The sequence below is a fragment of the Mustela nivalis genome (assembly GCF_964662115.1).
Source record: "Mustela nivalis genome assembly, chromosome: 8".
NCBI lineage: Eukaryota > Metazoa > Chordata > Mammalia > Carnivora > Mustelidae > Mustela > Mustela nivalis.
Genome location: NC_139027.1, coordinates 33,908,207 through 34,017,713, shown reverse-complemented (window position 1 = coordinate 34,017,713; position 109,507 = coordinate 33,908,207). Strand labels below are relative to the sequence as shown.

The 109,507-nt window shown below is 43.0% G+C and overlaps 1 protein-coding gene across 6 annotated transcripts; it reads left to right on the top strand.

Annotated features, from left to right (window-relative positions):
• The first annotated feature begins 26,655 nt into the window (after window positions 1-26,655).
• Window positions 26,656-97,022, top strand: KCNG3 (potassium voltage-gated channel modifier subfamily G member 3). Of its 6 annotated transcripts, none has more exons than XM_082743304.1 (4): window positions 26,656-27,384; window positions 69,852-70,280; window positions 91,840-91,977; window positions 96,813-97,022. In XM_082743304.1, the coding sequence occupies exons 1-4, from the start codon at window positions 26,720-26,722 to the stop codon at window positions 96,835-96,837; spliced, it is 1,257 nt and encodes a 418-aa protein (XP_082599430.1). In that variant the 5' UTR covers window positions 26,656-26,719; the 3' UTR covers window positions 96,838-97,022. The 6 variants fall into 6 exon arrangements, with proteins under 6 accessions (XP_082599430.1, XP_082599431.1, XP_082599428.1 ...); XM_082743305.1 differs by having other exon boundaries at window positions 96,809-96,870; XM_082743302.1 differs by lacking the exon at window positions 96,813-97,022 and having other exon boundaries at window positions 26,656-27,351; window positions 91,840-92,332.
• Window positions 97,023-109,507: the final 12,485 nt, after the last annotated feature.

The following is a 109,507-nucleotide window of genomic DNA, read 5'->3' as shown; positions in this document are numbered from 1 at the left end:
CTTCTCACATTTGAGGATCTGTAACGGGAAGTTCTCAAGAAAATTCTAACAACATAAGCCCATGACCTACATTTTCTGATAATTCACTCACACTCCCATCCCCCACAGAGGAAGCTGGGACAAGGGCCCCGTTTGTCATTGGGGAAGAGAAACACCCCCGACTCAATTATTCAACAAGGTGAAGTATGACAGGGACCTGGGAGTCTGTGTAGTTGATCTAGGAGCACACACATGTTTTGGAATTTTGGCGGGGGGGGGGGGTCAGCTATTTTCTTCTATGAGGACAGAGGTAGCTCATCTGCAGAGAAAGCAGAATAAGGCAGGGAATATCAGTGTAGTCTCAAAGAGAGAGAAAGGCAGAGACAGAGAAAACACATCCAAAAAAATGGAGAAAATGGCTGCCTTGGCTCCTTACCACCCTCTGTTTCCAGATTTCCCTCCCAAGGTCTGTTTTTTGGATCTATGGCTTCTGTCTTCCTTTTGGCCCAAGCTGATCTGAGCGGACTGCTGTTATTTACAGCCACAGAGGGATCTACAGCAGCCATCCGGTCGAGGGCCTGGACGGGAGAAGTGGTTAGAATAGGTATTACCGAGAAGACTTGGGGAATGCCTAAATCCTATCAAGAGGCTGAAGTAAATCCTGAGGGCTGAAATGGATTTAGTGAACGCTATAAACTCATCAACGGTTCCAATGACCAAAGAAAGGCTACTGAAGGGTACAGGAGTTCAGTACAAAATGGGTGCTTTGCAGCGTTTATTGAATGGCTAAAACGAAAAGGCCCACATCAAGCTGGGCGGGGGAGATTTCACAATAAAGGGAAAATACTTGTTCTGCTTACATCCTTTTCACTTCTCATTTTGGCAAAGGTTTCTAGAAAGGTAATGCCCACTCTTGGCGGTAATGGGCATTATGTTTCTTAAAAAGGTTTTATTGGGGTGCCTGGGTGGCCCAGATGGTTAAGTCTCTGCCTTCAGCTTGGGTCATGGATGGTCTCTGGGTCCTGGGATGGAGCCCTGCGTCGGGCTCTCTGCTAGGCAGGGGGAGCCTGCTTCCCCCTCTCTCTCGGCCTGCCTCTCTGCCTGCTTGTGATCTCTCTATCTATGTCAAATAAATTTAAAAAAACATTTTTAAAAAAGGTTTTATTTATTTATTTGACACAGAGAGAGAGTGAGAGAAAGAGCACAAGCAGGGGGAGAGGCAGGCCGAGGGAGAGGGAGAAGCAAGCTCGCTGTTGAGCAAGGAGCCTGATGCAGGGCTCGATCCAAGGAGACTGGGATCATGACCTGAGCTGAAGGCAGACTGCTTATCCCACTGAGCCACCCAGGCACCCCTGTAAAGGGCATTAGTTTGTCCATCCCCAGTTGAACCCTTTCTCCTCCTTCATCCCAGTTGACCCCTGTGAGGGACTGGACAGGATGTTCCATGCACGCTGGACCATCCCGAGTCCTTCTCTGGCATTTTAAAATTTGCCAGCCAGAGAGAGGAGGGATGTCACAGCTCCTTTCTCGTGGTAGATGGATGCTCTGAGGCTGATTTGGTTGACAAATCCCCAGCTGGGCAGCACCCTCGGGTCAGCAGCAGGAAGGAAAAACGCAGATGGATGCAGAGGGTGGGATTTGAGCATCTGACTCCAGCCCTCCCTGAGCGAGGCCCACAGCCCCTGCCTTTCCCGCAGTTTGGTTGCATGAGCCAATAAAGCCACTGACTGGGATCCCTGTGCTGTGCTCAAAAGTGAGGCATGAGGGACCACTCCACGAATCACCTGATTGCCCGTGAGGCAGGATTGCCGGAGAGATGGATGGTCTTCGGCCCGTCTCTGTGCATAGACTTGATTTGCTGTATGCCCTCTCCATTTGGGGGAAGCCAAGGGAGAGATCTTTGGAGGGTTGAGGCCCTGTGGCCTTTTATCTACACGCCCATGCTGGAAGCTGCATGACCATTCCATGAGTCCCTTCAGGATGACACAGTTCATCAACACTTATCCCCTCAGGGGACTGATGTGTTGCTTGCTCCAGTATTCATTTTCCTCTTCTTAGTGACAGAACCTTGACTTTATTGAAGGTAGCGAGTCATCTTTCTCAAAGGCATTTCCCATTCTCTCTCTCTCTTTCTTTTTTAAGTAGGCTCCACATGGTGCCTGGAGCAGGGCAAACCCACGACCCCGAGATCAAGACCTGAGCTAAGGGGCGCCTGGGTGGCTCAGTGGTTTGGGCTGCTGCCTTCGGCTCGGGTCATGATCTCAGGGTCCTGGGATCGAGCCCCGCATCGGGCTCCCTGCCCCGCAGGAAGCCTGCTTCCCCCTCTCTCTCTCTCTGCCTGCCTCTCTGCCTACTTGTGATCTCTGTCTGTCAAATAAAAAAAAAAAAAAGACCTGAGCTAAGATCAAGAGTCAGATGCTTGGGGCACCTGGGTGGCTCAGTGGGTTAAAGCCTCTGCGTTTGGCTCAGGTCATGATCCCAGGGCCCTGGGAGCAAGCCCCACATCAGGCTCTCTGCTCAGCGGCAAGCCTGCTTCCCTCCCCTCTCTCTGCCTGCCTCCCTGCCTACTTGTGATCTCTCTCTCTCTCTCAAATAAATAAATAAAATCTTTAAAAAAAGAGTCAGATGCTTAACCTACTGAGGCTACCCAGGCATCCCTCCCACTCTCTTTTGACATTGGTACATCATGTGACAGTCTGACTAATGAAATGCAGGTAGAAGTATTTTGTGGTACTTTTGAGGAACCTCTCTAGTAAGAAAGAAAAGATCTTATTCCCTCCCCTTTTCACCTTTCTTCTGTCTAAAACTTGGAATTCTAATAGCCTTCTTGAACCCTGTGACAATAAACCAGTGATAACTCCGTTGTCGTTCAGGATCTGGGTTCCATCTATCTTTCTGCTCTATCTTCATTAGCTCATTGCTTGTGGTCCGGGACAGCTGTTACAAATCCGTTCAGCACTTCTTATTAGGTTCACTTACCTATAACAGACTAAGTCCCCCCAAAAGTAGCACAACAAGGCAGAAGTTCATGTCTCTCAAAATTTTTTTTTTCTGCAGTGGCTGGCTGGCTCAGTCAGAAGAACATGAAACTCTTGATCTCAGGGTCGTGAGTTCAATCAGTTCAATCCCCAGGTTGGGTGTAGAGATTACTTAAATAAATAAACTTAAGAATTTTTTTTTCCTTAAAAAAGGAAGTTCTGTCTTATTCATACTACTGTTAATTGGGTTCTTTGTCTTACATGCAACTAAACCTAATCATCCATCAAGTAATACTGGTGTATATTGGAGGAGTCAATGATGGAGCCAGTTCCAGTCCACTGTGAGTTAAGGGTACTTCCTCAAGGGAATCTGCTCCCAACCTTTGGAATCTTCCCAAACTAGTTAGGGCCTTCACCAAGCAAATGAGGTAGAGTGAATCCACCTGAGCTACTTCTGCAAGGAGGGATGCTGAGAGGGTGTTACTCTTAACTGCTGCCTCTTTACTGAGGACAAGACTTCAGGTTCCATATGGAAAGTTCCCTGCTTCTTTGTCTCCTCACCTGAGGAGGTCTCTCTAGGGCCTAGAGTCCTGGACCACCAGGATCCAATAATGTGAGCCATATATGCAATGTAAAATTTTCTAATAGCCACATTAAAAAAAGTAAAAAGAGACTGGTAAAGTTAATTTTAATAATAGAGTTTACTTAACCCAAAATATACAAAATATACAAAACTTTCAACATAGTGTAACCAATATAAACAGAATCATTATAAATTGTATTGGATCAAACATAATTAATATAAAAAGTATTAATAAAATACTCTGCACCTGGGGCTTCTGGCTGGCTTAGTCATTAAAGCATGTGATTTTGCTCTTGGGCATATGAGTTTGAGCCCCACATTGGGCAAAGAGTTTACTTAAAGAAAAAAAAAAGAGGGCACCTGGGTGGCTCAGTGGATTAAAGGCTCTGCCTTCGGCTCAGGTCATGATCCCAGGGTCCTGGGATGGAGCCCCACATCGGGCTCTCTGCTCAGCAGGGAGTCTGCTTCCCCCTCTCTCTCTGCCTGCCTCTCTGCCTACTTGTGATCTCTCTGTCAAATAAATAAATAAAATCTTTAAAAAAAAAAGATATTTTACAGTCTTTATTTGTTCCAAGTTTTTGAAATCCAGTGTATATTTTATACCTACAGTGCATCTCAGTTTGGGCTGGCTACATTTAAGTGTTCCATATGGCTAGTGGCTACCATATTGGATGGAGCAATTGGATAGGAATTGCTGGCTGTAATCTGCCTCTGGTTGTAATCTCATCTTGAAGTTTTTGCTTCTCTGCCTGACTCTTTGTATTGATGTTTTTGTTTTGGTTTTTTTTTTTTTTTTTTTGGAGTGCTCTTGGATCTTTTTGATTTTCTTTACCTCGTGGTCCATATAGTCATGGTCCAGCCCCATCTCTCTTCTGTGCCTAACCTTGACAACCCCAGATGTCTGAAAGGGAAGTTCAGATGTGCGAAGTTCGTCTAGTGCTCCTCAGATACATGGCTGATCCTTCACACTGGCAGTCTCACTCCAAATGCCAAGAGTTAAGATCTTGCAAAGGAAACAGAAAGCGTGGGAGGCAGAATCGCCTGATGAGTGAGGTTACTCTTGATGTTAATCACTTGGGAAACTGGCAAGTTCTCAGATTGGAAATAAAAACTGGAGCACAGGGTAAGATCAGGTGCAGAAAAGCTTTCTCCCTTGGCTCTCAGTTGCCCAAAGGGTATTTGAGGTCATTGTATGGCTCTTGGCATCCAAGAACAGGCAAGGACCTGGAACAGGAGGGTTTGAGGCCCAGGGCTGGTACATTTGTACTAATTCCCGTGGATAGAGCTCTGATTTTCAGACAGCACTCTCTGAAGCTCCTAGTTTATGGAGATCATCTGGGGGCTGCCTGGACTAGAATATAAGGGGAGTAGAGAGGATGCCTAGTGGATAGAACTCCCTAGAGGATAGAACTCCCCAAACTCCCCTCAACCTGAACAGAGCCTCTTTTACTTATTCATATATTAAGGTTTTGCCTAATAATTAATTTTTAGATGGTGCCACTACTTAAAAACAACAACAACAACAACAACAACACCTAAAACCTGAAAATGACTGAGATGATTTAAAAAAAACTGATGCTCAGAGAGGATAGGTGATTTTCCTAAGATCACACAGCTAGTCAGTGATAAAGCTAGGATTCAAATGACCAGGTCTATCTCATAAAACTTAGCTCCTTTTATAAGAGAAGTAGGTAACTTCCTTGGCTTACTTCAAAGATATGTGCTGCCTGGAAAGTCATGAGGCCAAGAAGAGATCTCATGGAAGAATGAATCTTTATTTATTTATTTTGAAAGATTTTATTTATTTGACAGAGAGAGATATCACAAGTAGGCAGAGAGGCAAGGGCGGGGGGAAGCAGGCTCCCTGCTGTGGGGCTCGATCCCAGAACCCTGAGATCATGACTTGAGCCAAAGGCAGAGGATTAACCCACTGAGCCACCCAGGCACCCCAAGAATGAATCTTTAGCATGTAGTGATGGGATCTGGGCATAATGAACTCTGGCTGAGAATGTGCCCTAACAAACAAAGAAGTCCTGGGACTCTACGAAGAATTCTGACATTTTTAATTTATTTATTTAATTTATTTATTAAGAAACTGTGTGTGTGTGTGTGTGTGTGTGTGTGTGTGTGTGTGTGTTTGTGTGTGTATGTGTGTGTGTAGGTTTGTTTTTTGTTTTTGAAAAAGAAAACTGAGGGCTGGAGTGGCTGGCTGGCCCTGTCGGTTAAGCATCTGACTCTTTTGACTTTAGTTCAGGTTATGATCTCAGGGTTGTGAGATTAAACCCTGCATCGGACTCTGTGCTGGGTGTGGAGCCTGCTTAAGATTTTCTTTCTTCCTCTCCCTTGCTCCTCCCCATCATCTCCCTGATCTCTCTCAAAAAAAAAAAAAAAAAAAAAAAAAAAAAAGAAGGAAAGAAAGAAAGAAAGAGAAAAATGGTTTGAAATATTTAAGAATGCTGAAACCTGAGTCAACATGGCTTCCCTGGGCTCTTCAAGCCTATATTATCTTTGTCTATTTGTAACACCACAGAGGTCAAGAGGACTTGTGCCTTAAGGGGCTCATAGCTGCATACAAACATATTATCAGGATCACATCCAGTTGTTCTCCTTCTAAACTAAACATTCAACATAATTTTTTAGTAAAAAAAGAGAAGGAAGGAAGAAAGGGAAGAAAAGAGAGAAGAAGGAAGGAAAGGGAATGACTAACAGGAGACAAAGCCAGGCAGGCCTCCTCATTATTCCTCCAACACACTTAGCATGTTGCTGCCTCAGGGCCTTTGCACTCCTCTTTCCCTCTTCAAAATCCTCACACCTAACCCCTTTCCTTCACTAAGGTCTCTGCTGAATAGAAAGCGCTCCAACCCTTCCTTTTCTTCATAGCATTTTTCACCCAACATATTATTATACCTACTTAAAAAAATTTTTTTTTAATTTATCTATTTTTTTTTGTCAGAGAGAGAGAGAGAGAGCAAACAAGCACACAGGCAGTGGGAGCAGCAAGCAGAGGGAGAAGCAGGACTCTCACCAAACAAGGAGCCCGATGTGAGACTTGATCCTAGGACCCTGGCATCATAACCCAAGCAGAAGGCAAGTGCCCAAATGACTGAGTCACCCTTGTGCCCCACTTTTAACTTTTTAAAAAGTTTATTTATTTATTTATTTTGGGGGGGGGAGAGCACGGATGGGGGGAAGGGGCAGAGGGAAAGGGAGAAACCCACTCCCTGATGGACCCTGGGATCATGACCTGAGCAGAAGGCAGATGCTTAATTGACTGAGCCACCCCGGTGCCCCTATTATATACCCACTTTATTTATTTATTTATTAAGATTTTAGTTATTTATTTTACAGAGAGAGAGACACAGGGAGAGAGGGAACACAAACAGGGAGATTGGGAGAGGGAGGTGCAGGCTTGTTGCTGAGCAGGGAGTCTGGTGCGGGACTCAATCCCAGGACGCTGGGATCATGACCTGAGCCGAAGGTTACTGATGCTTCACTGACTGAGCCATTCATGTGGCCCTATATACCTTCTTTAAAAAATATATCATGAAACTTTATTTCACAGTTTTGAGGAGTACTGGTCAGGTATAGAATGTTTGTATTTACTTTTTTTTTTTTTTTAAAGTAGGCTCCATGCCCAGTGTGGGGCTTGAACTCACAATCCTGAGATCAAGAGTCACTTGCTCTACTGACTGAGCCAGTTAGTGGCCCCTGGATTTACTTCTTATGGATCATTTCCATTTCTCCATTAGAACATAAGCTCCTAAACCATAGAGACTTCATTTTGTTCGCTGCTGTACTCTCAGATAATAGAACAATGCCTATTGCACAGGAATTTCTCAATAAATGTTGAATGGAAGAATAACAAAATAAATCGTGGTCCAGACATAGGGGGAGTTCGGAAACAGCGGCCATCTTCCAAGGGGCCCAGAGATGAGGGTGATTGCAGCTGCCCTCAGGGTGACTGTCATTTGTCTGGGTTCGAATGGCAGAGCGCAGTGAATTTGGCAGGGCCAAGAGAAGTCCCCAAGAAGGCATTAATCACCTTGGCAGCACCCTGAAGGCCTAGGGAAGTGAGAGGCACAGGCAGAGCCATGAATTGCGACCTCACCCAAGATTTTTTTTAAGTAAGGTCTATGCTCAATGTGGGGCTTGCACTCTCGACCCAGAGATCAAGTCACATGCTCTACAAACTGAGCCAGCCAAGAGCTGTTTTTTTAAACAGCCACCTGCAATCATTTACTTAATCAATGCAGTTTTAACGAGGCCCCACAATGAGCATAACCAGGTGCCTGTTGGTTCACCTTCAACAAGAATTGTGTCTTAGGGAGTATTTGAAAAATACAAGGAGAGGGCAAACAACCAGCTTCAGAGGCAGGCAGCCACTGAAAGCCAGACCCTTTCCCTGGGCCTGTGTCTGGGTGACAACGCTCCTGGATAGCTGATTGGTGTTCGTGTTGGTTCTGGACAATGATTTCTAGGTCTAGATGGGGTTATCTGGCTACGGACTTTGGGTGGCATTGGAGTCCCTGAGTACTCTGTCTCCCTGGGAGAGCTGTGACATCCAGTTCTTTCTCTGTGGCAAAAGAGAGGTTGGAATTGAAGTGCATTAGTAATAGGACTAGATGGGGCACCTGGGTGGCTCTGTCGTTAACCACCTGCCTTCAGCTCAGGTCATGATCTCAGGGTCCTGGGATCGAGTTCCATGTCAGGCTCCCTGCTTAGCAGGGAATCTGCTTCTCCTCCTACCCCTCCTCCTGTCCATTCTCTCTCTTTCTCTCTCAGATAAACAAATAAAACCTTAAAAATAAAAAAAAAGTAATAGGACTAGATGAAGCCATGATGCTTCACCTTCAAGAGACCCACAGGTTCTTCAGGCTTTGGTAACTCAGAATGATGTCATATACCCATGCCCAAACACAAGTTGTGTGTGTGGTTTTTTTTTTTTAAGATTTTATTTATTTATTTATTTGAGAGAAAGAGAGAGAGGGAGCAGAAGAGAAGGGAGGGAGAAGCAGACTCTGCGCTTAACGTGGAACCTGACACAGGGCTTGATTTCATAACCCCAAGATCATGAGCTGAACTGAAATCAAGAGCCAGAGGCTTCACCAATGGAGCCACCCAGGTGCCCCCAAAGTACAAGTGTTTAGGGCCTAGTGCTTCTGGATACTGAGACAAGACAGCACCACCCAAAGACTGGAGACATCTACCTCTAGCATAAATCTAGATCGGGGTATGTGAAGAGAGACATAGGGATGAAGAGGGTCATAAACTTTCCAAGACAAGGGCTGCAACCATTTCAGGTGAATACAGATTTTTTTTCAGGAGGCCAAGCAAAGGGGATTTGTAAGGAAAGCGGAATCAGACTAGAGGAATGACCCGCAACCCCCAGGAACTGTTTTGAGTGTTAGATGGCTTGAAGAGCTTCAAGCCTAGGACCGTGGTCACCTTTGCTCGAGTCAGCACGCCCTGGTTGAAGAGATACTCTGGGATGGCCATCTCAGGCCATAACACAGTGCCTCTGTTTCTAGAGAGTTGATTGTTTTCCTTGTGGGGAGAAGAGGTTTCTAAGTTACTCTTCTGAAGAGAATCCCCAAATTCAATGACTTAAAGAACAAAGAAGCTGGTTTCTCTTTTGAATAATGTCTGAGAGGAGTATCTAGGTCAATACTAACTTTGTTTCTTGAGGTTATTAATGGGCTACGTTTCTTCTTGTGGCTCCTCCATCTCCTACAGTCTTATTTCCCTGGCTGAAGCTGGGCCATCATCACCTTGTCCAGATTCTAGCAGTGGGAAGGTAGGAAGAGACCCTGTGTCAGCCCACTTTAGAAACTTGAGGCCAAGTTCAAGGAATAGAAATTGAACTATGAATCCTTTGAGCATAAAGACCTATTAAAAATTAATCTTTGTGGGGCATCTGGCTGGCTCAGTTGGTACAGCATGCAACTCTTAATCTTGGGGTTGTGAGTTTGAGGACCATGTTGGGTGTAGGGATTACATAAAAATAAAATCTTAAAAAAATTCACTTTGCATTTTATATCCCCAGAACCTAGCACAGTACCTACACATAAATGTTGCCAATAAATACATGTGGAAGTTTGTGTTTGTCAAGTTTCTTTTAGTTATAAGAAAATATTATTGAGAGCTTAGTGGGAAGCTTCTCTGCGTGACTCCCTAGAATTTACAGAAAAAAGTTAAGCACGAAGTCTCAGGAAGAACAGGAACTAGCACAGCTACAGGGAACTCAGCAGCTGGTTCATGGACATTTTCTGTAGGGCAATACTCTGGATTCAGCTCCCCAAACCCTCGGACTTGGTTGTTATTGATTCATTGAACACTCCAGATCGACAGGCAACAGAATGTGGCTGTCCCAGGCTGGCCCAGCTGTCATCTCCTATCAGTCAGCCCCAGCCAGGAACGGGGAGGAAAAACACAGACAAGACCCCTGGGTGCCAGCCCAGGGTTTTGGACATTTCCAGAAAAGGGAAAATTGTCCCATGAATTATCATTCAAATGCCTGACCATATCCCCTTTTAGGAAGTCTTAGAAGCTTCTGTTTGTTAGGTGCTGGAGCCTGGCTGAGCCGGTGTAGCCGCTAAGCAATAGGGTGGGCTCTTCAAAGTCACTGAGCCTTGGAGGTGGTTTCAAAAATGCATATAGCTTGGAACACACACTAGGCAGTGGTAATCTTGGCAGGGTCCCAACTTGTTATTTTCATGCTTTACAAATTTCCCAGGAGGGTCTGGCAAGTACCTTGAGGGTCTGATGAACCCCCACCATAAGTGTGGGTCTATGTGCTTCTGGAGAATCCGGATCTTCTGCCTTGCCCTGCCTGTGGTTGGACCCGAAGGATGAGCAGAAGTTCAGTCCAATCTCCATTCCACCACTAAGACCACACCTTGGCTTCTTGCCCTTCCCTGAGCCAGAAGCATGGGGCCTCCAGTATTGCTAAGTAGTTTGCCTAGATGTCCTATTCCAAGAGGCTTCTCTTGAAAGTGGGTGGAGTGGGGTGCCTGAGTGGCTCATTTGGTTGGATGACTGCCTTCGGCTCCAGTCATAATCCTGGAGTCCCGGGATTAAGTCCTGCATCTGACTCCCTGCTCGGCGGGGAGTCTGCTTCCCCCTCTGGCCTTCCCCCTCTCATTCTCTCTCTCTCTCTCTCTTTCTCTCATTCTCTCTCTCTCAAGTAAATAAATAAAATTAAAAAAAGAAAGAAAGAAAGAAAGAAAGAAAGAAAGAAAGAAAGAAAGAAAGAAAGAAAGAAAGAAAGAAAATGGGTGGAAAAAATATTACTCCAGAGCCACAACTTATCTGTCCTAACCTTCCTGGAGATGCCACTGTGCTCTGACACAAACAGGAGACACAGATATTTTATATTCTCCAGTGAGTAACCCTTCATGATCTTGCTTGTCGAAGTGAAGAAGGGAGGCTGGCTGTTAACTGTCTCTCTGTCTCCCCAGTAGGGTTTAAAATTAGGAAGACTGCTCAGTCAGCCTTTGTCACACAGCTGGAAAGATTAGGAAATTAGCTATTTGTGTGAGAACTTGGACAGCTTGACTCAGCTGTTTTAGAAGGCATCAGATACAATTATCTGGCAACTAGCCAGCCTAGATTAGCCAATCGGACAAAGGGACTCCCAAACTGGCTTGAATTAATGAGAAGGAGAAGGTTCTACCTACTCTAGAGCGCCATTCATTCCTTTTGAACTCTCATTCATGGCCCTGTGTGATGATACCTGGTTTCCAAGTGGGATATTGGGCTCACCCAGCTTGAGTTACCAAGGGTTCAGGAGGTTTATTGGTTATTAACTGCTGTGTAACAAATTACCCGAAATCTCAGCAAGATAAAACAGCATTAGCTCCGTTTCTGTTGTTAGGAATCTGGGCACAGCTTCACTGGGTAGCTCTGGTTCAGGATCTCTTACATGGCTGCCGTCAGTTTGCCGGCTGGGGCTGCAGTCACCCCAAGGCTCAGGGATAGGATCTGCCTCTGAGTTCACTCACATGGCTGTGGGCAGGCCTTGGGTCCTCTCTGACTATTTGTTGACCAGAGACATCTTCTCCTTGCCATATGGGCCTCTCTGTAGAGCAGCTCATGACATGGTAGCTGGCTTCTCTCAGAGTGAGCAAACGAGAGAGAAGAGACAATGTCCAAGATGGAAGCTGTAGTCTTTTTTGGAACCTAATCTTGAAAATGGCATTGTTTCACCTTGACTGTGTTTTATTTGTTAGAAGTGGCTCACTAGGTCCAGTCAAAAGTCAAAGGGAGGTGATTCCCTGAGATACCACTGGGGGTCATCTTATGGGCTGCTTACCAGAAGAACTCTCAGAGATACGATGCCACTAAGGGGTTTGTCAGTTCCAGGAGATGCCAGGACAGAGGAGTGGTGTTTATCAAAAACATGGACTCGAGGCCAGAGCTAGGAAGCTGGGACGTTGGAGTAGAAAGGCCAGGCAGAAGAAGAGCCAGGTTGGGGAAGATGTGGGGGAAAAGACCAGAGAGGTAAAGTACCATTCTCATCACCTCATATCAAAAGGTACTTGCTATTAACATGGTATCATTGGTGAGGTTCACCATTTTGTTCAAATTCTTCCAGTGTTCACCACTGGAAACCCTTTTAGTTGACTTTTCTGTAGATTTGACACACTGCCCTCATGGCAGTGGTTTCGTTTTGTTAGCACTTCCTAACTTGCTGATGCTATAAGATACTCTAGGTTCATTGTGTATATTTCTTGCCTGGTCCTAGACTCAGCCATTCCTCCAAGGAGCCTTGGTTCCTTTTACTGGAGAATGGTATTAGAAACCAAGATCTGGGTGGCGCCTGGGTGGCTCAGTGGGTTAAGTCGCTGCCTTCGGTTCAGGTCATGATCTCAGAGTCCTGGGACCGAGCCCTGCATCGGGCTCTCTGCTCAGCAGGGAGCCTGCTTCCTCCTCTCTCTCTGCCTGCCTCTCTGCCTGCTTGTGATCTCTGTCAAATAAATAAATAAAATCTTAAAAAAAACAAACAAAAAAACCAAGATCTGGGTGCTGGGTGTGCTCAACTCAACTGTATTTTCAACTTTTATAAATAGTGTGCTGTACTTTTGCAAAGGCCTACTTTGGTTTCCATTAAGGCTTTCTAGTTTCTTTGTATACTTTGATATTAATTCTCTCTTCTGCTTTCTCTCTACATTTAAAGGTGCTTCCATGGTCTTTGTTTGGACTGATGTCCATGGGTTGCCATCACTAGATTCTTCAGTCACATTTACTGTTTCAACTCCAGACTTAAGCTCCTGTAGCCATTTCCTTCCTAATGTAAGGGTATTGATTGCCATTTTGCAAAGTAAAACTATAATATTTGCCTTGAGTTTGTAAGCCTGTAAAAATTAGAATTCTGTAAAACCACTGTTGGGGAAGGAGAGAGGTAGCTTGGTTGAGTTGGGACCCTAAGCCAGAAAAGGCTTGAGTTTCATGAACACATGTCCATTTTTTGAGCTTCATAAAAACCCTGGATCATGGGGCGCCTGAGTGGCTCAATGGGTTAAATCCTCTGTCTTCGGCTCAGGTCATGATCCCAGAGTCCTGCGATCGAGCCCCACATTGAGCTCTCTGCTCAGCAGGGAGCCTGATTCCCTTCCTCTCTCTCTGTCTGCCTCTGCCTACTTGTGATCTGTCTGTCAAATAAATAAATAAAAATATTTTAAAATTTAAAAATTTTTAAAATAGGGCGCCTGGGTGGCTCAGTGGGTTAAGCTGCTGCCTTGGCTCAGGTCATGATCTCAGGGTCCTGGGATCGAGTCCCGCATCGGGCTCTCTGCTCAGCAGGAAGCCTGCTTCCTCCTCTCTCTCTGCCTGCCTCTCTGCCTACTTGTAATCTCTCTGTCAAATAAATAAATAAAATCTTTAAAAAAAAAATTTTAAAATAAAAATATAGGGACGCCTGGGTGGCTCAGTGGGTTAAGCCGCTGCCTTTGGCTCAGGTCATGATCCCAGGGTCCTGGGATCGAGTCCCGCATGGGCTCCTTGATTGGCAGGGAGCCTGCTTCTCTTTCTGCCTCTGCCTGCTTGTATGCGTGCTCTCTCTCTCTCTCTCTTTCCTTCTGCCTGACAAATAAATAAATGAAATATTTAAAATAAAATAAAATAAAATAAAAATATTAAAAAAACTGGATCAAAGACAGACAGAGCAATATTTATGGTGTTTTTGTTTTTGTTTTTAATAATTTGTCTCTGTGGCTACTACCCTGAAACTCAAATATGGCCCCAAATCCCTTTCCCTTCAGTTTAACAAACACAAACCAAGCTTCTTCAGAAAGAGCTTTCAAAATAAACACACATACGCATGTATAAATGAAAATGTGAAAGCACTGATTTTTTACCAACAGCACAAAAAATGGTGAGCTAACAGCACAATTTTCTTGTCCTGAGATAACCACGATTTGTCCAACTTTCTTTATTGTAGACCTGGGCTTCTTCAAACCCTCACTGCTATCAGTCAGCCTGAGGTGAAGGAGGGAGGCCAGATGGAAGTCTAAGGTCTTTCCTTGGCCTTCCTGGAAATGAGCTCCCAATTGCCACTCAGACCAGCCTGGGAAGCCTGGTTGTCTTGGCACTTCTCTGGCCCTCTCAGATTCTCCCCAATTCCCAGCCTACTGATTCCAGTGCTCATGGTCTGGGCTTCAAATCAGGTAGGCCTAACTTTCCAAGTGTCCCTTCCTGTGTCCTGCTTTCTCTTCTTTTCCTTCTTCTATGGGGTGGGGGGCGTAGGGTGGGTGGTCTCTCTTTATTTGCCCTGGAAGTTCTACTCTTTTTTTTTTTTTTTAAAGATTTTATTTGTTTATTTGACAGACAGAGATCACAAGTAGACAGAGAGGCAGGCAGAGAGAGAGAGAGAGGGAAGCAGGCTCCCTACTGAGCAGAGAGCCCGATGCGGGACTCGATCCCAGGACCCTGAGATCATGACCTGAGCGGAAGGCAGCGGCTTAACCCACTGAGCAATCCAGGCGCCCGAAGTTCTACTCCTTTCTCTGTCTAATAAAGCTATCCAAAGAATATTCCTGATGGTCCTTACAAGTCTGGTTATACTCTTTCATGGAATTGAATTCCTTGATAGCTTTAGGTGTAGTGTTACCTTTGCCTAGGTGGTATCTGGAAGGTACTGCCTCCTTAACTTAGAACCCATCCCTTTTCCAGTGTGAGGTCACTGCTTTCTCTTCTTGGCCTCCTAGTGGCCCTCAGAAAGGTTCTTTTCTTAGCCTTGGAAATGTTCAGTTCTTATTTTGTTTTTTGTTTTTTTTAAAGATTTTATTTATTAATTTGAGAGAGAGAGAGAGAGAGAGCAAGCCCAAGCAGGGGGAGTAGCAGGCTCCCCACTGAGCAGAAAGCCTGATGTGGGGCTTGATCCCAGGACCCTGGAATCATCACCCAAGCGCAAGGCAGATGCTTAACTGGCTGAGTCAGCCAGGCGCCCCTGAAATGTTCAGTTCTAAGGATGTCTATTAAACCAAGAAGATTGACCTACTGAAGCTCAATGACTACAAAATCCTTTCTCAGTCAAATTCTGTACAGGGACCTGTATTCCAAGTAGTTCTCATTTTGTCCTTAAAATCCCTCTGACCTAAATTGGTTTTTGCCATATACATCACTACAGTTTAATATCTAGAAACACCTTAAGGGGCGCCAGGGTGTCTCAGTGGGTTAAGTCTCTGCCTTCGGCTCAGATCATGATCCCAGGGTCCCGGGATTGAGCCCCACATTGGGCTTTCTGCTCAGCAGGGAGCCTGCTTCCCCCTCTCTCTCTGCCTACTTGTGATCTCTCTCTGTGTCAGATAAATAAATAAAATCTTTAAAAAAATAAATAAAAATTTTAAAACAAAAACACTTAAGCATCTAACATGGTATTGTTAAGGCTGAGATAAAATGGGCTGCCTGCCCGCTGAGGGGGTAACAGGAGACACCAGCCTTTCCTATTTGCCTAGTTGATTATTTAGCCAGTTAGAAGTCAGGGCAGAGTGAACATTCCTCTAGAGGATCCCATAGTGACTGAATCAAATGAAGTGGCAATGTTACTCATATACCTTGCATTTTCACAGTTTGGGAGAATCAACTGAGTGGCACCGTTCAGACTGGTTTCCTTGAGGGTCCTAGAAGCTAGGTGATATCTCAGCAATATTTAATCTATATAGTATATAAATATCACTCTCGACTTCGTTACTAGGGAGAAATCACAGTGAACTCTAAATTGAAAGCCCCGAGGAATGCTGATTCAGTGGAAGTTATATTCGCATTTTCTCCTTTCTGTAAGAATCTGTCACTGTTGAGATAGACCACTGGGATAGTCATTGAGCGTTTGCTCATAATCCCTTGACACTAAGTTAAATACGCACTACATCTAGAGAAGATAATGCCTTGGCATTGTCCAATGAAACTTGGTAAGCCTATTTTTTTCTTTCTTTGGAGATTTACACTGACATTTACTCTAATTGTTCCTGCAGTTTCATCCATCACAATAGAAGCTAGTGGAAGGGTATAAAAAGCTTCTCAGTGTTCCTTTGCTCCGAAGATTTTTATTTGTGATTACTTTCCTCTGGAAAGAAAAAATCATCCTTGGAAGACTAGTACTAGCAAATGTTAAGCAGAGGGCAAGGTCCCTTGCAGGCATAGGAAGAGCCTATCTGAAGATAGGATCTGATGTCACTTGGCCACGTGGCGTTACAGCCGGCAATACATTTTAGCATTTTTTGCTGAGCCATAGCCTCTGTTCTCTGACCCAGGCCTTGGACAGGCTTATAGCAACCTAATTGCATCTGCTCTAAACCTCCTTTAAAAACTGTAAATCTTCCAGATTGCTGTATTTCCCAGCTTTCCACTAAAAGCATCCTTTTTGCTAACCTGGGAAAACGTGTCTTAGGGAAAACCAAGGCTGGGGTTTTGCCATAGAAGAGTACAGGATCACACAAACCAGAACTGGATGATTTCTATCTCCAGGTAAGAACTGGAGAAAAAATAGCCCCTATTTTAAATCCTGTACCTTAGAGAAAAATGCAATTGCCGTTGAAGAGGGTATCAATTATTAAGTGTAGACTCAATGCTATTTTGGTTGCATCTACAATGAGAAGATCATTTCCAGGAATACCATACGCTTTGTTTCAGTCAACCCCAGCCCCAATCTTTTCTCTGAGGCAGAAATAATAGCACTGGGCATAAGGGGGAAGAGGGCTGGGGTTGTGGGACAGGGAAATAAGATTGTTACAGGGACAGAAGGGTAAGGACAGCAGGTGTTTTTCAAAGCAGACTCCTAAACTAGTTAATTTTTGTTCATTAATGTTGATAAAGGCAGCCCTCTTCTTTGCAGAATGCATAGAACACAGTGGGGAACTTCCATTCATTTTGAAAATGTCTTTGATTTTTCTTGTGTGTAGAATCCTTTCTTGGGCTGTTTGAATCTGCCCTGTGATGTGGTAAGGGGCAAAGTGGGGGAATCCCTCTTTCTCTGCTTGGCTCTCCCACTTCCTTCCTGTCTGGGCTCAAAGCGTGCTTTGCTGGCAACCTTCTCTAGCTCATACTGGAACACCCAGTCCAGCAGTAAGGTCTCTGAGATCTCAGTCTACCATGAGGGCAACAGCTTTTTACATTTCTTCCCATATTTTCTATAGTTCCCTGAGCCAAGACACACAGAACCTCCTGGATCCACATCCACATCCAGTCCCTTCTGGATAGTTTTATTTATTTTTTTGGTAATAATTTTGAAGTGTTTAATTCAATCATGGCCAGTATTTGTTTATTTATTTATTTATTTATTCTTTCTTTTCTTTTTTTTTTATTTATTTATCAGAGAGGTGGGGGGGGGGGAGAGAGCGAGCACAGGCAGACAGAATGGCAGGCAGAGGCAGAGGGAGAAGCAGGCTCCCTGCTGAGCAAGGAGCCCGATGTGGGACTTGATCCCAGGACGCTGGGATCATGACCTGAGCGGAAGGCAGCTGCTTAACCAACTGAGCCACCCAGGCGTCCCTATATATTTTTTCTTGAAGCCTGTGGTCCACTTCCACAATATCTCCTTCCTCCAGGGACAGATATGGGTAGATGATGGCATCGGGACACAAGTAAAGCCAATTCCAGGAATTTTCCTAACGAAAGCACCTGCTAAGATGGGACTCTGAGGCTGACCTACGATTGGGGTCTGCTACATGAGTGGGACTTCTGCAGTGTTTTTAATGCTAGGAAGCTGGCATACACTGTACATCCAGGGAAAACCATGCCAAGATCTTCTCTGCCAGTATGCCAACCATTTAACAAAATTGAAGTGGTTTTTCAGAAAAAGCCTGGGTTTTTCAAGTTGGTCATTTTTTTTTTTTAAAGATTTTATTTATTTACTTGACAGAGAGAGAGAGACAGGGAGAGAGGGAACACAAGCAGGGGGAGTAGGAGAGAGAGGGAGAAGCAAGCTTTCCACCAAACAGGGAGTCCAGTGAGGGGCTCAATCCCAGGACTCTGGGATCATGACCTGAGCTGAAGGCAGATGTTTAATGACTGAGCCACCCAGACACCCCTCAAGTTGGTCATTTCTAACTTCACTGTTACTTATATACGGATATTGCCTATTCAGTACTCTATTTAGAATACTGTTTTTTTTTTTTTTAAGATTTATTTATTTATTTATTTATTTATTTGACAGAGAGATGACAAGTAGGCAGAGAGGCAGGCAGAGAGAGGGGAGGAAGCAGGCTCCCTGCTGAGCAGAGAGCCCGATGCGGGGCTCGATTCCAGGACCCTGGGATCATGACCTGAGCCGAAGGCAGCGGCTTAACCCACTGAGCCACCCAGGTGCCCCTATTTAGAATACTATTTTAATCATCAGTAATAGTCATTAATTTCCTTACTCAATAGTACTGAGCTTCAGCAAGGAGCCCAGTACTCTTCTAGATGCTGGGGACATTGCTGTGAACCAGTGGCAGGGTCCCTGTTCTCAGAGGAAGTGAGCACAGTCTGGTGGGGAAACAGATGATGAACAAGTAACAGGTGAATGAACAAGATGATTTTTTATAGTGATAAAGGAATAAGAAAGTAGGTTGATAGGCTAGCATGGGTGGTAGGGAAGGCCTCTTCGAGGAAATGACCTTTGAACTGAGACCTGAGAAAGAACAAATCAGCCACATAATGCTCTGGGGTCAGAATGTTCTAGGCAGAGGGAGCAGCAGGTTCATGGCCCCAGATTAACTGAGCAGAGGAGGGAGGACACAGCAAGAATTGGCCTGAGGGAAAAGAGAATTTGGTAAGAGGATATGTGCTGAGATATTCTTCTTTTTTTTAACTTTTTAAAAAAATATTAAAAAAAAAATATTTTATTTATTTATTTAACAGAGGGAGAGAGAGAGACAGAGAGAGAAACAGCTGAGAGAGGGGATATAAGCAGGGGAAGTGGGAGAGGGAGAAGCAGGCTTCCTGCCCAGCAAGATGGCTGATGTGGCGCTCTATCCCAGGACTCTGGATCATGACCTGAGCTGAAGGCAGTACTTAATGACCAAAAAAAAAAAAAAAAAACCAAACCATTTTTTTTTTTAATTGCAAACATAATCCTTGAACTCCATTAAAAAAAAAAAGACAAAAGGTTTATAACCAGTAACAAGTAGGTCTCATATTTACTCTAACCATTCACTCTCCCAGTTCCTTGAGCAGGAAAGAATCACCTATATTTTATGTATCTTTTCAGAAGCCTTATCATTTATCTGTATTTATATACATGTATCTTAAGTATAAAGTAGGAATAATTTAACTCATAGTGTAGTACCTAGACTTTGTTTAGCAATTTGACTTAGTAACTTTTTTTTTGTTTGTTTAAGATTTCGCTTATTTATTTATTTGACAGACAAAGAGACACAGAGAGAGAGGGAACATGAGCAGGGGGAATAGGAGAGGGAAAGCAGGCTTCCTACTGAGCAGGGAGCCCGATGTGGTGATGCCAGGACCCCGGGATTATGACCTGAGCCAAAGGTAGATGTTTAACGACTGAACCACCCAGATGCCCCATTAGTAACTTAAAAAAAAAATGTTTTTAAGTAATCTGTACACCCAACGTGGGGTTTGAACTCACAACCCCGAGGCCAAGAATTACATGCTCCACCAACAGAGCCAGGCAGGCACCCTGACTCATACAGGTTCTATATGAACCTGTATGAACAACAGTATTAGGTTCATCGGCATGCTCTATTATCTAAATAACCAGTTTCTTAATTATAGACATTTAGGTAGTTTCTAGACTTCTGCTATTGAAAACAATGCAACAATCCTTAAATGTACGTCTTTACAAAGTACATGAATTTATTTGTAGGATAAATGGCTGATGTTTTAATTGCGGGACTACTAGGTGTGTACATTTAAAGTTGTGGGTTTTTTAAAAATTTTTTTTCAAAGATTTTATTGATTTATTTGACAGACAGAGATCACAAGTAGGCAGTGAGGCAGGCAGAAAGAGAGGGGGAAGCAGGCTCCCTGCTGAGCAGAGAGCCTGATGTGGGGCTTGACCCCAGGACCCTGAGATTATGACCTGAGCCCAAGGCAGAGGTCCAACCCACCGAGCCACCCAGGCACTCGCGTATGTAAAGTTTTTTTGTTTTTGTTTTTTTAAAGATTTTATTCATTTATTTGACAGGCAGAGTTCACAAGCAGGCAGAGAGGCAGGCAGAGAGAGAGAGGTGGAAGTAGGCTCCCAGCTGAGCAGAAAGCCCAACGTGGGGCTGTATCCCAGGACCCTGGGATCATGACCTGAGCCGAAGGCAGAGGCTTTAACCTACTGAGCCACCCAGGTGCCCCTGCATTTAAAGTTTTAATAGACATGGTCAAATGTGTGCTGAGCTTTTTTATAATCTGGAGAAATGAGAGGGCCTCTTTATGATAGACATTGTGAAAAAGTGCATTTGGGTCTGGTCTGAAGGAAAAATTGTCAACATTCAAGAATAAGCTTAAAGGAAGCTCAAAGTTTAAAATTTTTGTTTTTGTATTATGGACAATTTCAAATAAACACAAAGAGGGAGAGATTAATATCAGGAACTCTCACACTCAGCTTCAATAATTATCAACTCACAGCTCATCTTGCTTCATCTACATCCTCAATCCACTTGCCCCTGCCCTTGATTGTTTTGAAGCAAATATCAGACATTATATCCTCTCCTGCTTAAATATTTCAGGGTACAAAAGTGATTTTTTCTTAAAGATTTTGTATGCTTGACAGAGAGAGAGCGTGTGCGTGAGCATGAGCACAAGAAGAGGGAGCAGCAGAGGCAGAGGGAGAAGCAGGCTCTCTGCTGAGCAGGGAGCCTGATGTGGGGCTCCATCCCAGGACCTTGATCCCAGGATCCCGGATTGTAACCCGAACCCAAGGCAGATGCTTAAACAACTGAGCCACCCAGGTGTCCCTGAAAGTGACTTTTTGAAGATCAGTTATCTTGTAGAATGACCCTCATTCAAGATCTGTCATTATGTTGTCTCTGGATTAACCTACTCTTTCCTCCCTCAGCCCCCTCCTCCAGGGGTATGTGATACTTTGCAGAGAAGGGAGTCAGTGGTGAGACAGCATGGCAGGTAAAAGAGATTGGGTAATGGGTCTAGTGCTTCCTAGTAGCTGTGGGTCCTTGAGCAAGTTCAACCTCTTGAAGCCTCATTTCCTCATGTGGACAATGAGGGTTACAGTAAGACGTTTTTATGGAAAGCTGAGCTTGTGGTGCCACACAGAAAGGGCTCTTAGTCACAGTAAGGAGCAAGTCACAGAAAGGGCTCTTAGTCACAGTAAGCAGCAAGGTGGAGACAAGGGACCATTACATCACAACCCAGCAAAGTAGCACCAGAGTGAGGGCTGGGTGGAGATAAAGGAGAAGGGCCATTCCGTAAATGGCACCAAAAAGGTTTTTGCTTTTAACGATGAAGAGTAGAAGAATATGCCACCCCAAAATATGCACGTTGGCATAAGGATTATTTTGAGCTAAAAGCACTTACAAAAACAGATACAAGAAGGGTGCTCTGACCCTCCTGCCTTTTCTTCCTTAAAGCAGATGAACCTCCACATGGAAGATATCCTCCCTGTACTAGGAGGTTAAGTACCATTGTTATCATCTCTCAGAAGCTGAGGCTAAGAGAATTCTGTACAAGCAGACTTTGTCAAAAGAATTCCTATCTTCCTTTCACCTCCCCATATATGTTAGTTACTTTTCTGCAACTGCCTTTCTTCGCTCAACCCACTACAAAAGCATTTAGGTTCTGCCACTTCTCTCTGTCTTCATTTCCTCAGGATGGCTCCTGGGTCACATAAAATTTAAATAAATGTATGTGCCTTTCTCTGTTAATCTGACACATCAACCTAATTCGCAGGCCCAGTCGAAAACTCTAAGAGATGAGAGGTAAAATTTTGCCTCCCTTGTAATGATTATACAGTGACCCTCTCCAAGCAGGAAATTTAAGGAAGATAGTGTTCCTTTTGCTTTCATAAGAGCATGAAGCACCCTGGAGCAGAGAATAAGGCAAGGGCCTTGGTATAGGATAGGGGTGACTCTCTCTTCTGGCTTCTCACCTTTAAGAATGGGGTGCATAAGTTGGGGTGGTTCTGAGGGCAGGTTATTAAAAGCTGCAGCTTTACCTTCTACTTGAGTAATTGTGCATAGCAGGTGAAGTCATTAGAGTCATTTATATAAAATCAGAGACACTGGAAGGCTAAGTTTCCATGAAAAAAGCTGACTTTTTGAGGCCTCCACTGCTTCTGCAGATGAGGAGAAATAAGCTGGTGTAACCATAAACACTTAGAAGTACGAATTAACGGCAGAGTGAGAGCTTTTCATTTTTGTTATTATTTATTTATTCATTTTTAAGTAGGCTCCACACCCAGTGTGGAACCCAACGTGGGGCTTGAACTCGTGATCCTGAGATCAAGACTGGAGCTGAAATCAGCAGTTGGACGCCTAACGGACTGAGCCACCCAGGTGCTCCAAGGGCCAGGGGTTTTTAAAGCAGAGTCGGTTCGTGAAAAGCAAAGATGGATAGTGCCCACAAGGTATTTCAAGTTACTGACCTTTGGGACAGGGTGCTCAGAGTCCCTGAGCTCAACCAGTTGTACAGTGCGAAACTATGGAAGAATGTGTATTCTTTTTTTTTTTTTTTAAGATTTTATTTATTTATTTGATAGACAGAGATCACAAGTAGGCAGAGAGGCAGGCAGAGAGAGAGGAGGAGAAAGCAGGCTGCCTGCTGAGCAGACAGCCCGATGTGGGGCTCGATCCCAAGACTCTGAGATCATGACCTGGGCCGAAGGCAGAGGCTTAACCCTCTGAGCCACCCAGGCGCCCCAAGAATGTGTATTATGCCAGAATTGCCAGCATGAGGGTCACAACTTTTCACTGAATTTTTGATGTCTCAGGTTACTATTTGCGACTGGTCACATCCTTAGATGCATGGACTTATATTTGTTTAGAACCCAGAAATGAGAAGGGGCAAGGCTTGACTGGGCTACGGGAAGTACACACGGAGTGTGATTTGGTCAGTATCATTCACTGAGCCATATACCACCCCCACATCCCCTCATTCAACCCTCATAGCACCCTGTGATATATTCTTATTACCTCCATTCTATGGATGAGAAGACTAAGGCTCAAAGAATTTGTTCCTGGTCACTTAGCCAATAAGTTGCGTAGCCAGAATTTGAATCTAGGGAGGGCCCAAATAACCAGTTTGGAATCCCTTATACAGACACTTTGTAATTCTATAGATCTACAGTCCTTTTAGGCTCTAAACTTGAGGAACGGCTTGATGAACATGAACAGAAGAACTGCCTAGTGGTGAGAGATCAGATGGAAGGTTGTGGCCGCAAGGCAGGCCCCGCAGATGCAGGGACCGGGGTCTGGAACTAGAAAACCTCACTGCAGCCTGGTCTTGACCACGATGCTAAGGGGAACCGAGCCACATCTCTCCAGTTACAGTCGCATCTCAGGAAACTCGTTACTCCTGCCTAAATAAAGGTTGATAATTTGAGACTAGAAAATCTCCCGGTTCTTTCAAACTCTAAAATTCTGCCTGGTGCCTTTAAATTTTAATGCATTCTAAAGATTTATATATGAAGGCCCCAAATGTCATCCAGAATCCAGGAAAGAATTTAGATGAAATAATTCTCCACATAATCTTCTCAAAGTACAAAGGAACAGAATTTTAAATAATTCTATGAACAGTTTTTAAGAATACTTTCTAAACCGGATTATATTGAGACAAGCCAATCATTTCTGCATCTTGGGAAAAAAAAAAGAACATGATTTGGGTATTGCTATTGTAGTAGTGGTTGATGATATTAAAATCAAATAAACATATTACTTTGAAACAAATGAAGTTATTTAAACCTATCTCTCTAAAAATTTTTATGAAAACATACCCAGGAGGCACAAATTATATTATCATCAAATTAATTTGTTTTCTAAGCTCAAATTTATTTTAAAAAGTGACATTTCTTCAACAGACTTTAAAGGCATTTTAGATAGGGAACACAGGAAATAAATAACGTTGGAGCAAATAATCAACGAAATAGTTGTTCTGTGTTCTGTTGCTGAGATGCTTCGAGAAAGTATTTTTAACAACTCCCGGAGGAACTGGCTCTCGCTGGTGGGAAGCTAGGCTCTTTTCTCCGCTTACATTTGCAAACTTTTCTCCATCCTCATATTCTATAACAAATCCATTTCAAGCCCTGCTGAGTCCTGGTCTCCCTGATTCTCAAAACAGACCCTGCCTCAAAAAAAAAAAAAAAAAAAAAAAAAAGGGCGGGGGCAGGGCAGGGAGAGGGAAAACAAAAAGAAAGACCTGACTCTTCCTCATGTACAAAGATTTGGGGATGGGGTTCCCATTCCCGCATTGCAAAAATGGTCTTCTCCATAGAATAAACTAAAGGGCAAAAGAATCTTTCTGATTAAAGCTTTCATCAAGCCATTTCTATTATTAAAACCTTTGGCGTCCCATTACTTACACTTTGAAATCTAAATTCTGCTGTGGAGATCCGGGTCCTCAGAGCCAAGCAAATGCATTAGCTTTCCTTTGAGACTCTAATTCTTTACATCTGAGTTTCGGCTATTTGGAATGCTTTTCTGCCCTTTCTCTCTGCCAGCACATGACCATCACCTCCTTCCACGCTATCTTGAAACTCATTCCCTTCAGGATGTTTTCCTGGGTTAGTAGCTACTTTGCAAATAAACACCTTTTGTTTTTGAGCTTTTAATCACATTAAATGTTCTTAAGATAAATTATCCAAGCCCAGGGATAAACAACACATAGAGATTTCCATTCTTTAAGAAACCACTCAGAGTGATTTTACTTTGAGAAGAGGGACAGCACTTCAATTTTTAGGTGTCTGCTTTTCAGCTAGGAATCCGCAATAGAATCAAAGCAAAATGACTCTTTAGGGTGACCTCTAGTGGGCATGGGACAATCCTACAAAATTATGGAAAGTGAAGGGCGAAGAAAACCCTTCCCAGTAACCAGCTGGGTTACTCTGAGGTCAGATGACCGCATCTCATCCCACCCCACCCTTATTTTTCCTTCCAGCATTTGTTTTGCATTTAACATAGTTTGCCTTACAACTCACCTGTTTCGCCTCTGGCGGGCACGGCGCGGGCTGGGCTGCGGGTGTCGGATGTCGGATGTCGTTTAAAATAACCCCTGCCCGTGGAAACCCACTCCCTGGGCATAGACCGGAGCGCAGGAGAGTTGGCTCTGAGGAGCCTTAAAGGTCTTTTCGAGCTCTGAGAGCCGGTGCTGCAGCCGGCTCTGGGTTGCATAGGGGAAATCAAGACATGAAAAGGAGGACGCAGACGAAGGCTACGGGAAAATTCTGTTCTTGCCAGTGGCAGAGCGATTCTCCCCACTTTCACCCCACTCTACGGGAAGCGTCACGGGGGGGGGGGTGGTCCAGGCGCGCTACGCGTAGACGCCCTTTTAGGACCCGCGCCCCAGAAGGCAGGGGCTGGGGCCGCTCTCCCCCTTGGGAAGACAGACGGGAGGGCGACACCGAGCCTGGGTACTGGGGTGTGCGGCCGCCTTCGGAGCACGCGGTACGTGGGTCTCCGCGCCGCGAGAAGAAAAGCAAGTCGGCAAGAAAACCAATTGCTGGGATGCCTTCTCTGAGAAATCCCTTAGGGCGGTCTCAGAAACCGAGCTGGGTTCCGGATAGTTTCTGGAAAAAGCTCTCCAAACGCCGTCTGTCCCCGCCCCTCAAATCCTGCACCCCAGTCTTCATCCCTCCTCACTCTCTGGTCGCCTTCCTGAAAGGGGGGGGGCGGGGGCTGTTAAAAGGGCCCTCGGGAGCTGCCCAAGTCATCCCTGATGGCCCGGGGCGGCACGCGGGAGCTGGCACCTTGGCCGCGGGGATCTGCCCTCTCCCCATTCCTCGCACCACCACCCCCGCCTCGGGGCTCCCCACTGCTCCCTTCCCCGCCTCGCGGACCCCTTCCTGGCCGCGGCGGGCGGGAGCGGAGCGGGAGGACGGCGTCACGAGGCGGGGAGCCCGAGGTCCAGGGCGGGGCGCCGGGGAATCCCAGGCGCGCGAGCCCGGGAGGTGCGGGCGCGGGTGGGAAGAAGAGGGCGGCGCGCGGAGGGAGGTGAGCCGAGCAGAGCGGGGAGGCGAGGCGGGGGAACCGCGAGGAGGCCCCGCCCCCGCCTCGCGGAGCCGGCTCTCCGCCGCCTCCGAACCCGCTCACTTTGCCTCTCGCCTCTGGACGGCGGCGGGGCGGTTGCTGGAGCCGCGGCCAGAAGGAGCGCCGGGGACGGGGAGCCACCCTGCACCCGCGCCTCCTCCCGGCGCCCGCGCCCCTCGGGGGCTGGGGGGCCGCGCCACGGTCTGAAAGGACACGCCGGCCTCGCAGGGGGGCATCCCCGGGCGCTGACAGCCTTGTTCCCGGCCAGTGGGCGCGCAGCGCTGGCGCCTGAGGGGACTCCCCGGCCACCTGCAGGTGCCGCCGCGCCGAGGGAGCGTCGCTAGCAGCAACGCCAGGCTGAAGAGGACACTGGAGCCGAGGGGTCTCCGGGCCAGCGAAGGGCAAGAGCAGAGCCCGCAGCGAGAGCCGGCCAGCCGGTCCGCGGGCCCCGACGGCGCGCTCCCCCGTCGGCCAACGGCAGGCAGGCCCCGCGCGGCGGCCGGGGTTGGGCGGCGGCGGCGGCCTCGGGCCTCGGGGCTTCGGGGTGGCCAGCCATGACCTTCGGGCGCAGCAGGGCGGCCTCGGTGGTGCTGAACGTGGGCGGCGCCCGGTACTCGCTGTCCCGGGAGCTGCTGAAGGACTTCCCGCTGCGCCGCGTGAGCCGGCTGCACGGCTGCCGCTCCGAGCGCGACGTGCTCGAGGTGTGCGACGACTACGACCGCGAGCGCAACGAGTACTTCTTCGACCGGCACTCGGAGGCCTTCGGCTTCATCCTGCTCTACGTGCGCGGCCACGGCAAGCTGCGCTTCGCGCCGCGGATGTGCGAGCTCTCCTTCTACAACGAGATGATCTACTGGGGCCTGGAGGGCGCGCACCTCGAGTACTGCTGCCAGCGCCGCCTCGACGACCGCATGTCCGACACCTACACCTTCTACTCGGCCGACGAGCCGGGCGCGCTGGGCCGCGACGAGGCGCGACCTGGCGGTGCCGAGGCGGCCCCCTCCCGCCGCTGGCTCGAGCGCATGCGGCGGACCTTCGAGGAGCCTACGTCGTCGCTGGCCGCGCAGATCCTGGCTAGCGTGTCGGTCGTGTTTGTGATCGTGTCCATGGTGGTGCTGTGCGCCAGCACCCTGCCGGACTGGCGCGCCGCGGCGGCCGACAACCGCAGCCTGGATGACCGGAGCAGGTACTCCGCCGGCCCTGGGAGGGAGCCCTCCGGGTAGGACGCACAGCTTCTCTGCCCGTCCCGTCCGTCCTGTCGCGTTCTGTCCGTCCCGTCCGTCGGTCCCGTCTCCGTCCTGTTTGCCTCGGGGAGGCCGAGCCAGGCCGGTTCCGGGCCCAGCGAGGCCAGCCAGGGGACGGGTGGGCCCTCACTTCCCGCTCCTATTTTCCTGGCACCAGGCGGCTGTGGTCCATACACTAGATCCGCCTCTTGAGGGTGAATCGCCAGGCATGGGGAGGGGCAGGTAGAGATAAACAAGCCTCCCCCATCTTTTAGTTTACTTTGGAGCAAATAGCAACTAGTTAACTAGATGTCCCTAAACTTTTATTGTTAGTAGTCAACGATTTAACCTTGGGCTAAGAGCAGCTTGAATTTTTGCCAATTTTTGGTGGCGTTTGGAAAGATGGAAGTCTTGTTATGGTGAAATACGTTGGTCACACATTGCATACACTTTGCATAGTATGTACTTTAATGGAATTGTTATAAAAGAGATTAACTTAACGATAGACTAAATAATGGATGTCTGTGCCCTTTTCTCTTTTCTTTTCCAATGGAGTTAGCAAAGCACCTGTCCATCGTTTAGTACCAAAGTTACACACTGTGACTTTCAGAAGGATCTTCAGTATAGGGAGGGGGGAAAAATCACTACCTTGGAAAAGAAGAAATATTTAAACTGCCCGAAATCCAGAAACAGTATTGAAGTAGTTAATAGCTTTTCTTTTCAGTTTATTAGGATGCAAGGAAAATATTTGAATCTTTCCTTCTATCGTGTTTGCCTTTTCAATGGAGATAACAGACTTCTGTTTTTAGTACTAGTGAGTTTATTTTGCATATTTGACAGGAGGAATGAATAGTAAAGTTGGATTTTCAAGGGAGACAGTCTCTTTGGGCACAAACACAAAATTGTATATTCTGTTTTGATTTTTTAAAAATTTTTTGTTAACTTAAACATTTTTTATTTATTTGAGGGAGAGAGAGAGAGCACAAGTGTGGGGAGGGGCAGAGGGAGAGGGACAAGCGGATTCTGGGCTGAGCAGGGAGCCCCATGTGAGGCTTGGTCCCAGGACCCTGAGATCATGACCTGAGCTGAAGTCAGATGTTTAACGGACTGAGCCACCCAGGTGCCCCTTTGATACTGTTTTAAGAGGCCCCCCTCCATTCATTTTTATTTGTTTTATTTATTTATTTTTCCTCCATTCATTTTTAAAATTAGGTTGTGCCTGATCGTCTTTTCCTGTTAGACATGTGCATGTTTCCAATGATATTATGTGTTGTGAGGTTGAGTGCATTACTTACACATAATATTCTTCCTTTGGAGAGTGAAGATTGTTTTTTAAACTAAGAAGTAGTAAATAAAATTGTCTAGTACCACAGAGTCCATTACTGATACATTGATATCTTGGCATGAAATCCAAGATACATGCTTTAAAAGGAAATTCATTAGTAAACTAATTTTGTTGACTGTATTATGTTCTCTGAGTTTTTGATTTACAGAGAAGAATTACTTATTTAGTACTCCATCAGTACAATGAAATGAATTTATATATCTAAATACATAAGTGCCCTTGATTCTTCTAGCGGACCATAGGAAAATGAGCGATAGCTGGCCCAGAAACGATTCACTAGTAATTGTGGAATTCTAAGATTAGTGAAAGTTCAAACTACATTAGCAAAGGAAACAGGAGAATTGAGTTAGACTTCCTGGGACTGCAAAAGAAGTGGAGGAAGAAGAAGAGGGATGCTTGATTTGTGTGTGTTTATTTTATATATGTATGCAATTATCCAAGTCAGAACTGTTTCCTAGATACCCAGATATTTCAGGCAAAAGCATGTTTTTCTTGGCTTAAAGGTCCAGTTTTAAGCTCCACTCTCCCAAGTGTAGGTATATGAAAGCCAACCTCTAATCCCAGACAGATAAGCTGAAGGATGAGTGAGTAGCTGAGGAGGCTGAAAGTCATAGGGGAGCCTCCCATAGGCCCCCTCTGACTGATAGGGCCTCTACACGGGCACTTCAGCAATAGTCTCTCAAACCCTGCTTGCTTGTTGTTGCTGAAATTAGTCTTTTTGAAACATCATTCTGATCATCTGACTATATTTGGTGCCTGCCAGATAAAGCCAAAACTTTTTTCTTGGCCTTTAAGGGTCTTTATGGTTTCACCACTATCTGCCCTTCTTTCCTTTCCTTTCCCTTTCCTTAAAAAGATTGTACTTATTTAGATGACACAGAGAAAGGGAGAGAGTGCACGTAGGGGAACTACTTGGAGAGGGGAGAAGCAGGCTCCCTGCTGAGTAGGGAGCCAGATGCTGGTCTCTATCCTAGGACCCTGGGATCCTGACCTGAGCTGAAGGCAGATGCTAACTGACTGAGCCACCCAGCTGCGCCCACAATCTGCCTTTCTTAACTAGTCCTGTCTCCATTTGCAAGCATTCTTTCTGAGTAGCTGCTGTGTTCAAGGCACTGTTGGTATTCCAAATATTGTAACTTTAAAAAAAAAAGAAAGAAAGAAAGAAATGGTGTTAAGTTGGTGATATAGGAAAATCAGAGGCAAACTGATCACAACTGAGTTGTTCTGAGACGCAATTTGGCCTTCACAGTGGGGGAAGAGCATGGAAACAAGTTATCTTTGGAAGGTTGCAGAGATTGTGCACTGCTCATCAGTGGTGGTGGGGGGTGTTATTTATATGAACTGTAGTATACACAGTCTTTACCACTACATGTGCCCCGCGTGAGAACATAAAAAGGAATATTTTCCAGGTAGAAGGAACAGCAGGGGCATAGGCATGAAATTTGCATATTAGGGAGTGTGAGTCCAGCGATGGAGTGAGAGGTGGATAGAGAGCAGATGTTAGAAGGCCTGAGAAAGAGAATGATTTTATTTTGTAGGCAGTAGTTAGCGGTTGGCATGTTTGAGGTGAGTGGGTTATGCATATAAAATAACAAATGTCATGAGTTGTGTACTGTGAATTGGGAATGGGGGAAGATGGGAAACAGGAGGATGAGTCTGGAGACCTTTGCAGAGGGCGGGAATGGGGGTGTGGATTGTGTGGAGGTGGTAAGAATGTAGAAGAAATGACCACTCTGGGAAATATTAGGAAGACTCATAATTAATCCAGGGCCTGGGAAGGATAGAGGCGGGTGTCAGGGACTGATTACGTGGGCTTCCAGGAGCTAGGAGCACTCCTATCACTTAGAGCCTCCTTTTGTCCAGACTGGCCTGCTCACTTGTTCCCAAACCCCCTGAACGTTCCTTCCTCTGCAGCCCCTTGCTTGTTGAAATTGGATCATCCATCAAGCCCAACTCAGATTCTGTTTCTTTGTTGAAGCTTTTCCTGCCCACTTTAGATGGGATGTTTCCTTCTGAATTTCTTGAGGGATTGCTTATCAGTACTATGTATTTGCCATCTATAATATCCTTCCTAGCGTGATCGTTGTTTTTACATATAAATATGTCCTAGCTCCTAAACTAGAGGAGATGAAAAGCCCTAGAAGGCAGCTAAATTCTCCTATCCTATTTATTATGACAGCATCTTTTAGAAAAAAATTATTCTGGCACAGTAAATGTCTACTGTTTATGTTACAATTTAGACTATAACCTTCCAGGAATATGTCTTCTGTTGCATAAACTGAAGAGCTGTTTGGGGTAAGGCCGCGGACTTCAGCTAGTGGAACTCTTAGCTGAGGAGGATGGGGTCTTGTGCTAGAAATGAGAAAAAAAAGCCTATTAAATCCAAGAATGATTCTTTCATCAAGTACTGATTGTGGAAAAGGAATAAAGACAAGCATAGCATTTCTTTTTATTAAACTTTGAAATTTTGGAATAGCATACAATCTTAAGTTTGGAAGAAAATTTGAGAGGTCTTCCAAACCAATAATTTGAAAGCTTTTTGTGTATGAATATGACACTTTTAAATTGATATGTTCTGAGGGTAATAATCAAATGATGGTTTAAAGTTTAAAAGCTACACAAACAAGTCTTTCTCCATCTCCTGGGCATTTTGCTCTTTTTCCTTGATGTAACCAAAGTTGTTTGTATTTTGTGTGTCATTTTGAGACATTTTGTGTATTTATAAGCATATCATAAATATTTGCAAGAAAACAGTAACAGAAACAGTGCAGTAATACTGTCCCCAAACTTGCTTTTTAAACCAGCAAGCCTGCTGTGGAGATTGTTCTGTAGGAGTCTATAAAGAGCTACCAAATTCTTGTATGCAGCTGCATAATATTCCACTGTTTTTAAAAAAACAACACCTTTAAATTTTTATTTATTTATTTACTTATGTTGTCTCACCTATAGAAATGCTTTAGTGAATATCCTATATGGGTACATTATTTTTGCTTTTGTCCATAGGATAAATTCCTGAAAGTTAAGACACAGGCTCAAAGGGCATGTGAATTTGTAATTTGCATAGATAATTCCAAATTGTTCTTTAAAAATTGATGTCATTTTATACTCCTGCCAGCAGTGTGTGGGAGGACATGCTTTTTCAAATACCATAAAGTGTTGTGATACTTCTGATCTTTACCATACTGTACTGGAGAAATATCTAGCAGCTTTACTTTATTTTTGCCTTACTATTTTTTTTAACATATACTGAAATGTAATAGAAATACACAATCCTGCAATATTTGATGTCAGAAAATATGTTAGGGGAAACTTTCAAATCATCCTGGCTTTTGCACAGTTGAACCTTCTACCATAAGCAGATTTTAATTATGTTTTGATTCTGGTGACTGCCCAGTGGTGTGGCTTCCGTGGCACATAAGATGGGGTTCCTCCTCACGGAATTGGTGGCCTGGTGGTGGTAGTAGGAAGAGAGGACAGACGGCAAAGGAAGCAAATAAATAAGAATTTCAGATTGTGAAGGGAAATCAAATAGGGTATAGGGGATAGAATGCAGAAGGAATGCGCCTTGCACAGGATGTGATGAGGTAGCTTGAGTGGAGACCAGACCGATGAGAAAGACCCAGCCTTGGAAGAAGAAGGGAAGAGTGTTCTTGATAGAGGGAACAGCAAAAGCAGAAGCTCTTGGATGACAGTGAACTTGGCTTGTCCCCAGAATGGAAGGAAAGCCCATGTGGCCTAGTAGTTAGTCTAAGGGCAAGAGGAGGTTAGATGAGATTCTAGAGGAGGCAGAGCCCTATCAGGGGCAACAGCAGATATAGCAAGACATGGCATGTGAGAGAATGTGGGGCTTGATTAGGGGCATCTTGATTAGGAGGTGGTGAGAAGTCACTGGATTCACGTGGATATGTGGGTCTTTATCATGTTCCTAACGGGGACTCATCCACCAATACTAGGAAAAGTGTGAGGTCTTACTGAGTGAAGCAGTTAAGGCTACTGGTTGTGGGGTCCCTCCTGCTTAACTGGCTTGGCCACATGTCATGAGCTGGGAGTCCAGTTGTTTTCTATAGGGTCTGCTGCTCACTTTGTGGGGGTACTGTGAGGAGAAGGATCTGGAGGAGGGAATCTTTTGAGAGTCAGTGGGAGAGGGACCATTTGCCATTTTCCTTTCTGTACAACCCACATTGTCTCATCAAGAGGACTTCTGTTAAAGGTCGTTGGTAAATGCATTCACAGCCTTCACCTATGGACGGTCCTGGTAATCTTTTTTTTTTTTTTTTTTTTTTTTTAAAGATTTTATTTATTTATTTGACAGACAGAGATCACTGGTAGGCAGAGAGGCAAGCAGAGAGAGAGGAGGAAGCAGGCTCCCTGCTGAGCAGAGAGCCCGATGCGGGGCTCGATCCCAGGACCCTGGGATCATGACCTGAGCCGAAGGCAGAGGCTTTAACCTACTGAGCCACCCAGGCGCCCCCGGTCCTGGTAATCTTAAAGATTTTTATTTATTTGACAGAGATACAGCGGGAGAGGGAACACAAGCAGGGGGAGTGGGGAGAGGGAGAAGCAGGCATCCCACTGAGCAGGGAGCCCAGCGTGGGGCTCGATTCTGGGATGCTGGGATCATGGCCTGAGCTAAAGAAGACACTTAAGGACTGAGCCGCCCGGGTGCCCTGGTTCTGGTAATCTGAGAATGCTGATGTTCTTACTGTTTTATCTGACTGATAAGACAAACTACAGATTTTTCAGGCAGTTTGCCTTCAAGGACCATTGAGTATCATTCTGACACTGCTAAGGAGATGAGTGTTTTTTTTTGGCATTTTAACATACAGGTATACTCCTTTTTTTTTTTTTTTTTTTTGAACTTCATCTATCTATCTGTCTATCCATCTATTATCTTTATACCAACTTTTTATCTATCTATTTAACAATCTCTTATCTTTATACCCAACAATGGGGCTTGAACTCAAAACCCTGAGATCAAGAGTTGTACTGTCTTCTGATGGAGCCAGCCAGGTGCCCTGACATACTCATCTTTTAAAATCACTCAGCGTTGCTAGCCTGTGTCATAAAAAGATGCCCTCTGCTAGTCAGAACTTTGAGAAGGATGGGTCAGATACAAAGTACTTAGCCCTTTTACTTTTTGGTCCCTTGCCTCTGAACTTCCGGTCCTCTCAGCCGGTCTCAGCCCTAGTGTTAGCTTTTGAGTTTTAAATCTCTTCATCGTGCAAAGTCTTGCTGTAATTTTAATTTGTTCTTTAGAAATTGTTTCTAAAAGTTGCTTCATGTTGGAATTTTGATCTCTAATTTGTATTGCTTTGTGTTACAGTAGTGAGACTCTGAGGAGATGTAAAGATGTTCAAGTTTTTTGCAGTGTTATTTTTAGCCCAAGTTTAAAAAATGAAGTAATCAAAATGAAACACCAAGTGATGAAAATTTAAAAATCAATTGTATTATTTCTATTGCCTATCAGGTCAATATTATATAAATTCAGTAGGTTTTTTAAGTACTTTAAAAATAAAAAGCAATATTTGAAAATGAAGGTGAAAGTCTCAGTGCTTTTACTTTGCAGATAAGGTGGATATTTTCAGAAGCCGGTAATTAATAGATCTGTGATAGGATTGAACACAGCCCTGAATCTCAGTTAAATTCTGTTCTTGCACAGTGGACTGTTTCTTTTAATATGTGTAGGGTTTTCTATCTGCTGCCAATTTTAGAATTCAGTGGAAACTTTCTTTTGTCAATACCCTTTTTTTAATCAAGGTGCTTTTTTTCTCCCTTAGTAAGCAAGTAATAATTTCCAATGTTATTCTTTTCTTTTTCTTTTTTTTTTTTTAATGAAAACTGCTCACTGCAAAAAAGTATGGTTCTAAGTATTATGAAGTGAAGAGTAAACATGTCCTTTTCTCCTCAATCCCATTATCCCATTTCTAGGTATTTTTTCCAGAAATGTACATATGCACACACATACACATGTATGTGTATAGGTTATATATACATATTATGCAGATTTTTTAAAGCTTTATTTATTTACTTGAGAGAGAGAGAGAGACAGAGTGCCAGTGCATGAACAGGGGGAGGGGCAGAGGGGGAGGGAAGGAGGAAGCAGATTCCCCACTAGCCAGGGAGCCCATAGTGGGCTGATCTCAACACCCTGAGATCATGACCCTAGTGGAAACCAAGAGTCCAAGGCTCAACCGACTTGAGTCACCCAGGCTTATGTTATATGGATATTTTTAAAAATTTATAACCGGGATTGTTCTATAATCTTGTTCAAACAATTCACGTTTTTCTCAACATTTTGCAACTCTTTCCATATCAGTTGATAGAAATCTTTCTCATTCTTTTGAAAAATCTGTAGAGTGTTCAGTTGTTTGGATGGGCCACAATTCAGTCAACAAGCATCTGTCCTGTCAGTAACAGCGATGGCTTTCATAGTAATATTTATTTAATTGTTAATATGTGCTAGCCAGCTTGTTAAGTTTTTACATGTGTTCTGTTACCTGAGTCTCTTCTAACAGTCTTGGGAGGTGGCGTTGTTACCGTCCCCATTTTATGACTCAGATTTGGATAGGTGAAATGGCTCACAGATGGGCAAGTGGTGCCCTGGTATTGGATTCCCACGTCCCTGCTCCACACTGCTGTGGAAAGTTTGGTTTGACGCCTGTTTTTCAAAAATGTGCACAGTGGTCCAGAACTATCTTTTTCATATATCTTTGCAAATTGGTATGAGTATATATGTTTGATAAACTCTTAGGTGGAAAAATAGCTGGATCAAGAGGACTGTGTTTAAAAAAAATTTTTTTGAGGGGCTCCTGGTTGGCTCAGTGGGTTAAAGTCTCTGACTTCAGCTCAGGTCATGATCCCATGGGTTCTGGGATCAAGCCCCACATCAGGCTCTCTGCTCAGCAGGGAGCCTGCTTCCCACCCCGCTCTGCCTGCCTCACTGCCTACTTATGATCTCTGTCAAATACATAAATAAAATTTTTAGAAAAAAAATTTTTTTTGACAGATACTACCCAATTTCCCCCTAAACTATGAAATTCAGCATTACTCTTTATTCATAATAGTGACTGTTATAATCATAAGCAATAATCAATAGAAGGGCTAATATTAATAACCTGTAATAGCAAACATTTGGAAATAACCACCTTTTAAAAAATATAACCACTTTATCGAGATACAGGTCACATACTGTTGAGCTCACCTTTAAAGGGTACAGCTCAGGGAACTTTACCACAGAGGTACAAGTGTCATCATACCACTTTAAGCATTATGTCTTTTTTTTTTTTTTTAAAGATTATTTATTTATTTATTTGACAGAGAGAAATCACAAGTAGTCGGAGAGGCAGGCAGAGAGAGAGAGAGAGAGGGAAGCAGGCTCCCTGCTGAGCAGAGAGCCTGATGCGGGACTCGATCCCAGGACCCTGAGATCATGACCAGAGCCGAAGGCAGTGGCTTAACCCACTGAGCCACCCAGGCGCCCCTAAGCATTATGTCTTGATGGTGTGTTTGAGGGAGTAAGAAATGTGTTAGAAAGCTGGAGCCCATGAACGGCCAAGAAAAAAACCCAGGCATTTTGGCTGAGCAGATGAATCGGATGAAGCAATAGGCAAAACATTTCTGTGTGCGTTCCTCATTCAGTCATGAACTGGTGGGTTCTCTTGGAGTGTTTGGAAAAGTTATACATAAGTGATTTTTCTTTGTCTGTGAGCAAGGACTCCTCAGCTTTCATACTACTGACAAAGAGAAGTGTGTAATTGAGGCAATCATCTGACTTTCTCAGGCAAAAAAAAAGAAAAAATCAAAAGGAAAATGTGATGGTGGAAAGAACTCAGGACTCCCAAGTGAGGAGGCCTCCCTCAAGTTAATTCATTACCTTCCTCTGGGCTTGTACCCGCATCAGTGGGGATTTCACACAGACGAGTCAATGAGAGAATGAAGACTGAGACCTCGGAGGAAACCAAACTTCCTTAGGTCTTTATCTTTCCCTGTACTGGGTCCCTTCTCCTGGTCTCTCTTTTCTTGAGGTTACTTATGAACGTCTTAGTGTCCTTTTAGTCTACAAGTTCTTTGAGAACAGAAATTCTGGGCTTGACTACATGTAGTTCCATGCCTTGCATATGGGCAGTCACTAAGTATGTATTTTTTTATTTAGTTAGTTTTAAGATTTTATTTATTTGAAAGACAGAGATCACAAGTAGGCAGAGAGGTAGGCAGAGAGAGAGAGGAGGAAGCAGGCTCCCTGCTGAACAATTCGGGGCTTGATCTTAGGACCCTGAGATCATGACCTGAGGCGAAGGCAGAGGCTTAACCCCCTGAGCCACCCAGGCATCTCTCAACATGTATTTCAAATGATTATACATGTGAAAGAACCATGCGAATACAATAGCATTTTATTTTATTTTCTTAAGATTTCATTTTTAAGTAATCTCTACACCCAATATTAGGGCTCCAACTCACAATCCCAAGATCAAGAGCTGCACCCTCCACCAACTGAGCTGGCCAAGTGCCCCACATTTTCATTTTTGACTGGAAAGTGTGTATTTATAAGTTGCCTTCAACCTATGAGCAGGTTATATTTTAAGAAATCAGTTGCAAATGGTTTTATGGCATTCCATTCATTGATTCATTAAACTCAACAAACATTTATTGAGCAACCCCTGTATATCTGTGACTGTTCTGGGTGCTGGGGATAAGGCAGTGAACAAAGGAGAGTCCCTGTGCTTATGAGCCATCCATCTACTCTAATAAATAAATATGTAGCAGATAGGGATAAGTGCTATGAAGAAACAAAGCAGAATGGGGGGTTTATAGAGTGTGAGCCATAGTCCTGAAAGGCCTGTCTGATCAGGTAATGGATGTCTGAACAAGGCCTGGGAGGGATGCAAGAGGCAGCCATGGAAGTATCTGGCCGAGAGAGTTCCAAGCCTAGGGCGTGTAAGCACAAACCTTTGAGGCAAGTGTGCTGCCTCAAATGCAGAGTGGTAGGGAATTGGGGGTGATGGTGATAGTGACAATGGGAGAATGTAGTTTACTTATTTATCTGTCTATTTATTTAACAGAGAGAGATAGCGAGAGAGAGTGAGCACAGCAGGGGGAGTGGCAGGGAGACAGAGAAACAGGCTTCGCATTGAGCAAGGAACCTGATGCAGGGCTCAGTCCCAGGACCCTGGGATCATGACCTGAGCCAAAGGCAGATGCTTAACTGACTGAGCCACCCAGGTGCCCTGAATGTAGTCCTTACAGAGCCTTATAGGTACACCAGCTCAAAGAATTTATTTATTTACATATATATATATATATATTACAGTAAATATATATATATATATATATATATATTTACTTACTTACTTTTAGAGGTGGGGGGAGATGGGATAGGGGGACAGGGAGAGAGAATCTTAAGCAGGCTCCATGCCCAGCTCAGAGCCCAGTGGGGGCTCGATCTCTCAAACCTGAGATCATGACCTGAGTTGAAATTAAGAGTCAGATGCTTCATCAGTGCAGCCAAACAACTGCCCCAGACAGCCATGATTCAATTTTAAATTTTCAAAGTTCGCTCTGGGCTCAGTGTAGAGGACAGACTCTAGGGGGCAAGGGTGGAGCCAGTGAGGCCAGTCAGAACCACCATCACACCTAACAGTCACCGGGCTGCCTAGAGTCCTGTGTCCAGGCCGCTAGCTGCCATGTTGATCTGGGTTGTGGTGGCAGGGTTTCCTTTTTCTTTTTCTGCATGAAGAAATTATTGTAATTGGTCAGGTTTGCCTCTGACATCATCGACAACTCAGGTCCACTGCCTGTTTTTTTGTACAGCCTCTGAGCTAAGAATGGTTTTTACACATTCATATTTTATTTTTATTTTTTATTTTATTATTTATTTATTTGACAGAGAGAGAGAGACACACACACACAGTGAGAGAGGGAACATAAGCAGAGGAAGTGGGAGAGGGAGAAGGTGGCTTCCGGCCGAGCAGGGAGCCTGATGCAGGGCTCCATCCCAGGACCCTGGGATCATAATCTGAGCCGAAGGCAGACGCTTAACAACTGAGCCACTCAGGCACCCCTCTTTTTTTTAAGATTTTATTTATTTATTTGACAGAGAGAAATTACAAGTACACTGAGAGGCAGGCAGAGAGAGAGAGAGAAGGAAGCAGGCTCCCTGCTGAGCAGAGAGCCCGATGCAGGACTTGATCCCAGGACCCTGAGATCATGACCTGAGCCGAAGGCAGCGGCTTAACCCACTGAGCCACCCAGGCGCCCTCAGGCACCCCTCTTACTATTATTTTTAAATATTTCATTTGTACGTGATCTCTTCACCCAGCATGGGGCTCGAACCCACAACTGGAGATAGATCACGAGTTGCATGCTTCACCACCTGAGCCAGCCAAGTGCCACGCTTGTTAACTTTAAAAATGGTGGAAAAATACTTAAAAGAAGCATACTGGCTTATGACATTATCTGACATTCGAATTTCGGTGTCCATAAATAGAGTTTTATTGGAGCACAGCCATGCTCATTTGTTTACATGTTGTCTGTGGCAGCTCTCCGGCAGCTTCGGTGGGGTTGAACGGTTGCAACAGAGAGGGTATGGCCTGCAAAGCCTGCAACATTTACTTTCTGGCTCTTTACAGGAAAAGCTTGTCAACTCTTGATGTAGAATGGTCTCATTATGGGTTTTGGCCTGTCCAGCTGTGTGCCCTCGAGCACGTTCCTTCTAAGCCTTGGTGCATCCCCCTTTGTAAAGTAAGGATAGCAGATAGAGGGTGGAGGGTGGGTTGCTGATTGCTGTCTTCTAAACCAGCCTGACTCTAGCTGCTGCCCTCTGATCTCAGGGAGGCCCACCCTGACTCACGGATTGTTCTATTTTCCCAAGATACTTCCCCTAAGCAGAGCTCATTATTCCATCATAAGAGTTCTGGTACAGCAGAGACTTTGGTGAGTATTCACGGTTGGTGTGGGAAATCATGTATTTACAAGTTAGGGACTGTGTGTTAATTTCAGTTTACAGATTTAGTTTTACTGGTTTCCTCTGCACTGATGCATGTGAGAGGTGGCTGGGGACGGGATGGGTGGCCAAAACTGGGATTCGCAAGGTGTAGGTCCTATTAAATCAGGGGCTGCATTTGTGTAACATATTAAAAGATTATGATTGTTTCGGAAACAGAATGGGAAGGACATTTCCAAAAAGGAAGTGAGTCATCATCATTAATAGAGGGTATAACTCAGTTGGCCTCGAGGCATAATCAGGACAGCCCTTGCTATGCAACAGCTTCCTGTATAGTGAGAAGCAGCACCGGAGTCACTGACGGTGAGAGAAGAAGGTGAGACATCATTGAAGTCTAGGGAAGACCCTGTGTTCCCAGAATGTCAGGTGCAAGAACAGAGACAGTGGAGGGGCACCAAACAGTGTTAGTAGTTGTATTCTCCGCCACCATGTACGTCACAGCTTTAAAAAAAAAAAAAAGTGTCACCAGGAATGCCCTTGACAATGCAGTCAAAATGATTGCTTTTATCACAGCTGGTCCTTAAGTGTATATTTTTAAGTATCTTAGGGGATGAAATGGGAAGTTGCAGAAGGCACTTTTGCAGCATACTGAAATGCTGGCTGTCTCGAGGGAGAGTACGTGTACAGTTGAATGAGTTGCAAGCTGTAGCAGCAATGAGTAGCAGCTTTTTTCACGAAACAACATTTTTATTTGACAGAACAACTGACAAACTGTGGCTCTTCAGACTTGAGTATATAGTGGAGCAGACGTTTTCTCATAAATGAGCAAGGTGAGTTAGTCACTTCAAGGAAAACAACAGGACAGTATTTGTTAAAATTTAGAGCTTCTTTTCTTTCTTTTTTTTTTTTTTTTTAAATTTTATTTATTTATTTGGCAGACAGAGATCACAAGTAGGCAGAGAGGCAGGCAGAGAGAGAGAGGGTAAGCAGGCTCCCAGCTGAGCAGGGAGCCCGATGCGGGGCTCAATCCCAGGACCCTGGGATCGTGACCTGAGCCGAAGGCAGAGGCTTTAACCCACTGAGCCACCCAGGTGCCCCAAGCTTCTTTTTTTAAAAAAGATTTTATTTATTTATTTGAGAGAGAGAGCTGGGGGTGGGGGTGGAGAAGAACAGAGGGAGAAGGAGAAGTAGAAACCCTGCTGAGCATGGAGCCCAACACAGATCATGACCTGAGCTGAAGTTAGAGGCGTAACCAACTGAGCCACCCAGGTACCCCTAAAATTAGAGCTTTCAAGTAAAAATTAGGTACTTGAAAAACTCCAGTCTGCCACTGTGCACTTGCTGGCTTCTGGCTTTTAATTTTTCTGGTGAGGTTGGTAGTGATATTAGTAATCATGACTTTTAAAATATAGAGTGAAATGCGCTAACATTTGGGAGATCTACATAATTCAGTAACCAGTACATCCTAAATGACCCAACACCTGATGTTACAAAACCATGCAAAAGATCCATCCCAGGTATCTGAGGGACCAAGGGGTTTTGATGTTACCGAATACCAAAAGTTCAGTGACAAGAATTGTTTCCACATTGCAACTAATCTTGAAAAAAGTCCCGCTTTTTTTGAGTTTTGGGGTAGTATCAAAGAAGCATATTCACAATTATCAGAAAAGGCTTTCTTTTTTCAACTTTCTTTTTCCAACGACATATTTTTGTAAGGCTGAATTCTCTTTATGTACTTTAAAACAACATACTGAATGCAGAAACAGATAAGAAAATTCAGCTGTCCTATATATATTTTTCAGTTCTCTCTCTCCTTCCCTCTCTTCCTTCTTTTTCCTTACTTTTGTCTTAAAATTCAAACGTGGGGAAGGTTGTCATAGGGAAATGCATTTACACATCATTTGAATTGAAAAAAATAAATCCCTCTGTTCCTTAAGAAAGTACATCTGATTTGAATGATTGGTTTGACAGTGAAGATTGGCTTTGCAGATTCAGTTACATGATGGACATGTTCCAAAAGCTGATCAAGATAAGTTTGCAGTTCCTAGGTTTTGGTGAAAATATACTTAAAGCACATAAGATATAAATATTTAATTTAAAATGTTGTATTGATGGGGTGCCTGGCTGACTCAGTTAGAAAAGCATGCAACTCTTAATCTTGGGGTTTTGTGTTCGAGCGCCATGTAGGGGGTAGAGATTACTAAAATAAATAAGTAAATGAACTTAATAAAACAAAGATGTTGTATTGGCAAAGACGTATTGAGATATCTTAATATCTCAACCGTCGCTGATATTACCAGATTTAGGACTGGTTTCTGAAAGTAGAGGAATAATTGCTGTGTTTGGCAGCTACTGAGTAAGTCTTGGTCTAAGTGCTTTTTTTTAATGCAGTACCTCCCAGGAAGTAAGAAAGTGGATGATTCTAATGATGGGCAACAAATCCTTTTGCAAGTTAAGTGGTTGTCAATTTTGCTTTCAGCAAATTTCAAGAACATAATTGATTCTACAGTAGATAGATTATTAAAAACAATTTTTCCAGTTTTTAATTTTATAAATATCAAACCTATAGGAAAATTGCAAGAATAATACAAAGAACAACCTCTATCTAAAATCATTATTAATTTGAGATTTGGTTGCAAATGTCTTGATACTCCATCATTAAATACTTCTGTATGTAGCTGCTAAAAATAAGGACATTTTCCCATCTAACAAAATAGTGATCACACTCAGAGTATTATTTAACATTGAAGTTTTTGGAGACTCTAGGCCAGTTGTTTTATAGATGTCCCTGAATTTGAACTTGTCCGATGGTCTCATATTTTTTTTTAAGATTTTATTTATTTATTAGAAAGAGAGAGCGCGCGTGCATTTGCTAGCACGTGTGTGTGTGCTCTTTCCCACAAATGGGGGTGGGGCAGACTCCCCACTGAGGATGGGTCCCTACCTGGGGCTCCAACCCAGGACCCTGAGATCATGACCTGAGTGGAAGTGAGTTACTTAACTGATTGAGCCATCCAGTTGCCCCAATGTTCTCGTAATTATATTCAAGTGAAACCTTCTCTGTAGAAATACTCTATAGATGTAAAATTTTTTTTTATTTTTCATTTTTAAGATTTTATTTATTTATTAGAGCACAAGCAGTGGGAACAGCAGGCAGAGGGAAAGGGAGAAGTAGGCTCCCCACTGAGCAAGGAGTCTGATGTTGGACTCGATCCCAGGACCCTGAGATCACGACATGAGCTGAAGGCAGATGCTTTAACGACTGAGCCATCTAGGCTCCCCTGTAAAATCTTTTTGATGATAGATGATAATAGATCAAAATGTGATATTTTTTGCATACACTGGGAAGGAGGTAAAAGAATCAAATAGCGTTCCTATAATACAACTCTCTCCATTTTCCTCTAATTGTTTAGATAAGAATTCTCTGCCCTTTTATGTGTGGAAACAAAGATAGGAATTGAAATGATGCTAATCTGTCATTCTACCATGACATGATTAGAAATATTCATTTATTAATTTGGATTAAAATATCCATCTGCTACAAAGACATGAAGTAAGTAAGTGAAAAGGAAAGAAACCTATCAATTTCATTAAAAGATACAGCTCACAAATAAAATTTTACTTTTTATTATATGTTGAATTTTGTAATGACAACTCAATGAAAAAAATTAATATAGGAACTTAAATTACGGATCCAATGGAAATTAAGAAAATTAAGATATGAGGATTTTTTGTTATCTCAGATTATATGATGTTTAAATTTTTTTCAAGTGTTAGAAATATATTACATCAGCAAAATTATGTGAGAGAAGCAGAATCGAAATACAAGTTTTATGAGAAAAAGTAACAATGTAAACTTTGTTAGTGTCTTTGTTTAATGAGATTTGGTAGGTCGTATCAAAACACTACAGTATTTGGATTCATTTGCTAATTTTTTTTTTAAGGGAATAAACCCCTCTTTTTTTTTTTTTTTTTTTAAAGATTCCATTTATTTATTTGACAGAGAGAGAGTGAGAGAGAGAGAGAGCACAAGCAGGGGTAGCTTCAGGCAGATGGAGAAACAGCTTTCTGCCGAGCAAGGAGCCCAATGCCAGTCTCTATCCCAGGACCCTGGAATTATGACCTGAGCCAAAGGTAGATGCCCAACCGACTGAGCCACCTAGATGCCCCCATTTGGTAATTTTTCAAAGTGTGGTAACCACTTCATTTTAAAAATGTCAATATTTGCAACATGCAAGAATTTGCACATTTTGCAACAGTTTTGACTTAAAAATTATTGTGTCATCATAAAAATGGCCCAGGGAGATAATATAGTTTTTCTAAATTCTTTCAGGAGTCACATGAGCAGAAGGTTTGGGGAGCCCTGTACTTGAGTGAGTCAGAGGCAGGTGAGACCTGCCAGGATGGCTTTGGGGGACCACATTGCTAGAGGTCAGTAAGTCAAGAGAGCATCACCAAGTGTCAGGAAATGGGGGTAGTCACAGATGGGGCATCAAGTTGGATGGCAGTTTCCTGAGTGACTTGTTAAGTAACTTTATAAGAAGGGGACAGGATGCTAAGGAGCATTTAAATCTTAAATAATAATACTGAAACACCAGGAAGATAGCATTAAGCTTTTGGATCTTATATAATCCCTCTTCATAGAACACTCCATGACGGGGTTTTACCTACCCCTTTATTCATTTACTGAAAATGTGCGTTAACCTTTAAAAAAAAAAAAGATTTTATTTATTTCTTTGACAGAGAGAGAGAGCAAGAGAAGGAACACAAGCAGGGGAAGTGGGAGAAGGAGAAGCAGGCTCCGCACTGAGCAGGGAGCCTTATGTGGGGCTTGATCCCAGGGCCCGGGGATCCTGATCTGAGCTGAAGGCAGTCGCCTAACGACCGAGCCACCCAGACGCCCCGATGTAATGTTTTGAAGAGAAATAGGAACACTGCCTTTTTTCTTTTCGCTGCTTTAAAGCAAAAACTCTTTATTATGGGTAGTCTGCATGTCATCTGTGAGCACCTTCACATATGTTCAAGGTGGGAGTCGGTGAAATAAATATTACAGAGCTCCCAGTATACGCCCAGCAACATGTGATTTGCTTTACTTATTTATTTTATTTTTGAAGATTTTTTATTTTTAGGTAATTAATCTCTACATCCAACATGAGGCTCAAACATAAAGCCCTGCGCTCAGGAGTTGTGTGCACTGACTGAGCCAGCCAGGCAAAACGCGTGGAGGTTGTTGGTAGGTTAGGTTACAGGTCAGGCGATAGAGCCGTCAGGGGACTAGCTGCAGGTCCCAAGAATGTGAAAACCCTGGGAGCCCCCTGAGTCTGGTTCCAGGGCCTGTGTGCTTGGCTGAAAACTCTACTGGATTCCGTGCAGTGGCCTCTCTGCTGGGAATGCGGGGGAGGTGTAGAGACCCTTGACTCCTATCCCAGCAACCAGGTTAAGGACCTCGTTGAATTTAATAGATACTTATTTTTAGATGTGTCATTTAAATAAATGAAAGTAAACAAGAAAGCAGAATTTTTCAGACTCTACAAAGATAAAAATTAAGTTTAGCAAATAGTACAATATGCAGTGGGCTTTTATTATTCTATTATTATTTTTGTAAAGTTTAAAAAATTTTTTCATTTTAGAGAGAATGAGAGATTGAGCCAGAATGCAAGCAGGATGGAGGGGACAGAGGGAGAAGGAGAAGCAGGAGCCCTTCTGAGTAGGAAGCCCCACGTGGGGCTGGATCCCAGGCCCCTGGGATCATGACCAGAGCCGAAAGCAGATGCTTAACTGACTGAGCCCCCCAGGTGCCCCTACAATGGGCTTTTAAACAAATTGTCCCTCTTTCTCAATCTGTATAATTTATTTAAATGTTGTTACTTTAAGGCATTATAACAAATGCTCTGAGGGTTTTTTTTGTTTTTGTTTTTTAATAAGGGACCATTGAAAATAAAGCAAAATTTAAACATTAAAAAAAAAAAAAAAACAGAATTCCTGGAGCCCTGGGTGGTTTGGGCAGTTGAGTGTCTGACTCTGCATTTTTGGCTTGGGTCATGATCTCTAGGTGTGAGATCCAGCCCTGAGGCAGGCTCTGTGCTGGGCAAGGAGTCTGCGTGAAGAGTCTCTCCCTCTGCCTGCCCCCCCCCCCCACTTAAGCGCGCATGCTCTCTCTCTTTTAAATAAGTAAATAAATCATTAAAAAGAGGTAGAATTCCTTATACCAATCAAAATGTGTTTTCATAGAACACAACTACCAATAACTTAAGCAGAACAAATTAATCTGTAATAAAAGAAACATGTTTTATCTAAAGGTAAAAGAGGAGATTATACATAAAACCATTATCAATTCTTGGGCGCCTGGGTGGCTCAATGGGTTAAGCCGCTGCCTTCGGCTCAGGTCATGATCTCAGGGTCCTGGGATCGAGTCCTGCATCGGGCTCTCTGCTCGGCAGGGAGCCTGTTTCCTCCTCTCTCTCTGCCTGCCTCTCTGCCTACTTGTGATCTCTCTCTGTCAAATAAAAAACAAACAAACAAACAAAAAAAACCATTATCAATTCTTTCAAGCATGTAAAAAAAGTATAGAATGTAGTACACCAAACACTTGGGTACCTGCCACCCAACTTAAGAATAAAGCATAAAAAGTACAGTCGAAGCCCACTGGGTTTCCCTTTGCTGTTGGAATCCTTTCCTTGTGAACCACAGAAATAGCCCCTTTCCTGACTTTGCTATTACGGTTTCCACACATTTAAAAATACTATTTCTGTGTTTGTACATACATGCCTGCAGCTACACATGACATACAGTGTTGTTTTGCATACTTTTTTTTTTTTAAAGATTTTATTTATTGGGGCACCTGGGTGGCTCAGTGGGTTAAGCCGCTGCCTTCAGCTCAGGTCGTGATCTCAGGGTCCTGGGATCGAGTCCCGCATCGGGCTCTCTGCTCTCTCTCTCTCTCTCTTTGCCTGCCTCTCTGTCTACTGTGATCTCTGTCAAATAAATAAATAAAATCTTAAAAAAAAATAAAAAAAAAAGATTTTATTTATTTACTTGACAGAGATCACAAGTAGGCAGAGAGGCAGGCAGAGAGAGAGGCGGAAGCAGGCTCTCTGCTGAGCAGAGAGCCCGATGTGGGGCTCAATCCCAGGACCCTGGGATCATGACCTGAGCCGAAAGCAGAGGCTTTAACCCACTGAGCCACCCAGGTGCCCCTGTTTTGCATACTTAAAACCATTTTTCTACATGGCACCATCAGTGGAATCTGCAGCTCGCCTTTTTAGCTCACCTTTTTGTTTTCGGGATGCATGCATGCTGTATCTATAACTGTAGCCCTTTCTTTTTAACTGTAATGTAGCAAGCATGGATTTATTTGTTCTTCCCTCGGTGGAAATTTAGCCTTTACTGTAGTGTTGCAATGAATAGTTTTGTTTATGTCTCCGTACACATAGAGGAGAATTGCTTTAATGTGTCTACCTAGGTCTGGACTTGCTATATTGAAAGGTATGCACCTAGATGTTGTTATTAGCTCTCCAGGGTAGTTGTACTGATTCATTCCCTTCCTGGTAGAGAATAGAGTCTTTTTTGCTCAGTCCTTGCGGTATTCACATGCTGCCAGACTTCCAAACTTTCCCTAATCAGATTGGTATAAAATAATATCTCATGTTTAATTCTTTTTAAAATCAATTTTATTGAGCTATAACTTACATAAAATGAAGTGTATCCATTTTCAAGTACGCAGGTTGACTGACATTAGACAAATGTATGTGTCTGTGTGCTTCCTGTCCCAGTCAGGATACAAAACATTTCTTTCTCCTAAAAAGTTTGCGTCTGCCTGATTGCCTTAGGCAGCCACTGACTTCTGTCACTGTACTTCGAGTTTAACATGACTAGAGTTGGATAGGTTGACTTTCTTGTGTCTGGCCTCTTTTCATCAACATAGTACTGTCGTTGTTTTAAAGTTGATTTATTTAAGTAATATGCAGCCAACAGGGGCTTGAACTCACCACCCTGAGACTGAGTGGCATTCTCTGCCCACTGAGCCATCCAGGCGTTCCATCAGCTTAATGTTTTTAAACCCATTCATCCATGTGTTATTTATATCAGTAGTTCATTACTTAAAATAATTTTTTAGATGTAATTCACATAAAATTCACTGCTTTCAAGTGTACAGTTGGTGTTTTTTACTACACAGTCACTATATTGTGCAACCATTACCACGGTTCCAGAACATTCCATCACCCTAGAAAGAAGCCTCCTACCTGTTAGCAGGCACTCCCCCTTCTACCCTCTTCTACCCTTTTCCTCCTATCCCCTGACAACCACTGATCTGTTTCCTATCTCTGTGGATCTGCCAGTTCTGGACACATCCTATAAATGCTGTTCTACCACAATGGAGCCTCTTGAGTCTGGCTTCTTTCACTTGGCATAATGTCTTCAAGGTTCATCCATGTTGTAGCATGAATGGTTGTGCCCCATTTTGTTTATCAATTGATGAGCATTTGGGTTGTTTCTACTTTTTTACTTTTACGAATAATGCTGCTGTGAACATTTGTATATGCAAGTTTTTGTGTGAACCCGTGTTTTCATTTCTTGGAAATGGAGTTGCTGGTCCTGTGACATTTCCAGGTCATATTCTGAGGAAAGCTCATTCCTTTTTGTAGTATTCCATGGTATGAATGTACCACATTTTGTTGGTCAGCTCTTCAGTTGATGGGCATTTACACTGCTACTTGTTTTCATTTTTGAAATTTTTTTAAGATTTTATTTTTAAGTAATCTCTGCATGAAAGGTGGGGCTCGAACTCACAACCTCAGGTGAAGAGTCACATGCTCCACCAACTGAGCAAGCCAGCCTCCTCTGCTTCTTGTTTTTTTGTTTTTTGTTTTTTGTTTTTTTGGTAATAAATTAATCTGTATGGACATTCACATACCAGTTTGTATGGACATACTTCTTTTCCCCTCTTGGACAAATACCTTGGATGAGCTGTTGGACCATAGCGTAGATGTATATTTAACTTTGAAGATAACCGACAAACTGTTTTCCAAAGTGGTTGTACTATTTTCTACTCCCACCAGCAGCGTATGAGCATTCCAGTTGCTTTGTGTCCTCACGAACACTAGGTCTTGTCAGTCTCTAATTTTGGCTATTCTAGTGGGAGTGTATGGTATGTTGTGGTGGTTAATTTGCATTTTCCTGATTACTAGTGAAGTTGGGCATCTTTTCATATTATTTTTTGCTATATGCATTTCCTCTTTGTGAACTACGTGTTCGTATCCTTTGCTGATTTTTCTACTTCTCTTTTTTTTTCCTTAATAATTAGTTATACGCCCTGGGTGCTAATTTCTTTCAGTCATGTGTATCACAGATATCTTCTTCCTGACTGTACCTTGTCTTTGACTTTGTTTACAGTGTGTTTTGATGTACAAAAGGTGTACATTTAACATAGATAAATTTATCAATCTATTCCTTTATAGTTTATGTGGTTTAATATTCTTAAGAAAACATCTACTATCTTCAACATCATAAGGATTCTTGTATTTTCTCAATATTTTCTTAAAATTTAAAAAACATATTTAGAAAAAATTACCTTAACTTTTATCTTTCAAATTTGGTCTTTAATCTACCTAAAATTATTTATGATGTGAGGGATCTAATTTGTTTTTTCATGTGGATAACAATTCCCACAGCACTGTAGACCAGTCCAGTAGGTACCCCACTGATGTGGAAAGCCTTGTCTGCCATGTGTCCCATCTCTGTGAGTATATGGACCTCTGGGTTCACTACTCTCCATTGCTTTTTGTTGCCTTCTTTTTTTTTTTTTTCTTTCTTGCTGAATCTTGCTGCAGACAAGATATAATTAATCTTTCCATGGAACCAGCTTTTGGTTTTGTCCTTCTCTTTTTTGTATCTTTGTACTCTTTATATTTCTGGTTTTTGATCTGTATTGTTTTCTCTATTCTTTCTTTTCCCTTCTGCCTTCCAGTTGTTCTGTTTCTGAGTCATACAACATTTGCTTCAATGAAAACTCATTTCAGGAAATCATTAACTCATTGATTGTGTCATGTGTTTTAGTCCGTCAGAAGTCCATCTAGGGCATTGGGCCACAGCTGCGCTGTCTCCCAGAATTGTTGTGCCATGCCCTATTACCACCCACGATGTATAAGAGTTTTCATTGTTTCATATCCTTGTCAATATTTGGTGTTACCGATCTTATTAATTTTAGTTATTCTGTTGGGTAAATAGTAATATCTCATTGTGGTTTTAATTTTCATTTTCCTGATGATGAGAATATCGATCATCTTTTTTATGTGCTTATTGGCCATTTATATATTTTATTATGTGAAGTATTTGTTCAAATATTTAACCTATTTTTTTAATTGGTCTTTTGTCTTTATTATTGAGTTATAGGAGTTCTTTACGTATCCTGGATGCCAGGCCTTTGTCAGATAAATGTTTTGTATGTGTTTTCCTCTAGTTTCTGGCTTTTCTCATCATTTTCTTGGTGATGTCTTTTGTTGTACAGTAACCCCCCTCCTCATCTGCAGTTTTTCTTTCCACGGTTTCAGTTACCCACAGTCAAGTACAGTCCAAAAGTAGATGATTCTCCTTCTGATATCGGACAGTGGGTAGTAGCCTAACACTATGTCACCGTGTCTGTGTCGTGCATCTCATTTCATCTCATCACATAGGCCTTTTCTCGTCTCATAGCATCACAAGTAGAAGGGTGAGAGCAGTACAGTAGAATATCTTGAGACAGAAAGGGGGCAAGAAACCACAATCAATAACTTCTATTACAATATATTATAAACGTTTTCTTATTGTTATTCATCTCTTACTGCGCCTGATTTGTAAATTAAACTTTATCAGAGGTATATATGTAGAGGGAAAAAACAGTATATGTAGGGTTTGGTACTGTCTTTGGTTTCAGGCATCCACTGGGGGCCTTGGAATGTACTTCCATGAATAAGAGGGGGATTAATGTTCCAACATTTTTAATTTTGATGAACTCTAACTTGCCAGTGTTTTCTTTTATGATAACTACTTTGTGTGTCCTGCATACAAAAGCTTGTCCACTGCCAAATCCCAAAGATGATGTCTGTATTTTTCTTGTCTTTTCTTTATTTTATTTTATTTTTAAAGATTTCATTTATTTGACAGAGAGATCACAAGCAGGCAGAGAGGCAGACAGAGAAAGAGGAGGAAGCAGGCTCCCTGCTGAGCAGAGAGCCCGATGCGGGGCTCGATCCCAGGACCCTGAGATTATGACCTGAGCCGAAGGCAGTGGCTTAACCCACTGAGCCACCCAGGCGCCCCTCTTTTCTTTTTTTTTAAAAAGATTTTATTTATTTATTTGACAGATCGAGAGAGAGATACAGCGAGAGAGGGAACGCAAGCAGGGGAAGTGGGAGAGGGAGAAGCAGACCTCCCTCTGAGCAGAGAGACTGATGCGGGGCTTGATCTCAGGACCCTAGGATCATGACCTGAGCGGAAGGCAAATGCTTAACGACTGAGCCACCCAGGCCCCCCCCCTTTTATTCCCATGTTTGTATTTTCTTTCTTTCTTTCTTCCTTCCTTTCTTTTTTTTTTTTTTAAAGATTTTATTTACTTATTTGAGAAAGAAAGAGCACAAGCAGGGTGAAGGGCAGAAGGAGAAACAGACTCCCTGTTAAGCAGGGAGCCCAATATGGGACTTGATCCCAGGACTCTGGGATCATGTCCCGAGCTGAAGGCAGACGCTCAACCAACTGAGCCACCAGGCGCCCCTATTCCTGTATTTTTCTTGTAAGATCTTTATCATTTTAGCTTTTACACTCCATCTCATTAATTTCTGTATGTGACATGCAGTAAGGATTGTAATACATTATCTTTGTTTTTGTAATTTGTGTTTATTTAATTAAAAAATACTTTAAGTAATCTCCACACCAAACATGGTGCTCAAACTCACAACCCCAAGACCAAGAATCACATGCTAACTGATCCAGCCAGGTGCCCCATCTTTGTTTTGCCCTTTTTTTTTATATATATCATCACAACAAATATGTCCTTTTGTCCTAAATATTTCATGAGCCTCATAAAGCAGCTGAACTCACTAATGGTGAAATTTATTATACCTTTTGTTTATTCAAACCTTTGCTGAATACCTCACGATTAGGCACAGTAGTGATTTTTTTAAAGACTGGCACAACCCCCTCCGACCCTTAGCTGGGGAAACATAGATAAATGCACAATCCCATCGCTGTGTGCCATGTGCTATGCTTAGAGGCAAGCACTGGCCATTTCAGGGGGCATCGGAGAAACCCAGTCATGCTAGGAACCGAAGGCAAGGCTCTCCAAGGGTGGTGATACTTGAGCTCAGACTCGAAGGCCTGGTAGCTGTTAGCCAAGATGGGGGGGGGGGGTTAGATGTGCAAAGGAAGAGGCATGAGAATATTTCACATTGCTCGGAACAGATGGTGCAAGGCGGTGAGTGGCGTGATCTGGAGCCTTGCATGGTGTGATCAGGAATTCAGCTTTTATCTGATGGTAGTTGGGAGTCAGTAACTCATTACTGGGGGTTGAACATTGCTGCTTTTCGTGCTGCAAATGTTTTGTATCCTTGACTGTAGAAAAACACACTTATTTGTTGTTTCAATAAGATCTAACTTGTACATATATATATATATATTTCTAAGTAATCTCTGCATCAGACATGGGGCTCGAACTTAGAACCGGGAGATGTAGAGTCCAGTGCTCCACCGACTGGGCCAGCCAGGGGCCCCTAACTTGTGCCTATTTTAAAATAGCCCTATAATTGGTTATAAAGACAGAAATCATCTTTTGTTTATATGTGTATGTGGGAAGCTTTGTGTGACAAAACATCATTTATGTCCTGATGTTTGCATGTAAGAACCTGGTACACAGTAATTAAGCAAAAATAACTCAACTTGAGCTCTGGACCTGTTATTTACCTGTTGTCAGAAAGTAGCAAATAATGATATTACCATGAAATACCTCACTTTTGAAAATATCATTCCTTTGAAATTCATTTTGAGTGGCTTGGTAGGTAAAAACTGGTTTTGACATCAAGATGATAAAATGCCATTAAAGAAAAGAATTGGTGTCAGTTTTTATAAGATGATCTGTCTGAAGAAGGTGGCCTTTTGATATTGCTTCTTGTTTCTTAATCCTTTTACTAGTGTATTGACAATTAAATAAATAGGGAGTAGAACCCATCTGGGTCGTTATATATGGAATGGGAACAGAACAGATTAATTCTTGTGGCGAGATCGATTTTGTTGTAGTATTTGGATGGACTCGTGTTATTTGGGGCTGTGGTAAAAGTGTGGGGAGAGATCACTGTGCCTGCTGGATGAAGGGGGGCCCATCTGGAGTGGAGAATCAGGTGCCCCGGAGGGCAGGTGCTGATGGGTCTGGATTTCCGATGTTCTCATCTCTTGGAAGTTTTATAGTAAGGAGATTTGGAGCCACAGATTTTGGGTTTCTTCACTCATATGTGTACGTCCACTGACAGCATGGTAGTCTTCTAAAACACATTCCTCAGCAGTGGAGGAACTGAAGCTATCCCAGTGTCCCTGACTTGGGGAGCCTCTCAGCTCACACTGCAAGGCACGATGGTTTCTTCATAGTCACCCCAGAGCCAAGGTCCTCAATTAGAAGGTAATGAACATGGGAGCACCTGGTGGCTCAGTCAGTTGAATGTTGGATTCTTGGCTTTGGTCTCAGGTCATGGTCTCGGTCCCGAGATCAAGCCCCGCCTTGGGCTCAGCCTGCTCACATGCACTCTCCCCCAAATAAATAAATAAAATCTTTAAAAAAAAAAACAAAAACAAGGCAATGAACATGAACACTTAAGCAAAATATTGATGAAATTCTTTCTTTTTAAAAAAAAAAAAGAGAGAGAGAGAGAGATCGGAGTGGGGAGTGGGGCAGAAGCAGAGGGAGAGAATCCTCAGGCCTACTTCCCACTGAGCACAGAGCCATTGGGGGGCTGGATCCCAGGACCTTGAGATCGTGACCTGAGCTGAAATCAAGAGTCAGACACTTAACTGATGCCACCCAGGCTGCCCAAGATGTTGATGAAATTCTTTACCTAATTTCACTCTAGAAAGATGATTTCTGTCTTTCCATCTGTTAGGAAAATGAGGAAGATGGTTCAGAGTGGCTATTTCTTGTAGTGAGATTTTGCTGGGCGTTTTCCCTGTCTTCACTTGCCTTTCAATTTAGGGACAGCCTGGTTCCCTCTGCCTCATACATCTCTCTGGGAGGTCTGGGACAGTGCTGAATGCCTGCCGAGTACTGGGCATCTGCTCATATCCTTATAGCTGGACTCTCTACTCCTCATAGCCAGCCAGTGGCAGGGTTCTGCTGAGGCTTCTGGCATCTGTCTCCCATCATGTCATTTCATTTAATTCCTGTCATCTCTCGCTCGTTTGGGCCTTCCATTTGTCTTGTCTGTGTCATATCCTCCTGACTGTTTGCACCCTCCAGCCATCCCATAAACTCCTGCCTGATGCAAGTTCCCACAGTCCACTTGGCCTCTTCCCAGCTCAGGGGTCTGGCAGCATGCCCGGCACATAGTAACCTCTTAAGAAATGCTTATTAAATGAATGAGTCCACCTGTTGCTAAATCTCTAGTGGGTTTCCTTTGCAGTAACTTGACTTTCATAACTCACCAGCTTCACTGTGAGACTAATGTACACACACCCAGCCATAATTCCCACAGTCACCCCCACCTCCCACTGCACATCTCACTTTGCAACCGAGTGAGGCCCCTGTTCTGGAGCACCCTGTTGCTTTTCTTGCTGTGATTTTTCCAACTTGGCCCCTCTGCTCCTTTTCCTACTGTCACTACTTGGCTTTTGGCCTTTATTTTTGCTTTTGAACGTTTTGCAGTCCTCTAACCAGACCTCCTGTTTTCAGTCTCTCCTCTAGCAGAAATGTCCCTGTTGCAGACTCAGCACCCTAGCTAGCCACCTACTTAGCCTGGAGCTTGTTTCCTCAACTATAAGATAGGGATAATGCAACAGTGATAACCAATTTATGGGCGCTGAAGAATAATAACAATATATAGCTCAAAGTTCTTTTTTTTTTTTTTTTTTTTTTTTAAGATTTTATTTAATCATTTGACAGAGAGAGCACAGAGAGAGAGGGACACAAGCAGGGGAAGTGGGAGGGGGGAAGAAGGCCACCTGCCAAGCAGGGAGTCTAATGCAGGGCTCAATCCCAGGATCCTGGGATCATGACCTGAGTTGAAGGCAGATGCCCAATGACTGAGCCACCCAGGCACCCCTCAAAGTTGTTTTTAAAAGCCACATGGTTAATATTTAAATACATTCCAGTTGTGAAAAACTCAACTGTTCATAGATGTTTATGGTAAAATGGATTCCTACCTTTACAATCCTCTGTCTGCCAGTCTCCCTCATTCTTTTGGGATAACCACTGTTAATAATTTGATCACCTGGCTCCTTTTCTGGGTCTGTATGTACTTATAAATATGACCTGATATATTTAAAGCACCAACCTCCCAGTCATTTTTTAAATGGCACCTGTGATCATTGCCATCAAATAAACTTCTGTCTTTAACACCTGCTGCTTCCATTAGGTTTAAAAAAAAAAAAAAAAAAAAGGCTTCTGAAGTGTAGCTGCTTTCACATCCCCAAATTTACTCAATACTTTACTATCTTTGCTTGTGCTGGTCTTCCCATGACAAACTAAATTGCCACTTTTTTTGTTTTTAAGATTTTATTCATTTATTTGAGAGAGAGAACATAGCAGCAGGAGGGGCAAGAGCAGGGGGAGTCAGAGAAGCAGGCTCCCTACTGAGCAAGGAGCCCAATGTGGGACTTATCCCAGGACCTTGGGATCAAGAACTGAGTCAAAGGCTGACCCCCACTGACTAAACCACCTAGGCGCCCCTAAATCGCCACTTTTTCAAAGAAGACTTCCTTAACCCCCCCAGGTGAAGGAAATCTTACCTTCTTCTGAACTTCATGCATGTTGATTACAGCATTTGTCACTTTCTGTGTTTTATATCTGAGTGTATGTGGGTAGATTATTGTTGGAGAGGGGATGTCTTACCTTTTCACTAAGTTTTAAATTTTGGAGGGGCTAAGTTATAGTCTTTCTTTCTCCTCCTTCATCCTTTTAGCAGTTTTTTAAAGAATATGATAAAGGATACAAATCGACAGCCAAATGAAGAAATACATAGGGCAAGGTATGGAGAAAGGAGGTGGAGCTTCCCTGCCCTCTCCAGGAGCACCATTCTCCCCAGATCTCCATGATTTCACAAACCTAGAAGCTGGAAGCTTGAAATTTTATCTCTTTTTTTTTTTTTTTTTTTTTTAATTACTCTCTGAGCCCAACATGGGGCTTGAATCATGACTCTGAGGTCAAGAGTTGTATGCTCTACTGACTGAGCCAGCCATCCATCCCCCAAATTATATCTTTTTTTAAAAATACATATATATATTTTTAAAGATTTTATTTATTTATTTGACAGATAGAGATCACAAGTAGGCAGAGAGGCAGGCAGAGAGAGAGAGAGAAGAGGAAGCAGGCTCCCTGCAGAGCAGACAGCCCGATGTGGGGCTCGACCCCAGGACTCTGGGATCATGACCTGAGCTGAAGGCAGCGGCTTAACCCACTGAGCCACTCAGGCGCCCCGACCCCCAAATTATATCTTAAAAAAAAAAAAAAAAAAGTTTTATTTTGAAATAGTTTTATACTCACAAGAGGTTGCAGAAAGAGGGTGGAGAGTTCCAGTGTCTCCTTCATTCGGCTTCCTCCAGTGATAACACCTTAAACTACAGTTAAGTGCTGTTTGTAATTCATCTTTTTAAATCTTTTTTTTTTTTTTAAAGATTTTATTTATTTGACACAGAGAGATCACAAGTAGGCAGAGAGGCAGGCAGAGAGAGAGAGAAGGAAGCAGGCTCCCTGCTCAGCAGAGAGCCCGATGCGGGACTCGATCCCAGGACCCTGAGATCATGACCTGAGCCAAAGGCAGCGGCTTAACCCACTGAGCCACCTCTCTGTGGCTCTATAGAGTCTGGTATACAGTAGGTACTCATTAGCCTTATTGCATGATGAATGAACTAACGTACTCCATGGGCTTAGAACCCCAGCTAAGTAATAGATTTCCATCCCAGCCTTACTTCAGGACATTGGCTTGCCCTGGCTAGTACTGACCTAAGGAGACTCAGACCAAAGCCAGGGACATTTCCCAACTCTCTTCATGAATATCTGGTTCACCATCAAGAAAGGGTTTTGGGACTTACTTCAAAATAATACCTGAGGAAGGATATGGTTGCGCCCGCGCGTGTGTGTGTGTAGGAATTAGCTATGAGCCGATGGCTGATGGGGCTGGATATTTGGGTGTTCATAAAACCATTCTGTCTTCTTTTGCATGTTTTGTGTTTTTTTTTAAGATTTTATTTATTTATTTGACAGGGAGAGAGAGAGAGATCACAAGCAGGCAGAGCAGCAGCAGCAGAGAGAGGTGGAAACAGCCTCCCCAGCGAGCAGAGAGCCTGATGTGGGGCTCGATCCCAGGACCCTGAGATCATGACCTGAGCCGAAGTCAGAGCCTTAACCCACTGAGCCACCCAGGTGCCCCTTCTTTTGCATGTTGAATGGGTCTCAGTTCTTCATCTCAAACGTTAAACACACACACACTGCCACATTGCCAAAGTATTATAACCAGGAGCGCCTCGGTGGCTCAGTGGGTTAAGCCACTGCCTTCAGCTCAGGTCATGATCTCAGGGTCCTGGGATCGAGCCCCACATTGGGCTCTCTGCTCAGCAGGGAGCCTGCTTCCTCCTCTCTCTCTGTCTGCCTCTCTGCCTACTTGTGATATCTGTCAAATAAATAAATAAAATCTTAAAAGTATTATAACCATTTCTTAGGTTTTAGAATCCAGCTTTATTAACTCTCACTAGTAGGACAGATTTCCTAGTAAGGCACATACCACCTCAGGTTCTACCACAGTGCATGTAACTCATGTATTTGGCTTGAAGATGAACTGGTTATTATGCCTAAAGGAGAAGGGAAGGATTATTTGTAGTAATTGCCTGTGATTTTTCATGGAAACACACTCTGAAGTTTGATGGAGATTTATGTAAGATGAATCACCCCCCCCTCCTAGCAGAGCAGGTGCTGTGGTCCTTGGAGTCCTTGCTTATATAGTCAAGAGCTTGGTTGTTCTTTGCAGAAGGTCACTGGTCCATCTTTATCTTTAAAGAGAGAACGTGGATCTGGTACCTGCCTTGGTAAAACAGGACAGAGAGACAACATTGAGAAACTGTGTTCTGCAGCTAGGAGGTGGAACCTGTTTTACCCAGGCAGGGAGAACACGTGCTCCTGTCTGCTACGTGGCGAGTAGGTGGCAGAGGGCAAGAGATCCAGCAGAATTACAGCACCCCCTTAAAAATCCAAGTAGGGAGCCTAGTCCCACATAGCCAATCCTCAACTCCCACTGGCCTTTCTATTTATCACTGTTCTTCTCCTGCCAGTATTCTAAAGAAATGGCCATCCAAACACAGGCATGAGTAAACACATAGTGTGAAGTGGGGAACATAAAATAACAAGTGTAGGGGTGCCTGGGTGGCTCAGTTGGTTAAGCATCTGCCTTCGGCTCAGCTCATGATCCCAGGATCCTGGGTTTGAGCCCCACATCGGGCTCCCTGCTAAGTGGAGAGCCTGCTCTTTCTCTCTTTCACTCTCCCTCTGTGCTCTCTCTCTCTCTCAAATAAATAAAGTAAAAAAATAAAATAAAATAACAAGCATATGTTGATTACAGCAATAAGGAAATACATAAATCCCAGCCAGGATTCAATGTAGTACATAACCAATGAGTATGTATTACTAATCTGCTGTTTGTGAGCTGTGGGGCATGAGCAAACCACTTGTCTTTACTTCAGTTTCCTCTGTTATGAGTGGTGAAAATAACAAAACCTATTGCATTTAGTTGTGAGAATTAAATGAATGAATACACGTAAATTTAGAGAAAGATGCTTGGTACCTGAGTGGGTACATAATCTGCTTGTCTTTATTCTTGTTATTGATCTAGGTTGGAAGATAAAAAGATAGGAATGAGACAAATTTTATTTTTGAAGGTAATTAAAGTGCACGGGGAAAAATCAAGATTTGTTTAAAAAATTCTGCTATTTTTCCTATTCAGCTTACTGTTAGGGAGAAAACTCTTGTAAGGACAGAAAAGACACTCCAGGGCGCCTGGGTGGCTCAGTGGGTTAAAGCCTCTGCCTTCGGCTCAGGTCATGATCCCAGGGTCCTGGGATCGAGCCCCATATCGGGCTCTCTGCTCAGCAGAGAGCCTGCTTCCTCCTCTCTCTCTCTCTCTGCCTGCCTCTCTGCCTACTTGTTATCTCTGTCTGTCAAATAAATAAATAAAATCTTTTAAAAAAAAAAAAAAGACACTCCAGGTAATGTGGTGACATTGATGTGCAGCATGTTGGAGAATTCTTATCCCGCCGTGTATTCTTAGACTGCCTGTGCCTGTTAGAAATGTGATTGGAAATGCCTTATACATTCACGCCTGAAAGCCTGGGGTAGGAACGGTGTGACTTCTCCTTTTGTGGCATTTCTGGGGTCATGCTGGACGAGTCACACTGCTGACAACTCCATCATGCTGATTGCTCTTCTCTCCGGGCACGCTTTTTTACTTCTTCTTAAATTTGTTATTAAACTGGGCAAATAACATGCGCACGTGGTAAAGCATTTAACGATACAAAAGGGAATGAAGTAAAAAGTGAGTTTCCATCCTGCACAGGCTCCATCCCTCGAGGCAGCAGCCAGTGTTTGCGGTTTCTTGAGTATTCTTCCAGAACATGTGTGTGCATACGCACGTTCACATAATCACCACGTAATTTACGTACCATTCTGCGCCTGTATGTCTTGAAGAATGTTTCACCTCAAAACACAGTAATGCACCTGATTCCTTTTCTTGCCCGCAGGGTATAAGGTAGAGTCCTCAAGTTGCCGATATAAATTTCATATGATTCAACCTAATAACTTTGGGAAATGCATTTATATAATCAATCTCCTATGCATAGACGTGTCTCTTTTTTTATCCTTGCGTAATACAAGCAGTGGATCTCATTGTGCAGTTCTTGTGTGAATATGAGGGTGCGTGTGTGGGATAAATTTTTACAGTGGATGGCTGGGTCTGATGTATGGTATTAAGCTTGATATATCCTGCCAATTACTCTTTTAAGTGGTTTTTACCAATTTATGCTGTAGCCAGCAGTGTATAAGATTACAGGCAGAATTCTGGAAGGAAGAAAGAATGGAAGGCTGTAGCATTCATCCTTGCCTTCTCTTTCTGCTCAGGAAGGCATTGAACTGATCTCCTTTTGAGTGTGAAGGGAGGACTCGGAGCCCAGAGATGGTTTGTAACAACAGTAATTATAGCCACAATCTGTTGAGCCCTTACTATTATTTTATATTATTTCATTTAATTGTTATGACAACCTGAGAGATGGGTTCTATTATTATTGTCACCATTTAACCAATGAAGAAAATTCAGGAGGAGAGACTAAATAGCTTATCCAAAGTTCTGCAGTGAGTTGCTAGTGGAAAAGGGTGGTCTGCCTCAGGATCCTGCTCTCTTTTTTCTGTGCTCTATAGTTTCATGTACAAAAGAAGGACAGAGTATTTTTATTTTGGGTAAAAGATGATCACAATCTTCTATCTTTACACACACACATACACACATTTATCTTCCTCTTTCCCCACCAAAATAATAAAGTTGATTTTTTAAAAAAAGATTTTATTTATTTATTTGACAGACAGAGACCACAAGTAGGCAGAGGCAGGCAGAGAGAGGAAGGGAAGCAGGCTCCTCGCAGAGCAAAGAGCCCAATGCGGGGCTCGATCCCAGGACCCCACGATTATGACCTGATCCGAAGGCAGAGGCTTTAACCCACTGAGCCACCCAGACGCCCCATAAAGTTAATTTTTAAAATCCTATTCTAATTTAAAGATAATTCAAAGCTCTTACATAAAAAATTTAAGTGTACTTCCATGTTTGTTGCAGCATTATTTACAATAGCCAAGACTTGGAAACCATGTGAATGTTCTCTGACAGATGAGTGAATAAGGAGAATATAATGGAATAGTATTCATCCATAAAAAGAAGGAAATCTTGCCATTTTAACAACATGAATGGACCTTGAGGGCACTTTGCTAAGTGAAATAGGTCAGACAAGGAAAGATAAATACTGTATAATCTTACTTATATGTGGAATTGAAAAAGAACCAAACTCAAAGATTGAGAGAACAATTTGATGGTTGCCCGAGGACAGGCTCAGGGGTGGGAGAAATGTGGGTGAAGGTGTCAAAAAGTACAGACTTCCAGTTACAAGGTCAAGAGTTTTGCGGGATTGTCATGTACAGCATGGTGGTCACAGTCAACGATACTGTATCGTATATTTGAAAGTTGCTGATAAGTAGATCTTCAAAGTTCTCATCACAAGAAAAAAATATCTATAACTAAGTGAAGTGATGAATGTTAACTAAACTTATTGTGGCAATCACAGTATATCTATATACCAAATCATTGTGTTGTATATCTAAAACTAATACAATGTTATATCAATCACATCACAACAAAACTGGAAGAAATAGAATAGGAAACAAATTTTAAAGATAATTTAATAGGAAATAGTTACTGGGATTTGAATTAATATAGCGTTTTCTTATGTCATATTCTTTTTCATTTAATTTTATTATTATTTTAAAATTTTTTGGAGAGGAAGAGGGTGGGATAGGGCAGAGGGAGAGGGAGAGAGAATATTATGCAGGCTCCAGGCTCAGTGCAGAGCCCCATGTGGGGCACGATCTCATGACCCTGAGATCATGACTGAGCCAAAATCAAGAGTAGGACCCTTAACTGACTGAGCCACTCAGGTGCCCATAAGCTATATTATTATACATTATGATATTCTACTTATTTTTAATAAAGTTTGGTTATAATTGCATATATATATGTGTATGTATATATATACAAATGTATTTACATGTATAAAATTTATAACATGCATTTAGTAACTATTTCAGATGTTCTGTTCTGTTGTATGTTTATGTAGTTCATTTATCTTCATTAAATCAACTATCCAGTAAAAAATATTCAATCTTTGACTGTTTTTATATTTTTATTTTTTAATTATCCCTGTTGTACCAAAATTGAATCAGGTTCTGCTTGGTGCAAGTCCTAAGAACAATTGACTTTAAATCCTTTTTTTTTTTTTTTTAAAGATTTTATTTATTTATTTGACAGAAAGGGAGCAAGAGCCAGGAATAAGGAACACAAGCAGGGGGAGCAGGAGAAGGAAAGCAGGTTTCCTGCTGAGCAGGGAGCCCAATGTAGGGCTCAATCTCAGGACCCTGGGATCATGACCTGAGCTGAAGGCAGATGCTTAACCATCTGAGCCATCCAGGGCCTCCAACTTTAAATCTTTTTGAAGTAAGGCAGAATATGTCACTTAGTTAATTAATGACGAGGTTAGCACCATTTTTTCCCCTTGTGCCAGCATGGTCCAGTGGTCTAAGGCTCTGGATTAAGGATCTAGTCTTTGGTGGGTTTGAATCCCACCACAGCCTTATTTATTTATTTATTTTTATTCTGATAAAAGAAAAACATAAAATTTACCATTTTAACCATTTACAGTTTTTAAAAAAGATTTATTTATTTATTGTAGAAAGGAAGAGAGACCATGCACATGAGTGGGAGGGGCAGAAGGAAAGGGAGAGAGGGTCTTAAGCGGACCCCTCGCTAAGCACAGACCCCAAACTAGGGCTGATCCCTAGACCCAGAGATCATGACCTGAGACAAAACCCTAAGTAGGATGTCCAACCAAGTGTGCCACACAGGCGACTCCACCCCATTTTAACAAATTTTAAGGGTACACTTCAATAACATTATAGGTATATTCACATCATCATGAAATGGATTTCCAGAATATTTTCATTCTACAAATCTGAAACTCTATGCCTATTAAACAACTCCTCTTTCTCCTCCCCTGCTAGCCCCTGGTAACCACCATTTTACTTTCCATTTCTATGAATCTGATTACTTTAGATTATCTCATAAAAGTGAAATCATACAGTATTTGTCTTTTTATGGCTGGATTATTTAACTTAGCATAATGTCCTCAAGGTTCATCCATTTTGTAGCATGTGACAGATTTCCTTCCTTTGTAAGGCTGAATAATACTCCATCGTATGTATATACCACATTTGTTTATTCATTCATTGTTGATGGACCTTTGGGCTGCTTCCCTCTCTTGGCTGTTATGAATAGAGTTGCTATGAATACAGGTGTGCAAATATCACTTCTAGACCCTGCTTTCAATTCTTTGGATATGTACCCTGAAGCAAGATTGCTAGATCAGGTGGTAGTTCTGTTCCTAATTTTTTTGAGGTTCCCCCCCAATAATTATTTCCTTCATGGCTGCACCATTTTGTAATTTCACCAGCAGTGCCAAAGGGTCCAATTTCACCATACCCCCACCAAAACTTGTTATTTTGTGTTTTTTAATAATAGTCATCCTACTGGGTATGGGGATACATCATCATGGTTTTGATGTGCATTTCTTAGATGATTAGTGATGTTGAGCGTCTTTTCATATGCTTGTTGGCCATTGTATATAATTTTTGAGAAATGTTTATCAAGCCCTTTGCTAATTTTTAAATTATTTGATTTTTTTAAAAAGATTTTTATTTATTTATTTGACAGACAGAGATTACAAGTAGGCAGAGGAGATAGGCAGAGAGAGAGGAGGAAGCAGGCTTCCCGTCGAGCAGAGAGCCTGAAGTGGGGCTCAGTCCCAGGACCCTGGGATCATGACCTGAGCCGAAGGCAGAGGCTTTAACCCACTGAGCCACCCAGGCGCCCCAAATTATTAGATTTTTTTGTTGTTGTTGAGTTTTAGGAATTCTTCCTATGTCTTGGATGTTGAAACTTTATCAGATACGTGACTTGCAAATAACATCTCCCTTTCAGTGGATTGCCTTTTCTGATTAAAAAAAATAATAAAATTTACCACTTTAACCATTAAAACAAAAATTAAAAGATTTTATTTATTTATTTGACAAGAGAGAGAGACCATGAGAGAGGGAACACAAGCCGGGGGAGATGGAGAGGGAGAAGCAAGCTCTCTGCTGAGCAAGGATCCCAATGTGGGGCTTGATCCCAGGACCCTAGGATCATGACCTGAGCCGAAGGCAGCTGCCCAATTACTGAATCACCCAGGTGCCCCTAAAATTTTTTTAAAGATTTATTTATTGTAGAGAGAGAAAGTGCACAAGTGCGAAGGGCAGAAGGAGAGGGAGAAAGAATCTCAAGCAGACCCACACTGAGCTTGGAGAGATTTAAAGATTTTTTTTTTTTTTTTTTTTTTAGATTTTATTTATTTATTTGACAGACGGAGATCACAAGCAGGCAGAGAGGCAGGCAGAGAGAGAGGAGGAAGCAGGCTCCCCGCTGAGCAGAGAGCCCGATGCGGGGCTCAATCCCAGGACCCTGAGATCATGACCTGAGCCGAAGGCAGCGGCTTAACCCACTGAGCCACCCAGGCGCCCCATAGAGATTTAAAGATTTTTTTAGAGACACCTAGGTGGCTCAATCAGTTAGGCATCTGCCTTCGGCTCAGGTGATGATCCCAGGGTCCTGGCACACAGTCCCGCATCGGGCTCCTTGCCCATTGGGGAGCCTGCTTCTCCCTCTGCCTACTGCTCCTCCTGTTTGTGCTCTCTCTCTCTCTCTGACAGATAAATAAAAGTAAATAAAAAATCCTAAAAAGAAAAGGAACATAATTTTTTTAAAAGATCTATTTATTAATTTGAGAGAAAGAGCAAAGAGCACAGGGGGTGGGGGGTGGGGAGGGGCAGGGGGGAGAGAAACCCAAGCAGACTCTGCACTTAGCACGGAGCCCAATGTGAGGCCCAATCTCACTGCTCTGAGATCAGACCAGAGCAGAAACAAAGAGCTGGTGGATCAACCAACAGGGCCACCCAGGTGCCCTGTAGATTGCCTTTTCATTCTGCTCAGAAATTGTATCCTTTGATGCATAGAAGTGTTTGAGTTTGATGTAGCCCATTTGTCTGTTTTTGCTTTGGATGTCATATCCAAGAAATCACTGCCAAGGCCAATGTCACAAAGTTTTTTCCCTGTGTTTTCTTCAAAGAGTTTTATAGTTTGAGGTCTGTAATTTATTTTGAGTTAATTTTTGTATATGGTATAAGAAAAGGATCTAGCTCAATTCAACACCCTTTGGATGATATGCTTTGGTAATTCCTTGAAGGTCCCAGAATAACCTAAAAACTTACTGTGGCTGTGGAGTGGACATCCGGGGCCCTTGAGTTCTTTCAAAGTCATTTACACTGTCCTGGACAAACATCTGTTGAGCACTTGCTAAGTGTCTGATGGGTCTGGGAAGTGAGAGAAGGTGATAGCAAAAATAAGGTGGGGAACTCTCTGGGGTGATGTGAGTGCTATATATATATATATATATTTTTAAGATTTTATATATTATTTGATAGAGATTGAGAGAGAGAGAGAGCACAAGGAAGGAGAGCAGCAGGCAGAGAGAGAGGGAGAAAGAGACTCCCTGCCAAGCAGGGAGGTTGATGTGGGTCTCAATCCCAGGACCCTGGGATCATGAGCCGAGCCGAAGGCAGCTGCCCAGCTGACTGAGCCACCCAGGTGCCCTAAATGCTGTATATCTTGATAGGAGTTTGGACGATAGAGGTTATGCCTTTGTCAAAACTCAGTGAATGCACACTTAAGATTTGTGTATTTCATGGCTTGCAAAATTTACATCAAAAGAAAAAAACGAAACAAATATTGAACTCTAGTTAATGATATGCACTTTGAAGTTTTTAGAAGAAAGTACACTTTGTTCTTAAAAAAAAAAAAAAAAGATAGATTGGGGCGTCTGGGTGGCTCCGTCAATTAAGCATTGACTCTTGGTTTTGGCTCAGGTCATGATCTCACGGTTGTGGGATCAAGCCCTGTGTTGGACTCCACACTCTGCCCTTACCCCCACTCGCATGCATACATGCGCTCTCTCTCTCTCTCTCTGTAAAATAAATAAATAAATAAAATCTTAAAAGAAAAAAGAAAAAAATGAAACAAATATTGAACTCTAGTTAATGATATGCACTTCGAAGTTTTTATAGAGAAGTGCATTTCCCTCTAAAGAAAAGATTAATAGATGGGTAGATAGGTGAATAGGTGATAAACAAGTATAGAATATAAATGTAAATGAATTTGTTCGATGTTTGAAATTTTCTTAATAAAATGTTGATGGAAAAGATGAGAAGATAGTACACAGAGGGAGACTCACTTTGACCTCACACAGCATAGTTACTGGCCTCTTGTGTTCTGTCTAGCCTTTGTCTGGGTGGGAGTACAACTGGTTAGTACTAAAAGCATCTGCTCCCCTTTTGGAGCCTCTGGAAACCTCTGCGTCATTCCTGGATGTGCCTTCTCTCACGGGGGATCTGTCCAGTGACCTATGGGAGCCGGTAATTGTGGTGGTCTTCAGTACCTGCAGGAAGGAGTGCATTTTACATCATACCTCAGGGTACAATTCTATGTAACCGAAACAGAAGTTTTGTAAAACTATCCTTTGCACTCTGATATTTTCAATTCCAATTTCTGAAACGAATGTCAGATTCGATCCATTAATGGGTTAAGAACTGAGAGTTGGAAAAATGCTGCTCAAATATATCAACCATGGAGACCACAAGATTGACTGACATCTGTCACTTAACATTCACAGCGAACTTTGCCATAAAAATCTTCAGCATTTTCAGATGTTCCGTAGAGCTTCAAAGCCCAAGAGACCTGGGTTTCGTTATATGTGCCCCTGCAGTCTCTCAGTTGTGTGACCTTGGCAAATTTGTTTAACTTCCTAGCCTCAGTTCCATCATCTGGAAAATGGGGATATCAGGAAATAAACACTTCATAGAGTTCTAGGAAAGGACTAAATGGAATGATGTCTGTAAAGTGCTTCACACAGTGCCCAACGGAAACACTTAAGTAAGTGGTAACTATTTTTATTAGCCACGAATTCATGAACTTCTGTGTTTAGGCCTCGAAATCAAAATGGTCTTCCAAGGACTATGGTGTCCTTCAGTATCTTTGGTTCTTTTTTCCTGTTTGTTTTTGATAGACATAACCTTGGGGAGTGCCCGACTGTTGGCTCCAGCCCTGAGTAAAACAGACCTCGGTTTTCTAGCAGTTGTCAGTGGTGGCTTTGGTGAGAGTGCCATTTGGAAACATGGGGCGTTTTGGCAGGCTTCGTCGTGTTTGTTGTTGGGAGACTGCCTTGGCATCGTCCTAGGTGAAAGAGGGATGCCTGGGGTGTCTCACTGATTCATCCCCTTGGCATGGAATTCTGGATAAACTGCATCTGACTTGGGGGCGGGGCAGGAAGAGCCCAGAGGGCCTCATTACAGAGGAGTTCACCTCTGTGAAATTCCCTTACTGGGGGATTATTCTGCACCCTTTGGATTTCTTCCTTTTTAATCTGAACAACTTTGGCTGCTGGTGGAAATAATTAGAACATGTTCTGGTATTTTTGGCACCATTAGAATTTTTGCTCTTCTTCATTTAATAGAATCTTAGGGTTTTGTTGCTGGGAGAGCCCTTTGAAGGCCAGTGTGAGCTTGCGGCCGGGGCAGCAGGCAGTGGGCCTGGGTTGGGCACAGCGCTCTCGCTCCCGTCTGGCTGGGGAAGAGACTCAGCACTCCAGTTGGAGAACTGGTGCGTCTTAACCACAAAGAAAGTGGTGACCATCCCCACTGTGTGCTACTGCAATCCCTCTTGAACGTGCGTCGCATGGCTTACCATATGTACCAGGTTATTCCCTAGGAAAACATCCGGTTTAGAGATCTCAGCAGCTGAATCCACCAAAGATGTGTTTGTTGCCCACATGTCCTGTCAGGATGGGGACTGTCTGTCTTTCTCTATCCAGACACCCAGGGGCTTGGGCTGGTAGGGGTCCCAACCATCTTGGAGCCACTTAGGACACATGCCTTCCAGGTTGCCATGGCCGGGAAGAGACTTCTGTGCTAGTGCCTGGAAGTGATAGAGTCATTTCGCTCATGGCTCATTGGTTTAAACTGGTCATATGATCCTAGCTACCTGCAGGGGGGCTGGAAATATGGGGGAATCCATGGAATATTTGATGAGCATTCCTGATAAGAAGTCATATGTGGTACTCTATTTGTTAAAACTATATATTGGGAAAAAAATGCAGCTTCCTATTCTTTTTTTTTTTTTTAAGATTTTATTTATTTATTTGACAGAGATCACACACAAGTAGGCAGAGAAGCAGGCAGAGAGAAAGGGGGAAGCGGGCTCCCTGTTGAGCAGAGAGCCTGATGTGGGGCTTGATCCCAGGACCCTGAGATCATAACCTGAGCTGGAGGCAGAGGCTTTAACCCACTGAGCCACCCATGCACCCCAGCTTCCTATTCATTAGGTCTACCAAGTTTCTTTACCCACCCACTTTCCTAAGCCTCCAGGTTCAAAGAGGCCATCATGGTAGCAGCTTTTACTGATGGCCTGGTGGGGACAGGGCAGCTGCCGCAACCACAGGGTAATGGGATTCATGAGCAGAGCAGCAGATAATACAGTAGAGAAATAGTGGGGGCAGCTGTGACTTCATCTGCTCACTTGGTGTGGTAACTTTGTGTGGTAGGCCGACAGATATTCCTCCCTTTTACCCCAAACATTTCAGGTCCTAATACCCGGAACCAACTGGTATTCCTTATATGGCAGAAGGGGTTTTGCAGATGTGATTAAATTAAGGATCTTGAGATGGGAGTTATCCCGGCTTAGTTGAGGGGGCCCTAAGTGCTGTCACATGTATACTCAAAAGAAGGACACAGAGGGGTGTGACACTGTGACAGAAGAGGAGGAGGCAGAGACTGGAGTGATACCACAACAAGCCAAAGAATGCCCACAGCCACCGGAAGATGGAAGAGGCAAGGAGTGGATTCTCCCCTAGAGCCTCTGAAAGGATTGTGGCCCAGGAACTGGGGAATGGGGCAAGAGAGAGAATTATTTTTCTCTACTCTTCTTTTTTCACCTTTTAAATTGATACCATGTGAATGTACTACCTGTTTTTGTAAATAAATGAAATTAACCTTTACAGCTCTGCCAACGCTATAGTAGGAGAACGCGGTTCAATTTATTTATTCAGGGCTTTATATCTATCAAGGCTTCCAAGACCGTGTGCTAAGATTTAATTTCCTCAGCCTTGGGGCACACAGGCAAGGGCCAAGGGAACCAGAGCCCCCCGGGGTCGGTGTCTTCAATGTCAAGAATACTACCCTTACTGCCAGTGGGCTCTGTAAATATTCTTATTTTCAATGCATGCAGTGATGTGGAAAGGTTGGTAAATACTGCTCTAGGTAAAATGTGGCCTTATATTTTAAAATACATGTCACATAAAAATAGCTATGGAAAAACCAACCCGCCAGTTGGGTCCTTGGGGAAGAACCTAGTGATTATTTCAGCCCAGGCGCCCTCAGCCTTTCCTTCCACGATGACCCTTGTGATGAGGGTGGTCATGACCTGATGCTTCTGCCAAACCCTGAAATCTGGCTTGGCTTCCGTGTTTCCCACACGGGCCCACAGGAAAGGAAAGCAGTGTAGCATGTTAGGAAATGATCTTGAGTTTATGCTTATTTACCAAGAAATAAATCATCGAAAGCTTGGCTGTGTCCACCCTTTGTCAGAATAGTCATTCTGACCCACCTCATAATGGCATCGCAGCAGAGAACCGCTATGCTCGCAGAGTCAGTAACGTTTCACATGGTGGCTAGCTTCGGAGAAGGTCGTTTTAAGACCCCCAATAAGAGGTCAGTTTTTTAAAAGACAAGTGACGGGCAAAAAACAAACAAACAAACAAAACATATTTAGTTATTACCTGTAGTCTATAAATAGAAACTTGACCAAGTTCAGTTTTCCTCTGCACTGTAACGTGTGTGGTTCTGTCGTGTCCTGGTGGGTCTGATGATGTTGGTAATGCTGTCTGTTCTTTGTGTTTTCTGGAAAAAGTAACTGAAGTCGTTTGTCGGTGTAGTACTATCTGAAGATATCTAAGAGCTATTAAAATGCTTAAAAATAAAATGATCAATGCTTCCTTTGTTCTCTTGACAGGATAATTGAAGCTATCTGCATAGGCTGGTTCACGGCGGAGTGCATTGTGAGGTTCATCGTCTCCAAAAACAAGTGTGAGTTTGTCAAGAGACCCCTGAACATCATTGATTTACTGGCGATCACGCCGTATTACATCTCCGTGTTAATGACCGTGTTTACGGGCGAGAACTCTCAACTCCAGAGGGCTGGAGTCACCTTGAGGGTGCTTAGAATGATGAGGATTTTTTGGGTGATTAAGCTTGCCCGTCACTTCATTGGTCTCCAGACACTTGGTCTGACTCTCAAACGATGTTACCGAGAGATGGTTATGTTACTCGTCTTCATTTGTGTTGCCATGGCAATCTTTAGTGCACTTTCTCAGCTTCTTGAACATGGGTTGGACCTGGAAACATCCAACAAGGACTTCGCCAGCATCCCCGCTGCCTGCTGGTGGGTGATTATCTCTATGACTACAGTTGGCTATGGAGATATGTATCCTATCACCATGCCTGGGAGAATTCTTGGAGGAGTCTGTGTTGTCAGTGGGATTGTTCTCTTGGCATTACCGATCACTTTTATCTACCATAGCTTCGTGCAGTGTTACCATGAGCTCAAGTTTAGATCCGCTAGATACAGTAGAAGCCTCTCTGCCGAGTTCCTCAATTAACGCATTGCAAATCGATTCTTGCATACATGTTTGGTAGAAAGAGTTGACACTACTTCCTATTCATCATGTGTTGCTTGCTGGGAGAGCCCTACAGTGGTACTGTCATCGTGCTGGTAGGGTAGAAATTATCCTTCCCAGCTGAAGGGAGGAAAGAATTTCCTTAGAATGGAGTAAATAGAATTGAGACTTCAAAGGAAAAGTAATAACTCCTAGAATAAATTTTAGGATCTTATTTTATTTAGGCTTGTCTCCTCCTTGTCTTGAACGATTACACTTTTTGTGTTTGTTTTAAAGTATATTATTTGAACATTTTAAAACTGAAAGGTACTATTTTCCAAATGTTTCTCCATCTTATGAATTCAGAAGAAGCTTGGAAGTTACAGTGTTTTTTGTTGGAGAGCAACATTTTCATTTCTAAATGTTTTATAATCTCTCATATCAATGTCAGAAGTATCCTGGAAACATATGTCACACGCGGGAACTGTTTAACAAATACTTAAAAATTTTGGCCAAATTTTAAACTGTATAATGGAGCTAGATACAAGCAAGGATAGTATGTGAAAAACTTTTCCAGCATATTTCTCAATTCCCTGATTTATTTTTGTTTCTATTATTCACCTTATCATACAGCTTCATGGATCCTTGAGCATGTTTTCTTTTTTCCATTTTGGATTTCTTTTATCTCTTCACTGAAATGATTCAACAGAGTGTTTCAGAATGAGGGGAGCTTGTATTGTTTAGCATTTTATTGGAGTTGATTTTACTTGAATTCACCGCTATTACTAGGTGATAATTGTCCTAACATTCAGATGTCCAAACAAGAATATTTCTAACATAAAAAATGGTAATAGAAATAGTTTGATACTACAACCCATATTTATCTTCTTCTGCTCTTAATTTTTGCCGTGGGTTTAATGAGACTTACCAGATGAAAGGATGTTTATGTAGCCTTTTTATACCAAAGTCATACTTAGATGTTGTCACTGGATTATCATAAAAAGAGAAATTAAATATTTCCTTACTCTCGGTTGCTATGTAGCTAAGCCAATTTTAAGCCAGCTAAAAACAATGAATACATAACTGTTTGATCTGAGCTTCGCCATTTTAAATTGTAGCTAACCAAAACTTACTATACCAATATTGAACAAGATGCCACATTAATCTGGGTAGATTATTAGAACTAGATAATATAAAACTGATGACTATTTAGTGCTAAATTTTAGCAATATGAATTAAGATTTTGCTTTGCTAGCCAGTTGCCATAAAGAAGTCAGTATATAAGCACAAAAAATTAAAATAATAGATTCACAAATAGTTTAATGTTGTACATTGTAATTTAATGGAATGTAGAGGGCGGATATATAGGAGATGGAACCTGGTTATATTTATCGAAGAATGGAATATTCATTAGAAGAATATTGACCATCATGTAGTTCAGACCTCATTTAGTACAGGTAGACAATCAGGGCAAGAGAGGATATGATTGTGGAGGAATTAGGGCCCAAACCCGGATCACTAGAATCCTGCCTATCTAGCCCAGCAGCTTTTTTTTTTTTTTTTTAAGGTTTATTTATTTATTTGGGAGGGGGACAAAAGGAGAGGTGCTGAAGGAGAGGAGAGAGAGAATCTTCAGCAGACTCCTTGGTGAGCCTGAAGCCTCTCACCACCCTGAGATCAGGACCTGAGCTGAAACCAAGAGTCAGAAGCTTAACTGACTCAACCACCCAGACGCTCCACCCGGAAGATTTTTCTCAACATACGTCTGAGGTTTGAGAAAAACCTCAAAGCCGCACTTCTTTGCCATTGGCATTGCTGGGATAATAATAGCAAAACCGTATCTTTCCCATAATTTATGAGTCTATGTGATATTTTGGCCATTAAAAGAATCTCACCCCATCTTTTTTACTATGCTGCACTGGTATGCTGCTCATTATATGCTCAAAATAAATTCTGTTATTTATTGTATATTTATTGTATTTTAATATATTTGAAATAAATGGCATGGATTTATTTTTTCTTACCTGTTCTGATTAAGGCTTTGTGATTCATGCAAATAATCTGCAGATGTTAGCACCCCCATATTACTAATAAAAATATGGTAGCCATCCATTTTGCTGGCACTGGGAAGACTTCATGGGAATACGTCTCATGTTCCCAAGTAAATTATAACTATCTTGAGGTCTGGGACCCGTTTTTCTTGCACACACCTTTATATTCCCACAATGTCTGTGACAGATATGGGCACAGGCTATTGTGGACTGATTTGGGGGGAGAAATTTCTGTGTGAAGAGGCAAGGAGAAGCACACAGCTGAACGTATACATTGGAGCCACATGTGTGAGTGCGCGCGCGCACACACACACACACACACACGCACTCTGAGGCTGCCCTTAACAAGAAATCTCTTGTTGGCGATGCCAAGCTAAGGACTTCTAATGACTAATTCTACTGACAACTCAGCTACCCATTTACTAAGAACAATGATGAGAAATGATAGAATAGTTCACTGGTGAGTTAAAAAAATATATTGTGGATTTGTCATTTTCTAAGAACAGAGGCATTTTTCTTACAGCTTTCCCTGAATGTTGCTGCCTTAAAAAAAGTCACTTAGTTGGATTTTTTTTTTTTCTTTTCGAAATAGAGAGAGAGAGAGCATGAGGTGGGGAGGGGCAGCGGGTGAGGGAGAAAGAGAATCTTAAGCAGACTTCACACCAGAATCTTAAGCAGACTTCACACCCAGTGTGAAGCCCAACACAGAGCTCCATCTCACGACCCTGAGGTCATGATCTGGGCTGAAATCAAGAATCAGATGCTTAGCCAACTGAGTCACCCAGGTGCCCCAAGCCTACTTCTTTAGTTGTGCTTTTAGACATTTCTCATAATTCTGTATTCATGGCACAAATAATTTCATTGGCATCTATATGAGTACCAGCGAGTCAGATAGTACCCTAAATTATTAAGATGCCCAATGAGGAAAGAGGAAACCTGAACATTTGTTCTGACTTTACCACACATGAGACTATGACTTAATCTTCCATATAGCTTGTCTTGTATCCTCCCAAATGGTGGGTTTTTTTTTTCAGATTAAAGATATAAATTACAGCATACATATAAAAGTGAACATACTCTTAAAAATTCAAGGCCTTATTTATCTTTTTCTGTTATGGCTTTATTGTTCTGGTAGGTTGCTATTTGAAACCAACATTTGCATTTGCTTTGCTCTTGGGTTTCGTAGTTACTTGTAACCGCACATTTGTAAGTTCTCGTTTTCTTAAAAACGTAGAAATATATTCTTTCACAGTGGCTGTCAGTAAATCAAAGTAATATCCTGTTTTTTTAAGTTTTTGCCCAGATATCTTGGCTGGGTCTCCGGTGACCTGGGAGGCAGGGAAGGGGTTACATTGGATATTGGTATTGGAAGGGTATCTTTTGTTGGCTTAATGTTTTCTAAAAGGAGCTGGTTTTTCTCTTTGCTATAGAAATGAAAAATTAAAAAAAACAAAGACCTCCTAGTTATGCTTCACGGTTAAGCTTCTATAACTCCAAACTTAACACATAGCTTCAGAAAATATCTCTAGAGCTCTCTGATCCTATGTAAGGATACATTCGCTTATGGCATGCAGTATACGACCTAAGTGAATATAGTGTAAATATGTCATAGGGCCATAGTAAATTAGAACTAAAGGGCCCTGGAGACCTCTGGTCTACTCGTTCCCTTCCTTCGCCCTTTATCTTGTCCATATGTCAGCAGCCAGGGAAGTGTGCTTCCAGTGGCTTACGACCTAGCTCTCATCCTGATTTGCCTGTGACTTTCTTTGTTTTAGCACTGGAAGTCCCCCTTCCAGTGCCCCTTCATCTCAGGTGAACTGGGACGGTTGGTCACTATAGTGTCAGCTCAGACCCCAGCAACCTGGCTTCCAGATTTTTAGTTCATTAGTCTTTGATGTACTTGTGTTTTATTTTATAACATCAGAAGGCATGAAGGATTTCTTTTTTAAATATTTTCTTTGGGGCTTTGGAGCACTTTCTTATAGGTCAAATAAAGAGCAAATGTTCCTTTTAGACATCCTAGATGTCAGGAAGGATGGCTTGGGACCAGGGTATAGGGGATTCAGACTTAACAGTAAAGCTTTATCCCCTCACTCCCCTGTAAGGTTTTTAAATTGCAGATTTAAAACAACATAGTTGTACACCTATTCATACATATACAAATAATTGCAATTCATAGTCATCATTGCATTGTTTAGAGGTACAGATTGAGAAATGTCATAGCTGAATAGGAAGTAACATGGATTGACACTTACATAGAATGTTCTTTTTTCTGTTCTTTTCTCTCTCTCTCTTTTTTTTTTTTAAGTAAGCTCTAGGCCCAGTGTGGGGCTTGAACTCATGACCCTGGGTCAAGTATTGCTTGCTCTACCATCTTACCAATCAGCCAAGCCACTCTTTCATGGAATGTTCCATAGAAGTTCCATTTTGGTCAGGGAAGGTTGCTTATACTTCTTTCTTTATTCACCATGCTTTAATGTGGTGTTTTGCTTCCTGCTTTTCCAGACCCATCTGCGCTCAGAGAACTGGGCCTGTCAGGTCTGCCTCGTGCTGTGGAGCCTTCCAAAGACTTGTGAAAGAAATGTCATCTGCCAGTGTGATTACATTGTCCTTGTTCTGTGATGAGCTTTTTTATTGTTTTCTCTCAGCAATTCCCCGCTTAGGCCTAAACTTCCAGATTTTTCCAGTTTTTATCAGACAGTCCCAATAAGTACTTAAACTTTGGACCATCAGCTTAATTGTCAGTTGATTAGTGACTGGAACTTGATAACCTGCATTTATGCTGTAACTTAAACAAGTCGATTTTAAGTAGCTTTGGTGAGATTCGTTTGACTGAACACCAAGCAAGTGTAGTGAAAGTCTAAATGATACTTAGTGGGGGGGCATGTGGCTTGCTTGAGTGTTCATTCAAAGGAGTCTCACCAAAGCTACTTAAAATCGACTTGAACACTCAAGTAAGTGTAGCGAAAGCATAAATGACACTTAGTAGGAAGGCATGTAGCTCAGTGGGTTAAGCCTCTGCCTTTGGCTCAGGTCATGATCTCAGGGACCTGGGATCGAGCCCTGCATCAGGATCTCCACTCCGCGGGGAGCCTGCTTCCTCTTCTCTGCCTTGCTTCTCTGCCTACTTGTGATCTCTGTCAAATAAATAAAATCTTTTTTAAAAAATGACACTTAGTGGGTGAAAGCCCGAGGGAGTAAGTACTGGGGCCTCACCCACCAGAACTAAGCAATGTTGTGTCACTTATAGCTGAAGAAGTGACCTTGCTTTATTTATGCAACATTGTATTAAAACTGAAATTAAATTTCACATACTTTTTTTGTATTAGGTAGATTTTCCTCTTTTTAGATGTTATTTCATTTGTTTTGAAATAATCCTGTAATTCTGCCCATGACAGAGTAGAGGCCACATACATACAGAGTATGTACTATTGTAAGGTATTTTGTTTTTAAAGAAAGGACACATAAGTGTAATGACAGGTGTTTTTGCTGTATTAGTATAGAATGATTTGTTCAACTTACATATTGCTTTTTAACTGTATGCTACAAGCTTGATCTTATAGCTCTGATGAAATTCCATGCATTCCTTCTCTACAGCCTAGAAGGCAGGAGAATTTTATGTTTTTAGGGGGGAGAGCAGCATTTGAGATATAAATCCTGAACTCTGATACAGGAGGGGGTGTGTGGGGTGTGTGGGGTGTGTGTGTGTGTGTGTGTGTGTGACCATAGCTATACATATATTTATTTTGTCTTATTGTTTTAGCCATAGCCCATCTTTTATATGAAACACTTGGAGGTAAAAGGGCAAAATCATGAAATGGATGTAAGGCTTAGCTTTCAGATTCAAGGGAAAGGCTGTTTCTGTTCGGAAGATGGAATTGGAAAGTTTTTGGTTTGAGATCAACTGCCTAACTTCTTATCTGTATTTTTATTCAGTTTTCTTGCCATTTGGAAGATTTAAAAATAAATAGTATCAATCATAATTGCAAATTAGAATAATGGGTCAAGATCCCCTTCTTGATAAGATTCATTTTATAGTAATTTAAGGGAAATCACCTTTTAGTAACTCCTCCAACCAACTCAGCTGAAAAAGATCAGACAGAAGTTGAGCAACACATGTATGTTCGTGGTTTTTTTTCTTTTTTTGTTTATGTCTTTTTCTTAAATGCATTTTTAAAAAATGTATGCACCTTTGCTTCAGTGTGAGGCAGAGGTAGAACACTGTAGCATGCAAGAAATAATTAGTTGCATCCTGCTTTTTGTAACAAATAGGCTTCCCTACGTTTGTGTGGGGAAAAAAGCTGGTAAACTTCATATTTCATATAGACAATAATGGATGTATACAGGTACTCAACTAGAGAATCCTTTTAACCTGCAAGTCAACCTTCTTTTATGTTATTATCCCCTAACATAGATGGTTTTTTAGATTTGATTTTTCATGTATGTAAGAATGAGGTCTCTTGAGAAGGGCATGCCTGTATAAGGATCAGAATCAGATCAAATTACTGAAAATCTACCACATGTGAAGTCAGAGTTGAGGAATTATAACATTTGACTGAACAATGAGGATTTTTATCACCTAATGAAATATGAGGCAATCCTAAAAATGCATATTCTAATACTTGGCTATTAATTCACATAGCATAGAATTTATCATTTCCAAGTGTATAATTCTTGACGTTAGTATGCTCACAGAGCTGTGCAACCATTACTCCACTCTCTAACTCCAGAACATTTTCATGTACCCTGTCCTCATTAGCAGTCACTCCCCATACCACGCGCCCCCTCCCCCGACCTATCCCTTGGGAACCACTAATCTCCTTTCTCTCTTTATATAGTTTTGCCTATTCTGATCATTTCACATAAATGGTAACATGGAGCATGGAGCCTTTTGTGTCTGGCTTCTTTCCCTGAGCATAAATGTTCTCAGGGTTCATCCTTGTAGTAGCGTCAGTCAGTCCCTCAAGTCGTTCACTGTTGAGCAAAGTTCTTTTCTTAGGTTTCACCACATTTTGTTCACCCATTTCTCTGTGGATGAGTATGTGGGCTGTTTACACTTTGGGGATGAAATGGCAATACTGCTGTGAACATTCATGTACAGGTCACCATGTGAGCCTATGTTTTCCCTCCCTCCCATATATACCTGGGAATGGAATTACTGGGTGGTCATGGGGACACTATGTATAACTTTTTGAGGAACAGCTACTGTTTTCCAGAGCAGCTGAACCATTAAACATTCCCACTAGCCATGTATGAGGGTTTCACTTTCCCCACAGCCTCCCCAACACTTATTTTCTTTTTTTTAAATAATCGCCAGCCTAATGGGTATGAAGTAGTATCTCATTGTGACTTTTTAAAAAGTAATCTCTACTTGCAACATGGGGTCCAAACTAACGACTGAGATCAAGAGTCAGATTGTCTACTGACTATGCCAGCCAGGCGCCCCTCGTTGGGTTTTTGATTTCCATTTCCTTAATGACTAATGATATTGAGCCTATTTTCATGTGCTCATTGATTATTTACATATCCTTGGGGACAAATGTCTATTCAAATAATTTTCCCATTTAAAAAATGGGTTATTTTTTTATCGTTGAATTATAAGATTTCTTTATATATTCTGGATACCAGATCCTTAACAGATACATGATTTGCAAATACTTTCAGTTTGAGAGTCCTCTTTTCACTTTCTTAATGTATCATTCATAGCACGCAAGTTTTAGCTTTTGATGTAGTCCAGTTTACCTTTTCTTTTGTCTCTTGTGCTTTGGGTGATGTATCTAAGAAATTCAAGGTCATGAAGATTTACTCACATGTTTCCTTCAAAAAATTTTCTAGTACAAGGCCTTACTTTCAAGTAACTGATCCATTTTGAGTTTTGAGTTTATTTTTGTATATGGTATTGAGGTAGGGGTCCAATATAATTCTTTTGGAGTCAGTATCCAGTATCCTCTACAATTTGTTGAAGAGACTATTTTTTACACCATTGAATGGTATTGGCATAATTGTCGAAAATCAGATTCCAGAGAGGTATGGGTTTATTTCTGGATGCTCAGTTCTTTCCATTGATCTCAACATCTGTTATGCCATAAGTACAGAGAAAACGAAGTAGTAAGTTTGGAAATCAGGAAGTGTGAGTTCTTCTTTTATAAGATTGCTTTGGCTCTTATCAATCCCTTGCATTTCCATATCAATTTAGTATCAGTTTGTCCATTTCTGCAAAAAAGGCAGTTGGAATTTTGATAGGGATTGGTTTGAACTGATTAAGAATGTCGATCGATTAGGGTAGTGCTGCCTTCTTAACAACACGGAGTCTTCCTATCCATAAACACAGTATGTCCTTCCATTTACTGAAGTCTTTAATTTTCCCCAGCATTCTCTATTTTCTAGTATAGAAACTTTACACTTACTTGGTTTAATTTATTCTTAAGTATTTATTATTTTTGATGCTGTTGTTAATGCAGTTGCTTTCTTAATTTCATTTTCAGATTATTTGCTTCTAGTATATAGAAACACAACTGATTTTTCTATATTGATCTTGTGTCCTGGAACCTTACTGAACTTAATAGCTCTAATAGTTGGGTTTTTTGTTTGTTTGTTTGTTTGTTTGTTGTTTGTTTTAAGATTTTATTTATTTATTTGACAGAGAGGGAGCATAAACAGGGGAAATAGTAGGCAGAGGGAAAGAGAGAAGCAGGCTCCCTGCTGAGCAAGGAGCTCGATGGGGGGCTCCATCCCAGGACTCTGGGATCATGACCTGAGTCAAAGGCAGACGCTTATCACTTTACCGACTAAGCCACCCAGGTGCCCAGGTCTAATAGTTTTTTGAGGATTCTATATATAAGGTCATATCATCAGCAAAGAGAGAGACTTTTACTTCTTCCATTTGTCTCTTTGTCTTACTAAAATACTCCAGCTAGGACTTCTTGTACATTGTCAAAAAGATGTGGTGAGAGAGGACATCCCTGTCTTATTTCTGATCTCATGAAGAAAATTTTCAGTCTTTTATCATTGTGATGCTTGCTAGGGGGTGTTTGCGGGTTGAAAAAGTTTTCTTGTATTTCTCATTTGTTTGGTGCTTTTATCTTGAAAGGTTTTTGGATTCTAGAAATGTGTTTTAATGAAGAGATGGGTAGGTTTTGTTGTAAGTTAAGTTGAGATGTACTATCTGTGTCCGGAAATAAATTCTGCTGAAGCGAGTTTCTAAATCTATACGGGAGAACTAATCAGGCTGAAACCATAGAAGTGCTTGTTGATAGTTTTTACGGTTCGTCACCTGATGTACATTTAATGGTTTCTAAGACTATTAAACTGATTCTCTTCATTAACTCAAGTTAATTTGAGTTTGTGTTCACTTGCCTAAAGATACAGAGATGCATAGACAAAAGAAAGAGAATGTGTTTCTGCTGGTTGGGTTTTTTTTGTTTTTGTTTTTGTTTTTAAGATTTGTTTATTTAATTTGGAGAGAAAGGAGAAAGAGAGGAAAAGAGAGCAGGGGTGCATACGAGCACAAGGGATTGGGTAAAGAATCCTAAGCAGGCTCCATACCCAGTTTGGAGTCCAGTGCAGGGGCTCATGACTCTGAGATCATGATCTGAGCCAAGATCAAGGGTCGAATGCTTAACCCATTGAGCCACGCAGGCGCCTCTGTTGGTTCAGCTGTTTTAAAGCCTCTTTATTACCTGACTTTTTTCACTTCTCATGCTCAGCTAGTACGAGAATACTGGCAGGAGGCCGGAGGGTAGAGAGAGGCTGGCTCTAGCTCCTTGAACAGCCCATGTTAGAGCAGTTGCATGTAGTTTTCTTCTTCTTCCTGTTTGGGGATACCTGGTAGAAAGCTCGAGAAGCAGGGGGCCTGTCTGTGCTTCCTGGAACTGGGTTTCCGATCGTGTATAAGTCTGCCTCTTCCCATAACAGTACTTACGGGAAGGGCAGGAATCACTGAATTACCGGGAGAGGGAAGGAGGCATCTCCAGAAGAAGACCTTATAGTTAACCTGTGGCATTGCTATAGGAAATGGTTTTGTTTTTTGTTTTTTGTTTGTTTGGTTGGTTGGGTTTTTTTAGTCCTCTGTGTACACATAGTAGGAATGTTTGCCTAACAAGTATCCATGCTGCGCTGGGCCCTGTGGGGTACATAGAAATGACTATCAGCTGGCCTTCCCCTGGCAGATGCCCTTTGAAAAACCTGTCCTGTTCTGTGCAAAAAATCCATCCTTTGGTTTAACCTGAGGCTCCTTTACACAAATGCTAAGCCCCAACTTTCTTTTTTTTTTTTTCCTTTAAGATTTATTTATTTTAGAAAGAGCATGCATGTAAGAGAGGAAGCACAGAAAGGGGGAGGGGGAGAGGGAGAGAGAAACTTTAGCAGACTCCCTGACCTGGGTCTTGATCCTACAACCCTGAGATCATGACCCAAGACTCAGATGCTTATCTGACTGCACCACCCAGGGGCCCTGCCAAGCCCATTTTTAAAAAATGTAATTCCTCATCATGAATATGTCATTCTGAAATACCTCTAGGAGATTATGTCAGTAAAATAATTGGAGAAAATTCATTATTATCTGTAAACAACACTTCCCCAAATGGTGTGGAAGATTGCTTGCAATGTCGAGTTTTGCAGTCTGACTTTTAATGGATAGAGAACCCCACTGGCATTTTTTTTTTTAAATGAGTAATATTGCTAATGTAGTATCTGACTGCATACTTACAGTTCTCTAATTTTGTACGTATGTCCCAAAGGCCTTTAGTTAATGGCTATGTTTTTAATACATCTCCTGAGTATGCTGGGTAAATATAAGCAATCTTAAGAGCAGATGTGGATATCAAACCCAGTGGAATTATGACCCAGGATTTCGGGCAAGCTACTTTTGTAATGTTACACATTACATTAAAAATATTTAGGAAAAAGAGCTTCAGAGAGAGGTATACTTGCTACAAATGTATTCAGTACTACTCGTAACAGCCATTGTTAGGAATAGTGGGATTCCCAATTACTAGTCATTGAATGCTTTGAATAATGGCTACGATTCCTCATATTTTTAGGGTAATAAAAGTTATGGCAACTTTTTCATAGAATATAATGTACTAATGTTTTATAATTCCTTTATTTTTACTTACTATTTTTTAGTAAGTATTCTGAAAGTAAATCTGTGACCATAGTTGGTCATCCTAAAAAACAAAATTTGCTGAGAGAGAAAATAAAAATTTTATAGTTAGTCATAACTCAGAAATCTATTCCTTTCCCTGTATTGCTAGGTCCCTGAATTATGGGGTACATATCAAGCCGACTGCCAGAGGTAGTGGGTGTTTACTGTAAAAGGGAGAGCCCCCGTGGCCTGCGCCTGGCAGTTCTGACTTCTGTTCTGAGCTCAAAGATGGCGTCCCTCTCCGCAGCACACCTCTCCCAGTGTCTTCTCTCCCTGGTACACACTGCTTTTTTCTCTTCCTTTTCTTCCCTGTTCACATTCCAGAGTAGCATTGGCTCACCCTCACCTTCACCAGGGTTAGGGAGTGGTTTTCCAAGCCAGGCCCTCCTGGCTTGGGGAGAGCAATCTTTTTGATTGCTGTGGGCTGGGTAGTTGCCCTAAAAAGGAGATGTGGGAATGCAGTCGTAGGTGTGCAGAAACGCGGTACCGACCATACCCTGGGCCACCACTTACCATGCCGTGCCCATGGGACATGATAAACAGGCAGTAGCAGCAAGTACTTCGTGACTGGTCTTGTCTGGTGGAACTGAAGTAGAAAACTGATGTCATCCAGAGTTCAGGTTGCTGTTGGGATTAGCCACGGTTCCAGGACTGAATCATTCTGTGGGCAGAAGCTGTGGCTGATTTGTGGCTGTCTCTAGAAGTCCAAGCGTTTGAAGTCAGTGGCCTGTTTGGTGAATTACTAAATAAGCAGATTTCTAGATCCTTTCAAATGAACGAAGGAGCACTCAACATTTCTACTTGCACCTTCCGTCCTTTGCCCCTACTGTTAACCAGTGTCAGGACATTTTTGCAAAGGAGCAGCTCCCTGAGTTTGATACAAATAGATCTTCTGGTTACTCCGTGTATGTCTGTTATAATGAACACTTCCATTCATCCATCTACAATCTTAGATTTCTTTTGCCACCAAGATTGTAGCTATTAAAATGTTGAATTTTCAAAAATATTTTTAAAGGTTTTTATTGTTTTTTTTTTTTTTTTTTTTTTTTTTTTTTTTTTTTCAGTAATCTCTACATCCAGTATGAGGCTCAAACTCCCAACCGTCAGATCAAGAGTCACATGCTCTTCTGGCTGAGCCAGCCAGGTGCTCCTCTAAATTTTGGATATTACTTGTCTTTTTTATTATTATCCATGTCGTTACATAGTATAGTTTTTTAATTTTTAAAATTATTATTATTATTATCATTATTATATTTGAGCCCAGCGTGGGCCTTGAATTTATGACCCTGACATCAAGACGACATCAAGACCTGGGCTGAGATCAAGAGTCAGACACTAAACTGACTGAGCCACCTGAGCACCCCCAATGTTATCTAACTTTTTGAACCCCTTTTTGTTTCCCTTGTTTTGGTCTAATTTAGAAATTTAATAAGCAATTCCTGTTGAACTTCCCCTTAGAACAATGTTTTTGTAAAGTACCTGATTAAATTGTTAGAGGTGAAAATAATTAGAATTTTTTTTTCTCTTAATATCACTGGGGGTTTGGGAAAGGAAACAAGTGCAATAATTGTCAAACTTAAAAAAAAATTTTTACCCTGTCATTAGTTTACTTTTGTATTTAGGCACAATAAGTACATGGGGCTTATTCGTTACTCATTAGTTTCATTTTAAGGAAAACATTTTTTTTAAAGAACTTTTTTTTTTTTTTAAGATTTTATTTATTTATTTGACAGACAGAGATTACAAGTAGGCAGAGAGGCATTCAGAGAGAGGAGGAAGCAGGCTCCCTGCTGAGCAGAGAGCCCGATGTGGGGCTCGATCCCAGGACCCTGGGATCATGACCTGAGCCGAAAGCAGAGGCTTTAACCCACTGAGCCACCCAGGCGCCCCAAGGAAAACATTTTTAATGTGAGTACTGTTAGTAGTCAGATTTCTTCACTGAATGTCATTTCATCAAATTATCCAATAATTAAAAATACACGGAGACTAAGTTTTTGAACAAGAGGAAATCTGGGGTATATTTTTTTTCCCATTTTATATAGTATCCATCACTTTTCACTTTTAGGGCCCAAACTGATGGCTTGCATGTTAATGTATTGAATGCTTATGACTTAGATTTGTATTATCTTTCATTTTATAGAGCCATTGACTGGAAATATCCAAAGGTAAATCTGTTACGCCATTTCTAACTTGAAAGTAAAGAGTATATCTACTTTTGTAAAGGTCACAGAATGTAGATTTTTAAAATATATTATACATACCAACTTGCAGATTATATTCTATTTAAATTACTGAAGTAAAGGTATATATATTCTGTTTTGCACTAAATGGTACCTTATATACACCCAGCCATTTTTATATCACAATAGTTCAGTTTTATGTAAAGATTGTAGGAAAAGTTTTTATTTGATGTATTTTAAAATTTGCTTTTTGCCTAAGTTTAATTTTGCTCAATAAGTTTGTCATCTCATTATCCCACATGAGACCAAGTCCTCTCTTCAGTTCAGAATCACTTAAATTTTGGTGCACATTTTTGCTATTTTCAGAAACCAAGTTGAAGTAGCCTTACATCAAAGGTAGCCTTATGTGGAGAGCCTTACTGCAGAGATTTTAGAGTATTTCATTTCTGGTATTTTTTCTAGAATTCAGAATCTTGGGTATTTCTGGACATACAAGAACTTTGAAAAGCGTTTTCTATTTAAGTATGGGTAAAATCCGTTAAGTCCATGCAGAATGTCTTTATATTTTCTGACATTGTATTTATGTTAAGTAAGGTTACACCTCAGTTTTTTGTTGAAGTTTGTGCTATCATATGATAAAGTTCACCAACGGATTCATTGCTCTCTGTGTGAAAAAGATACTTGCCTTAAAATAGAGCACTTCTGTTTTGCAAACAGCTGTGGTCAAACTGTCTATCCAGTCCCTCATTTTTCTGTTCACCTGCTTGGCTGCGGGCCTGATGAAGTCCACGCAGGTAAGGAAGAAGATGAACATCTTTTCATTGTTCGTCATCGTAACATAGATTAAAAGGCATTTTGACATGTAAAGATTTTATGGAAAAACCACCTGTGGGTGATATGGCGTACACCGCTAAAGATAGCAAGTGACCGAACAGCTTAAATATGTATTGGTTTTAACCATTTTTATTGACCTTATTCTCAATGGGAATAGTGATTCATGTATGTGTATGGCCAGCTCTGTTTCTTCGCCTGTGTATTCATAACTACTGCTAGTCGTCATTATTAATGGCCACTGCCTATCTCATGGAGGAATCAGATGTACTGTATCAAACAAGAGGGAAGGTAATTTGGAGAGTAAAGATTGTGTTACATATAGTTTGGGATTTCAGGTAATAATAGTCTTACTGTTTGATAGCTCTTTCAGGAATGATAGTTTAAATGGATATAGTTTCTATCTTCTAGTAAAAAGATTGTTAAAATCAGCTCAATTTATGTGGCACAATTTTGTTTTCCACTTTAATATGGGATTAGTAAAATGTGCGATCATATGGATTATAGCTTTTCTTACTCGGCTGTGTGATTTTTTTATATTTATGTTAGATCTTTATTGGTACCTAAAATGTGCATCAAATATTTAATTAGTTAGTGGTTGAAGCTTTTTAGCATCTTTAGTCCTTAAGGAAATATTTTATAATAAATTAACTTTGTTATGATATAAATATGTTGTATGTACATCTGAAAACAATCTGTACAGCTTGCACATTTGAATAGTTAATAAATTTTGACTTTGAGAACCACCTACAGCTGATACGAAATCCATGTTACGATCTGTTGAGTGTCGACTTCATTAATTAGTGTAATTCGTTCTTGGTGGACTTATTTCCCTTTTGTTCTGAACCAAAACTTCACTTTGCAATAAACTCATGGTGGATAAAGCACAAAAGATGTTTCCTGGCTGTGACAGTGCCTCTGATGATCCCGTGGCTTTGACTCGATCTTTTCATCTTCCTCTGACCTGCTTTCCCACTCCCTTTATCTCCCTTTCAACTGCTCCTCTTCTCTGTGACTAAAAACATGAATAATCGACAGGAGGTAAGTTTCTGGGCTATGATGATGGGTGCCCAGAGGCACGTAATCCGTGTCGAACTGAGTCAGGTATTTTGGAAACTGTACCTCCTAAATGCTGTTTGTGTCTACAGTACCTTTTCAGTGACCCAAATGTCTGCCAGACCCTTTCAGTTTTCCTAGTGGAAAGACCACGTGACCCTTCCTGCCTCCCCTTTATCCCTCATGTCTCTCCCCTCTGCATGCTCCCTGTCCACACTCCCCACCCTTGACTTCCTGGGGGAAGTGAGTTTAGATTAGACACTCTTGTACTTCAGTAGCCCCTTGATCCGGTGTGTTTCAGCCCCACTCCCAGAAGCCCCTGCTCTCTGGTGCTGCCAACAGCACGGCAGAGTCCTCTCCTGGGTGGAGGCCCTCAGTGCCTCAGGCAGGCGTTGTCCTGATTTTCTCAGCAGGCCCCGGGCATGGGCCTGATGGAGATCAGCACCCCTCCAGGAGTCAAAGTGGGTACTGCTGGGGACAGAGAAGTAGGTACCTTCCTAGAGAGCTGTGGCGTCAGGGCCCAGCACGTCCCTCCAGGGTCCCCGCCAACCGAGGTGGAGAAACAGTCTAGTCAGCCCAGGTGCTGAAGCGGGAGCTTTTCATTTATTGCCATTAAAATTATTGTTTCAAGAGCTGGGCATAAACTATAAACACAGTGGGGACCACAAGGAATTCGTGATAATTGCATTTAAGATAGGAATCCATTCGTCAGGTAACACTTCTGTGCTGCTAATCAGAGTGATGGCTTCTAAACCACAGGGTTTGCCTCTCAGCTGAGTTTTTCTTTATGTTTTATTTTTGGAACTAATCAGGTTTTTGTTTTCTTTTAGGGAAAAACAATAGCGAGTGTCAAACCGAACATGATATGGTTGGATTATTTTTCACATATTTAAAAGAATTACGAACCAGCGTGCGTGGTTGAAATTTTTGATGTCTGGGAAGATAATTAATGTTTTGGTAGAAAAAAAAAAAAAGGGAAGAATTTTTGGAAGCCCCCCTCCCCACCAGTCTCCATCTCTCATTAACGTCTCAAGTTGACAAGGGGAGAGAGAGATCCCCTAGAAGTTCCACCATGTCCTTCCTCCATTTCTTTTAGGGAGGTTCCGTGAGTGTACCTCTTCGTTTGTGTTAGTCTGTGAATACAGCGAGGTTCTGACGAATGTTTGGCCAAAAATGGGTTTTGGCACTCTGCTGGTAGAGCAATGTAACCTTTTCAAGGCCAAGGAATTTTTGTGTGTGTGGGTGGTCCTTCTGTCTGCTGAAAATGTGAAAGTAAGTGTTTCTACTCTGCTCTGTTCTGAAGAATTTGTGGAGCTTGAGGCGGGGGTCCTGAGGAGCCAGAGGCATCTGAGGAGAAAGGAATTTGACTTTACTTAGGCAGTGAGTTCTTTTATTGGAGCTATGTAGGAGAGATTGGACACATCTTAAAAACGAACTGATTTTCAAAAATGTATAAAAGTAGTATAATACACATACTAGAAAATACAGGGAGCTAGAAAAGAAAAAGAAGAACAAACTTTCCCATTACTGTTACAAGTTCCTGCCATCACTTGGCTTTCTGTATTCCTTTTTGCTGCCCCGTCTCTCTCTGTGCTAGACCTTGAACATGCATATGGAAGGTATGCTTGCTGTCCTTGATGAGCTCCCAGTGGGCAAAGAGACCAGTAGTAAAACATGAAGTGCACAGTGGGGAGGATAAAGTTTATGAAATACATGCTGTGGATCCCACAGGACAGTCACCTCATTCAGTTCAGGAATCAAGGAAGGCTTCCTGGAGGAGTGATTCTTAAATTCCGTGCAGGGAGACAGGCCCTTAAGAATCTGTAACATCTACAAGGTTTGGCTTGTAGCGAAGCAAGAGAACGTGACTTGATTCTGGCAATTGCGCCTGGTTGGCATGTACAAGGAGAAGAATGTGTGAGGGGTGCTCTTAGTGAGGCAGAGGCCCAATTAGGAAGGGCCTTGTGCCAGCCAAGGAGGTGGGCTTTACCCTGCAGGGAGAAAGTCACTGAAAGAAGCCAGCAGAATGGCATAGCAAGATTTGTCCTTAAGGAAGATCACTCTTTCAACCAAGTCAAGGATGGAAAGAGACCAAGGACAGTGGGACCAACTAGGAAATTCATGGCCATCACCCAGATAGGAGGAAAGGATGAGAGAGGACCCAGTAGCAAAGCCAAGAGACAGGGAGAGAGTGAGTAGCTTTTGGTGGGAGTTAGTCCTATTTTAGACTTATTTAATCAGAAGGAGCCTGGGTTGCATCCAAATGGAAATAGCCAGCGGGCTAGTGACTCTGCGCCTGAAGCCCTGGGGAGAGGTCCAATCTGGAGTCATCCAAGACGTCAGGAGCTGGGAATCCTTGGCACATAGATGGAAATAGAGGCTGGTCTGGAATAGGATAAGGAAGAAATTCCTCTAAGAGAGTTGAGGGAAGAGAGGAAGTAACTTGGGTTGGCCTCCAAGAGGCTGGCAAAGGGGGCCAGAGGAGGAAGGGAGGGTGAGGCCCCCCTTGCATGGAGGTAGGAATATTGAATGCCTCCCAACAGTCAGGAGAGCCTAAGACTGAAAAGTAATCTCTGGACTCTGCAACTAGGTGCTCTAGGCAGCTGGGCTGAAATTTAAACCCAGGTCTTTCCACACTGAATACTCACCCTAGGCAGACCGAGACACCCTAGAATGGGAATCTGGGGCGACAACTGACCACCAGCCCGGTTCTTGTGAGTGGCGCTGGCCTGGGAGCCCAGGCTGGGATTCAGCCCAAAGTGCTGCTGGTGGCTCGCGGTCCAGCAGGCCCAGAACATGAACTCTAGGGCTGAAAGTTCACGTTGTTCTCACGCAGCAGACAGTGGAAGGAGCTGAGTGGCACTGCCACGCTGTCCCCACGATCTGGCAAACCTTGCCGTTTCCTTAAGGGTACCCTTTTCCGAGGATGTCAGGAAGCACCGTTTGAACTTTCTTCTAAGCGCCTGAACTCCCCTCGGCCCTGTCAGAAACAACGTGCCACAGTTTGAACAGCCGGAATCACAGTAGCATTTTCAGTGAAAAACCAGGGGTGGTTACGCAAGGTAGCATTTGTACTGCAAATGATGTAGCTGAAATTAAGTGTGTTCTTAATCACATTTAGAGGCAGGGAATGTGATACTGTAATAACCTTCAGCTTTGTCCAAAAAGGACTTATTACTAATAACCGTTAATCACGATGGCCCATAAAATCTAATACAGAGAACAGGAGAATTAAAGGGGGGGAAAAAGTGATAGTATTATGTGCAAGAGTCTCATTTAGTCATGTACAGCTTCCTGCCGGGTAATTTTGGGGGGATTTTAAAAAATTCAATTTAAGAATATATACTGTATTATTACTTTCAGAGGTAGAATTCAGTGATTCATCAGTCTTACGTAATTCCCAGTGCACTATATCAGGTGTCCTCCTTAATGCCCCTCACCCAGTACCCCATCTCCCACCCACCTCTCCTCTGGCAACCCTCAGTTTGTTCTCTATAGTTAAGAGTCCTTTATGGTTTGCCTCTTTTTGTCTTATTTTATTTTTCCTTCCCTTCCCCGATGTTCATGTTTTGTTTCTTAAATTCCACATATGAGTGAGATCATATTGTATTTGTCTTTCTCCGACTGCCTTATTTCACTTTCAGCATAATACGTCATAGTTTCATCCATGTCCTTGGAAGTGGCAGGATTTCATTCTTTTGATGACTGAGTAATATTCCGTTATATATATATACCACATCTTTTTTTTTTTTTAAGATTTTATTTATTTATTTGAGAGAGTGACAGAGCACAAGTGAGGAGAGAGGCAGAGGGAGAGGGACAAGCAGAATCCCCACCGAGTGTGGAGCCAAACAGGCTCGATCCCAAGACCCCCGAGATCATGACTTGAGCTGGTCAGACTCTTAACTGAGTGAGCCACCAGGCGTCCCCACAACTTCTTTATCCATTCATCACATCTTCTTTATCCACTCACCTATTGATGGACATCTGGGCTCTTTCTGTATTTTGGCTATTGTGGATATTGCCCTGAAGGGCAATTTTAATTTTTAATAAATGTTCTTCATTTATGGAGGTTCTGCAGCTGGCCCACTACTGGAGCACCCTGAGATTCTTAATTACATTATTTATTTATTTTTCTATTTTTTAAAGATTTTTATTTATTTATTTGAAAGAGAAAGAGAGAGAGCATGAGGGGAGGGCAGAGGCGGAGGGAGAAGCCGAGTCCCTGCTGAGGAAGAAGCCCAATGGGGGGCTCGATCCCAGGACTCCGGGATCATGCCCTGAGCCAAAGGCAGATGCTCAATGTACTAAGCACCCTAATTTATTAATTTTTTTAAAGATTTATTTATTTAGCTAAATGAGAGAGAGAGAGAGACCCGAGAGTGAAAGCAGGAGGAGGAGCGGAGGGAGAGAGAGAGGGTCACAAGCGGACTCCACCTGGATTGCAGAGCTCAACCTCATGATCCCAAGATCATGACCTGAACTGAAACCAAGATCAGATGCTTAACTGACCATGCCACCCAAGCACCCCTATAAATAATTTTAAAAAACACATTTGTAGGAAGTACCTGGCTGGCTCAGTTGGTAAAGCATGTGACTTTTGATTTCAAGGTTGTGAGTTCAAATACCACATTGGATGTAGAGCTTACTTAAAGCACACACACATACACACACGTACACACATTTGCAGTGATTCATTATGTCTTTTGTTTGTCCCTATTCTGATCAAAAAGAAGCATTTATTTTAAAAACTATTAATTTTTAAAATTGCATATAAATTATAACAAATTTAAATAACGTAAGAATATATAGAATGGAGAGAAAAATTTTCTCCATTCTAAATTGAACCCAATAGGTACCCACAGGTAGTGGTTTCTTGTGTAATATTTTACATCTTTTTCTTTTTTTTTTTTTTCCTCTTTTTCTTTTCAAAGATTTTATTTATTTATTTGACAGAGAGAAATCACAAGTAGATGGAGAGGCAGGCAGAGAGAGAGAGAGGGAAGCAGGCTCCCCGCTGAGCAGAGAGCCCGATGCGGGACTCGATCCCAGGACCCTGAGATCATGACCTGAGCCGAAGGCAGCGGCTTAACCCACTGAGCCACCCAGGCGCCCCATCTTTTTCTATAATAGCATGTACGTATTTGACTACTAATAAAGAAAGTGCAATAACATTAGCCAGAAAGGTAGAAATAACTCCTGTCCATTAACAGATGAATGGATAGACAAAATGGGGAGGAGGCGGTGTACACACACACACACACACACACACACACACACACACGAATAATACTCAGTCTTACAGAAGAGTTAATTTCTGGGGCACCTGGGGGGCTTAGTTGTTAAGTGTCTGCGTTCGGCTCAGGTCATGATCCCTGGGTCCTGGGATCAAGCCTTGCATCCGGCTCCCTGCTCAGTGGGAAGACTGCTTCTCCTTCTCCCACTCCCCTAACTTGTGTTACTTCACTCGCTGTGTCTCTGTCAAATAAAATAAAATCTTTTAAAAAAAAGAATTAATTTCTGATTCATGCTACTGCATAGATGAACCTTGAAAATATACTAAGTGAAATAAGCAGACACAAAAGGACAAATATTGTATGCTTTCACTTATGTGAGGTACCTAGAATATACAAGTTCATAGAGAAAGAAAGCAGAATAGAGGTTACTGGGAGCTTGGGGTGGTAGGACAGAAGAATTCTTGTTTAATGGGCATAGAGTTTCTGTTTGAAATAATGAAAATTTCAGGAAATGGACGGTGGTGATGATGTTTGTACAACATTTTGAATGTACTTAATGCCACTGAACTGTACACTTAAAATAGTTACAATGGTAAATTTTATGTATATTTTGCCACAATAAAAAAAGAAAAGCACAGCGGGTATATAATTTTCACATTTACTTCAAACACTTAGAAACGATATGATATATGATAAAAATATTTTTTAAATGTAGTGACACTTGACAGCTTGAAGTTTGTATCAGTCACCTTAGACTAAGTAATGCAGGGCCAGCCAGCAAATCTTAATTTCTTACAACCACAAAGGTTTCTTTTTGACTCACGTTACGGTGATGTCTTTCACAGGTCGGCTCTGCCTCTGCCTCATCCTCTTCATTCCAGGATCCAGGATGAAGAAGCTGCTCATCCGAGATGTCGCTGTTATAGTGTCAGACGAAAAAGAGAAGATATTAGCAGCACGCAGGCTCTTAGGACTTCTACTGTGTGTGTGGTAGGGGGTGGTGCCTGGACGGCTCAGTCAGTTGAGTCGGTTGACTCTTGGTTTCAGCTCAGGTCCTGCTCTCACGGGTGGTGGGATTGAGCCTCACGTGGGGCTCCGCGCTCAGCGGGAGTCTGCTTGGGATGCTCTCCCTTTGCCCCCGCTTATGCTCACTCTCGCTCTCTTGCTCTCTCTCTCTCTCTCTGAAATAAAAAAAAAAGAAGGTTTCTACCAGGAAGTGGCTCACTTTGTTTTTACCCACATCTCATTGACAAAGCTTATTACTTCACCCATATATTGTTTTGTTTTGTTTTGTTTTGTTTTTTTGGTACTTGACCCCCTTTTTTTAAACGCAAAAAGTAACTTTCACATGAGTTAAAAATCAGAGCGTGTAAACAAAACTTGGAAACTATTAAAGGGGAAGTATTTTTTTTAAATGCAAAAAAGGAGAAAAGCTAAGAAAAACAATAAACATTAAAATGTGGAAAATTATTAATTAATTTATTTATTTTAAAGATTTATTTATTTATTTATTTGACAGGCAGCGATCACAAGTAGACAGAGAGGCAGGCAGAGAGAGAGGAGGAAGCAGGCTTTCCGATGAGCAGAGAGCCCGAAGTGAGGCTCGATCCCAGGACCCAGGGATCATGAGCTGAGCTGAAGGCAGAGGGTTTAACCCACTGAGCCACCCAGGTGCCCCAAAATGTGAAAATTTATAATGAAAGTCACCATCTGCAAATTAAAAGACACAGTCTAAGTAAGAGAAATGGAAGGTTTATAATAGATGTGTCTTAGTATATTAGACAAGATTGACTTGTGAAATAATCCAAGGCAACCTTTTTAATTTTTGCTCCAACCTTCTTTTAAAAATTTCAATGAAGTGATCTATTTCTGCTCCTAGATTAAAAACTCCGGCAGGTCTGAGGCTTTTCCATTCATTCTTAGATAACAAAAAGTCTTAGAGTTACTTTAAGGCGTACTCTAGTCTCAATTTGTATTACCGATTCAGGATCTTTTTTTTTTTTTTTTTTAAGATTTTATCTATTTATTTGACACAGAGAGATCACAAGTAGGCAGAGAGGCAGGCAGAGAGAGAGGAAGGGAAGCAGGGTCCCTGCCGAGCAGAGAGCCCAATGCGGGGCTCAATCCCAGGACCCCAGGATCATGACCCGAGCCGAAAGCAGAGGCTTTAACCCACTGAGCTACCCAGGTGCCCCCCCTCCCCATTCAGGATCTTAATTAAAACTTTGAACTTGGAGTGGCTGGCTGGCTCAGTCAGTGGAGTGTGACTCTTAACCTGGGGGTTGATCTCCACGTGCTGCATGTGGAAATTGCTTAAAAATAAAATCTTAGGGGCGCCTGGGTGGCTCAGTGGGTTAAGCCGCTGCCTTCGGCTCGGGTCGTGATCTCGGAGTCCTGGGATCGAGTCCCGCATCGGGCTCTCTGCTCAGCGGAGAGCCTGCTTCCCTCTCTCTCTCTCTGCCTGCCTCTCCATCTACTTGTGATTTCTCTCTGTCAAATAAATAAATAAAATCTTTAAAAAAAAAAAAATAAATAAAATCTTAAAAAAAAAATCCGACTTTGAACTGCTTTTTTTTTTTTAAGATTTTATTTATTTATTTGACAGAGAGAGATCACAAGTAGGCAGAGAGGCAGGTAGAGAGAGAGGAAGGGAAGCAGGCTCCTTGCTGAGCATAGAGCCCAATGTGGGGCTCTATCCCAGGACCCTGGGATCATGAACTGAGCCGAAGGCAGAAGCTTAACCCACTGAGCCACCCAGGTGCCCCTGAACTTGCTTTAATGTAAAAAAGTTTTCCTTTCTCCAACTTAGACCTGTTTTGGGTGCCAGCCTGCAGTAAGAAAGAAGGGGCGGTTGGTGTTTTCGCCCAGGTCGTTGTCTTGGGCTCTGTCAATCCCGCAGACCTGCCCCACTGGCCCAAGTTCTTATCTTTCCATGGCGCAGGGGTGGGAAGGAGGGAATGGTAGTGGATTGCACCGTCTGTCCTAACCTGGCTTTTAACAATGGGCTTGGCAGAGTTTAAAGCATGTTTTTATTTTCCCCCTCTCGGGGACACTTAACTGGTCTTTTAAGAGATTCTCTTTAGGGTCCTCTTCCCTGCAGGTCCTTCCACCCTGACAAATGTGTTCTGTTGTGAGTGGTTGCTTGTGTGTCCTTCCAGCCCCTAGGGGCTTCCTCTCTAGCTTCTTGCTGGGTCCCCTTTGCTCCTTCAAGTAACCCCATTCGACAGGACCACAGCCACCCGTGCCTGCTCTCTCCACACTGCTGTCATTTTGTTCATGGAAACACTCATGCATCCTTTTTCCTCAGGAACTTAAAGAATAGGGAGCCAATGAAGCAGTGGTCTCTTGGCTCTGCCATCTGAGCAAACTGTTCTCAGGCCTGCTCTCTGGGTTTCCTGGACAGGAGTCAGACGCTGGTTCACAGAGACCCCTCCCCGCCAACTGCAGGAACACACCCAGTGAGCTCCATGAGTGGTGGTATTATGATGGTGATGACAATAATGATGTTTTGGAATTTTTTAAGATTTTACTTATTTGATAGAGAGAGTGTGTGTGTACAAGCAGGGGGAAGGGAGAGGGCAGAGGGAGAGGGACAAGCAGACTTTCTGAGTGTAGAGCCTGACGTGGGGCTCAATCCTAGGACCCTGAGATCATGACCTGAGCCTAAGGCAGAGACTTAACCTATTGAGCCATGCAGGTGCCCCTCCATGAGTGGTGTCATAGGGAGAAGCCCATTCTCTCTAGGATTGAGGCAAAGGAGGAAGCAACCTCCTGCTGAGATGAGATGGGGAGAGTTCGTTGAAGGGCTGAAGAAATCCCTTCAGAAATTTCTTTTCTTTCTGCTCACTCTGACCCTTCTATTATTCTTGACTTGGCTGAGGGTTCTAGTTTTCTGAAACTTCCTGGGGCTTTCCCTGGGGGGTTGCCTTCTCACCTCCGAGCAAAATGAGGGCTGCCTGCCAGAATGATGCAGACAGCCGTGGCCTTGGGCACCGAACGCAGAGTCCAGCTCCAAAGTGTTGTTACCTTGCCTTGAGTTTAAAGACGACATCTGCATCTTGGAGCTGTCATGAGAATTACATGACCAGATGTGGGTGAGGGTGAGCGCAGGGGCTTACAAATGCAAGATTTCCTAATACAGAGCAAGGTCTGCCGAGGCTCCTTAAAAGTAGGTTCTCTTTTTTGTAATCCGTTATTAGATGCATTCGGATTCATGAAAGAATTTTAGAAAATATAAGCAAGTGGACACAGGAAGATTCTCAGTCCCACCATTCAGAGCAACCACGTAACTCTGATGCACACACCCTTGTAGTTGTCACTTCATGCAAAGGATTGGGCTATTTTCCCCCACTGTTGCAAGCACGTGGAACACAAGATGATGTCGCATTTAAACCTAACATCACAAAACCTTCTCACCTTATTTCAGTGTTTGTAAACCTAGAGTTTGTTTTTTCTTTTCAGTTGAAGTTTTTGGTTATGAAACCATGGTTCTAAAGATATTTTTATTTATTTATTTATTTAAGAAAGAGATAGAGAGCACAAGTAGGCAAAACAGCAGGCAGAGGGAGAGGGAGAAGGAGGCAGAAGGAGCAGCAGGTTCCCCCCTGAGCAAGGAGCCTGATGTGGGCTTGATCCCAGCACCCTGGGATCACAACCTGAGCTGAAGGCAGTCACCTACCCAACTGAGCCACCCCGGCACCAAAACTGTGGTTCTAAAGCTGAAACTGTATTATAGCTGGGTGTGTATGTATAAGTAGCAATCCCTTTCCTCCCCTACTGGTTCCCTGCTTCTAACCACTTTATTTGCTGGTGATTGCTTTCTGGTGCTTGTATAATTAGCATTTTCCCTTCTACACTAAATATCAGTACCTTGCTGTGTTTTCATTGAACAGTATATCCTGGAGACCATTCTGTACGAGTCGAGTTTTTCCTCCTTGCTTTTTATGGCATTGCATGGCTGTATTTTAGTTCATTCAGCCAATTTCCTAAACAATGGACATTTAGGTCCTTTTCAATTTTGTACCATTACAAATAATGCCACAATGAATGACCTTGTATATACGTAATTTTTTTTTTACAAGAATTTATTTATTTTTTGAGAGAGAGTGCACATGTGAGAGAAAGCCCGAGCAGTGGGGAAGGGTTGAGGGAGAGGAAGAAGCAGACTCCCCACTAAGCAGGGAGCCCACTGTGGGACTTGATCCCGGAACCCCGGGATCATGACCTGAGCTGAAGGCAGACCCTTAACCAACTGAGCTACACCCAGGCGCCTGTAAACGTAATTTTTAATGGTTACAGAGTACGCCTAACTTCACCTGGCCATCACTTTTCAAAACTTGTCTTCAAACCCCATCCTCTGTCTTCCTGCTCTGAATTCTCTCTGCCTTATTCTGAATTAGACCTTGTTGACCCCAACCGCAGCCCCCCCCCCCCGCCCCTGAACTTGAGGCCTACACATGAGAATCTCAGCTTCCCTGGGGTCTCAAACTGGTTCTTCCCCAGCTCTCATTTCCCCCCATGGACCCAGACTGAAATGCCTGCAGGAACCCACCAATCTCCCCACCCGCTTGCCTGGCTTCTTTCTGGAGCAATTTGGAGAGTTTATACACGTTTATCATTCCTTGATTGCTTTTGCTTGTTTGTTTGCTTGGTTTTACTTTTTATGATGAAACAGGAAAAGAGAAAGAATCAGACAGTGAAGACATAATAACTTCTCTCCCCAAGATTAAAAAATTGCTTAAATTTTGCCATATTTGATTCATCTATGTATATTTTTCCTGAGCTATTTTAATTTTTTGTTTTGTTTTGTTTTAGGTAGGCTCCATGCCCAACGTGGGGCTTGAACTCAGGATCCTGAGATTGGGAGTCGCACGCTCTACCAGCTGAGTCAGCCAGGCACCCCCTAAAGCTATTTTAAAGAAAATTATAGACATCACGATGCCTCCTATCTAAATACAATACAGAAAGTAAGGACATTCTCCAAAAAACCATTCCACACCTTTCAATAATAAACAGTAATTTTTCAAAAGTAGACTAAGTCCCTAGTTTCTAACACCCAATATTGATTCAGATTTACCCAGTTGTTCCAAAAATATCTTCAATTATATTTTAAACCAGGATCCAATCAAATACCACAGACTGCGTTTGGTTGTTACATCTTTTTTATTTAAAGCAGGTCTCCCCTCATTTCTTTTTTTGTCATCAAATTGATTTGAAGAGACTTGGCCACTTGTCTTGTGACAATGTCCTGCATCCTGGATTTGTCTGATGGCTTCTTCATGATGTCACTGATTTTGTTCCCTTTATGCCGTGTCTCTTTGTCTCTTTTTCTTTTTTAACTTTTGTTTCCTCCCTGTAGTTTCTTTTGGTTTTGATCTCTTTCCCACAAGAGGTTTTCCTCTAATGAATCCTAGGTTGATTGGAATCCCTGCCAATTGCTGATTGTTTACCTTACTGTGAGTCTTGCAATTATCAGCTGGATCCTATCCTCAGATGTCCCCTGATGTCAGTAAATCTCATTCCCTAAGAAGATGCATCCAATTTCCTGCCTGGAGGGTGTACACCTGAGAGCCAATGGGAGGAAGGACTTTGGGCTTTCAGCATTCAACACTTAAACATCCTTCAGATGCCCTGTGTTCCAGCTGAAAGTCTGGGTCTTGTTTCCCAGGCCAGAGGCCCTCTATTCTTTCCAGATAATAGACCTCTAGCGTTCAGCTGGGGTAGGTAGCGGGAAGACCACCTCCCAGGAGAGGGAACCTGGGGATCTAAATGCCTTTTTTTTTTTTTTTTAAAGTAATCTCTGCACCTAACCTGGCTCTGGAACTTACGATCCTGAGATCAAGAATCACATGCTCTATGAACTGAGCCAGTCAGGAGCCCCTCCAATTGCTGCTGCTGCTGCTGCTGCTGCTGCTGCTTTTTTAAAGATTTTGTTTATTTGCCTGAGAGAAAGAGAGTCAGAGAGAGAGGGAGAAGCAGACCCTGCTGAGCAGAGAACCCAACATGGGGCTCGATCCCAAAACCCCAGGATCACAATGAGCCTAAGTTAGATGCCCAACTGACTGAGCCACCCCAGTGCCTCCCTCCAACTGCTTCTTAAACAACTTTTTCACCCATCCTGCTTTTGGCTCTGCTTTCACCATTATTACCCACGGTACCTATTGCTGCCAATCCCTGGGCCTTGGGGGTGTACTATAAAGGGGATTCCCATTTGTTTGGGGTTTTTTCCTCCCTGTTGGCTTAATTTTGGCTTTCTTGGAGCTGCCTAAACTGCTCAGCACTTCTCTGTCTGCTTTCTGGCTTTCAAAATATTGTTGCTGCTGTTTCCTCTTCTGTCTTCTCTTGGCCCTTGTGGGTTTTCATCTTTTCCAAATACCTTTACTGATGCTTTAGAGGTATGGAAGGAGGAAGCAGGAGTGATATATGTATCTATCCGCCAGCTTTATCCAGCATTTGATTTAGAAAAAATGCTTGATCAGTCTGATGAGAATTTTGTTTGTGGAAGACTTGCCCCCAGCCAGAGCAGGGAGGGCCCCTGGGTGTTCAGATATGGGTGAGGGTAACGTGAAGAGAAATTGACCAGGACTGCACTGAAGAGAGTTTTGAGAGAATTCTGTGATGACTGGAGCTCCGGCAGTTATCTTGTGTTATGAAGTAACCTTGAAGAGGGCACAGAAAGAGAGGAGTCTGGGTCTAATAACACTGCGATGCTCCCATATCAGTTCTGCACTATTTATCGCTGGACTTTTTTTTTTTTTTTCTTTTTTAATGTACATAAGAAATTTTTTTGTTTTCCCCCCTCTATTTTATCATAATAATCACTTATCACATGGCAAATACTCTTTAAAAAAAAAAAAAAAGATTTTATGTATTTATTTAACAGAGAGACAGCGAGAGAGAGGGAACACAAGCAGGGAGAATGGGAGGAGAAGCTCGGTAGGGAGCCCAATGTGGGGCTTGATCCCAGGACCCCAGGATCATGACCTGAGCTGAAGGCACACTCTTAATGACCGAGCCCCCCAGACGCCCTGGCAAATACTCTTCTAAGTGCTTGGCTTATATACTACTTTAATTTTTATACCACAAACCCTATGAAACCAGTACTGTTACTGTCCCTGGTTGACACCTGAACAATGAAGCACTAAGAGATGAACTAACTGGCCTAAGGCCACATAGTCAGTAAAGGCTAGAAAACAAGGCTGTCTGGGCTTGTAAGCACTGTGCTCTGTTATCGAAGCACGGCCAAACCCAGTCCTCACTGACGTCCCGAACTCTGCCACCCACCACGGTCAGCCAGTATTGGTGAATGATTTCTAAGATAGGAGGCCCGCCCCTGGACCCCCCACGTCATCTGTCCCCTGACATTGAAGTGAATGAAGGAGGTTTCAGAGCTTCCGGGTGCGACCATCTATGGTGCAAGCAAAGGCTGAAGGAGAAGCAGAGGCTGCAGGAAGGAGCCCAGTGACCTGGCAGGGCTGGGAGGTGTGGGCTGCAGCATGGGCAAAGAGCCCACAGCACACCTGGCCCCTTTTCCCAAATGAATGAGAGGAAGGTGACAGAGAGAGACCTGGTAATCATGTCTACGAAGCATTTCCATCATTTAGCATCCTTTCCTCAGCACCGATTCCCCAGTGTGGGCTTTGGTACATCTTGACTTCCTTTAAATAGAACTGATGAAAGAATTCTTTAGCCAAGGGCTGCCTGGGTGGGTCAGTGGGTTGAGCCTGTCTTCAGCTCAGGTCGTGGTCTCAGGGTTCTGGGATCAAGCCCCGTATCGGGCTCTCTGCTCAGCAGGGAGCCTGCTTCTCCCTCTATTTCTGCCTGCTTCTCTGCCTACTCGTGATCTCTCTCTGTCAAATAAATAAATAAAATCTTAAAAAAAAAAAGAGTTCTTTAGCCAATTTCAGAGGCTTTACTAGTTATGAATAAAGAGAGCAGCCTAAATTCTGCTAAGTCCCCAGTAGGTAAAATTGGGGACCAAATTTTAAGATATTAATAAGAGTGCTTGGTGCCATAAAAGTGTCTTTATTGATTAAATTAATCAAAGATAATAGGCATAAAGTATTGAAAAGGGAGATGAGTGCGCGCTAGACGTTAACTCTTGATGAGTGAGGAGGCCTGGGAGTGCAGCATTCTCAGGAAGCTTAGTGAGAAATTTGGGCTGTTCCTGTTATTGCCTGATCTCTCTGAAACTTGCTACTTGGGGATATAAATTCCAGTCCTTGGTCCCCAAGCTGACTGTAAATAAGCCAACCTCAAGGACACCTTTGCAAACTAGAAAGTGCTCGAGGCAGAGTGTGAGTTCATGTAATTAGCTGTGATTTGTGGGGGCTGTGAGTTAGTTCTCCCTGGGTCCTGATGTGGCTTTCATGGGCCTTCCTCCTGGTTACAGAAGTAAGAAGAGTAGCAGAGGCTGGGCTTTTTGGGAGACCCCATGAGTAGGGTATGGATCAAAAACACCATTTTATGAGATTTTATTTATTTATTTGACAGAGAGAAATCACAAGTAGGCAGAGAGGCAGGCAGAGAGAAAGAGAGGGAAGCAGGTTCCCTGCTGAGCAGAGAGCCCGATGCGGGACTCGATCCCAGGACCCTGAGATCATGACCTGAGCCGAAGGCAGCGGCTTAACCCACTGAGCCACCCAGGTGCCCCAAAAACACCATTTTAAACATGTACTACTACTAGTACTACTACTACTACTTCTTCTTCTTCTTCTTCTTCTCTTTTTTAAGATTTTATTTATTTATTTGAGAGGGAGAGAGAGAGTGCACAGGAGAGAGAGGGAGAGAGAATCTGAAGCAGACTCTGAGCTGAATGCAGAGCCTGATGTGGGGCTCAATCCCACAACCCTGAGATCGTGACCCGAGCCAAAACCAAAAGTTGGATGCTTTTTTTTTTTTAAGATTTCATTTATTTGGGACACCTGGTTGGCTCAGTGGATTAAAGCCTCTGCCTTCAGCTCAGGTCATTGTCCCAGGGTCCTGGGATCAAGCCTCACATCAGGCTCTCTGCTCGGCTGGGAGCCTGCTTCTTCCCCTCTCTCTGCCGGCCTCTCTGCCTACTTGTGATCTCTGTCTGTCAAATAAATAAAATCTTTTTTAAAAAAGATCTCATTTATTTATTTGACAGAGAGAGAGACAGCAAGAGAAGGAACACAGCAGAGGGAGTGTGAGAGGGAGAAGCAGACCTCCTGCTGAGCAGAGAGCCCGATGTGGGGCTTGGTCCCAGATGCTGAGATCATGACCTGAGCTGAAGGCAGATGCTTAACGACTGAGCCACCTACAGGCTCCCTACCCACCCCCCCTTTATTTTATTTTAAGATTTATTTTAGGGAGAAGAGAGAGAGAGAGAGAGTATACAGGGAGAGGGGCAGAAAGAGAGGGAAAGAGAGAATCTCAAGCAGACCCCAGCTGAGCATGGAGCCCGACATGTGGCTGGATCCCACAACTCCGTGATCATGATCTGAGCTGAAACCAAGAGTCAGATGCTTACCCAGCTGAGTCACCCAGGTGCCCCTTCCCTCTTCTTAATAAAGACACAAGATAATGAAGCACATGGGTCCTGCATTTGGAATGCAAATCTGCCTGCAGAACCACATCCTGGCTGAGCTGCTTGGGAGGAAACAGTTACAGCAGCTCTCGCCAGAAGATTCCTTCTAGAAGATTCCCCAGGAGAATCTGTGACCACAGCACTTTCCTTTTGAATAGGGGTGGGTGGTGATGGCCTGGGGGAGATCCTAAGCCAAAGCTAGACTGCCTGAAGAAACAAATTGGTGTCCCCATGAACACTTGCTGAAAAGCATCCAAATTGGACTGTCAGAGAAAATGCAAGAAAATGATAATATAAGCTAAATCAATCATGGTTTCAGATAGTTTTGGAGCCTGGGAAAGAAGTCCTATGAATGCTGGTCTGAGAATTGTTCTAATAGCTCACCAAGTATTTGTTAAGTTTTTGAATCACCTAAGACCAACAGGCTTTCTAAGGAAGGAACAAAGACTTTGGAACAGACAGTTCTGAGAAAGTCACAGACCTGCTCCACGGAATCTAACCGGCCTTATTCACGGGAGTTTGATAAACAACCCAGCAGCCTTTTCTTCTCGGCTTTCATTTTCTCCCTTCTGATCATTCCCGTATTTCATGACTTCTAGTTCCTTCATTCACTTTTACCCCCGAGGATAGGGTCATGGAGCAATCAGGGATACATTCAGGAACAGAATATTAAAGGTGCCATCCTTGTTCTGCGTTAAAGAGAGAACATCATAGAGCCACGGAAAATGAAGCAAATCATTCACCTAGGACGGCTCGGAATAGATCATTCCCCCGGCTCTGCACCCATCCTCCGTAAATGAATCCAGTGCTTTTCTACAGGATTTTAAAAGATTTTATTCCTAATCCATTTTTCTCCCTAGAGCTTTGGAAATATGCCTCTGTAATTTAATGATTACAGGAGATGAGCAAAAGAATGAACTAAATAGGATAACATCAGCTTGCCTTGTAATGAGGGGCCAAATTTTCCAAATATAGAGCAAAATCCAATTGTGGGGCTGTTGTTTATGATTCCTCCCTAACAGTGACATGAGAGACCCAGTGGGAACACATACAGCACCTTTCCCACACAACGAGCCTTCCCCTTGGCTTGTTAGAGAGTTTGGAGAGAGAAGCCATAACGATCAATTTTTCTAAATCACCCTCACTGCCCTGGATAGCAGTGGCTTTGTTGATGGAACAAGACATCCCCGAAGCAATGAACAATAACCACGAGTTAGCAGGAGAGACAGCAAGCCCCCGAAACATCAGGGGATTTTCCTGTGGCTGATAAAAAGTAAGAGTTAGAAAGTGTATATATGCTACATCTTCTTTGTCCATTTATCTGTCGATGGGCACTTGGGCTGCTTCCATAATGGAGTATCCTGGATTAAAACCCGGAATAGGAAGGGGACCTTACCAGAAAGACGGACGAAATGGGAATCAAGTCTGCAGGTAAGTGAATAGTAATGCACCAATGTTAATGTCTTAAATTTGACAGATGCACCCTGGTTTGGTAATAGTTTAGTTAGCCTTAGGGGAAACTGGGGGACAGGCATATGGAACTCTGTTCTCTGTACTTCATTGCAACTTTTCTGTAGGTACAAGTTTATTTCAAAATATAAAGCTTATGTTAGGGGTGCCTGGGTGGCTCAGTCTGTTAAGCGTCTGCCTTTGGCTCAGGTCATGATCCGGGGGTCCTGGATTGAGCCTCGTGGGAGCTCCCTGCTCAGTGGGGGATCTGCTTCTTCTTCCTCTTCCACCCTCCCTCCAGCCCTCCAGCTCATGGTCTCTGTCAAGTGTGTTCTCTCAATAAATACATAAATTCTTTTTTTTTTAAGTTTGTGTTAAAAAAAAAAAAAAGTGAGGGGGTGCCCGGGTAGCTCAGTTAATTAAGCGTCAGACTCTTGATATCGGCTCAGGTCATGATCTCAGGGTTGTGAGATCGAGCCCCATGGGGCTCAGTGCTTAGCACTGAGTTGGCTTGTCCCTCCCCCTTTCCCCCTCTGCCCCTCCCCCTGCTCAAGTGTACCCCTCTATCTTCCTCTCTAAAATAAATAAATAAAAATTTTTTTTTTTTTTTTTAAGGCCACATTTTCACTGGCTACTGGTGGGAGCGTCAATGAGGGCAAGTGTTCTGACGCTGCTCATTTAAGGCTTTAGAAGCGCGCGGGCCCACTGACCTCTACCTTCACTCCCAGGAATCCCTCCTGAGGAAGAGTCCGGGGTATTCATCCCAGCAGTCTCTGTAATGGGGACAGTTGGCTTCAAGCTAAGAGGCTAACATCGGGACCCCAGGAACAATGATGATGTAGCCACACCAAGGAATATGCCAAGGTCCCAAAAGCAAGGTGAAGAAGTAAATGTGATGAGGGAAGACTGTCACCATATGTCATGGAGTGGAAAAAGCCGGCCACAAACTATTCGGTATGGTGTCGGGTGTCTCTCTTTTTTAATCTGTGCCCGCTTAGGAGGACGGTAGGAGATTCACCAACACATCAAGAGTGGTTTTCTCTAGGTAGATGAGATTGTGGGTGCTATGGTCTGGATTGCGTCCCCTTTAAATTCACATGTTTAATCGACTGAGCTGCCCCGGCAACCCTTAAAGCACTGAGCTCCCGCTGCAACTGACTGCATTTGGAGATAAGGCCTTCCGGGAAGCAACTAGGGTTAAATGAAGTCCTAAGGGTGGGGTCCTGATTCTGCCTCTGGAATCAGGCCTTCGAAGAAGAAGAGCAGTCTCTCCTTCCCGGCACCTGCACGTGCATCATGTGAGCACAGAGCTGAAGGCAGCTGTTTGCAGGCCAAGACGAGAGATCTCACCAGAGCCCAACCATGCTGGCACCCCGGTCTCCAACTTCCAGCCTCCAGAGCTGTGAGAAAGTAAGTACCTGTTGTTTCCAGCACCCAGTCTGTGGTATGTTGTAATGGCAGCCTGAGCTGACTAAGACAGTGGGTATCCTGAGTTTTTTTGGTTTTGCTCTCATGCTTTTCTGTAGTGAATAGGAACTGTTTTATTCTTGGAAGAACAAAGAATGTGGTAATTGTATTCTTAGAGTTTCACTTTACCACTGACAGAAGGAAACACAACTCCCCAGGTCTCCTTCAGGGATAGTGCTGGCAATCATTTCCTCATGGAGTCAACCTGCAGTGGGGCTCTTTACGTTTCACTCTTGATCTAGGGGTTGTGAGTTCGAGTCCCATGTTGGGAGTAGAGGTTACTTAAAAATAAAATCTTTTTTTTTTTTTTAAAGATTTTATTTATTTATGTATTTGACAGACAGAGATCACAAGTAGGCAGAGAGGCAGGCAGAGAAAGAGGAAGGGAAGGAGACTCCCCGCTGAGCAGAGAGCCCAATGCGGGTCTCGACCCAGGACCCTGGGATCATGACCTGAGCCGAAGACAGAGGCTTAACCCACTGAGCCACCCAGGCATCCCTAAAAATAAAATCTTAAAAAACAACAACAACAACACACATCTGGGTATATTAATTCAGCTGACTACCGTAGAAATAAGCAAGCAGGTAATATACCTCATGGGTGAGGTTTGGGGAGGTTATGGGACTTGCCAAGGTCACGTGCCTTGTGGAGGTGAAGCCCGGCCCTAGACCTCTTGACTCTAAGCCCAGTGCCCCTCTCTGTTCTCGGTTACTGCCTGTCCAGCTCTTTCTTTTGCGGCAGTCCTGGGCCATCTCAGGAGTAAGATTTGGAGAGCTGACTCAGTCCTCCAGAGTCCCACCCCAGGCAAATTCTGGTCATCATAAATTTCATACTGGAGACAGAAGGTTGTTACTTTCTTCCACTTCCATGCCAGCCATGACCTACTTCTGGGTCTTGTGTTTCCTGGAAACTCAAAGGCTGTGCAAGCTTTGATGGAAGCTCAAGCAGGCAGCCTTGACCTCTCCTGTGCTGCACCTGGCCACAGAGGTGAAGCCTGGATACTGGGCTCCAGAAGCAAGGTGGCACGATCTGAAATGGCTCTGCTGGAGCTGGAAAAGTCAGGATCTGTCAGTGTTGGGATCTGGCTTCAGATCTGTTTCTGTATTTGTTCTATATTGGCAAGTATGAGCTTGGATAAACTGAAATCCTCTTAGGGATGTTGCATTTTTGCAGTAGTGAATGAGCAGTTGCAAACATAGGCATTGTTTTCTAGATTCTTTTTTTTTTTTTTTAAGATTTTATTTATTTAGAGAGAGAGAAAGAGAGTAAACGGGGAAGGAGCAGTGGGGGAGAACATCCAAATAACTCCCACTGAGCACAGAGTACATACATGAGGCTTGATTCCATGACCCATGAGATCACCACCTGAGCCGAAACCAAAAGTCAGATGCTCAACCAACTGAGCCACCCAGGCACCCGTATTTTCCAGATTCTTTATGTTCATAGAATTAAATAAAAATTTAGGGGGAAAAAATTGAAGGAGCAGGAATAGTTTGTATTGGTATGGGGATTGGTACTGCCTTCTTTGAGTATGGAAGTTGAAAAGTCAGCTTACTTATAAAGTAGGAAAATTTAAAAAACAACAACACCAACTTCCATGTGCAACGGACCTATCAGTGGTTGAAATGTAGAAGGCATCGTGCTAGGCTTATAAGAGATGCAAAGCTGAACACAAAAAGAATACCTGCTCTCAAGGCGTGAGTAGTCCACTGGGGGAGACAGACGTGTACTCACATTTTTACCCAGGGCAGTCAGATTTCAATCCGGGATGGTGATTGGAAATGGGAGGGAAATTATTTTAACTGTCGTAATTGCTGGGGATTATCGCTGGCATCTGGGCCGGTCCAGGGACGCCGAACAGCCTGCAATCTTGGGAAGAGTTCTGTACGAAAAAAACTTGTCTGGCTCAAAATGCTGAGTGTCTCAAGGGAGGATCCTGTGCAGGATCCACCAGGAAAACCCTGGGTGGAGAGGCTAAAGCTTCCAGACAGAGGACACTGAGCTGATGCCGACAGGTGTGTGTACTGATAGGCAGAAAAGGTCACAAAGATATTTTAGTAGAGAGGCCAAGGTGAGCCAGTCCCAGAAGTGAGAACACACAGGCCAGAGTCTTAGAATGACACGCAATTCAAGGTTTGGGGACTGGAGATAAGAATGGAAATATAAAATAGGTCTTGAAGTGCCATGCTAAGACATTTGAACTCTATTTCCTGGAAGATCTTCCTGGAAAGAAGGTCTTTTTTTTTTTTTTTTTTTTTTTTTTTTTTTTAGATTTTATTTATTTATTTGAGAGAGAGAGAGGGATCACAAATAGGCAGAGAGGCCGGCAGAGAAAGAGGGGGAAGCAGACTCCCTGCAGAGCAGAGAGCCCAATGCAGGGCTTGATCCCAGGACTCTGAGATCATGACCCGAGCTGAAGGCAGAGGCTTAACCCACTGAGCCACCCAGGTGCCCCTGGAAGGAAGTTCTTACGCAAGACAAGGAACAAGAGCCAAACTCCTTAGGAAGGATGACGCTGGGCACAGTGTGTGGAACGGGGCAGAGACAGCTGCTCCCCCACTTCTGGGGTCTGTGATTTACTCTACTTCACCTCTCTTAGCCTCGGATTTCTCATCTACGAAATACCTAGCGCACAGTTTAAATGAGACATTATGCAAAGCACCCAGCATGCATTGCATGGCACATGGTGGTAACAGTAACCATTTTTGTTTGTGGTTTCAGGCTTATTGGTTCCTGCTGCTACCACTCCCAGCTGCTGGCCCAGGAAGCTGACCACAGATGTACAGATTAGTGTGTCTTGGCACAAAGGTTTGTTAGCCACTGGCAAGAGGGATGGTTCTGGTCTTTCCTCCTTGAACTTGCTTTCCAATAGAGAAATAGAGGAGGCACAACTGCAGCCCGTACCATGTCACTGTCCCCAGATGGACTGTCCCTAAATCACAACGGAGGTCTTGACGTCAACTGTTCAGGACCTCAGATGTCAACTTGCACCTCTGAATGAAATTGAGACCAGGGCGGGACTGGCCTGGCATCACGCATCTGGGCAGTGTGATCAGAGCTGAGACTGACCCACCTGTCAGGATCCCCAGCCCTTGCCTCCCTTGCTCTGTCCTGGTGGAGTGAAGAGGGAGCTGTTGGCCAGCCAGTGGCCCTCTCCATGCCTTACTCTTATGTCTGGCAGGTGAGAAGACCTCAGTAGGACGAGGGGGACACCTCAGTCAGGGGGAGCAAGGACATCTGGAGGCCCTCTCTTCTAAACCCCTCCATGGCCACCCAGTATGTGCTGCCGTGCAGACTCAGGTTCAGAATCTCCAGCATGGCCTCCGAGCCCCCAGCAGCCTGTCCTGCCCACTCAGCCCATCTCTCTGCTCCCCTGCACACTCCGGCTGGCTTTCCCTGAAACCTTCCTGCGCTTTGCTGACACTGGGACTTTCTGCCTCCTGTTCCCGCATCATTTCCTCTCCTGACCGAAATCCTATGCCTCTTTCTCTGTCCAGCTCAGCTGTCCCAGCCTCCCAGAAAGCCTTCTCCTGTCCCCGCTTTGGGAAGGCCTCCCTCTGCTGCCTTGGAATACTTGGCCATGACCCAGGCTGTCCACCCTTGTGTCGCCGTGGATTGACTGGCACCTGCCATTCGTCTCTGGAGCTGTATGTTCCTCAAAGGTGAGGTCAGCATCTCAAAGGTAGTGCTTTGGTTCAGTCTGACACTTTCAGAGCCTACCTCAGTGCCTTGCAGATCCTTGGCAATGATAAATACTTCTTCACCGGGATGAAATTTTTCTCTCCCCTGCTGTTTGGCACTTAGTAACTGGCCGAAAAGTCTTTGTTGACTTGATTTGAGGACTGAATGAAGAAAGTCTAGTATCGGGGAGGAGTTTGTTCCCCCAATTATTTACAAGAAATTGCAGGGGCCTGAAGTTATAAATGATATACAGGGAGCACAGCTGATGGTTCATGTGTCCCAGCTTCCCAGAGTAGCAGTGGTGGTCTTGCTGACAGCCACACTCAGAGGCTGGCCAGGCTGGGACTTTGCGGAGCTGGGGCAGGGGGCCAGGTAGGCAGGAGAGGGAAAGGAAGGCTTGGAAAAGCACAAGCTGCTGTATTTTTGGAGGGAAGCTGGCATTTTGGCTTGAACTTCACAATGCACTCTTCCAATATTTTCTCTCCTAAAGCCAATGATAGAATCATTAACACTGCTTTTTAAATTTCACCTGAGCAATTCTGAGATTTGATGACCAGTAAGTTGATGGCTTGGGAGATTGCTCTAATAACTTTATTTTCACAAAATGAAAGAAAATGACCCTGTTGTTGTTAAACCATTACATGGTTTTCCTTTTCTTTCTTTCTTTCTTTTTTTTTTTTTAAAGATATTTTTATTTATTGGGGAGAAAGAGAGAGAGTGAGAGAGCATGAGAGAGCATGAACAGGGGGTAGCAGGGAGTAGCAGAGGGACAGGGAGAGAGAGAATCCTCAAGCAGACTCCGGCCTGAGCTGGGAACCCAACACAGGGCGAGATCCCAGGACCCTGAGACCATGACTTGCACCCAGACCAAGAGTCGGCCACTTAACCGATTGAGCCATCCAGAAGCCTCTTTGGGTGGTTTTTAGACAATTACATGGTAGGTTAAGAGTCAGAGCAGAGCTGGAGATCCAACCTCGGCTCCTAGTTAAAGCCAACCCTCTCAGGTACTCCCGTTTGCTGGTCTAAAAGCTGGTGACTGAAGCTATCTTCAAGAGCACTATGGCATGCCTTGTGCCATCTTCTCAGGCCTTTGCCCTTCTTCTCCGAGGCTGTCCCCAGAGCATGCCTGAGGAGGATGGGTTAAGAAAGTGGCTGACTGAGAGCAACAGTGGAACCCCAGCAGTGGTCCTTACCTAGGGTGTCAGGCCTGCAAACACTCTAGGTGGCATTTTCAGCCATAGCCCTTCAGTGACTCTCCTGCGACCACCAGCATGGCTGGCCAGAATTCTGGGTTTATGAAACCAAGGGAAGTGACTCAAGGCTCTGCTGGCTTAGGCTCCCTTTATCTGACCAATGGGCTCCTCACT

Bases quoted from the DNA above. Each gene is read 5' to 3' on its own strand.
- KCNG3 (XM_082743300.1), top strand. From the start codon at position 26,720: ATGACCTTCGGGCGCAGCAGGGCGGCCTCGGTGGTGCTGAACGTGGGC. The intron at 27,385-69,851 runs GTAGGACGCACA...TTCTCTTGACAG, and splicing joins CCTGGGAGGGAGCCCTCCGG to GATAATTGAAGCTATCTGCA. The intron at 70,281-91,839 runs GTGGGTGATTAT...TGTCTTTCACAG, and splicing joins AGCATCCCCGCTGCCTGCTG to GTCGGCTCTGCCTCTGCCTC.